Source organism: Mesoplodon bidens, assembly GCF_964165515.1.
Source record: "Mesoplodon bidens genome assembly, chromosome: 5".
NCBI lineage: Eukaryota > Metazoa > Chordata > Mammalia > Artiodactyla > Ziphiidae > Mesoplodon > Mesoplodon bidens.
The window spans coordinates 41,235,553-41,379,731 of NC_138161.1; the positions used below are offsets into that span (position 1 = coordinate 41,235,553).

The 144,179-nt window shown below is 36.3% G+C and overlaps 3 protein-coding genes across 7 annotated transcripts; 2 read left to right on the forward strand and 1 right to left on the reverse strand.

The window, feature by feature from the left end:
• Positions 1–15,320: 15,320 nt before the first annotated feature.
• CGGBP1 (CGG triplet repeat binding protein 1) lies at positions 15,321–22,394 on the reverse strand. Of its 3 annotated transcripts, none has more exons than XM_081234269.1 (3): positions 22,147–22,394; positions 21,382–21,553; positions 15,321–19,433 (listed from the first exon to the last, which is right to left on the reverse strand). In XM_081234269.1, exon 3 carries the CDS (start codon positions 19,412–19,414, stop codon positions 18,911–18,913), a length of 504 nt encoding a protein of 167 aa, XP_081090395.1. In that variant the 5' UTR covers positions 19,415–19,433; positions 21,382–21,553; positions 22,147–22,394; the 3' UTR covers positions 15,321–18,910. The 3 variants fall into 3 exon arrangements, with proteins under 3 accessions (XP_081090395.1, XP_081090393.1, XP_081090394.1); XM_081234267.1 differs by having other exon boundaries at positions 21,349–21,553; positions 22,147–22,384; XM_081234268.1 differs by lacking the exon at positions 22,147–22,394 and adding an exon at positions 21,884–22,030 and having other exon boundaries at positions 21,349–21,553.
• Positions 22,395–22,571: 177 nt separating this feature from the next.
• Positions 22,572–117,684, forward strand: ZNF654 (zinc finger protein 654). Of its 3 annotated transcripts, XM_081234271.1 has the most exons (9): positions 22,572–22,842; positions 45,006–45,151; positions 82,056–82,137; positions 97,492–97,627; positions 100,343–100,545; positions 101,144–101,283; positions 107,652–107,793; positions 111,605–113,948; positions 114,541–117,683. In XM_081234271.1, the coding sequence occupies exons 1-9, from the start codon at positions 22,654–22,656 to the stop codon at positions 114,546–114,548; spliced, it is 3,390 nt and encodes a 1,129-aa protein (XP_081090397.1). In that variant the 5' UTR covers positions 22,572–22,653; the 3' UTR covers positions 114,549–117,683. The 3 variants fall into 3 exon arrangements, with proteins under 3 accessions (XP_081090397.1, XP_081090396.1, XP_081090398.1); XM_081234270.1 differs by having other exon boundaries at positions 111,605–117,684; XM_081234272.1 differs by lacking the exons at positions 22,572–22,842; positions 45,006–45,151; positions 97,492–97,627 and having other exon boundaries at positions 82,058–82,137; positions 111,605–117,684.
• Positions 117,685–122,760: 5,076 nt separating this feature from the next.
• On the forward strand, positions 122,761–129,741 carry LOC308617573 (uncharacterized protein C3orf38 homolog). The gene is made up of 3 exons (XM_081234758.1): positions 122,761–123,115; positions 125,990–126,228; positions 127,701–129,741. The coding sequence occupies exons 1-3, from the start codon at positions 122,989–122,991 to the stop codon at positions 128,271–128,273; spliced, it is 939 nt and encodes a 312-aa protein (XP_081090884.1). The 5' UTR covers positions 122,761–122,988; the 3' UTR covers positions 128,274–129,741.
• Positions 129,742–144,179: the final 14,438 nt, after the last annotated feature.

Genomic DNA, 144,179 nt, shown 5'->3' on the forward strand with positions numbered 1-144,179 from the left:
TGCAGGAAAAACTATTTTTCAGTGCTAAATTAACCAAATCCAGAATACCAAACCATAGAAATGATTGAATTTCCTCTGGTTACCCAGTTAGAGCCTTCCTGTGTCTAAGATAGTTCTGGTCAATTTAGTCTAATGTGACCACCGACTCTTAACTGTTTACAAGATAATGTCTTTGGAAAATAGAATGTATTTTCCTTCCATAGAAATGCGCGAGCTTGTTAGTCCCCATCTCGGATATCCGGTAGAAAATTTACCTCTCTTAAAGAACCTATGAAAGGCAAATCAACTTTAGATTTCATCTTAACCTATTGGCAAACATAGTTTCCCTGAACTTCCTCAGACTGCTTGCCTGGTATTGAGGATATAGGTGATAAATAGCACTTAAGAAGATAAAATGATAACACCAAGGTTTGTAATTAATGCATTTATTCATTTAATTGATTTTATAAATAACTAAGAGAAATTCAGTCATTATAAGAAATCTCACCCCAAGGAAATGATAAATCTCATTCGGTCAAGGTGACAACCAACCCTCTCAAACTGCAGAAGCAAGTTTAAAAAATTTTTACATACTTTTTCTGTAGCCTGTTCTCATCACTGAAGATATAACATCTACTTTATGTGACTACTTCATTATTCTCTAGCTGTTGTAACACTGGAAGTGTAGACAAAACTCTTTAAAAAGAAAGCAATAAACACACTTCCATTTTGCCAGGGTTATTAAGTACCATACACATGCTAGTGTGTCATAATAGCAGTTGGGTAAAGAGGGAGGATGCCAAAATGTATCAGTGATTCCTGGATTTTCAGATTATCAAGCATATAGTGAAACAATTGACACCTTTTATACAGATCCTCAAGATTTTAATTCTAAATTAATATGACCATCATACCTTGAGCACCTCTCATACTCATAAAAGCAGCACATATATAACAGAGTCTCTTTGTAATGGATTTGATAGGCTCCCATTTCCCAATGGTCAGTTGTTTGTTCGAGGGACATTTTCAGGTTAGAAAGTATAAATATGCATGTACCAGAAAATAAAAATCCCTGCAACTCTATTACCCAGAGATAAATGTAAACACCTAAGGATGGATATATTTGTAATTTATCTTTTCATTTAATACAAAAATAGGATGTGAAAAGTTTTTCATGTCGAAATCCTCTTCTACAGCATCTTCTTCTAAAAGCTGTGCAGCATTCTACCCTATGGCTGGTTTACAAAAATGTACTGATTATTAGCCATTTAAATTAATTACAATTTTTTACTAATAATAGCAATGCTGGATGAATATCCTAGAAGCATATTGGTTGAATATATTCATGAATATTTCTTCATGACAGAATCAAAGACATGGAATCTGTGGGCCAAAGGTTTGCACATTTTAAGGCTTTTATGGCATATTCCCAAATTGTATCCAGAATCTATAATTTTTATTCTTGCAGCATGGTATGAGATATCCATTTTTCCCATACACCAACTAACATTAAAAAGTAATAGTCATCTTTACCAGCCAAAAAAAACTTATCTCACTAATATTTCAATTTTCATTTATTTGACTAGAGTGAACTTATAGTACTATATTGGAATTTTTTTCTCTCTCCATTTTCTTCCCTATTAGAGCTTCTTGAGAATAGGAGCCTAGTCTTGGTCCCTCAGGTCTAGAGCAAAGAGTGTTTCTCACAACACCTGACTGGTTGGTACCCAGTAATGTTTGTTGAATAAATGAAAGTGATATCAGAAAATATTAGTCAAGAACTTAATAGATAGTGAGTATGGGTCACCCACGATTAGAAATTTGTTAAACACGCATACACACAAAAGAACAATTCACACATACATAAATAATATTAAGAAAGAAATTCATTCTCTCATCATTATAATGTAAGAACCTTTTTTGGTACTAACTGGAAAAAGATCAGTCTAAAGTAATGAAAATCTTTAACCTTGGAATTTTTTTATGTGATTTTACTAATTTATGGCCATACAACCACAACTTGAAGTAGGAGCTTCCAGATCCTTTCTAAGACTACTTATGGGCCTGCTACAATGAACATATGAGATGTATTTATAGTTAGAGCTTTCCCTTGCCTATATTAAATTCATTGCTAAAAACCTCAAAAAAAGGTATATTCCCTTAAGTAATATGATGAATTCTGTTGATTATTCAAATGCTGATAAAAGAAAAAACCTAGTTATCATACATAATATAATAAAAACCTCAGATCAAGGAATATAACCAGTAGAATACTAAGCACAAGTGTGTGGAGTGAGTGAGTGTGTTTCTGTGTGTGTGCCTCTCCATCATATTACCAACCAGTTGAGTGAAAGAAAAAGTTCACTGCCCTGAAGACTTTCTAGAGGGAAATCTTCCTGGATGACAAGGCAGTATGCATCAATATTTGCTGTTACCTCTGTGGGAACACAATTCAACTCCCAAATTCCTTTTGTTTTATCCTTCTTCCTGTCACTAGAGCCTTGGGTTTAGTCATCAGAGGAGGAAGAGAATAGAAAATGGCATGATAGAGATTAAAATTTGACTTCCACTCACATGCCATTGGCCAGGACTCTGTCACCTGGGAAAAGAGGCTGGGAAATGCAGTCTCGCTATCTGCAGGTTTGGTGAGCAGCTAACCATTCTGTGCCACATCATCTTTTGTTTTTTGTCATATTTGTGTAGCATCACATGGTACCTTCGAGTATTTTGCCCTACCAAAGTCTCACAAATGCTATTATTTCCTTGGTATGTTTTACATTCACTTGCTTTTTATACTTCAAAAAGTTTATTTAAAAAGAAACCCATCAAAACTGTAATTGGAAAGCCAAAGTGAAATATCCACGAATAGAACTTAACTATAAAAATACATGTACTAAAAACAAAAAGTTATAAATGCTGAGGCATTATCAGTGCTTGCAGAAGCCTCTAAGCTGAAGTTGGTGTTTTCTTTGTTGAGAATGGGGATTATAAAAGGATAGAAAGAGGCACAGTGTATATTTGACCAATATCAAAAATTATTCTTTTCTGTTTTATTATAATTGTAAATTCTATTTGTCCTTGATTGTAATATTGTCAACGTTGTTCTTATTTTCAGAGCATTTGATTAATATATCATTTTCAAACTTTCAGCACAATTTTCTTGTAAGTACAGTTTTTTCAATCATACCTTGTTTTTCAAAAATCTAATTATTCTTTTAATAGAAAACTTTTATAAGTTATAATAACAGATATATTTGAACTTACTCCTGCCATCTTACGTTTTGTCTTTTGCACTGCTTTTTTCCTTTTCTTTTTTTGTTCCTTTCTTGCTTTGTTTGATTGGATTTCTTTTACTAAATTTCTTTTTTATTAGTGGGATTGGAAGTTACACATCCAATTCCTGTCTTTTCGTTTGTTTGTTTGCTTGTTTATATACAAATTTATATTTTTAGCAATATCTATAGTTAATTATAGCAACATCTGAAAGTTATAATTTTAGCAATATCTAGGATTAATCTTAGCACAGTTTTAGGTTTTATTTACTTTGGTTTTTACCCCATCCCTTTATCCCAATGTCTAAATGTTATTATCATCAGGAATTTTAATGACCACATTTTCACTCTTTTTAAGCATTATATATCAATAGTATTAAGATTTAACTGTATATTTGTGTGTTGCCCTTTCTTGTATATCACATTTTCTGTTTTCTTATATTTAACATTTTTTTATATTTAACATTTTTCTATTATGATTCTCATGTAATTATCTCAGAGAGGTTCTGTGGGTGGTAACTTTTGACCTTTGCAAGTCAGAACATTTATTTATTTTGACCTCACATTTAAATTCTAGTTTGGATGAGTGTATACTTGTGTTATCGAAATAGTTCATACTCAGCATTTGGAAGGTATTTCCGGAGTGTTTTCCAACACCACCAATTTTTCCAGTGCTCACACTGACTGGGCATCCTACAAATTTAACTCAATTCTGATACTGTCTACTTGGAGATAGCATTAGATCTGACCAGTTAAGGGCTCCGTCCCATAAGACTGCCCCCATGTCAGAAGCCAATCACAGTCCAGGTCGTCTGTCACTTGTGTTTCTGACTGACCAACCTAACCGTATATCAAATGTTCCCACGCCCCCCTCCTCAGTTCTATTAATTTGCTAGAGCAGTTCACAGAACTCAGAGAAACATTTCCTTACATTTGCCATTTAATTATAAAGAATACTATAAAGAATATAGATGAATAGCCAGATAAAGAGGTACATAGGCAAGGTCCCTCATGACTGCTTAATGCTGATAGACCACCTTCTGACCCCTTATGGTGATCTATAGGGAATTCCTTTTGGTAACAATGATTTCATCATGGTTCACTGATGGTTCTTATTTAAAAACTGACAATGGCAAATGTAGTGCTGGGTATGCTATTACAACTCCTCTGTTGTTTTTCATTTTTTTAAAATTGAAGTATAATTGATTTACAATGTTGTGCCGATCTCTGCTGTACAGCAAAGTGATTCAGTTATACACATAGAGACATTCTTTTTTTTTTTTTACATTCTTTTCCATTATGGTTTATCCCAGAAGATTGGATATAGTTCCCTGTGTTATACAGTAGGACCTTGTTGGCTATTAATTCTAAATGTAATAGTTTGCATCTACCAACCCCAAACTCCCAGTCCATCCCTCTCCCTCCTCCTCTCCTCCTTGGCAACCACAAGTCTGTGATCTCTATGTCTGTGAGTCTGTTTCTGTTTTGTAGATAGGTTTATTTGTTGCAACTCCTTATGATGTTGTTGAGGTAGTATCTTTACCTATGGCTATTTCCATCCAACAGGCTGAATTATAAGCTCTTAGATAAGCTTGTACTTTAGGCAAGGACAAAACTGCCAATATTTATACTGATAGAAGGTACACTTTCAGAGTAGCTCATGATTTTGGAATGTCAAGGAAGCAACATGGCTTCCTTTACTTCCAGTGGAAATAAAGTTTAAAATGGCTGCTATGTTCAGGAATTATTGGTTGTAATACTTTTACCTACTGCTTTGGCCATTATTAAGATTCTGGGGCATTGTAAACTTGACTCACTGGAAGCTAAGGGAAATCACCCACCTTGCTGGCATTTTTGCAAGGAATGCTGCTGTTAAAGAGACCAGAAACAGGGCTTCCCTGGTGGCGCAGTGGTTGAGAGTCCGCCTGCCGATGCAGGGGACACGGGTTCATGCCCCGGTCCGGGAAGATCCTACATGCCGCGGAGCGGCTGGGCCCGTGAGCCATGGCCACTGAGCCTGCGCGTCCAAGCCTGTGCTCCACAACGGGAGAGGCCAAAACAGTGAGAGGCCTGCGTACCACAAAAAAAAAAAAAGAGAGAGACCAGAAACAGCCAAATCTTTCTCATGGTTCAAAGGCATATTTCCCCAAATGATAACTTAGAAAAACTGGCTAGAAAAGCCCAATGGTTGGCCTCAGAAAAAGAAAAACAAGATTGGAAATCAACAACTGTTAGTTTGATAAAAAGAGAAAGCTCTGGTTTGGACCAAATAACAACCCAGTCTCACTGGAGACTCAAATTCCCACTCCTAACCACTGTACATGCATTAAATCATTGATCTATTGACAAAATGATAGCCTTCATGAATAATGTTGGTGGGGAAACATTAACAAGGCCACAAAAATTCCTATCTTTCTTATCCCACTTGTCCAAAATACAACCCAGGGAAGCCTGTTCATACTGCTCCTGGACATTTTAAACTGCCTAACAGACCATTTGAAGTCTGGCAAATGGATTTCATACAACTTCCTCTGTCTCATGGATATAAATATGTTTTAGGCTTGCTCTGTATGTTTTCACATTGGACTGAAGCCTTCTTTTGCAGAGAAGCTACTGTTTCTTCTAAAGCCCTTTTTGGAAAAGATTATCCTTACCTGGGGAACTCCTCTTGATCTTTTGAAGAACCCATCTTGCTGGACAGGTACTTCAAAAAGTCTCTGCTGTTTGGTCAGTTTTACAATACTCTCACTATGCTTACCACCCTCAATCCTATGTTGAACACACTAATGACATTATTAAGACCCAGTGAGAAAATTTGTAGAGGCCCTCCAAAAACCTTCACCAAAATTGTTGCTGCAGTCCTTCTCAATCTCAGATTCACCTCTTTTGGAACACATTAACTCTCACCCTTTGAGATAGTCATGGGATTCCCACTGCGCTTGGCTCCTGATTCTTTTCACCTACAATTCATAGAAGGAGATAAAAGGAGAGATACTCCAATATTACAAAGGCCTGATTGCTTCTGTTAAAAATAACATGTTTTGGTAGAGCAGTCTTTTCACAGTGTGCTCTCAGGAGATGAAGACCTTAAGCATCACACCTCACAACATGGAGATTTCATCTATTGGAAAAGGCACCTCCAGAAGAACTCTCTTCAACCTCACTATAAAGGCTTCCATCAGATACTGCCAGACTCCAAGGAATAGACTCTTGGATTTATGTAATGCACCTAAAGAAAGCACTGAACTCTGACAGAACGTGCACATAATCTGGTGACTGAAAGTAAAGATTTTCTAGAATAGAAGCAGAGGAATTCTGATTAGACAGCTTTCCAAAGTTATCTGGATCAGACCTCACCAATGTCTATGATCTTGATAACATATGGATTTTAGATAAAAAGTGCCTGAGAGATCTCCCTCCTACCCCTCCTTGTTACTCAAATGTGACTTTAATTGGTTTTCAACCTGTGCACTTTCCCTCATATGTGGGACACTACACCCAGGAAAGGTCCTTCCTGGCACTAAGGAAGAGAAAGCCACTAAAACTATAAAAACCTGATGCTTGATCTTCAATGCTTTCAGAGCAAGATCTTGATCAAAAGGGGGAAATGTTTAAAATTAATAAATAGAAACCTCAATTAGAGTCTGGAGAATAGAAGGGGGAGCTCTCACACCCTGTGACAATAGAAGAGCCCAACAGGGGTGAAGAAAGTCTACTCTTCTTTCCTGGCAAGGGCTCAGCCAATGAAAAGACATAGATTCTTTGTTTACTATGGCCCTTACAACTTCCTTTCCCCTTCTATAGAAGCATTCTCCTTCCCTTGCCCTGTGGGGACTTATATGTGACTTGCCATGGTTGCAGACCCCAAATTGCAATTCTCTGCTGATCCTGAATGAACTCTTCTTTCCTGGAGAAATATCTGGCAGTCTATTTGTTTTCCATCAACTCCTCCCTATTTTCCAAAAGAAGGAAGACTTTACTTGGGTGATATTTTAGAGTTCTCCAAAGAAACAGAACCAGTAGGATGGATAGATAGACAGATAGACAGGTAGATAGATATAGATATAGGTAAATAAATATAGATGTTTATCTATAACTATATATCTTACCAATATATATTATATGTATACTATATATGAAGAGATTTATTATTATTATTATTTAATATTTATTTATTTGGTTGTGCTGGGTCTTAGTTGCGGCTTGCTGGCTCCTTAGTTGCAGCTTGCCGGCTCCTTAATTGTGGTACATAGGCTCCTTAATTGTGGCATGTGAACTCTTAGTTGTGGCATGCATGTGGGATCTAGGTCCCTGACCAGGGATTGAACCTGGGTTCCCTGTACTGGGAGTGTGGAGTCTTAACCACTGCGCCACCAGGGAAGTCCCTGAAGAGATTTATTAAAGGAATTTGCTCATGCCACTATGGAGGTTGACGAGTTCCAAGAACTGTAGTCAGCAAGCTGGAGACCTAAGGGAGACCCTAGACAGCCAATGTTGTAGTTCCAGACCAAATATTTGCAGGCTTGAGACCCAGGAAAAACCCATGCCTCATCCCAAGGCAGTCAAGCAAGAGGAGATTCCTTGTCAGTTAAAGGAGTATTAGCCTCTTGTTCTATTCATGCCTTCAACCGATTGGATAGGAGGACAATATGTTTTACTCATTCTACTGATTCAAATGTTAATCTCCTCCAAAAAACATTCTCACAGACAAATCCAGAATAATGTTTAACTAAATATCTGGGCACCCCATGGTGCAGTCAAGTTGGCACATAAAACTGATCATCACAGGGATTCCCTGGTGGCGTAGTGGTTGAGAATCCGCCTGCCTATGCAGGGGACACGGGTTCGTGCCCCGGTCCAGGAAGATGCCGCAGAGCGGCTGGGCCCATGAGCCATGGCCTGAGACTGCGCATCCGGAGCCTGTGCTCCGCAACGGGAGGGGCCACAACAGTGAGAGGCACGCGTACCGCAGGAAAAAAAAAACAAAACAAAAAACTGATCATCACAAGTCCACCCCTTGTCAACGTGGCACCCATATTCATCTCATCAAACAATACTCAAATAAAAACAATATTAAGACCACAGTTCCATCTAACATGATACAACTATCCTGTGTACAACTGAAAATGTACCAACCCCTTCCCTAGAAGAGGAGATAAAATCCTTCAGTGATGTTTACTCTTCTTCTTGATATCCTATAATTTCAATGCTATGATGTAAAATTAACAGTACTTAAATACTGCAATATAAACTCAATACGCCTATGTTATAAGGTAATAGGAGAGGAAAGAAGACAAAGACATATAGATAGAGATATATAGATACACAAATGTATTCATAGCAGAATAAGGAGGAAATGCTCAATGACAGTTACAGTCCTTATATCTATAATTGGTCATGTGGTTGTAGCTGGTAGTTTTACTTTTCTTTCACTACCCACTCTATATTCCTTTTGCCTTTAGCAAGCACCTTGCCTTGTCATGTATCTTTACCTGGGGGGGTGATCCAAACCTTGATTCCTGAAGGGTCTGAGCCATTGGTAGTCCTTCCTGGATTGAGTTGTGGTAGTTTTCCATTGATTTTACTCACAAGGATGGTAATACTAAGAGACGCTAAGAGATCTGTGTATTCCACACATATTCTTCAGTACCTCCATTGTAGAGCAGCAGTCCAATTTCCCCTGGGTAGTCAGGATCGGTCTCTCCAGTCAGCACAGTAACTACCTTCTAGGCCTACTGATTCAGAGGCATGAGGAGTCCAAAGTGGCGGGGTGGCAGTCTTAACTTGCAGTTCAATCGAAAATCATTGTTGTGTCTCAGTGTGGAAGCATTCCTCCCTTTGGAACTGAGACCTCTAGGCCAGCAGAACATAAAGTCATGAGAACAGGAAGGACAAATTTTGCTAGTGATCACTAGGGGTAATAGAGACTGGTGCCACTCCCATTTTCACCCCATGATTCCTGTACACCAGCTATGGGAGAAGTAGCACCATATATCGGATGTTGATTCAAACTATATACAGCCTTCTGGAGAATCTTGCCCCCACCCTGAGAGGTATAGCTGGCCTTATTAGCCATTTACCCTGATAATTACTCAGAAACAACATCTCCCATTCTTCATATTTGTTCTTGAGCTTGCTGTTTTTCTGGTTCTGCTGTGAATTCAGTAGTGGTTTTCTTCAGGATGTGGTTTTCTTCAAAGCATTTGAGCTTTGGTTTTTCTAGCTGTGTCACTTTTCAATCAGTCTAATACAAACTACAGTTGACCCTTGAAAAACTTAGGAATTAAGGACACAGACCCCACCGCCACACAGTCAAAAATCCGAGTATAACTTTACAGTTGGCTCTCATATCTGAGTTTCCACATTCTTGAATTCAGCCAACCGAGGATAGGATTGTGTAGTGCTGTAGTATGTATTTAGTGATAAAAATCCATGTATAAGTGACCCTACACAGTTCAAACCTGTGTTGCTCAAGGGTAAACTGTGTTTTTCCATCATCTATACAGTTAATCATCCCATACAATCAATTTTTCCATCATCCAGGAATTCCTCAAGAAGTCTTATGCGTTCATGAACCCTTTCTTATTTTATAATGCTACTATGAATTTCTTCTCAGAATTTAAGGGATTTGAGGCATAAAGGGAAGGAAGTGCATGAGTTTGACCTGTCTATCCAGTCTCTGGCTTTGATGTTGAAACGTAGCATATTGAGATCAGAAGCAAAAGACTTCTGGTTAAAAATGGTGGATTAGCATGTATTTATCTCCTTTATCTCATAAAACTTCACTAAAATAAAAATACATGAATTAGAAATATATGTATATATATGTGTGTGTATGTGTGTCTGTATTTAAAACTTAAGGACAAATGAAATGGAAAAGGACACATAATGTATGCGAGATTTCCTCAACCTTCAAAACATGAAGTGTAGCTGGGTAGGTAATAAGTGACTGAGCGGCACAAGTACACAGAGCTGGTCAATTCACTCTGCAGAACCCCTCAGAGGCTCAGCACTTGCAGGCTGCAAGGAAGCCTGCATTTCCCTAGACCATACCAGTAGGCAACTATTTCTCCATTCACATCCACACCCCTAACCAAGCAAGGGATCAGAAGCTTATTCTCTGGATAATTTGAACCAGAGAAGCTCCAGGTTCAGGAAAGCCAGTGAATAAAGGGTTGCAATGAGGTACAGAACTAACAACATGGGATTAAAAGAATTATTACATATTGAACCATAAGCTCCTGTATTAATTTCCTCACTGCTATAACAAAGTACCACAAACCACAAATTTGGTGGCTTAAACAACATAAATGTATTGTCTCACAGTTCTACGGGTTAAAAGTCTGAGATCAAGGTGTAGGCAGGATTAGTTCCTTCTGAGGGCTGTGAGGAAGCACCTGTTCTATGTTCTATGTACCTGTTCTATGACCTGTTCTCCTAGCTTCCTATGGTTTGCTGGCAACCTCTGATATTCCTTGGCTTCTGCCACATCACCTAGAGCTCTACCTTTAGCATGGCATTCTCCCGGTATGTGTGTGTATATGTGTGTGTGTGTGTGTCTGTGTCCAAATTTCCCCTCTCACAGGCACTAGTCCTATTTGATTAGGGGCCCATCCTATTCCAATATAACTAATTACATCTGCAATGATCCTTTTTCCAAATAAGGTCATATTCTGAGGTATTGGTGGGTTAGGACTTCAAGTTACAAATTTGGTGGGGGAGGACACAACTCAACTCATAATAGCTCTCTTATTCATCCTGTTCTCAGAATTCCAGTAATTGGGCATATTATTCACATTCTTGTGTTGACCAAACAAATAAACTGCCAGATATTTCTCCAGCAAAGATGGGTTTATTCAGGATCAGCAGAGAATTGCAACTTGCGGTCTGCAACCATGGCAAGCCATGTGCAGGCAAGCCATGGGCAAGTCCCCACATGGGGGAACGCTTTTATAAAGGGGAAAAGGAAGTTGAGAGGGCTATCATAAACAGACCTATGGCTTTGCATTGGCTGAGTCCTTGCCAGGAAAGAATGGGAGTCTTTCTTCTTCCTGTTGGGTTCTGCCATCATCACAGGGCATGAGAGCTCCCCCTTCTGGTCTCCAGACTCTATTTGATTGAGGTTTCTGTTTATTAATTTTTTACATTTGTCCCTGTGAGTTTGAAGAAACTGAATGCACTTAGATAAAAGATTTTCAGCAACTTACTTCTGGAGTTCTTCAAAAATTGTGTTTTATTTCTGATTACCTGTTGCCTGGTCCCATTCATGCACATAGGGATTCCAATCAGCTATTTAGTTCTTAAATATGAATCAGCATCTATGGATCACTAGATACTTAAATAATGCTTCCAATAAGGAAGAGACAGATTAAAATTAAACAGTCAGAAATAGAGGAGCCTGGAGGAAATAGAGACAGTGCAGGAGCAGAAGAAAGCTTTTAAAAAATTACAGTTGTCACAGAGATAAAAGAAAATTCTGCAATCATAAACCTAAAATGGGATGCTATGAAAAGGAAGTGTTCAGAAAACAAGAAAGAGGTCTTAGAAATCAAAAGCAGGATGGAATAAATAAAGGAGAGTAGATTATCAAAGAAATAATATAAATATAATACAAAATAATATATATTCCATTTGTTTCCCTGGAGACCTTCCCTCCCAGCCCTCTTTCCTTTTGCTCCAATATGAACCTGTTTTTCTGTAGATTCAATACAGTGGTACACTTAAAAATGTGGATTAATGACTACACAGATTCTAGACATGAATTTGCTACTTATAACTCTTGTGATCTCACAGTGAGTTGATAATATTTTGTGTTAGTCAAAGGAAGGTAATAGCATTAAGAATCCACAAGGGGAGAAGACGAAGAAGCATTAGAGGAGAAAGAAGGAAATCAGGAAAGAAAGGTTAAGGACAGATGGCCGTTGGTAACAGGGAAAGATTGCACCTTAATTGTTTTGTGTCACTACTACACTAAGTAGTAAAGAAATTGCTGTTGTGTAGGCAAGCAAAGTGATGTTAGGTGATCCCCCAGTAGGAAAAGAGTATTCAGAAGAGTGTACATACCACAATAGCAACCTTCATGGAGAGGAACGGAACTAAATGACAAATGATGACCAGACATGGAATTCCAATCCTGATCTAATGCTGGTTTTCTGAAATAGGAAATTAAGGTGTTAGATAGAAAAACTACCTGATGATATTTTATGACATTTGTTTTATTCTCATTAACTGACAGATTAGGAAACACCTACAAGGTTTTAGCAGTTATTAGATTTATGTTTGTTATAGGTATTATTGAAGCATTGTGGACTAGTACTTACAACTACTGTAAAAAACTAGAAAAAGTTTAGGCTATTTATAGAGTACAGGGATACTAAAGTCATAGCTTTGAAATTGACTCCCCATTACATACTTAGTAATGAATAACTTGGGGAGAAGAATAATGACTTCACTTTGTAAATATGCAACTAAATTTTTTTTTTTTTTTTTTTCGGTATGCGGGCCTCTCACTGTTGTGGCCTCTCCCATTGCGGAGCACAGGCTCCAGACGCGCAGGCCCAGCAGCCATGGCCCACGGGCCCAGCCGCTCCGCGGCACATGGGATCCTCCCAGACGGGGGCACGAACCCACGTCTCCTGCATCGGCAGGCGGACTCTCAACCACTGCACCACCAGGGAAGCCCGCAACTAAATTTTATAAAGATAAGTTTTAAAGAATTCAAAAAGATGTTTTAAAATGTTTGTTCAGCACTTAAAATTCTTTAGTATTCTCATTAATGAGGTCGATGAATTATGTGATATTGTTCTTTACAGTTTGGATATAACTACTGTGGGAGCAAGTTTCAATAAAAGTCTAATTCATACTTTGTGTGTGTGACACAGATAACATGTGCTTGTGGTAAGTCAACATATGGGAGTATATAAAACAAGGCAAATATTGCCCCCACCCCACCCCATTCAGTATCACCCAGTATCACCACTTGTCAGTAATCTTAACCATTTAGTGTGTTTTTTACCACATACAAACATATTGTACTTTGCATAGCACTGTTCTTTTATTTTTCCTCAAAATACACTATATATATTTATAAATGTATATATAGAGAAACTTAACAACCTTGTAGGTGTCTCTTTTAATCCACACTTTTAGGGCACTTGAATAATGCCATAATATTGATGTGTCATAATTTTTGGACCATTGCACTTTTGCTGGACATTCACAGTATTTGCATTTTTTTGTGATTATAATATTAAAATGAACTTCTTTTTACATATATCTTTATATATTGGCCATTTTGTTTCTGAGATATTCATAAAAGTAGAATTTGTTAGATTAAAAGGAATACATAAAATTATTATTACTATTACTATTGAATATGTACTACATGGGCATACTAAGAAAACAATTTTTTTAAAATCAGTGTGTTCTATTACATACTGATTCCTTGTATGCTTAAACAGAAAAGGTTGTAGAATCTGTCATTTAATATACATACCAGCTCAGGGGTTTGGATTATGATCATCATTAGTTAATGTCTAATTGATTAGGTACACCAGTGACTATCTTGATATTCTGTATTCAATGAAGCTCTTGATGTATCATGGGCATTGCAGTAAAATGTGTGGTAGGTTCTTATTTACATTGGTCAATCCCATTGTTTAATAGAATTTAATCTGGAAATTGATAGTTTCTGTATAACATATACTACCAGATTTTCAAAGGATATGCACACCATTTAATTTGGAAATTTTCAAATTTTATTGCTCTTCCTGTACAAAATAAGACTTGGAGAGTGAAGATGAAACCAATGATAACTATTTTGTTGCTAATTTACTAGTCTTACAAGGAATGCTTAAAGAAGTTGGCTAGATAAGACAATATGTGCCCTCCCGCTCTTCTGCCCCCATCACTGTGTTAGCGACAATAAATCATCTTTATTTTCTCTGATGTAGAGTAGATGTGATGGAGTGGCTAGAGTAGATGTGATGGAGTGGCTAGAGTAGCCACTAGAGTAGCATGGCTGGAGTAGCGTCAAGCACATGATAAGAACTCAGTAAGTACTAGTTGATTGCATATTATTCAAATTTAACCAAGAACTTGAGGCCATGGACTTTTAAATTATTTGATTCCAACATTTAAACAAGAGAGATCTAAGCATTCATTCTAAATAGTATGCATATAAAACAAATGAAATCAAGTAACATATTAGAGGGGTAATCAGATGGAAGTCATGCCATATGTATCAAATGCATCACATCATAAGTTTAAGTCCTATTCTACTTCCTAGTTTTAGTCTTTACTGGGCTAGGTTAGCTAGTCTGATCCCAGGAACATCTTTGCATCATGAGATACCATATTACAGGTGCAAAATACAACTCAGTTTACACACAGAAAGAAAAAAAAGGAACTATTATGAGACCCAAAGGCACACACATTCAATTGGTTTACATTTAATAAAGGTTATGATGAGATTCTTTAGGAAAAATGAAGACAGGCCTCTGTTGGTTTGGAGATATTAAGCTGGAAACAGAAGTATTCACTAATTTCTTAAGGTCCTTTCTACCGTTTTGATTTCAGAAAAAACAAGTCAATTACTTTATAAATTCATCAACTTTTTCCAAATAGAAGTAAACAGAAGGAGGAATAGCTGTCCTTAAAACTATGTAAAACTAATTAAAGACAATTTTCCACTTCTATGCATTTTCTCCCCAGTGCTGATAAGAGTATTTTTCAAAAACCCAATAAAACTTACGAGATGCAAATTAGGTCCTTGTCTTCCATAATTAGCCTTTCTAAAGGTAGAAAGTTAGAGTATGTTTCCAATTAAAAGCACTGATTAAGCTTATTTAAATATTACCTATATAATTTTAGGGGAAAGGGGCTATCTGTAGCTATGATGTAAATTTGGTTTGACAGAATATATACGCTTTTACATTGGACATAAGGACTAATAATCTTACAAAGAGATATAACTAGTAGAAAAATAAATCTAAGTTAGTAAAGTTTTATTCATCTGTTGGAATTATGAAATATATGCTATTGACCCACAAAAAACATGCTTTCAAAAACTTCTGAAACAATTTTTGAAATTTATTTCTAAAAGTCACAGAGACAAAACTTTAAAAGCGACACATTTATACTAAGGATACATGCGTGAGCAAAAAAAATAAGGGAATACAAAAATGAACATAGTAAAATTTTAATGAATACAGTATTCTGGATACAAGTAGAATACCACTACATAAGAACTGTATTTACCTCAAAAGTCTATGGTAGTATGGATTGAGATAAACCAGGTTTAGGATAGTCACTTCACTATTCACATTTTAACCAGTGCTGACTAGAAGCCAAAGCAACTTATTTTAGGCTAAGATTTTCAATTAAATTATAGAATGAATCTTCTATTTAATAAACATGTTTTAAGGTGATCTGTACTCATTTAAAGGCAGCTGGGGCAAGTCAAACCACAGAGAGCCCTTACAAAGACTAAGCACCAAATGACAAATTGTTTGTGGCTTTTGTTTGGGGCCACCTTACGTTTTATTTTAAATGTGTTTTCCATTAACATTTACATACAAATTCTTTCAGGCAAAAGACTTTAACATGGAACTTTCTGCTTAGAGATCTTGCCAACTGTTACTTACAATAGTTTCTAAGCAATGAAAACTTCAGAACAATCCCAAGCTGATACTTAATTGGTTACAACTGTTAAGATACAGAACTTTTTAAGTATAGGTATTTTGGTCCCTGAAATTCTGTAGGGCCAAATGCGTTAACTGGAAGTAACATTTGTTTAAAAAAAAAAAAAAAGCAAAAATGTCTTACTCAAAGATGATAATGAATAAAATAACTATTTAGGCTCCAATACACAATCTTTCTAAATTTCCACCCTGTAAGAAATGATTATAATGTCTTTCAGGCTTGCTATATGCCCCAGAGAATCAAAAGAAACCAACAAGGAATTTAACATTTCAACAAGCTAGGAACTATTTACTGTAAGCATATAGTGAAATTCTGGAAGACATACTATCATACTTTGAGAAAACACTATTAACAGGTAAGCATGTGTTGAAGGCAGTTTATAAATGAAACATTACAAATCTTATGTTTATGCATACAACTTATAAAATAGAAAAAATGTGCTGTTTTTCCCTATAGCATCACACTAACACTATATAGTTAAGATTGAGAGCTCTGTACACATGTCCACACCTCCACAGCAGCATATGCCTCTTAGACATTCTCCATTTGTTACCCAACGTATGCTAACCACGGTTTCACAAACTTGTACCAGTTTGAGCAGGCTAAGACAATCATTCTGCCTTATCTTTTTAAGCATGAAGTAAAGTTAACCAGTTTCAGGGAACGAAAAGTTTCATAATCAGTAAAGAAACACATTAAACCTCCACAACAGGATGGAAAACGCTTCTAAGGACATGATATAATCCTAACAGGAGGACAGATTATGCCCCTATATATCCTGGATATACGAAAAGTTAGGAGCCTGGAGAAATACATTAAGCTATATGGGACCTAAATGATCATCAAACTGCTAGAAACTCAAATGTGAATTATTGGTATTTTTCTAGTACAACGTCATCCAGTTTACTGTTTAGGACTACTCAAAGCCGTCCTGCCACTATATGTTTGCTGTTAGTGCAAATTAACGTCCAAACAATAGGGAGCAGTCTGAATCACATGAAAGTCTTGAAAAAATTAGAATGATTGTATATCTAACCTTATCTTTGTATTCTGAAAATACTGCTATAAAAATCAATTATTTTCTGAGTTTCTTAATCTTGTACCATCTTAGGTAATTCAAGTTAAACACGGTTGCCTGCAAATTCTTTACTAGAGGAAGTAAAAGCAAAGTACATTTTGGTTATGTTTTGCCGCTGGTTTCCTCTTGCATGTGCTTAACAAATGAGAGCACTATTCGGGGCATTAATTGTGCTACTTTAACATAACTGAACATGAGAAAAACTGGTAGCTCAAATTTTGACAAGTGATTTTTTTTTTTTTTTTGGTGGCAGACTTATTTAAAAATGAAAACAAACAAAAAAAAAGCCCACATAAAATCTAAAATAAGATGGGCACTTTGACACCTCATACTAGGAACATTAAGTCCACCAAAAAAATTTAGACATGGAAAGCCGATTCTGAAAAACCTAATATCTAATTTTTTTCTTATTCACTTTGGCTGTTTTTTAATGAAGACTTGTGGTAAAATGACCTCAAAGATAACTCCCTCTAAGTCACATAGGGCATCTTTTGTCAGTGCTTTGTAATAGAAATATATTTTATAAAGATTTTTAACTTGAGTGTTTTCAAAGACTTTATGACTTTTTTTAAAGCTCTACTCCAGGTTTTCAGCTGTTTAATTTTTTAAAAATATAATTTGGGTATCCAACAAAGAGGACATATCTGGGCTAAGCCACTTTAATAACCTTACAGGATAGTGGAATTCAGATAGAGATCATTTCCTGAACATGGTTGACCTTTAACAGAATTGATTATTTCCTCACCCAAACAGTTATGTAGGATACTGCCAGATCTCCATTACAAAAATCTTGCCAGTATTTTTAGACAACGGTTTACCATCTATGTTTAAAAACCTTATACCACCAGAGGCAAAGCACATAAAAGTGAAAGTAAGTAAACTTGTTTCTAGTCTATCTAAATAAACTCTTATAAAATCCTGTGGAAAAATTAATGCATAAAAAGTAATTTCCTTATCATCTGATCTGTCAGTCAAAAAGTAATTACTAATTCTCTGTAAAAACAGGAAACTCAATCATAAAATGTCTACCTGTTTAAATTAAAATGCCAATCTTGAAGTCTTTTAACACCAAGACATAAAAAAAAAAGTTTGCAAATTCAAGATGATGCTTGAAATGAAAGCTATGGTTCGAAAATTTGTGTTTATAGTACGAGACTAAAATCGTGTCGCTGCAAAATTCCCGGTGGCTTTTGGCACTGACGTTAAAAGATTTTAGTCTTTTGGTCACTTGAAGCTGCTACTAAAATACAACAATAAGCCTTTAAAAAAAAAAAGGAAAAAAGACAGTGAGGAACTGAAAGATAGTTAACTACATCATATACAAGTAAAGCATAGTCTGAAATAAACAATCATTTTCTGCTAGGAATCTGAAGATGTAAGAATAGTTTCCCACCATCCCTTCCTTTTTGAGGATCCTCTTATCAGAAATAATTCCTTTAAGTTACTGTGACTGGTATTGCCTGGCAGCAGCTTCAATTTCCTAGGCTAGTCTTCAATCCAAGTAATTAGGTAATCTCACAAGGAATAATCATACATGGCAATGGGGTAAAAAAGCAGGGCAGTTCTTCCATGCACAAACATTTCAGGAGAAAAACCATCAATTTTAAAGATAACCATCAGGTTTCAGGTATCCTAGCACACTCTAAACCCTAAGTTTTGCTTTACACCATTGGTGACTAAAATTAACAATATGTTTTGCAGTGAGGTTTCTTTTTTTTTATGTTTTCTTTTTTTTTGCCTGCAACTATATATACATTGCAAAACTATTCTGCATCACATGATTTAAAATGAAATAAATATAAAAATGAACCACACAATCAACACATAACTTTAATACTCCACATTATTTATCTTGATCACAATGGTGGTAACCTCCTTGTCAACAATCTTGTGAGTTAAGGAGTTGATTCTCATTCTCATATCCATCAGGCAGATATGCTCTCCTCAGTTGGTCTGACTTGGGTATGGAGCCTCCATTCTTCACATGGCGAGACAGGAAAGCACGGACTGCTGGGTGATCAGCCTTCTCAAGTGGGATGTTGGCTTCCAGGCACATTTTCACAAAGTCCTGGATAACACTGACTTTCTCTGTTTGCGCAGTACTGTTGCACTGAAGCGATGCAGTTAGGGGCCTCTGCTTCTTTCTCACATTCTGCTCTTCAAATTCTGCCTTCCTCTTGGTATGAGTCTTTGACTTGAGGTGGTCACTAATGGCAGACTTGCGAACGTGATTCAGAACCACATTGCAAGAAGTGCAGAAGAGTTTTCCTCCGTCTTCGTGCAGCTCACCTCCAAACTCGGTGACTCGGTCCAGGGGAGTCACGTACAAAGCAGTCTTAGAACGGTTTCGAGCAGGTGGTGCTGTCACTACAAATCTTTCCATTCTGACTTTGAATAGGGTTCTTTCAAGACAAGAGAAACAGAGTGTTATAACAACACTTCATGAGGGAAGGAATAATAAAAAGGTAGGTATAAACATTTTAAGATTAAAGGCTTCAGAAAACTGAATTCCAATTAATAGACTGTGTGTCTATTAAGTCTTAACTTACCTGAGATATGTTAAGGGAAGGCAAAACCAGAGCAAGTTACTAGTAACAACTAGGTCCATTCCTTGATTTTGATGAAATTCAAATAAATTCAAAGTATGAAAAAAGAACTATCCCAGATGTCACTATCCTTTAGAAAAACCTAACTACAGGTCAACATTTATGGTATTAATCTCATCCAATTTAGATATGTGTTCAAGTTTAAAAGAACTTCTTTCCCTTCACAGTTCTGGGGCAACATATTTTAGGAAAATAACTGCAAGGAACTGTGTACAAAGTTTGTTCAAACAGGTGGGCCACTAAACTGGCATAATTCTATATGAAGTTGAATATAATTTCCAAAATTGTTCTGAGAAGAAAGAAAGTAAAAACCAAGAAAGAACACAGGCCAAATGCAATTAAAAGTAGCAACAAACATGTTAAATTTTAAAGTCAAAATACAGAGCTCAAAGTAAGTCATTTTTTTTAATGCATATACACCTCTACTAAGATACCTTCCCAAAAGGTGATAGACAAGCTATGCAAAGTGCCTTATCCAACACTTTTTTTTCCATTAAAGAATATTTACATCTGCTAATACTTATTTCACTGATTTAACTATTAAGTTAGACCAAAACTAAGAACACAGTATCTTGTACATGACAGATGCTCAATCACAATTTGATGATATGGAATAAGTGATTATCTTCTCTATTTTTCCAAATATTTAACTCAGAAGCAGCTTAATAATTTCTCAATTTAACCCCAAAACAATTTTTTGTGATCACTGCCAAAATCGTAAGGTTATGGGCACTGAAAACTTGAGATAACAGAAGTTGTAAGTGATAACCATTTGTTCGCTGAGGCCATGCCATTGGATTAAGCTCTTACATTAACCTAGATATAAGAAATTGAAATGAATTTGAAAGAATTCAAGATGGAATTCTGTTCTGTTTAGATACATTAGAGAAAAATTCCCAGGTATGCTCTGAAGAACTGTACTTTATAAGTGTAATCAGAAACAATGGAGTATTCCGTTAATCTATGCTACAGAATTCAGAGCTGGTTACCATGAAATCTCTCTCAAAAGAATTTATGTATTAGACACCTGTGGACATAACCTCAGAGAAGAACTCAACATTCCAAAGAAATTTTGGAAAGTATGATCAAGTTTAGGTTTTAATAGGTTTAATTCTTTTTTTTTCCCATTAAAAATGTGTTTAACGCAAGGCTCTTGTGTCAAGTACTATTTAGGTTATAGGTTTTCAATGGCAGGTAAGACAATTCCTGCTTACTAAATAGTGAATTACCATTACACATATTTGTACTTTAAGTTAATGGTATGTGTTTTAAAATCATATAGCAAGTCAGTCCCAATTATAATGAATGGTTCTAAGCTATTTATGAAAAACATTACATATTTGTGCCCAGTAATGCTTAAATCATTCTATTTGAAAAGTCTTCTTTGGATTTCATACTCTAAAACAGTTAACATGTTCGTTATTCTTTGAAGCATAAAACGCGCAATCACTTGTGCTAATATGAAAGGCCTATACATTCCAAAATCTTTTAAGTTTTAAAGTATATTCGTGTTACTGCAGAGGTAAATATCCACCCAGTAGAGGATGCTCAAGTTTACAGAACCGAAGAACGAAAGTGTTTTCCATAGAAGTAAAGATATTTTAAACGAGGAAGTTACAAAGTTAAGAGCAAGAATTGGCCAACAAAAGAAGCAAATCATTTACTAGATAAAAATAAAACTCAACAGAAGTTTTCAAGTTTAAATGTTTACCAGATTAGTTTCCAGTTTTTCTCGTCTTGATACCTAGTAGTGAAGGGTCTCCAGCGCAAAACCAAAGACGCATGAAATCCTGGCACTTTCAGTTTGTTCAAACCCGGAGATGCCTTCGAATCAGTTTTTCAACAAGTGGTGGTGTGGAAATAGTTTCTGGGCTTGCACCCTATTTTCCCTGAGGTGCTGGGAAGTCATGCCTTTACTGTAAAACACGAAAAACAAATGGAAAGAAAAAATGGGGGAGGGGGAAGGAAAAAGGGTGGATGAAAAAACGAACAAGAACGTCCACAACAGCCACCACGCAGGTGTGCTTAAAATCACCCTAAGTCCACACCACAAATTTGGATCCCAACGTTTACCCCAACTCTCCTCGTCCCAGTCCCTCCACAGTGGTGCGCTCGGATCTGCACCTCCCCGGGCGCCCAAGCCCCAGGGTTCGGGAGGAGGGAAAGGTGGGGCTCGCGACGCGCCCGGCGTCTAGACTCCCTCCTCCCGCGCGGAGCCCAGCACGCCGGCGCCCCACCGCTCCTACCCGCTAGCTGGGCAGGGCCGAGTCCCAGCTGCCGGCCGTGGGCCCGGGAACTCGACAGCCGAGTTGGCGGCAGTCTCAAGGGAGGAGGCAGCAGGCGCCTGGCGGAGGCGGCCGCTGTCAGGCTTCCCGTCCCCTCCCTCTTCCTCCCGCCGACAACAGCGCCCCGGCCCCGCCCCCGACTCGCGCTTCGGGCCGGAAGGCCCCGGGCCCAAAGCTCGCACCAACGGTCGGGCCCACCCTCGGCCTCCCTAGCTCCTTGGTACCGTAGGATTGGGGCCGCCTTGAGGGGAAGTGGACGATACGCGGCCGAAAAGAAAAGGAAGAGGAAGAAAAGGAGGTGCAATGGGGTGAAGGAGGAGGACCAGTCGCCACCGCCGCCACCGCCGTCGCCGTTGCCCGATCGAGCCCCGCAGCGGCCGCCGTGTCCCCCGCCGAGCCCAGTCCTCCTGCGCCGCCTATGGGAGAGCTCGTAGGCGGTCCCCAGCAACCGCCGAGGAACATTGACCAACGGACCGCGGATCTATCAAACAGACGGCTGATTTGGCCAATAGTAGTGGAAGGGTGGACATGTACATGATTGGCAGCTAGAGCTCTCCAATAAAAACTGGGGGCGTGGGTGGGCGGAGCCGGAAGTAGAGCCAGCCTAGAGGCCCCTGTCCGGCTGGGGAGGAGGGAAGGGGGAGGGAACTAGAGGAGGAGGAGGAGGTTAGCCGCGGCAGCTACAGCGGCGGAGGCGCAGGGGCTGGTACGCGCTGGGCGGCGAGAGCCTCATGGCGGAGGAAGAGAGCGACCAAGAGGCCGAACGCCTCGGAGAAGAGCTCGTGGCCATTGTGGAGTCCCCGCCAGGCCCTCCCGGGCTTAGAGCTGCGGGCAATGGCAGAGGCGGCGCTGGCGGCGGCAGCTGCCGTGGCGGCGGCGTCGGGATCAGCAGTCGGGATTACTGCCGACGCTTCTGTCAGGTGAGGCGCCCGTCGGCCGCCAGGACTTGTCAGCCAGGTCCTGGGCCTCCCTGCTTTTCCTGGTCTTCCCGTCCCCGAATTTGGGCTGTGTCCAGCGCTCGCGCCACCAGCCCAACAAGGAGCGTGAGGGTGAAGCTCCCCCCTCCACCTATCCGGCTTGGGGTGGGGGGCGGGGAGCGGGGAGCGGGACGGGGATGACCTGCGCAGGTTTAGGGTTGCTGAGAAAGTGAGAGTTTGTCGGGGGTGGAGGGGCTGGAGAGAAGGAAGGCCAGCTGGCTGGAAAGCTCTGTACTGACAAGCCTCCCCTGCCCCAAACAGACCCCTTTCTGCCCGAGGGTCCCGCCTTTCTTGTGTTTCCTACCCGGTTTCTTGTCACCTCATTTGGAATCTCTGGCAACGTTTCCTGCCTTCCCTTCTCCGCCCCTTGCCCCCGTATTCTCCCCTTTTCCGGAGATGGGAGGCTTGCCATCTCTCTACCGCCCCCTCTTCTGTCATCGCCACCCCTCCCCCTCTGCTAGGGTCTCCTGTCATCTCTTCGCAAGACCCCGCTGGGCCGGTTTTCCAGTTGGTTTAGGCGCTGACCCACAGTGACTTAGTTACTTTTTTGGGAGGTGGGGTTAAGGCAGTGGGATTGTCATCTTTCTTTTTCTTACCCCTTTCCCCGATACACGCAAGCTCTTTTCTAATTAACTGCTAATAGAGAAAGTAGCTTTCTTGAAACTATTGCTCCAGTTACATCACCACCAACCCCCTTCCTTTAAATTATAGTGTATTTTATTTAGCTTGTTAAAAAAAAAGAAGTGTCTGAATAGTGACCGTAAATTATTTACTTGGTCGACTGCCACTAAAATTTGATGTAGTTTAGAATGTTTGGCCATAATCAAATATTAAAGCACCAAAGTACTTGTGTAGGGGTAAAATTTGTGTTATCTACATTCACATCTACATATATTTATAGTTTAAACATTTTGTTCTCTTTCACAACACTCTTTGCAAACTCTTTTGGAAAAAAATTTAACTGCTCCTTTTCCACCCCATTCCTTTATTTGTTTATTATCTTGGCTATATAGCGTTCAAGTCATGGCTCTACTACCTCTAGCTGTGTTATCTTGAACAAATTACTTCACTTCTTTGTGCCTTAGTTTCTTTCCTCTTCTGTCAAATAGGGATAGTAATTAAAGGAATGAATAGGTAAAGGGTTTGGATCCTTTACATATTAATTAAAGTAAGCCATTAATTTCATTCCGGTAACAAGTAGGAAATAAAGTTAAGCAGAAGTGGGCATAATGTTTGCTGAAATTTGATTTTATGTATTTCCAAGCATTGAAAGAAAAAGGCTGGGTTGACATATTCCGGTAAGTTTTTAATACTTTAAACTGTTTTTTGATTTCATCCCCCCTTCCCCCAATAGATAGGTTGGTTTGACAGTGGAAATTGTCTTGGTGTAAAGGGTATGTCAATTTTCTTTGGCATTACTCTCTAGTGACTTTGTTAAAAATTTTTTTGTTGGTATTGGCATTCAGGATTTAGAGGTTCAGTGTCTTTACAGAGCTTGTCTTCTATGTTTTATATCTAGAAACCATGTTATCAGTAGACTTTGTATCTACAGGAGTTTTAAACTTCTGAAAAATTAGGTTACAGTTGCTCTTTTTAATATAGTCATAGGCAGAAAGTCTTTTTATCTTTTTCTGTATTTTGCTTTTTATATCATTAATGAGCAACTTGGCTTTGGTTACATTTAGCTTTGTAAATTTACGTGAACAGATAACCCTTACTTGCTGTAGAATGTGAAATTTAATTTGAGGGCCAGAACATTTTTGGAGAACTCTTAATTACTCTTATTCTGTTTCTTGAAATCAACTTTAAGAACAAATGAATAAATTTAGTTTGTGAAATGCGGTGTCTGAATAGTGACAGTAAATTATTTTAAGAACAAATGAAGTTGACTGTTTTCTAAAACTCCACTACCTCCTAAAATAGCCAAGGAAGCAAAACTAAACAGGAAGAGCTTAATGAACTTCTATTTTATATTGCTAAATTATGAGTGTTATACTGATATACTTTCATGTTACCAACTTCTACCTGAACCCTCATAACATATTTTATAATACTCTAGATTACCAAACGATCTCTTCTTAGAGTTCTTGTCTGGTTCCACCTTGTAGGTGAGCTTTGTGAAGTCCTTTTTTGTATTAAAACTTTTAGATGGAATGAAAGATTACCTGTATTAAGTTGAATTTTACCGACCGATTAATAAAATTCTAGTATAGTAATTCTGTTTTATTTGCCAGTAAGGGAAGCAGTAGATTATATAATCTAATTCCTAAAGATTGTTTCTTTTTAAACGTTTGGTTTCCTAATGTTCGCTAAGGGTAACTTGCCTTCATTAGTAAATGACTTAATTGTGAGTAATCCATAAAATGGATAATATGCACTTGGGTTGGTGACAGTTAACTAAATATATGAATTATACACAGAGCCTTGTGAAGTTGAGAAGAAAGGCTCCAATTTATCTTCCTCCTTTTAGAGAGAAATATGAATCAAAATTTCTTGGCAGTTAGTTGTGTGGGTGAAGGGAGAGGAAGGAACACTTCTTTTCAAAAATGGTTTTGTGTCTTTTACCACAGGGAAAAGTAAAACAGAAGACTAGATAATATAAGTGAAAAATTACGCATGTACTCAGTGTATTTGATGATACACTTTTCTATTTGAGAAACAATACAAGCATAGTAATTAAAAATCTCAAACTAAGGGCTTAGGCTACAGAATTTTTGAGTTGATGGATTTGGGAGACTGAATGTGTTCATTTCCAGTTACACTGAATAATGTTAGACTAACTGCCCCATCATATCCTCCCTTGGCTCTTATTAGTGGACTCTCAACAATTGCTTAAATAGAATTGGCACTTAGCTGATATTTAATTTCAGGATGAAAGGAAGAGGAGTGTAATTTTTATTGAGGACCTACTAACTCTTAAGGCCTTCAGATAGGTCTTGTTGTGCAAGTTACATAGTTGAAATTGAGGCCTGAACAAGTTAATTTGTCAGGTGAAGAAGCTGTGATTTTGGACCCAGCCTTCAATTTCTCCTGAACAACAGATTGAAATTACAGATGAATCCTCAAATAATTATAAAGTGATTTTTTTTTTCTTTGTGAAGTTGTACAAAGGAGAAAAAAAAGGTTACTGGAAGAACTCAGGGAATCATGGATGAAAAATTTAAAAAATACTCTTTCATTATGCCACAGTATAAAAAATATTCCAAGAAACAGTTAATTATTATTTCTCTGACTTGTTAGGGGCTGTGAACATTTCCCCAATTCCTGAAGTTTGTGGTAATTCAACTTAATTTTGTTGCTAGATATATTGAAATATTTTTTATCATAAATTGTAAATTAAGCAAGTAAAGGTACCTTCTTAGTTCAGTGCCAGAGTGAATATAATGAATGATAAATAATTATTTCTGGAAGCACTTTGATTTGTTGACTAAAATAGACTTTAAAATTATTTCTTATTACAGTGGGGTTAAGTAGCCATCCCACGAGGATGTCAGGAGTATAAAATGAGAGAATGAACATGAAGTGCTCAGTACTATACCTAGCACATAGATAGGCTTAAATAGATAGAAGCTATTAATATTTCTTTCATGTGAAATCCTCTGAAGGTTTAAGAGGGACATTAGAGATAACCTAATCTGTAGGTCACTTTGAGTTTGTATACCACAATCAACTTTAGAGAGAATTTAGAAATGTTACAATTCTAAAATTCTGTTATTTAACTAGAAAAGCCAAATGTTCCTGACGAAGCACTAAATGATTTGCAAAAACAACTACATTTTTTTTTCAGATTTTATTTCCTGTAGGGGACATTGGGCGGTGTCGGGAGATATTTTTGATTGTCTTAATTGGGGGGTTGCTGCTGGCATCTAGTGCGTAGAGGCTAGAGATGTTGTTGAACACCCTGCAATGCACAGGGCAGCCCTAACGACCAAGAATTATCTGGTCCAAAGTATCAATAGTGCCAAAGTTGAGAAACCCTGCTATAATCTTACTTTGGAACCCTTAGTGGATACTTTATGTCTTAAAAAAAGTCTCTAATGATCCTCAAATAATTTTAAGCAGCTACTGGGTACCCGGCACTTTAATAGATAAAGAGATAATCTAACAGAAAAAGGGTTTGCTTCATAGTTTTGTAGAATACGTGCTAATGCCTCTTACTTTAGAGAAATTAAAATTTAATTGTTTTAGGAAAATACAAGCTTTATCTCTTAGTCTTGGTATAAAATTTACATAATATTTATAGTTTCTTGAGCAGTTCCTTAGGGTATAATAATACGTTTTTACTAGTCTTGGAATTAATCGGAATTATTTTTTGATTTGCTGTTACTTTTTATATGTGTTTTACATGTACTTGGTTTAATGAGTCATATAAAACTTAAATATGAGGAATTGCATTTTGCTGCTAGTAGAGGCCTGACTTACACAGCTCAAACAATAGTACACATTTATTTCTCACATGAAAAGTCTTGAATGGATAGTGTAGGGATGATATGGTAGCTTTATCATCATTTTACCATCATTCCCTCTTTCTTATCAGTCATCCTTATCTTCCTATCTCAAGTTTGCCTCATGATCCAAAATAATTGCTGAAGTTCCAGCCATCACATCTGAGTTCCACATAGTAGGAACAGGGTGTTGCTGGGGTAAGCCAAAAACATCTTGCCCTAAGTTCTACTCAGTAACTTCCATTTCCATCTTGGTAGCTATTCCCATCTGAAAAGAATGTTAGGATTTGGGTTTTTTTTTTTTTTTTTTTTGTATTTTTTTCTCTGATAGACACGTGTCTATGATTCTAGTAATAAGGAAGGAAGAAAACAAGAAGATATTTTAGAGGCAATTGTTGTTTGTTTGTGTTTTTATTTTGTTTTTGATTTTCTATTTTGCCACTGGTTATAATTTTATTATATAATATAATATTTTTTATTTTATTTATTTTTTTAAGACCATACTTCATTCAGATTTCTTTTGCCTTTTTTTTTTGAAATTTTTATTTATTTATTTATGGCTGTGTTGGGTCTTACGTTTCTGTGCAAGGGCCTTCTCTAGTTGCGGCAAGTGGGGGCCACTCCTCATCACGGTGCGCGGGCCTCTCATTATCGCGGCCTCTCTTGTTGCGGAGCACAGGCTCCAGACGCGCAGGCTCAGTAATTGCGGCTCACCGGGCTAGCTGCTCCGCGGCATGTGGGATCTTCCCAGACCAGGGCTCGAACCCATGTCCCTTGCATTGGCAGGTAGACTCTCAACCACTGCACCACCAGGGAAGCCCATAATATTTTTTAAATAGCAGTCGTTCCCTGTCCCTTTTCTTCCCTGCATCTTCCCCAGAGGCAATTACTTGCAGCTCTTGTAGCAAGTATGATATTTATCTCTATGTTATTTATTTATTATAATTATTATAATAAGGAAAAACAAAACAAAATGAACCCTAGATCTTGTTAGCTGTGTTTGGAGAGCTAATGCTTTGTTGTTATTTATGCTTTTTTTATGTTGACTTTCAGAATTGAATAGTGCTAATTGTGGTATAATAGTAATTAGTGGTATAATAATGACTGAAAAGACACAGATGACAGGTGATTTCACTTTTGTAAATAAAAAAGACTGAAAACAAATATACCAAATCGTTAACAGTGGATAATTTATTAGTGATATGTTTATAGCTAAATTTTTTTCTTTACATTTATTTATTTTTTATGTTTTCTTGATTAAACCTACTATCTTTATAATCAGAGGAAAAATAAAATATAAAAAATACATTTTATTTTTTTTCTCTCCCTATTTCATAGATTGCTTATTTTCTGTGAATAAATGCAAGAATATTTTGAGCATGAAATTTTAACTCCTTGTTTCTCAAAAATAAGTGAAGGGCCTCCCTGGTGGCGCAGTGGTTGAGAGTCCGCCTGCCGATGCAGGGGATACGGGTTCGTGCCCCGGTCTGGGAGGATCCCATATGCCGCGGAGCAGCTGGGCCCGTGAGCCATGGCCTCTGGGCCTGCGCGTCCGGAGCCTGTGCTCCGCAACGGGAGAGGCCACAACAGTGAGAGGCCCGCATACCGCAAAAAGAAAAAAAAAATAAATAAAATAAGTGAAATGCTTTTTTTTTTTTTTTAATGAGTTGGTTAAGTGAACTTATGAAGGTTGTTTTAGGTTAACCAATGAGATCCTAAACTTATGTAACTTCTTTGTACACAGCCTTGCATTAAAATATATGTTCATTACTGCTTTCTAATAACCACTCATGACATTGGCTTAAAGAAATTTATCTCAATTTTTCTAGATAAGATGGTAGAAGAAAATATTTTTAAATGAAGTTCATTGCTTTAAAATTTTTAGTGATACCATTATTCTGCAGTTCTGCCAAAGAGAAGACACCAATTGTACTGTTACTGTTGGCACAGAATCTTTTTGATTTTCTTGCCAAAATGTGGTAAACTATACCTTAGCATTTACAAACAAAAACAAAAAAGAAAACTTTAAATTAAATTTAAGAAAGCTATGGTAAAAGGTGTGTCTGGTGAGGTATTTGAAAATATAAAACATGATCAATAAAATATGGTCAATTAATATGCCATTTAAAATGTATATTAATATATAATGGAGGGACTTCCCTGGTGGCGCAGTGGTTAAGAATCTGCCTGCTAATGCAGGGGACATGGGTTTGAGCCCTGGTCCAGGAAGATCCCACATGCTGCGGAGCAACTAAGCCCGTGCGCTACAGCTACTGAGCCCGCATGCCACAACTACTGAGCCTGCGCTCTAGAGCCCGCGCACTACAACTACTGAGCCCGTGTGCCACAACTACTGAAGGCCGCACCCCATGCTCCACAACAAGAGAAGCCACCACAAGGAGAAGCCCGCGCACCACACGAAGAGTAGCCCCCACTCGCCACAACTAGAGAAAGCCCGCGCACAGCAACGAAGACCCAACACAGCCAAAAATAAAAAAATAAATTTATATTAAAAAAGTGTAATGGAAAGGCTATTAGGCCATTTAAGATCTAATGTAATTTAACTAAATGTTAATTCTAGTTATGCTGTAAATACAGCAGTACCTAGTCTATTTTGGAGAGCATTTTTAAGGTTTGTAATTTCGAATGAGTCTAATACAAGGTAATCTTCAGCTTTCATGTAATATATATCACATTTATTTTTTAGCTCCTTATTTCTCTGACAGGTCAGTTCATCATTTCAGCAGTACACTCTATTCAGTTTGGGTCTGCTCTCTAGGGTGAGACCCAGTCAACATCACCTGGTTAGAGCTATGGTGGAACACTTGGTGGCAACTAAATATGAGAGGAGGTCAATCTGTATAAAGTGCCACATAAGATCCTAAAGTTCAGTACATTGACACTCTTGTACTAACCTCTTAATACCCTCAATTCTCCAAAGCAGCCATGAATGTGAAAATAGCTGAAAGGCTTTCCATTTAAACGGTAGAAAAAAGAGTCATTGATGTTAGGGTTGACACTTGTTTATAGTGTTGGCCCTCCATATTTGCAGGTTCTGCAGCCCCGAGTTCAACCAACCGGACATGAAAAAATATCGGGGAAAAAGTTCCAGAAAGTTCCAAAAAAACAAAACTTGAATTTGCTGCACACCGGCAACTATTTACGTAGCATTTACATAGTATTAGGTATTTAAGTAGTCTAGAGATGGTTTAAAGTATATGGGAGGATATGTGTAGATTCAAATATTACATCATTTTATATGAGAGACTTGAGCACCTGTAGATTTTGATATCTGTGGGCGGGGGTAGGGGTTGCAGGGTGGTCCTGGAGCCAGTCTCCCAGATCCTGATGAATGACTGTATAAGGCACTGGGCATATAGTGATAAACAGGCATTGTCTCTGTTTTTGTATGTAGGTATAACTTTGATAAGTTCTATGAAGAAAAGGTATAATACTATAAAATGCAGGCTAATAAAAGGCATTCTTGGGCAAGTTGAACTTGGCTGAGGTTCTTTGGTTTAGTTTGAACTTGGTGAATTTAAGGTGCGTATCCTCACCAAAGAAGAGATCTTAAAGATGGCTAGATTTACATAATTCAGAGCTCAGAAGTGAAATCTGGTCAATCATAGTTGTGTGGATGGTATTTGAAGCCGTGTGTGTGAATGAGCTCACGTAAGGAGATAATATAGAGTGAGAGGACTTAGAAGTGAAGCTTCAGAAACTCCATAGTTAAATGGCCTGGTAGAAGAGGTTGAATCTTCAAATGAAGTCTGAGAAGGATTAAAGAGCTTGGAGAAAACCAGGGAACTATAGTGTCACAGAAGACAAGAAAAGAGAATACTTCAGGATGGAGTGAATAGTAACTGGCATCAAAAGCTAATGAGATCCAACCATTGAATTAACGTGCAGGTCTTTGGTGACTTTAAACAGAGCTGTTTTGATGTAACGATGGGAGCAGGAGTCAGACTGGAGTAGTTATTCAGAGTTGAGTGATATACTGTAATTGATCAGTTAATTAACTTTGAGAAAGAAGGGGATATCCTCATTTTCTGGCTACGTTTGTGGTAAAAGAGAGAAGTGAAAGGAGAAGGAGAAATTAGAAAAGTAGTTGTATCAGTAGATATTTAATAGATAAGTGTACAACATTGTTCTATGTACCTTGAAAATATGTATACACATATGATACCCCAATAAAACATGTACACAATTTATTAATGTATAGTTCTATAACTAGAGTTTACTAAAATTAACCCTATCTGTTTTGGTTACCCTAAAGTTGAAATGTTCTAAATATTCGCTAATCACTGTTGCCAGTGATTTGATATGTGTGTGTTATATTTTTAGTATCTGGAAGATTTATTTATTTTATTGGAGTGCTATATATATGTATATAACATAATATTTTGAGTGTTTTCCATGTGTCAGGTACTGTGATAAGTCTTTTACCTGTTCTGTCTCATTTAATCCACTACCCCACAGGGTATGTGCCATTATTCTCATTTTACAGATCAGGAAACTTAAGGCCAAGAGAGGTTAAATGGTTTGATTAAGTCAGGTGGGAATCCTGACCCATCTGTCAAGAGCCCGTGTACTTAACCATTCCAATATACACATATATTGTTTCTAGGAATATGCATTTGGTATCTGTTATAGCATCTGTGCATATGTATTGATATGTACTATGGCATACTTAAGCAATTATTGACTGAGCAAAAGTAGTGATTTTAAAAGACTGAAGGCAGCAGAAACTAAAGATGTTCATGAATGTAAAAGAGAGGAAAAAAATCGAACTTAAGCTATCAGAGGTTCCCTGTAAGAAGTGATTCTCAACCTTTTTATTTTTTCCCCCAACTTACCTGAGTGGGATATGCTTTGATCTGAAGCAGTGGTTCACTATAATGGTTATTTTTTAAATGCAAGAGTTATGATTACAGACCTGTTACTTTATGTTATTACCTTGTGTTTTGAAGGCTGGAGGGTATGGAATATATTTTAGATGTTTTTCTTAATGATTAAAATTTTAAAGTTTGTTTTTCCATATTATTTAAGATTCAACCTTGAATATCTTGAAATCTTACTAACCCAGAGTACAGTGGATGTGCATTTTTAGACTTTATTATCTGTCCTGTACCATGTTTTGAAAGCTTTTGCCAAAGATCTTTCAGATTATAGAACTTGTTAGTAAAGTTTAAGATTTATATTCCATGCTCATGAGGGTGTGGTGAAATGGATATCTCATTTTCAAATGGTGGGAGCAGAAATCACCACAACCTTTCTGAACCATAATTCATCAAAGTATATTAGAAACTTTAAAAATAATTTGTACTTTTTGACTTAGAGCATTAATTTCTGAGGAAATATAAATTTGGATTAGAGTGATCCATCATAGCATTAATTGTAATTAATGAAAGGAATGAGTTGAAAATGGAAAAGCAACCAGAACATCTAAAACAGTTGAACATTTTTCAACCCTCATAAACTAAAATATTATTCAACCTTAAAAAATTATGTCCTCAATGACTATATAATGCTCTAGGAAGATAAAGTACAATGACAAAAAGATTAGGTGGAAAAATTTGTTTGTAGCAGAATTATACAGTTTGAATATAGGCTGGTCCATTCTCACCGTATTTTAGAGGGAGAAAGTGCTGTAAAGAAAAATCAAATGATCTATTTCACTAGAAACAGGATTTCTTGATGATAATCCGTAGGGGCCATTCATGTACTTCAGGAAGTCTGTGAATGCTGAAATTATTTGCAAAAAAAGTTGTATTTACATTTCCTTGGTGAGCGGGTCTAAGGTTTTTTGTTTGTTTTTATCACATTCTCTTAAGAATTTCAAAACTTGCTAAACAAACACAGACCACCATCCAGGCACACCAACAGGTTATGAACCTTTGCTGTAAGCCATTGTGATACAAGCAGCACTGCCTACTTTTGCAAATAAAACTTTATTCGGGTTTGCCCTTTCACTTCTGTATTTTCTATGGCTGATTTCATGATATAGCAGGGTTAAGTAGTTGAGATGGAGAATGTATGGCCCATAAGCTGCTTTCTGGCCCTTTCAAAAAAAGTATGTCAGTTCATGTCCTACTTTCTTATTTATTCTTTTCAACAACCCTGTGAGATAGATACTATTTTTATCTTCATTTTAGATGAGATGCAGAGAGGTTAAACAGCTAACCCCAAGTCACACAGCTAGAAAAGAGAAATTACCAAGATGTTAATAGTGGTTATATATGGGCAGAAAATGATGGATGATCTTTTTTAAGTATCCAGATTCACTATAGTGAGTGTACATAACATAATCAAGAGGGGAGAAAGTTGTGAAAAAAGATTAGATAGAACTGAGTTATGAGAATCTTAAAGCTCATTTATCCTTTTTTATTATTTTGATTTGCTACATTTCATCCTGTGTTTGTAAAGAGCAGATTTGCTATTTCTGCTTCTCTTTATGGGACTTAACTCTTATGCAGTCCTTTCTTAACTTGATTTTTTTGAAAAAAATAAATTATTCTGTTATTCTGTTGATAGTTTCTTAAAAACTCTCTATTAACTGAAGCCATTTTGTCCTTTAACTCTTTTTTTATTATTATTGTTGTTAAAATTTTATTATTTTGAATTACTAGTTAGCCTTTTTTTAATTGAAGTATAGTTTACAGTGTTGTGCCAATCTCTGCTTACAGCAAAGTGACTTAGTTTTACCATGTACACATTCTTTTTTTAATATTCTTTTTAAAATATTGTTTTGCATTATGGTTTATCCCAGGTGATTGAATATAGTTCTCTGTGCTATACAGTAGGACCTTGTTGTTTGTCCATTCTAAATGTAATAGTTGGCATCTACCAACCCCAAATTCCCAGTCCATCCCTCTCCCTTCCCCCTTCCCCTTGGCAGCTACAAGTCTGATCTCTATGTCTGTGAGTCTGTTTCTGTTTTGTAAATAGTTTCATTTGTGCCATATTTTAGATTCCACATATATTGCCCTTTAACTCTTTTTTTAAATTAATTAATTAATTTATTTATTTTTGGCTGTGTTGGGTCTTCGTTGCTGTGTGTGGGCTTTCTCTAGTTGTGGCAAGTGGGGGCTACTCTTCGTTGTGGTGCATGGGCTTCTCATTGCGGTGGCTTCTCTTGTAGCGGAGCACAGGCTCTAGGCGTGCGGGCTTCAGTAGTTGTGGCACGTGGGCTCAGTAGTTGTGGCTCGCGGGCTCTAGAGCGCAGGCTCAGTAGTCGTGGTGCACTGGCTTAGTTGCTCTGCGGCATGTGGGATCTTCCCGGACCAGGGCTTGAATCCGTGTCCCTTACATTGGCTGGCGGATTCTTAACCACTGCATCACCAGGGAAGTCGCCCTTTAACGCTTGAGATTCTTTATCCTCTCTTTTATATTTTGAATTTAACTTCAACAGCTATTAAGTGCTCATAACTTAATAGGTGGCCATAAAATGCTGCATATGTGCCTGTCTGACAATATATACATAACTTACTTTTTCTTAATATCAATCAATTGAATTATCCTTAATTATCTTAGGCATAGATCTAGATACATAAAAGTGTTGTAGAAGATATTCCTGAAAGAAAACATTGGCTGTGTACTATGTGGAAAGCTTCATCCTACTGATTACAGGGGATTTAGGGAGGAAGAGGCCACAACCCCTTCCTTCAACGAACTGAATCATCTAGTAAGGGAGAAAAAGCATATCTGACTACTGTAACTGCAGTTATGACCTTGATCCAAGCTACAGTTGTCTTTCCCCTAGACAATTTTATCTCCCAACTTTTAGTTTTTCCTCAGTTTTTTCTCCACACAGCCAAAGTTATCCTTTTAAAGACATAAGAGTGAGGTCTCTTCTAAACCTTCCATGCTTTTCTATCTCAGGGTCAAAGCCAGAATTCTTACCATGGACTGCAGGGCTTTGTGATCCAGCCTCTGTCTAGCTCTTTGACTTGTCCCCTATTACTCTTTGTGTCCACTACTTACCTTCAGCTACCCTAGTGTTTTTGCCCCCTCTTTCGACTTGAATAACTATTCTCCTGCCACTTGGCCTTTGTTTTGTCTGCCAGAAACACTTCATTTGGATCAAATGAATTGTTTCCCATTATCAAGTTCACAAAGAGAAATTAAAAACTAGAGTCCCATAGAGGTTAAGATATGAAATTCTTGCCTTCCCGGAATATTGCTTAATCAGAGACAGAGTGTGCCTGTCTGGTTAGGGTTGGGGAGTTTTCAGGAGCTATATAGCTTGGTTATATTCCTCTGACTAGGAGTGGCTTCTTTCACATCTCAAAAGGAAAATTATTTAACCTCCAATCTTACTTTTTAAAGAATCCGGAAGGTCAGTGGGCAAACACTTAATACTTTAACCAGCCAACACCCATTAAATTTAGAAACACTAGTTAATTCCTTGAATTTAGTACATAATACAGTTGACTCACATCACTTTCGCCAGTAGGATTTAGTGATATCAATAAAGATGGATATTAGAGGAAAGATGGGTGCACAAAAAACAGGGTAACAAGTCAGTTTTGGTTTCAACTTTACCAGGGTGCCAGTCAGTTATGGCAACTGCCTGTGTCTGTAACTTGTAAAGTTTTACTGGGAAAATTCATCAAGTGGTTGTGTCACTGTGTGCTTATGATATTTTTCTGAGAGGTGGAAGCACTTTACCTGAACGTTTCTACTTCCTTGAAAGCTGTGTCTGAATTTCTGTCTTGCAGAGTTTATACATTTCCATGGATTATAGCCGCAGGCACCAGGTCATACTTGATGTCTCTTCCTTTAGATTTCCTTTATATTAAAAGCTTTTACGGGCTTCCCTGGTGGCACAGTGTTTGAGAGTCCGCCTGCCAATGCAGGGGACACGGGTTCGTGCCCCAGTCAGGGAAGATCCCACATGCCACGGAGCGGCTGGGCCCGTGAGTCATGGCCGCTGAGCCTGCGCGTCCGGAGCCTGTGCCCCACAACGGGAGAGGCCGCAGCGGTGAGAGGCCTGTGTACCGCAAAAAAAAAAAAAAAAAAAAAGCTTTTACTTTCCATTTTTTCTGTGTTGTCCTGGTACTCCTGTGCTACAGTGAGTATAGATTCTGTTTAGTGGCACAATTTCTATACTGCCTCTTGTTAAGAGTGTATCACTTACTTGTAGTGTGTAAAGCTCAAAGTATAATCTCTACAAGGCCCCACAAGGCTCCAGCCTTGCAATTTCCATAGCTCTAGTGTTCTGCCCTTGCCTCTGGACTTCTCCGTCCCCAACCTGTGCCAAGACATTTTTAGCCCTGTGCTACCTTGGCTTTTGCCACTTCCCCTGAAATTCTTAGGCCTATTGAGCTAAAATCATAAAAGCACTCCTCTTGTGTCCCATATTTGTATTATTTGGATAATAACCATAAATGGGTACCTGAAATGAAGCTACTTTTAATGTTTCTGATGTCTGCACTCATAGGAGCCCAGTAAAGACAGTATCTCTTCAGCCACTTGCTTCTCTAGACCCTTTCTTTATTCTGCTTTTAACTGTTATAGGCCTTGCATAATTTGTTCTACCTCATTGGCAGTGTAAACATTCCTTTTTGTCACGTTCCTTTCAGCAATAATAGGATATGCCATTTCAGATAAACATAGTTGGTTTCTGTTTTTGTTTATATTTTAGCCTGTTGGTCCCTCTTGTCTTCCTTTCCCTTTCTCTTTGCTTTTGGGCTTAGGTTTTATTATTCTTCAATTATGTCTTGTAAGATCTGCCATAATGTCAGAGATGAAAGTCGAGGAATTCTGAGTTTATCAAAAAGCATTTATTATCAAACAGATTTTTCCCACTCTCTTCTCCCAGGTTTAAGGAAGTCTTACCAGCTCAACATAAAACCTAGGTCTGACCTCTTATTTTGTTTTTCTTCAGTTTTGCTTTTCCTTGTCCACTCCCTGAGGCCTAACTTTGAGTTCCTGGGGCACTTTTCTTTGTGACACCATGCCATACCATACATTGCCCTCTGTAATAACTAGTAATTTGAAATGCACCTGAAATTCTTCAAGTATTTAAAGGTAATCTCTCAGCTTTTTTTAACCTTTCAAATCTGTAGGTATTTTATGTTACTGTATAGCAGTCACAGTCTTCATGGTGTGGTTTTTTTCACTTTTATTATGTACTTTCTATTTCTTTAAAATACCATCTTACCTTACTTGAATTTCCAGTTCAGTTCACCGAGATTTCCATCCTACAGTTACTTCCTATCCCTCTGTTAGATACCTTTGGAATCAGTCACCCTTCCTTTCTGATGAGTAGCAACTAAAATACTTTTTTCCCCCATTCCATCTTTAGGAACACATAGTTCTGGTATATATATTTCCTTTGTCTTTTTTCATATCTGACTAGTCTAGCTTCTGAGATTGAACTTACTTTTAAGGAAGTACCTCTCTTCTTCCATCTTAACATGACCTCCTTTTATTTATTTATTTTAACTCTTCCACTGTTATTTTAATGAAAGTTTATCATCTTTTTAAAGCAAATTTAGTTCTTCTTGAGACTAAGCAAACCTGGTACCTGAAGTTAGTTTTTGAGGCATAGGCCTTTTAAAAGTTTCCCTTTTGGCTTTGACTTTGTAATAATTCCATTGAGCTTTTCTTCCTCCTCATCCTAGGAAAGTGATTTATGCCCTAAACAATAAAGAATTTTGACCCTTCTTTATCTCTGTACTTAATAAAATCCACTGGACATCTTCACTGAACTTAGATAAAATCTTGACATCTATAGCTTTGATTAAATTTGTGTACATATCAATCTCAGAAGTTACTAGAGATTATATTATGACAGTGACTCTAGAAGCCTTTGGACAAGTCACATGAATATAAGAGCTGTTCTCTGAGAACAAAATTAAGAGGGACAGAATTAAGTCAGCTGATCTAAGACTAATATTAACAATTTAAAGTCTAGACATTCACACACTAGTGTGCTAAGACCCATATGGAACTTAACCAGCTTTTCAGTTTAATCCTCTGGCTTGTAGTCTTTGTTGAGAAACCAGACAGAAGGAACAAAAAGGATTTCCACCTACTAATATCTAAAAAACCTATATGGCTAATGGACATTTAAAAAATTCAATAATATAATTATTGCCTCAGCCACACCTTCAATACCATCTGTGGCCAGGCCATGCTAATTTTTTTTTAATTGAAGTATAGTTGATTTACAATATTGTGTTAATTTCAGATGTGCAGCATAATGATTCATTATTTTTGCAGATTATATTCCATTATAGGTCACTACAAGGTAATGGGTATAATTCCTTGTGCTTTATGGTATATTCTGTTGCTTATCTCTTTTATATATAGCAGCTTGTATCTGTTAATCACACACCCCTAATTTGTCTCTCCCCCATTCCTGTTCCCCTTTGGTAACTACGAGTTTGTTTACTGTATCTGTGAGTCTGTTTCTGTTTTGCATGTACATTCATTTGTTTTATTTTTTAGATTCCACATATATAGTATTTGTCTTTCACATATTTCAACAAGCATAATATTCTCTAGGTCCATCCATTGTTGCTGCAAATGGCAGTATTTTTTAATTTTTTTGTGGCTAATATTGCATTGTATATATATGCCACATCTTAATTCAGTTATCTGTTGATGGGCACTTGGGTTGCTTCCATGTCTTGGCTATTGTAAATAGTGCTGCAGTGTAAACATCAGGGCGCATGTATCTTCGAATTGATGTTTTTGTGGACTTTTTTCCATATATATACCCAGAAGTGGAATTGCTAGATCATATAGTATTTCTATTTTTAGTTTTTTAAGGAACCTCCATACTGTTTTCCACAGTGGCTACACCGATTTGCATTCCCACTAATAGTGTAGAAGGGTTCCCTTTTCTCCATATCCTCTCCAACATTTGTTATCTGTAGACTTTTTGATGATAGCCATTCTGACAGGTGTGAGGTGATAACTAATTGTGGTTTTGATTTGCATTTCTCTTATAATTAACGATGTTGAGCATCTATTCATGTGCCTGTTAGCCATCTGTATGTCTTCTTTGGGAAAATGTCTTTTCAGGTCTTCTGCTCATTTTTTGATTGGATTTTTTTTTTCTAATTGAGTTGTATGAGCTGTTTGTATATTTTGGATATTAACCCCTTGTTGGTCGCATCATTTGCATATATTTTCTCCCATTCCGTAGGTTTTTTCCTTTTGTCGATGGTTTCCTTTGCTGTGCAAAAGCTTTTAAGTTTAGGTCCCATTTGTTTATTTTTGCTTTTATTTCTTTTGCCTTAGTGGCCATGCTAAATTGAAGTCAGATGCAGATTTTTGCTTAGCCCATGCTAGTTGAGACATTATCATGTGCACACACATCTGTGGATATCACCAGCGGCAGGCAAACAAAGATGTTTGTTCACCCAACATGTTCATTTGATATTCATATACATTTCCATATATTTTGGGGTTCCCTTGTCTGTGTGCCAGTTTTAATGTTTATACAGGGAGCATTTAGTATATTATTCTCTCTAGTGAGTTTGGAATCAAAGGAAAAATTGACAGGTACCAAAATTGATCTAAAGCCTTTAAAATGAGCCTACTACTTACCTTTGGACCTACTTAAGAGAAAAGTTGGGTCTTTAAGTTGATACTCAGGCAGCCACAGGGAGGACTCTGGCCAGCCTCATACCATATGGATGCAACATACTCAAGAAGGGAGATGAGAGTCTTCTGGGATTGATACGTTTCACTGGTTTTCCACCAATGCTCTTTTTCTGTTCCAGGGTGTTATTTCTGATCTCACATTGTATTTAGTTGTTATTTCTCCGTAGTCTGTTCCATTCTGTAACAGTTCTTCAGTTTTTCCTTTCATGACCTTAACGTGTTTGAAGAGTACTGATCAATTTTTTTGGTAGAATATCCTACAGTTTGGGTTTGTTTGATGATTTCTCATGATTGGAATGAGTTTATGCATTTTTGGCAGAAGTACCACAAAAATGCTTTTGTATTTCTTGGGGCTTCATATCAAGAGATTTATGATAATAATATGCTTTATTACTTATTGGTGATACTACCTTGATGGCTTTGTTAAGTTTGTGTCTGTGGGGTTTCTCCACTCTAAAATTGCTATCTGTTTGTAGTTGATAACCGTCTTGCGGGAGATGCTTTGAAACTGCAAATCTTGCATCTCCTCAAACTTTTCACCCACTAATATTAGCATTGTTCCATGGATCTTGTCTGCAACATTCATTGCTGTGTACAGTATTTGCCTGATGGTGATTCTCTATTTCTCTAATTAGTTTATTAAACATTAATTAATAAACTAATTAATGTTTATTAATTAGTCTTCTGTGAGGAAGAGCTGTCTCTTACACTTATTGATTAATTTGATTATTTGTAGGGACTCATGGATATTTATCTGGTTTCGTGGATTAAAATCCAATACTATCATCATTTATTTTGTTGCTCCAATTGTTCTAGCTTTAACTGCTCGGAGCACCTTCAGGTTGGCTCCCATGTTCTTATATTCCATCACTGTTTCAGCATTTCATTACTCAGTCCTATCTAGTTATTTTCCCTGTTCCATCCCTGCTGGAGGAGGGCTTGAGCAGCCCAAGTTCCTTGTGCCTGAGGAGCCCCAAGTTCCTCATATTGGAGAATAGTGTTTAGAAGCCAAGATTTGGGCCCTAAGTGTGTATGTTGCTACTGAGGTGTCATTGCTCTGTGGCCCTCTCAATGGACAGAGCTAGGAAATTACACACACACACACACACACACATAGTAGGTATATTACAAATGAATAACCTAATAGTACTGAAAGGGGGTGGGGAAAAGGCTAACTTAATGTTTCTTACAATGTTTATTTTAGGTATTTAGAAGATTAACAAATTTATTCCGTGCATAGATTGGCATGTATTATAGGCATTTTTTGAAGTTCTTAGAATGGAAGGTAGTTGTGATGTGGCTAATCACATACGATAATGGCCATGGTTTGTAAATCAGATTTTAAAAGTGGGTGGATTCACTGTAAACGAGTAATGAAATTAACATTAGTGAACAGCTCCACTGACACCTGTGAAGTGTTTGATATAATGAAAGTTGATGCCAATGGGAGGTTTCAGGTAGGAAAATGACAGGGATGTGAATGGCCAGCTAACAGAAGTAAAGTCATGTGTGATAACTGTGTTAATGATCTAGTCTATTATTACCTGGATTTAGAAATCAAGAGGATTGTTTGCTCAGTGACAAACTAGTGTTTGGTAGTCTTCATTGTTACATTAGCAAAAAGGAGAATTCAGTTAAGAAACAGATAATCATATTTTAGTCAATCACTTTATATGATATTTTAGGGTTTCCTAGACTGCTACGTTTGTGTTATTTTTATACATTTGTGTATTAGGCAGCTCTGGCTGCCATAACAAAATATCACAAACTTAGCAGCTTAAACAATAGAAATTTATTTTCTCAGTTCTTGAGGCTAGAAGTCTGAGATCAGGGTGCCAGCATGGTAGAGTTCTGGCAAAGACGCTCTTCCTGGCTTGCAGACTGCTGCCTTCTCTCCGTGGCCTCACCATGGCCTTTCCTCAGTGCATGCATGTAGAAGAACAGAAAGATCTCTCCTCTCTTCCTCTTGTTATAAGGCCACCAATACTATCTGATTAGGACCCCTTCCTTATGACATCATTTAACCTAAATTACTTCCTAAGAGTCCTATTTCCAGATACTGTCACACTGGGGTTAAGACTTCAATACATGAACTTTAGGGGGACACATTTTAGTCTGTAGTAATTTGGATGATGTTCTTAAGTAAAGAATGTAATTATACGGCAGTTCTTTACATAGTAACAGTAAAAACTGTTACTTATTAGAATACCAAAGAAAATGACAAATGTAAGATGTGTTGCTCACCGCACAGTGACCTGGTGGAGCACATTCTGATTATGATGTCATGGTATCAGCTCTCATTACCTGAGTGCTTATGATAACAGTTATAATGCAGGAGAAAACTTTCAAAGTAAAAAGACAATGTAATATATAGTTTTACATATTTTAAGGAAAATATTTAAAAAGTGGTGTTATAGTGAATGTTATAGTGAATTATTAGTGTCTGGCATGACATTAAACAGTATAAGAAGATACAGTCAGCCCTCTGTATCTGTGGGTTCCACATCTGTTTATTCAACCAACTGTGGCTCAAAAATATTTGGAAAAAAAATTCCAGAAAGTTCCAAAACACAAAACTTGAATTTGCTATGCACTAGCAACTATTTACATAGTATTTACATTGTATTAGGTATTATAAGTAATCTAGAGATGATTTAAAGTATACGAGAGGATGTGTGTAGGTTATGTGCAAATACATTATTTTGTATAAAGGACTTGAGCATCTGCAGATTTTGGTATAGGGTGGGGGATCCTGGAACCAATCCTCCACAGATACTGAGGGCCAACTGTATGTAAATTTCAGCCATTTTTGTTTATGTCCCTTCAAGGGTATTGTGGGAAACCTACTGGAGGTGTTGTGCACAAGTACTTTTATTGTGTTAGGTTTGGGCTCAGCTGGGTCAGGCAGGGTATTAATAGCCGAATCTTGGTGAATGAGGGAAGCTACAATGAGAACAGAACCTGAGAAAGTAGAAAGCTTCTCTTCTAAGGAGATAAACCCAACCCATAAATAGGAAGTGAATAAGGTTGTAAGTAGAAATGTACTAGGGCAAACTATTTCTGATTAAAGGTAGTAAAAATGTGAGTCTGTTAGTACCTGTTTTTTATGTGGCACCAGAATGGTGGTGTGGGGGCCAAAAAGAGGCAATAAAGGTGGTCAAACACTTTAGTGAAGAGAAAATTTAAAGCCAGGAAACCACCATTTATCTAACCTTCTTTTTTTTTTTAACCTGTGGTGGTTTGGAAAAATTTGTCCTACTTGGAGTCATCATAGTTACTAGTAGTTTTTACTTCCCAGCTAGTAAGGACTACTAGATATAGAAGGGGGATACAAGTTCACAGAGCTAATACTCTCTAGCTTTCTTCTTTATCCATACATGTTCCTAGAAACATTGGAGACATGCTAGACACCTGGTAATGCAATTTGGAATTGTCAAACAAGTGTGAAGTATCTGGGATTTTGTCTAAGGTAGATTGCCACAGTTTCACAAATGCTGGTCCAAGACATGAAACTCCTGGGTCAGAGATAGCAGACTCTGTTACTTATGGCACAGCAAGCAGCATGTGCTTCAAGTTCATGATGGTTCCCTTTGGCCCTCAAGTGTCACAAAGGTGATGTGAATGGCCCAGGTGGATCCTGAACTCATAGTAAGTTTATATCACAGCTTACGAACCCCAAGCTTAGGGAGTCCTAATCTTTTATAATGGTCTGCAAGCATATCTGCCTGACCTTTGCTCCAGAGAGACACATTGCTTTGGACAGGGGCATCATGGATATCATCTCTATTTTTCAAGGCTGTTCCCTATAAACATCTTTGAAAGGATAAAGGCAGTCAGGGCCTCTTTTAAAAAACTGTGGAAATACAAGAGACTCATGGAAAATTATCTCCAACAGGAAGTGATTAGTATGAAAAGTCCTTGAGCTCTGAATGTTCTTGGCTTTTCTACTCTGCTCTAGTTTTACCAGCTTTTAAATCAGGAGTTGGCAAACTTTTTCTGTAAAGGGTCAGATATTAAATATTCTAGACTTTGTGAGCCATATGATTTCTGTCGCAACTACTCAACCTGTTGTAGCAGAAAAGCAGCCATAGATAATATGTAAATGGATGAACCTGGTTATGTTCCAATAAGACTTTATGGACATTGAAATTTGAATTTCATGTGATTTTCATACATCACAAAATGTTTTTTTCAACCATTTGAAAATGTAACATCCATTTCTTAGCTTGTAGATCATGCAAAAATGTGTAGCAGGCTGAATTTGGCCTATATTCCATAGTTTGCCAACCTGTTTTATAAGATGAATTTCTAGAATATAATAGTTTTAATACAACAGTATTGCATATGAGAGATCATAATTAACATTTTATAGCAATTGATAGTTCTAAAATGTTTTCTCATAAATTATTCCCAATTTAGCTTCAGAGTAAATCTGCAAGATAAGCATTATTATCTCTATTTTATGGTGAGGCAACTAATGCATAGAGAAGGAAGATGACATACCCAATTCATAAAACTAGTTAAGTGACAGAGCCAAGACTGATTATATTCTGTATTCTTTCTCCTCAGTATGGTACAGTTTAAACTTTCCTAATCAGAGTATCACACCACTATAATACTCATTTGTTGCCAGAATGTTTATATTTCAGTCTTGTAAATATTAATGGTAATAATAATGCATGCTCATTTCTAATTTTCTTTATTACTGTAGTCTACTGTCTAGCTATTTTAATATTTGATAACTGGCATTTTGACAAAAACTAGATATGGGTTGTGAAGGCATTTGTTACAACATTTGGTAAAGATTTGGCAGTTGAACTTTGTGGTCATTTATATACTATATTTCTTTTCCACATTTTCAAATAATAGTTCATTTTATTTTCAGATGTATACCATGAAACTAAACAATGAAGAACTTTTTCCCCTTCCTAAATCATGTGTTCATGCTGAACTAATGTTTTAATTTATCTGCTATAATTTAATTTATCCAAATTTAACATTTTCTCTAATAATGTACTTTTTGGATTGCTTCCCTATCAGGTGGTTGAAGATTATGCTGGAAGATGGCAGGTCCCTTTGCCACAGCTTCAGGTTCTTCAGACTGCACTTTGCTGTTTTACATCAGCCAGTGCATCATTCCCAGATGAATGTGAGCACGTACAATATGTTTTGAGTAGCCTTGCTTTGTAAGTACTCTTTACTTCTTATGAAAGTATTTTCTTGATATATTTGAGAACTGGTTTTTGATTATTTTCTCTGCAGAAGGAACCTTTCCTAAAGTCTTCCCTCAAAAAGATTTCTATTTCTTCATTTAAGTGTTTAGGTTTAATTTTGAACATGTAACCACAATTTTACTTTTAGCTTTAGAGTTAAGTGGAATTGTTATATAGATTCTTAGGTTTACCACTAGCACTTCCCTTTCCTTTTTAATTCCCCAGATTCCCTTGGCAAACTTTAATGGTAAATCCCGGCAGCAGTTGAGGCCATCATAGTTATCAGAGGGATCTTAAATCGGGCCAGAAAGAGGTTAGGAAACTTTGGTTTTTAAAAATACTTGTAAAGGACTTTGAGTTAAAGATCAGAACTTGAGCACTTGTATTTATCCTTTTTGCCCTCCTAGATCCTACTAAAATAGTAAAGAAGTAAAAGAGGGAAATACAGTGAAAAGAAAATAGAGAAGAGTCATCAGTGAATGAAAAGATTTCAACAATTTTCTTTGGGAAAGAAAACAGATAGAGGAGTGTCTTTGAAACATGTCAGAGCAAATCACAACTTAATTTTTTTTTGTTGTTGTTCCTCACATTACAATCACATCACATTAGTGGGTTGTGAATTCATTTATCAATATTACAAAATACAATGGAAAATATCAGTGTGTCTCATGGGATAAGTATTACTTTGTAAAACTCTTGTTTTATATATTTATTTTTATGTATGTGTATACTTTATTATTTGTAAAACATTTTTTGAAACTGTGGGTAGCATATAAAACAAAATTATCCTCTGCCTTATAAGACAGGAGGAAGACCATCTGTCCTGCCTCCTTCCCCTTGGAATCCTAGGGAGGTATAGAATTTGAACATTAAAGGTATGAAATAGAGAGTAGGGAATGAGATACTTTGGGAGAATACAGATAAAGGAGTTAGTTGCAGTTTTTCCATTCAGGCCTTTCACCAGACCCTAGGGCCTGGGTAGGGTGGGGAAACAGCATTGATACTTTCTTTTTTTCTCTAATGAAATTAAATGACTTTGGAGCAGTGACCTTTGTATTCTGGCAATTAAGGGTTCTTATTGAGACAGCTACCTAATCACTTAATTACCCTAAAGAAAAACTTGTCAGTCACCAAACTCTAGACATGCTCACAGGGCTCCCAATTAAACTGCTTGTGGCTTTATTCTTAGATATTAATGGATATTCAAGAATCATCAGACATTTGGGGAATGCCTTCAACGTGAAAAAAATACAATGAAAACAAACTAAAAAAAAAATTCTGGAAGAAATACTGTTAATGTTGAAAACAAAAAAATTTAAAAGAGAAATATAAAATCTATAATTAGCATTTTTAGAGAGAGTTGAGAAGATTTGTAGGACATTAAAACATCAACATATCATGCTGTGTGAAAGGAATAAAGAGATACCAAAAATGTGATGGTTAAAATTTAAAATTCTGTAGGAAAGTTGCAAGGTAAAGTTGAAAAAATAATCCAGAATGTAAAACAAAACCAAAATGAAGGAATGCTCAGAAAAAAACTGATACAGTGACTTCATGTAGGAGGTTCATTATTTAACTAGCTGAAGTTCCAGAAAAAGAATTTAGAGAATATATGTTGCAGGAAATTTTCAAATAAATATATAATAAAAGAATTTCCCAGAAATAAAAGTCATAAACTTCCAGACTGAAAGAGCCTAAGAAGTGCTCAGCACAATGAATATAAAAAATACTCAGCTAAATACATCATTTTGCAATTTGAAAATAACAAGAATGAAAAAGCAGATTTGAACACCTTCTAGAGAGAAAAAACTAGGTCACCTACAAAGGAACAAACAGATTGATACTGGTTTTCAGACAACCAACAGCGGGTGGTAGAATATAATGAATCAATGTCTCTGAAGTTTTGAAGAGAAATTATTTTCAGTGTAGAATTTTATACTCATTCAAACTGTCAGTGAAGTGTGAGAGTAGAAGCAATATTTCCAGGCATCTAAGGACCTAGGAAATTGATTTGTCCACATTCTCTTTCTTGGGAAGTTATTAGAGAATGTACTCCAGAAAAATGGGGTATTATATAAAAAGACCAGATGACAATGGATCTAGAAAACAGCTTTTACTTAAGATAGACGGAAGAGAAGTTTCAGGGTCACTGCTAAATAGTAGGTCTTACAGATATATCACCTCCAAGAGGGGAATATCCAGTAAAAATGGAGACTTGAAACTAACCTTGAGAATTTGGAACCATTTAAGGTAGTGATAAAAGTAGACAAGGCAGAGGAAATAAAAAAGCAATTAGAAAACATAATCTGAACAGGAAAGGACACAGAGTCATAGCAAGCTACTTAGATATGCACTGAATGTTATTTATATATAGTTTTCTTCATGTAAGTGATGCTTATTGGCTTCAAACTTTTAAAGCACAAAAATAATTATAGTTACAGAACGGAGGAAAATTATTAACCTTTCAATGTAAGACTATTTGATGGAAATTGCAAGATGAAAGTGAAGGACAAGGGCACTAGTATCCCTCCTTAAAATTCTTATTTTACAAAACGGAGTGTCAGTACGTGAAAACATAAATAAAGGTGTAAGTAAAGTTACAAAGATAAGTAATAGAGGAAATAATAATGAATGACTGTTGGGAGGATGTACTTGTGTGAGGAGTTTAATTCTCTTCTATCACAGCAGGAAGTTAAGAGATAATATTTAAAATTGGTAAATCAAGAAATACTAGCAAAGCTTTTTATCACCAGCTATTAAAAATACTGAAAGTTGTTAATTCTGGGTCATTGGCAGTGAGAGAGTGTTGAAACCTTTCTATATACACTTAGCATTTTTAAATATTGAAGATGTGTAAATTTAATATATGTGAACTTTTATGGTTTTTTGATTTACATATATGCATAAAAATTTTAAAGAGTGCATGTACACTGTGCTTCTTTAAAAGTTTATATATATTTAAAGTTGTAGAGGCTATGTGAAGTGATGGATATGTTAACCAGCTTAATTGTGGTGATCATTTCACTATGTATCAATTTGTATACCTTAAATATATTCAGTTTCTATTTGTTAATTATACCCTAGTAGAGCTGAAAAAAAATTGTGGGAGGGGAAAAGAGTTTAGAATATAACACGTTATTTAGACTTGTAAGAGCACAGCATTTAAAAAAATATATGTATTATTTTTTAAAAATAGATTTATTCTTGCGATGCCTAAATGAATATGGGAAGTATTAGGACTTCTTCAAATCCTACCCAGCCTAGTTTAAACAAAAAAAGAAGGGCTTGGAGGGATTTATTAGATGACTAAATCATGGAAAAGCAAGGACTAGAACTAGTTTCAGGATTTTCCGAATCTAGAGAATCAAATATCTAGAATTGTTCTCTTCCTTTCCATCATTCCTTTTTTGGCTTCATTCTCTCAGGGCTGTTGACAATTCTGGGATTAAGTTTACTTTATTAACCAAGGGAGAAGAAACCCTCTGCTCCCACTTCTATTCCCCAAAATATTTTGGGAACTCAGGCCTGTCTGAGGTTATGTACCCATTGCTTAAACTCTGTTGAGAAGAGTATGGTAAGATTTTTGGCTATCTGATAGCAAGCCCACCTCGTGGCTAGGGGGAAGGAGGATACTACATTGGCAGCCCTGTGAAGACCATAGAAATGTTGGAGGGATAAGCAGTTTCCTCAAGAAGTGAATGAGGTAGTGTGAAGGAGAGCTGGCTAAGTAGACAAAAATAATGGATGTCACTACAAAGAATATTTTTGTATGATATTTTGAAAGCTACCGAAGCAGTTTCAATTATTCTCTGCTGATTTCTGAGGAAAATAAATAAGTATTGAAAGAAATACATTATTTGTAAGCAAGAAGTATTGTTCTTGATTCAGCGCCCATTTGGATATTTCCCCCTTTTCATCTGTATAATCTTGTTAACTTTTGTGTTGTAATGTGAAAATGTTTTTAAGGCTTTCAAAAGTTTTTTTTTTTAATTAAGTCATTTGTTGACTTATGTTTCACTGCTTGCTAGCTTTTTTTTTTTTTTTAACTACTGCTCATGAAAAGAATAATGTATTAAGCAAAGGTAAATCTTATCTAAGATGGACAGCGCTGGGCGAAAGAAAGTAAATTATCTTAGTGGTTTGTTAAATAGTAATGTTTCCTATAAAGAAAACTTTCTGCATTATTTGAATTTACTTTAGTGGAAAAGATAATTGTACTTTTAATACCAGAAGAAAAATGGGGAAATGGCCATATGGTGGTGCCATTGAAAGAGTTAGTGAGTGTGGAATAGTGTTCTATTTTATTGAAATATTTAAGCTAGAAAATTCTTCTAACAATTATTCCATAATCATTCATTCATTCATTCTATAAATCTCTGTGCTTGGTTCTAGAGATAAAATAGAAAATAATATTGGTGAGTCCTTGTTTTAAAGACCTTACAGAGCTAAAAGATATTACACAAGAGGCTCCACTAGTACGTATTGTTAAGTATGAAAGAATTATAGGGTACAGTGAGAGAGTCTAACAGGGGACCTTTCCCTGTCAGGGAAAACTTGCTCGGTGAACTAAAACTTGAGCTGAGCTCTGAAAGGATGATGGGAGTAAATTAGATGAAGGAGCAAAAGAGACTCCCAGGAATGGCAAACAATGTTCAAGGTGCCTGGACAGGATATCAGGTTATTAATGGATTTCATTATAACTCATATCTATTTGTAGAATTCTTGATTATGATATATATAGTGTATTTTAAAAGTTTTATTCACTTAAAAATATATAGGTGAGCTAAAGAAGTAATGTTTATAACATTCTGTCTCATGCTAATATATATATGTATAATATATGCATATAAAATATGTTATATGTTAAACATAAAACTACTATATTCTCTGGTAATTTGTCTGGTCTGTATATCTACCTTCATAAAAACCTATACCCACCTTGTAAATTAATACATTATGTGAAGATCTGCCTTCTGTAGACTGGGAGATTCTAAAAACTACACTTTTTCCAAGATGTTCTTTACAGAGAAGGAAACCGGATTCTGTTTTTATTCATACCTGAGTGTTTTTTTAAAGTTTATGGAAATGAATAGTTATGTAGAGAATTGTCTTAAATTGACTAATTATAATTTTACCTGGGTTGACTCTCCTTGTAAGCTGTATTTTCTAAAGAAATGAAGATTTTGCTGTGTATGTATGTATGTGTTGGCACTAAAAAGGACCTCAAATTAATTCCTTTTTTATAGATAAGAAAACTGAGGCCTGAGAAGTTAGGGGGGTTTTGCAAATCCGAGTTAGTTAAGTTCTGACTGTTTATTTTTCCTGTTGTTTTCTTGTTTTAGATTGGTTAAATACTGATTTCTAAGTTTTCCAGGTAGAGCAAAGCCAAACACCCTGAAACTAAGTGGACCTTCAGGCAGAGAACATAGACTTTATAAGTTTTACATAAAAGCGAGCTTTAATGCTGCCTTTCTAGCCTCTTTTAGCCAGGTGGAAAGTAAAAGTTGATAGATTTCAGCAGTCCAGGCAGGGTTCAGTAATGGAAGTAGTAATTTGCCTGGCAGCCATTAGGTCCACAAGGACCCACATAGTCCACTGGAGGAGGGAACTAGTTCAGCTAGTAGCATTTAGTATATGCAGTGGCAAACACTAAAAGTATATATGTCAAGTTGCATAGGGAGAGAAGACCAAAGGGCCTTCTTTTTCATGGAACTAAGTGGGTATACTCAGCCTCTTGTTTAGAGTGACTAGATAATCATGGGCCACACATATTACATGAGAGATCAGTGACCCTTTCTGATTATGTTGCTGAATTGTACCATATTTCATAGAATTTGTGCCTAATTTCAGTCTCTACTATATTAAACCATGTTTTATTTGATTATATTTATAACTTAAGTCCAGGCTTTAACTAACTTAGGATACAGCCTAGAAATCAGAGGAAGAAGGACTAATTCTAAAGTGCTATTTTTTTCCAGTGGTGCCAGGCCCCATTAAAGATGTTAGTCTTGTAGGCCCCAATCAGTACATATATCCTTTCTCTACAACATGTAACAACTCTTATTACTTCCTGACTGTTCAATTATTTTTTTTTGAATTTTATTTTATTTTATTTTTATACAGCAGGTTCTTATTAGTCATCCATTTTATACACATCAGTGTATACATGTCAATCCCAATCTCCCAATTCATCACAGCACCACCACCACCAGCCCCGCCGCTTTCCCTGCTTGGTGTCCATACGTTTGTTCTCTATAACTGTGTCTTAATTTCTGCCCTGCAAACCGGTTCACCTGTACCATTTTTCTAGGTTCCCCATATATCCGTTAATATACGATATTTGTTTTTCTCTTTCTAACTTACTTCACTCTGTATGACAGTCTCTAGATTCATCCGCATCTCTACAAATGACCCAATTTTGTTCATTCTTATGGCTGAGTAATATTCCATTGTATATATGTACCACATCTTCTTTATCTATTCGTCTGTCAGTGGGCATTTAGGTTGCTTCCATGATCTGGCTGTTGTAAACAGTGCTGCAGTGAACATTGGGGTGCATGTATCTTTTTGAATTATGGTTTTCTCTGGGTATATGTCCAGTAGTGGGATTGCTGGCTCATAGGGTAATTCAATTTTTAGTTTTTTAAGGAACCTCCATACTGTTCTCCATAGTGGCTGTATCAATTTACATTCCCGCCAACACTGCAAGAGGGTTCCCTTTTGTCTACATCCTCTCCAGCATTTGTTGTTTATTTTCTGATGATGCTCATTCTAACTGGTGTCAGGTGACACCTCATTGTAGTTTTGATTTGCATTACTCTAATAATTAGTGATGTTGAGCAGCTTTTCATGTGCTTCTTGGCCATCTGTATGTCTTCTTTGGAGAAATATCTATTTAGATCTTCTGCCCATTTTTTGATTGGGTTGTTTGTTTTTTTAATATTGAGCTGCATGAGCTGTTTATCTGTTTTGGAGATTAATCCTTTGTCCATTGATTCGTTTGCAAATATTTTCTCCCATTCTGAGGGATGTCTTTTCATCTTGCTTGTAGTTTCCTTTGCTTTACAAAGGCTTTTAAGTTTCATTAGGTCCTTTTGTTTTTATTTCCATTACTCTAGGAGGTGGACCAAAAAAGATCTTGCTGGGATTTATGTCAAAGAGTGTTCTGCCTATGTTTTCCTCTAAGACGTTTATAGTGCCTGGTCTTACATTTAGGTCTCTAATCCATTTTGAGTTAATTTTTGTGTATGGTGTTAGGGAGTGTTCTAATTTCATTCTTTTACATGTAGCTGTCTAGTTTTCCCAGCACCACTTATTGAAGAGACTGTCTTTTCTCCAGTATATCCTTGCCTTCTTTGTCTTAGATTAGTTGACCATAAGTGCGTGGGTTTATCTCTGGTTTTTCTATCCTGTTCCATTGTGCTGTATCTCTGTTTTTGTGCCAGTACCATATTGTCTTGATTACTGTAGCTTTGTAGTATAGTCAGAAGTCAGGGAGTCTGATTCCTCCAGCTCCGTTTTTTTCCCTCAAGACTGCTTTGGCTATTCGGGGTCTTTTGTGTCTCCACACAAATTTTAAGATTTTTTTTGTTCTAGTTCTGTAAAAAATGCCATTAGCAATTTGATAGGGATTGCATGGAATCTGTAGATTGCTTTGGGCAGTATAGTCATTTTCACAATATTGATTCTTCCAATCCAAGAACATGGTATTTCTCTCCATCTGTTTGTATCATCTTTAATTTCTTTCATCAGTGTCTTATATATAGTTTTCTGCATACAGGTCTTTTGTCTCCCTAGGTAGGTTTATTCCTAGGTATTTTATTCTTTTTGTTGCAGTGGTAAATGGGAGTGTTTCCTTAATTTCTCTTTCAGATTTTTCATCATTAGTGTATAGGAAGGCAAGAGATTTCTGTGCATTAATTTTGTATCCTGAAACTTTACCAAATTCATTGATCAGCTCTAGTAGTTTTCTGGTGGCATCTTTAGGATTCTCTATGTATGGTATCATATCATCTGCAAACAGTGACAGTTTTACTTCTTCTTTTCCAATTTGTATTCCTCTTATTTCTTTTTCTTCTCTGATTGCCATGGGTAGGACTTCCAAAACTATGTTGAATAATAGTGGTGAGAGTGGGCAGCCTTGTCTTGTTCCTGATCTTAGAGGAAATGCTTTCAGTTTTTCACCTTTGAGAATGATGTTTGCTGTGGGTTTGTTGTATATGGCCTTTATTATTATATTGAGGTAGGTTCCCTCTATGCCCACTTTCTGGAGAGTTTTTGTCATAAATGGGTGCTGAATTTTTTCAAAAGCTTTTTCTGCATCTATTGAGATGATCATATGGTTTTTCTTCTTCAATTTGTTAATATGGTGTATCACATTGATTGATTTGTGTATATTGAAGAATTCTTGCATCCCTGGGATAAGTCCCATTTGATCGTGGTGTATGAACTTTTTAATGTGTTGTTGGATTCTCTTTGCTAGTATTTTGTTGAGGATTTTTGCATCTATATTCATCAGTGATATTGGTCTGTAATTTTCTTTATTTGTAGTATCTTTTGTCTGGTTTGGGTATCAGGGTGATGGTGGTCTCATAGAATGAGTTTGGGAGTATTCCTTCCTCTGCAGTTTTTTGGAAGAGTTTGAGAAGGGTGTTAGCTCTTCTCTAAATGTTTGATAGAATTCACCTGTGAAGCCATCTGGTCCTGGACTTTTGTTTGTTGGAAGATTTTTAATCACAGTTTCAATTCACTACTTGTGATTGTTCTGTTCATATTTTCTGTTTCTTCCTGGTTCTGTCTTGGAAGGTTATACCTTTCTAAGAATTTCTCCATTTCTTCCAAGTTGTCCATTTTATTGGCATAGCGTTGCTTGTAGTAGTCTCAGGATGCTTTGTATTTCTGCGGTGTCTGTTGTAATTTCTCCTTTTTCATTTCTAATTCTATTGATTTGAGTCTTCTCCCTTTTTTTCTTGATGAGTCTGGCAAATGGTTTATCAAATTTTTTTATCTTCTCAGAGAACCAGCTTTTAGTTTTATTGATCTTTGCTATTGTTTTCTTTGTTTCTATTTCATTTATTTCTGCTCTGATCTTTATTATTTCTTTCCTTCTACTAACTTTTGGTTTTGTTTGTTCTTCTGTCTCTAGTTCCTTTAGGTGTAAGGTTAGACTCTTCAATTATTTTGACCAACACTTATTCAAAACCGTCTCCAATTTTGTATCCATCATCTTTATTAATCATTTGTGGCAGGCGAACCTTGTTTATTTTATAGAGAAATCAAGACTGTCTAGCCTATTTCTTTGTTTTCTCTCTCTAGGGAAGAGATGTCTTCCTTTTTGAGGCCATTGGGGGTCTTAATTAAATTCCCTTACTAACTTCTCTCAACATTTTTTTTTCATTACTGTTTCATTAGAATATTTTGTTTTCAGGATTTGTTGTATTTAAAGTCAAGTTAGACAAACCTATGCGCATTTATTTATATTGGCCATGTTTAGATGCTCAACTTTTCATTTGGTGCTAGTTGTGGACTGGCATCTTTTTTCCTTGTAATTTTGGTTTTTATTACTCCTTTTGTTAATTTTCGAGTGAAGTAGTTGAGACTATAGTCATTTTAATGACAAAGAGATACAGGGATTGTTAAGTGGTATATTTGTATTGGCAGAAGTGAAAAGTAATTGGATGATGACATACTCTCTTCTCACCCATACTATGTATCAAAATCTAGAAGATGTATGTGTGTGTGTAGTTTTAAAAATGGTATTTATTTTTTTCTGATCTAACTAAAGGAAGGAAAGCTTGATAATTGCCTTGATCAGCGTGGATACACTAAAACTAGAGTGAAAAAGCAGTAGGCTAAAAGGTGTTACTATTTCTGCTGCTATCAGGAAGATCAGTGATATTCTTTAGAAGAACATGTATATAGTCATTATGAAGGATGTAAATACATGTCTGAATTTTTCTGATATTTGAATGTCTTAATTTTATGCTCAGTCAGATCCCTGAAAAACTACAGATCTGAACATTTTAACTTTTCCTTCCTTCCCCCGCTAGCTTTGGTTCATAGAGCTAGACTACAGCATTATACTGTCAGCTTTCACTGTGGACTGAAGTAAGAAGGAAAAGAAAATAAAAACAAAACATATACGAAATATATCTGTAGTTGTTGAAAATTTGACAAAATTTTGCTCATTGTTCCTTATACAGAAATCTTAAAAGAAATTCCCCCAGATACACCTAAATACATAAAGCAAATATTAAGACACCTAATGGGAGAAATAGACAAGCAATATAATAATAGTAAGGAACTTTAGTACCCTACTTTTCATCAATGGATAGATCATCCAGACAAAATCAGTTAGGAACCATTGGCTTTGAACGACACTTTAAACCAGTTGTACTTAACAGACATACAGAATATTCCATTCAAAAGCAACAGAATACACACTCTTCTCAAATGCATAGGATAGATCATGTTAGTCCATAAAACAGGTCTTAGTACATTTAGAAAACTGAAATCATATCAAGCATCTTTTCTGACCACAATGGTGTGGAAATAGAAATCAATTACAAGAAGAAAACTGAAAAATTCACAAATATGTGGAGATTAAACAACATTCTTACTGACAATCAGTGGGTCAAAGAACAAGTCAAAGAAAAAATTTAAAATACCTTAAGAAAAATGAAAATGGAAATACAACATATCAAAGCTTATGGGATACAGCAAAAGCAGTTCTTTTTTTTTTTAAGTGTCTGTTTTTTTTTATTTTTAACATCCTTATTGGAGTATAATTGCTTTACAATGGTGAGTTAGTTTCTGCTGTATAACATAATGAATCAGCTATGCATTTACATATATCCCCATATCTCATCCCTCTTGTGTCTCCCTCCCACCCACCCTATCCCACCCCTCTAGGTGGTCACAAAGCACTGAGCTGCTCTCCCTGTGCTATGCAGCTGCTTCCCACTAGCTATATCTGTTTTACATTTGGTAGTATATACAAGTCCGTGCCACTGTGTCACTTTGTCCCACCTTATGCTTCCCCCTCCCCTTGTCCTCAAGTCTATTCTCTGTCTGCGTCTTTATTTCTGTCCTGCCCCTAGGTTCTTCAAAACCAATTTTTTTTTTTTAGATTCCGTATATATGTGTTAGCATACAGTATTGTTTTCCTCCTTCTGACTTACTTCACTCGTATGACAGACTCTAGGTCCATCCACCTCACTATAAATAACTCAATTTCGTTACTTTTTGTGGCTGAGTAATATTTCATTGTGTATATTTGCCACATCTTCTTTATCCATTCATCTGTCAGTGGGCACATAGGTTGCTTCCATGTCCTGGCTATTGTAAATAGAGCTGCAGTGAACATTGTAGTACATGACTCTTTTTGAACTATGGTTTTCTCAGGGTATATGCCCAGTAGGGGGATTCCTGAGTCGTATGGTAGTTCTACTTTTAGTATTTTAAGGAACCTCCACACTGTTCTCCGTAGTGGCTATATCAATTTACATTACCACCAACAGAGCAAGAGGGTTCCCTTTTCTCCACACTGGCTCCGGCATTTATTGTTTGTAGATTTTTTGATGATGACCATTTTGACCAGTGTGAGGTGATACCTCATTGTAGTTTTGATTTGCATGTCTCTAATGATTAGTGATGTTGAGGATGCTTTCATGTGTTTGTTGGCAATCTGTGTATCTTCTTTGGAGAAATGTCTATTTAGGTCTTCTGCCCATTTTTGGATTGGGTTGTTTGTTTTTTTGATATTGAGTTTCATGGGCTGCTTGTAAATTTTGGAGACTAATCCTTGGTCAGTTTCTTCATTTGCAAATATTTGCTCCCATTCAGAGGGTTGTCTTTTCAAATTGCTTATGGTTTCCTTTGCTGTGCAAAAGCTTTTAAGTTTCATTAGGTCCCATTTGTTTATTTTTGTTTTTATTTCCATTTCTCTAGGAGGTGGGTCAAAAAGGATCTTGCTGTGATTTATGTCATAGAGTGTTCTGCCTGTTTTCCTCTAAGAGTTTTCTAGTGTCTGGCCTTACATTTAGGCCTTCAATCCATTTTGAGTTTATTTTTGTGTATGGTGTTAGTGAGTGTTCTAATTTCATTCTTTTACATGGAGCTGTCCAGTTTTCCCAGCACCATTTACTGAAGAGGCTGTCTTTTCTCCATTGTATATTCTTGCCTCCTTTATCAAAAATAAGGTGACCATATGTGTGTGGGTTTATCTCTGGGCTTTCTATCCTGTTCCATTGATCTATATTTCTGTTTTTTTGCCAGTACCATACTGTCTTGATTACTGTAGCTTTGTAGTATAGTCTGAAGTCTGGGAGTCTGATTCCTCCAGCTTCGTTTTTCTTTCTCAAGATTGCTTTGGCTATTCGGGGTCTTTTGTGTTTCCATACAAATCATGAATTTTTTGTTCTAGTTCTGTGAAAAATGCCATTGGTAGCTTGATTGGGATTAAATTGAATCTGTAGATTGCTTTGGGTAGTATAGTCATTTTCACAATGTTGATTCTTCCAAGAACATGGTATATCTCTCCATTTGTTTGTATCATCTTTAATTACTTTCATCAGTGTCCTATAGTTTTCTGCATAAAGGTCTTTTGTCTCCTTAGGTAGGTTTATTCCTAGGTATTTTATTCTTTATGTTGCAGTGGTAAATGGGAGTGTTCCCTTAATTTCTCTTTCAGATTTTTCATCATTAGTGTGTAGGAATGCAAGAGTTTTCTGTGCATTAATTTTGTATCCTGCTGCTTTACCAAATTTATTGATTAGCTCTAGTAGTTTTCTGATAGCCTCTTTAGGATTCTCTATGTATGGTATCATGTCATCTGCAAACAGTGACAGCTTTACTTCTTTTCTGATTTGGATTCCTTTTATTTCTTTTTGTCTCTGATTGCTGTGGCTAAAACTTCCAAAACTATGTTGAATGATAGTGGTGAGAGTGGGCAGCCTTGTCTTGTTCCTGATCTTAGTGGAAATGGTTTCAGTTTTTCACCATTGAGAATGATGTTGGCTGTGGGTTTGTCATATATGGCCTTTATTATGTTGAGGAAAGTTCCCTCTATGCCTACTTTCTGGAGGGTTTTTTTTAATAAATCGGTGTTGAATTTTTTTGAAAGCTTTTTCTGCATCTATTGAGATGATCATATGGTTTTTCTTCTTCAGTTTGTTAATATGGTATATCACATTGATTGATTTGCGTATATTGAAGAATCCTTGCATTCCTGGGATAAACCGCACTTGATCGTCGTGTATGAATCTTTTAATGTGCTGTTGGATTCTGTTTGCTAGTATTTTGTTGAGAATTTTTTCATCTATGTTCATCACTGATACTGGCCTGTAGTTTTCTTTTTTTGTGACATCTTTGTCTGGTTTTTTTATCAGTGTGATGGTGACCTCATAGAATGAGTTTAGGAGTTTTCCTCCTTCTGCTACATTTTGGAAGAGTTTGAGAAAGATAGATGTTAGCTCTTCTCTAAATGTTACATAGAATTTGCCTGTGAAGCCATCTAGTCCTGGGCTTTCGTTTGTTGGAAGATTTTTAGTCACAGTCTCAATTTCAGTGCTTGTGATTGGTCTGTTTATATTTTCTGTTTCTTCCTGGTTTAGTCTCTGAAGGTTGTGCTTTTCTAAAAATTTGTCCATTTCTTCCAGGTTGTCCATTTTATTGGCATATAGTTGCCTGTACTAATCTTTCATGATCCTTTGTATTTCTGCAGTGTCAGTTGTTACTTCTCCTTTTTCATTTCTAATTCTATTGATTTGAGTCTCCCTTTTTTTCTTGATGAGTCTGGCTAATGGTTTATCAATTTTGTTTATCTTCTCACAGAACCAGCTTTTAGTTTTATTGATCCTTGCTATTGTTTCCTTTATTTCTTTTTCATTTATTTCTGATCTGGTCTTTATGATTTCTTTCCTTCTGCTAACTTTGGGGTTTTTTTATTCTTTCTCTAATTGCTCTAGGTGTAAGGTCAGGTTGTTTATTTGAGATGTTTCTTGTTTCTTGAGGTAGGATTATATTGCTATCAACTTCCCTCTTAGAACTGCTCTTGCTGCATCCCAAAAGTTTTGGGTCGGTGTGTTTTCATTGTCATTTGTTTCTAGGTATTTTTTGATTTCCCCTTAGATTTCTTCAGTGATCTCTTGGTTATTAAGTAGTGTATTGTTTAGTCTCCCTGTGTTTGTATTTTTTACAGATTTTTCCTGTAATTGATATCTAGTCTCATAGCGTTGTGGTCGGAAAAGATACTTGATACGATTTCCGTTCTTGAAATTTACCAAGGCTTGATTTGTGACCCAAGATATGATCTATCCTGGAGAACATTCCACGAGCACTTGAGAGGGAAGTGTATTCTGTTGTTTTTGGATGGAATATCCTATGAATATCAATTAAGTCCATCTTGTTTAATGTTTCATTTAAAGCTTGGGTTTCCTTATTTATTTTCATTTTGGATGATCTGTCCATTGGTGAAAGTGGGGTGTTAAAGTCCCCTACTCTGATTGTGTTATTGTCGATTTCCCCTTTTATGGCTCTTAGCATTTGCCTTATGTATTGAGGTGCTTCTGTTTGGGCGCATAAATATGTACAAATGTTATGTCTTGTTCTGGGATTGATCACTTGATCATTATGTAGTGTCCGTCTTTGCCTCTTGTAATAGTTTTTAATTTAAAGTCTATTTTGCCTGATATGAGTATTGCTACTCCAGCTTTCTTTTGATTTCCATTAGCATGGAATATCTTTTTCTATCCTTTCACTTTCAGTCTGTATGTGTCCCTAGGTCTGATGTGGGTCTCTTGTTGACAGCATATATATGGGTCTTTTTTGGTATCCATTTAGCCAGTCTGTGTCTTTTGGTTGGCACATTTAATCCATTTACATTTAAGGTAATTATCAATATGTGTGTTCCTATTACCATTTTCTTAATTGTTTTGGGTTTGTTTTTGTAGGTCTTTTCTTTCTCTTGTGTTTCCTCCGTAGCGAACTTCCTTTCGCATTTGCTGTAAAGCTTTTTTGGTGGTGCTGAATACTCTCAGCTTTTGCTTGTCTGAAAAGTTTTTAATTTCGCTGTCAAATCTGAATGAGATCCTTGCTGGGTAGAGTAATCTTGGTTGTAGGGTTTTCCCTTTCATCACTTTAAATATGTCCTGCCACTCCCTTCTTGCTTGTAGAGTTTCTGCTGAAAGATCAGCTGTTAACCTTGGGGATTCCCCTGTGTGTTATGTTGTTTTTCCCTTGCTGCTTTTAATATATTTTCTTTGTATTTAATTTTTGATAGTTTGATTAATATGTGTCTTGGCATGTTTCTCCTTGGATTTATCCTGTATGGGACTCCCTGTACTTCCTGGATTCGATTAACTATTTCCTTTCCCATATTAGGGAAATTTGCAACTGCAATCTCTTCAAATATTTTCTCAGTCCCTTTCTTTTTCTTTTCTTCTTCTGCCACCCCTATATTTTGAATGTTGGTACGTTTAATGTTGTCCCAGAGTTCTCTGAGACTGTCCTCAATTCTTTTCATTCTTTTTCCTTTATTCTACTCTGCAGTAGTTATTTCCACTCTTTTATCTTCCAGGTTACTTATCCGTTCTTCTTTCTCAGTTATTCTGCTATTGATTCCTTCTAGGGAATTTTTAATTTCATTTATGGTGTTCATCATTGTTTGTTTGCTCTTTAGTTCTTCTAGGTCCTTGTTAAACGTTTCTTTTGTTTGCTCCATTCTGTTTCCAAGATTTTGGATCATCTTTACTATCATTACTCTGAATTCTTTTTCAGGTAGACTGCCTCTTTCCTCTTCATTTGTTTGGTGTGGTGGGTTTTTACCTTGCTCCTTCATCTGCTGTGTGTTTCTCTGTCTTCTCATTTTGCTTTACTTACTGTGTTTGGGGTCTCCTTTTCACAGGCTGCACGTTCGTACTTACCATTGTTTTTGGTGTCTGCCCCCAGTGGCTAAGGTTGTTTCAGTGTGTTGTGTAGCCTTCCTGGTGGAGGGGACTAGTGCCTGTGTTCTGGTGGATGAGGCTGGATCTTGTCTTTCTGGTGGGCATGTCCGTGTCCCATGGTGTGTTTTGGGGTGTCTGTGACCTTATTATCATTTTAGGCCACCTCCCTGCTAATGGGTTGTGTAGTGTTCCTGTCTTGCTAGTTGTTTGTCATAGGGTGTCCAGCACTGAAGGTTGCTGGTCATTGAGTGGAGCTGGGTCTTAGCATTGAGAAGGAGATCTCTGGGAGAGCTTTCACTACTTCATATTACGTGGAGCTGGGAGGTCTTGGTGGACCAGTGTCTTGAACTCAACTCTCCCACCTCAGAGCCATAGGCCTGACACCCGGCTGGAACACCAAGACCCTGTTAGCCACAGGGCTCAGAAGAAAAGGGAGAAAAAAAGAAAGAAAGAAGGAAAGAAAGAAAGGGGGGAGGGGAGGGAGGGAAAATAAAATAAAGTTATTAAAATGAAGAATAATACATAATTATGAGGGAAAAAAATTAAGTAACAAAAAAAGAAGAGAGCAACCAAACCAAAAAATAAATCCACCAATGATAACAAGCGCTAAAAACTATACTATAAAAAAAAAAATGGAGAGACAGAACCCTAGGACAAATGGTAAAAACGAAGCTATACAGACAAAATCACACAAAGAAGCATACACATACACACTCACAAAAAGAGAAAAAGGAAAAAAATATATATGTCGTTGCTCCCAAAGTCCACCTCCTCAATTTTGGGATAATTGGTTGTCTGTCTATTCAGGTATTCCACAGACACAGGGTACATCAAGTTGACTGTGGAGATTTAATGCACTGCTCCTGAGGCTGCTGGGAGGATTTCCCTTTCTCTTCTTTGTTCTCACAGCTCCTGGGGTTCAGCTTTGGATTTGGCCCCACCTCTGCATGTAGGTCGCCTGAGGGCATCTGTTCATCTCTCAGACAGGACGGGGTTAAAGTAGCAGCTGATTAGGGGGCTCTGGCTCACTGGGGCCTGGGGGGGGAGGGGTACAGAATGCGGGGTGAGCCTGCGGCGGCAGAGGCCAGTATGACATTGCAACAGCCTGAGGTGCACTGTGTGTTCTCCCGGGGAAGTTGTCCCTGGATCACGGGACCCTGGCAGTGGCGGGCTGCACAGGCTCCCGGGAGGGGAGGTGTGGATAGTGACCTGTGCTTGCACACAGGTTTCTTGGTGGCTGCAGCAGCAGCCTGAGTGTTTCATGACCGTCTGTGGTGTCCGCACTGAGACCTGCAGCTTGCACCCATCTCTGGAGCTCGTTTAGGCAGTTCTCTGAATCCCCTCTCCTCGTGCACCCCAAAACACTGGTCTCTTGACTCTTAGGCAGGTCCTGACTTTTTCCTGGACTCTCCCTCCAGGAGTAGTAGCTGTGTCTCACCAGCCCTCTTCAGGCTGTGTTCACGCAGCCAACCCCAGTCCTCTCCCTGTGATCCAACCTCTGAAGCCGGAGCCTCAGCTCCCAGCCCCCACCCACCCTGGCAGGTGAGCAGACAAGCCTCTCAGGCTGGTGAGTGCTGGTTGGCAGCGATCCTCTGTGTGGGAATCTCTGCTTTGCCCTCTGCACCCCTGTTGCTGTGCTCTCCTCCGTGGCTCCGAAGCTTCCCCCCCGCAACCCCCGTGACTCTGCCAGTGAAGGGGCTTCCTAGTGTGTGGTAACTTTTCCTCCTTCACAGCTCCCTCCCAGAGGTGCAAGTCCCGTCCCTATTCCATTGTTTCTGTTTTTTTCTTTTTTCTTTAGCCCTACCTAGGTACGTGGGGAGTTTCTTGCCTTTTGGGAAGTCTGAGGTCTTCTGCCAGGGTTCAGTAAGTGTTCTGTAGGAGTTGTTCCACATGTCGATGTATTTCTGATGTATTTGTGGGGAGGAAGATGATCTCCACCTCTTACTCCTCCGCCATCTTGAAAGTCTCAAAGCAGTTGTAAGAGGAAAGTTCATAGCAGTAAATACTTACATCAAGAAAAAAAAATGATCTCAAATAAACAGCCTAACTTTGTACTCCAAGGAATCAGAACAAGAAGAACAAATGAAGCCCAAAGTTAGTAGAAGGAAGGAAATAACAAAAGATCAGGGTGGAACTAAATGAAATAGAGACTAAAAAGATGATAAGAAAGATTGAGGAAACTAAGAGCTGGTTCTTTGAGAAGATAAATAAAATTGACAAACCTTTAGCTAGACTCACCAAGAAAAAGAGAGAGAGGACTAAAAGTAAGACACAAAAGAGGAGATGCTGTAGCCAATTCCACAGAAATACAAAGGATCATAAGAGGTTACATTCGTCCCTTGTTGTCCATGGGGCCTTAGTTCCAGGATTTCCCCACAGATACCAAAATCCACGGATGCTCAAATCCCTTATATTAAATGGCGTAGTATTTGCATATAACCCAAGCACATTCTCTCATATACTGTAAATCATCTCTAGATTACTTGTAATATCTAATACAAAGTAAATGCTATATAAATCATTGCTAGTGCTCAACAAATTCAAGTTTTGCTTTTTGGAACCTTCTGGAATTGTCCCTCCCCTCAATATTTTTGATCTGTGGTGGATTGAATCCATGGATGCAGAACCTACAGATATAGAGTTGACTATACCATGGATAGTTATACTCCAGTAAATTTAACAATTGAGAAGAAGTGGATAAATTCCTACATACATATACTGCCTACCAAGAGTGAATCATGAAGAATAGAAAATCTGAACAGTGCAGCATCCTTATTAGTAAGGATATTGAATCAGTAATCCAAAACCTCTCAAAAAACAAAAATCCAGGACCAGACAGCTTTACTGGCAAATTCTACCAAACATTCTACCAAACATTCAAACAATTAAATACCAATCCTTTTCAAACTCATCCAAAAAATAGAAGAGAAGGGAACACTTCCAAACTCATTTTACGAGGCCAACATTACCTTACTATCAAAACCAGACAAGAGTATCATGAAAGAAAATTACAGGTCAACGTCCCTGGTGAACATAGATGCAAAAATCCTCAATCAAATATTAACAAACTGAATGCAACAATACATTAAAATTTTGACAGAAATAGAACTAACAACTCCTAAAATTTGTATGGAACCATGAAAGACCCCAAATAGGCAAGGCAATCTTGAGAAAGAAAGACAAAGCTGAAGGCATCATACTTCCTGATTTTCAAACTAAGTTGACCCTTGAACAATGGGGGGCTAGGGACACCAACTTTCCCATTTTCTGTGCAGTTGAAAATCTGTGTATAACTTTACATTCAGCCCTTGTATCCAAGGTTCCACATCCACAGATTCAACCAACTGAAGATTTTGTAGCACTATAGTACATATTTAGGGGAAAAAATCCAGGTATAAGTGGGCCTGTACAGTTCAAACCCAAGTTATTCAAGGGTCAACTGTGTATTACAAAACTATAGTAATCAAAGCAGTATGGTACTGACATAAAGACAGACACATAGGTCTTCGAAAAGAATAGGGAGCCCAGGAGTAAACCAACACATATATGGTCAGTTAATTTATAAAATAGGAGCCAAGAATATACAGTGGGGATTGGACAGCCTCTTTAATAAATGGTGTTGGGAAAACTGGACAGCCAAATGCAAAAGAATGAAACTGGACCACTATCTCAAACCATACACAAAAATCAACTAACAATGGATGTAAGAATCGAATGTAAGACCTGAAACTATCAAACTCCTAGAAGAAAACATAGGTGGCAAGCTCCTTGACATTGTTCTTGGTGATAATTTATTTGGATTTGACACCAAAAGCAAATGAAACAGAAAAATCAACATGTGGGACTACATCAAAGTAAACAGTTTCTGCACAGCAAAGGTAACCATCAAAATGAAAAGCAATTTTACTGAATGAGAGAAAATATTTGCAAATTATATATCTGATAAGGGGTTAATATCCAAAATACAGAAAGTATACTCATACAACTCAATAGCAAAAAACAATCAGATTAAAAAAAATGGGCAGATCTGAATAGACAGTTTTGCAGAGAAGACATACAGATGACCAACAGGTATGTGCAAATGTGTTCAACATCACTAATCATCAGGGAAATGCAAATCAAAACCACAATAAGCTGTCATCTCACACCTGTTAGAATGGCTTTTATCAAAAAGACAAGAAGTAGTAAGCATTGCAAGGATGTGGAGAAAGGGAATCCTTGTGCACTGTTTTTGGGAATGTAAATTGGTGCAGCCACTATGGAAAGTGCTACTGTGGAAGTTCCTCAAAAAGTTAAAAATAGAACTACCATATGATACAGCAGTTTCACTTCTGGGTATTAATATGAAAGAAGTAAAAACATTAACTCAAAAAGATATTGCCAACCCTATGTTCATTGCTATTTACAGTAGCCAAGATATGGAAGCAACCTAAGTGTCCATTGATAGATGAAAGGATAAAGAGATGTGATATGTATGTGTATGTGTGTGTGTATATATATATATATATATATATATATATATATATATATATATATGACTATTATCAGCCATAAAAAAGAATGCAGTTTTGCCATCTGTGACAATATGAATGGACCTTGAGGTTATTATGCTAAGTGAAATAAGTCAGAGAAAGTCAAATACCCTAACGATTTCAGTTATATATGGAAACTAAAAGAAAAGAAAACAAACCTGAACTCATAGGTACAGAAAACAGATTGGTGGTTGCCATAGGTGGGGGTTGGGGGTAGGCCAAATGGGTGAAGGTGGTTAAAAGGTACAAACTTTCCAGTTATACAATAAATAGGTCATTGAATGTATGTATAGCTTGGTGACTATATAGTTAATTATACTGTATTGTAAATTTGTAAGATGCTAAGAGAGTAGATCTTGTAAGCTCTTATCATAGGAAAAAACATTATGGCTATATGTGATGACGGATGTTAACTAGACTTGTTGTGGTGATCATTTTGTAATATATGCAAGTATCAAATTATTGTACACCTGAAACTAATATAATGTTATATGTAAATTATATTGCAATTAAAAATTTTTCCTAGGATGAAGGTACCAAGGCAAACTTATATTTTTAAAATATTTAATAAAAACAAATATGTGACTCATCTTGGCTGTAGCTTATTGGTTATATTTTTCTTAAACCATGAACTTTTGAAAAAGTTTTCCATTCTAATTTTGGAACTGGGGGGATGGAGTATAATTTCCTGCTGGTCTTATAGGGAATAATCACAAGTAAGTTTATTTTTGTTTCCTTTTTTACTTTCTTTTTGATTAAGATAGGTTTATAGGTGGAGGTAAGTTTATAAGTTATGGGTGAGTTTTATAGGTTATTTAAATCAAGATCTCATTAGGAAAATGTAAGTCATGCTAGGTAATTCAGTAGAGAGAATTTAATTTAATTTATAGAACCAGTTTCATAGTTGTTAGAAGATCTGAGAGAATAGACCAAGGAGAGGATGATGAACCTAGACTTAGCAACTAGTAGTTAAGTCGCTGTTAGTCCTGGAAATAAAAGGACAAAGGCACAAGGATGGAATACTAGAACTCGGAGACTGGAAATGGTTGATGAGGGGAAGAAGCATTGACTTGTGTGAGAGGAGACCTCGGAAGAAATATAATTACTGCTAAAGAGGTCCCTGAAGAAGAAGGGCAGGGGGAAAAGACTGCTTATTCCTCCCTTCCTCCTAACTTTCAGTTTTCTACCATTGCCTCCCTTGATCAAACTTAACCATTAACCTGTTGGCTTCTGCATAACTGACAGAGATCTCTGGGGTATTTTCCCCCATCAGTTTAAGTAATAAAAATGTATTGAGAAGTCCTGGGATGGTAGTTATTGCCTCCCAACCTCAAGGGAGGAACCAACAGTGTCGGAAACCACTGAAAAATCACACACTGTTCCAATACCTCACGCCAACATAGTGAGGAGGAAAGTCATTCCCCTGAAAATGGGTCAGTTTTCATTCATCCAAGAAGGGTTGGGAGGACTGGAGCAGAGGGGACCATCACATGATACTGGGGTCAGGGTGGGGTTTGCTGGACCCCAAGCTGGCTCCTCAAACACCAAGGGAGAAAGAGATTCATTTCTTCTCTGGGGGAGGAGTTCTTGGTCACTAGGTTCAATTCTTACCCTTTATAAAGCTGTCACTTCCTTGGGTGAAACTTTCATCCTGTAGGTTCATCACAAGGTTGTCAGCAGTGAGATGGATATGATTCTGTGGTGTGCTGATTGTCTTGGAGGTCAGAGACCTCTGTTTTTGAAAGATATTTTCACTGATTATTGAATTTTTGATTGACAGGATTTTTATCCTTAGTACTTTCAGAGGTGTCCATCCATTGTTTTATGGCTTGCGCAGTTTTTTTTTCCTGATGAAAAGTCTGCTGTCCTTATTTTTGTTTCCCTGTATATAATGTGCCCTTTTGGGAAGCTGCTTTTAAGATTTTCTCTATCACTTTTTCTTTTCTTTTTTTTTTTTTTTTGAGTAGGTAACACATGTTCGTGTTTCAAAATTCAGAAATTATGGTGAGCATACAAGGAGATACTGTTCAATTTACATCCTTCAATTTCGTTTACAGTGGAAATGTGCTTAGTTCCATTTAGTTTCCATTTCCATAAGCAAACAGTGTAATTGTTCTCTTGGGTTTCCTTCTAGAGATATTTTATGCATGTACAAGAAAAAAAATCATGTTTCCTTTTCCTCCATTTTACAAAAATGCTAGTGTAGTGTGCGCACTGTCTTGTACCCTTCCTTAATTCAGATATCTTCATTCAGATATTTTTCCCCATCATAGAAAAACTATCATCAGTCATTATAATGGTTGTAGAGTATTTAACTGTTATGGATATATGAAAATTTTAACTAACTGGTACTCTATTAATGGGTGTTTAGATTATGTTCCAATCTATTGCTGTTATCAACAATAATGAATCTTGAATTTTAATGAATTGCCACGTATGAGTGGCACTTGGAATATGTACAGGCATACCTTGTTTTGTTGCACTCTGCTTAATTTGATTTGCAGATAACTGTGTTTTTTGCAAGTTGAAGGTTTGTGGCAACCCTGCGTTGAGCAGGTCTGTTGGTGCTCAACACAATTTGCTCATTTCATGTCTCTTCGTCATGTTTTGGTAATTCTCATAATGTTTCACACTTTTTCATTATTATTACATTTGTTTTGATCTGTGATCAGTGATCTGTGATGTTACTGCTACAACTCACTGAAGGCTCAAATGATGGTTAGCACTTTTTAGCAAGAAAGCATTCTTAAATTAAGGCATATACTTTTTTATACATGATATTATTGCACACTTAATAGATTATAGTATAGTGTAAACATAACTTTTATATGCACTGGGAAACCAAAAAATTCATGTGTCTTTATTGCAATATTTGCTTTATTGTGGTGATTTGGACCTGAATCTGCAATATCTGAGGTAAACCTGTGCAAGGAGTTTTGTATATTGTACAGGTATCCTGGGAGTAGAATTGCTAGATCAAAGAGTCTTAGGTTTGTCATTTTGAGAGTGCCAAATTTTCCCTGTAGAAGTTGAGGCAATTTACAATATTGCCAGCCATATAAGAGAGGACCTGTTTCCCTACATCTTTGTCAATGCATTGTTTTATAAATTTTTTAAATTATTATAATTTTCAAACCTACACAGAAGTAGAAGGAATAGTATAATGAACTGCCCTTACCCATCACCAGCTTCAATAATTATCAATATGTCATCAGTCTTCTTTCATCTATACCTCCACACTCTTTACCCATTGCTAGTTATCTTTCTTTTATAGCTTTATTGAGGCATAATTTCCATGTCATTAAGTTCATGCAGTTTAAGTGTAATTAAATGATTTATAGTAAATTTATAAAGTTGTGTAGCCGTCACCACAATCCAGTGTTACTACATTTTCTTCACCTCTAAAATACTCCTCATACTTACTTCCAGACAGTTCCCAGCCCAAGGCAACTACTGATCTGTTTTCTATCTTAATAGAGTTTCTATACCTAGACATTTTATGTAAACAATATGTCACAACATGTAGGCTTTTACAATGAGTACTTTCATTTAGAGTAATGTTTTTGAGGTTCATTCATGTTTTAGCACTTATCAGTAGCTCATTCATTTTTGTGCTGGATAGTAATCCATTGAATGGATATAGTACATTTTGTTTTTACGATCAGCAATTGATGGATATATGGATTGTTTGCAGTTTTTTGGCTATGAACATTTGTGTACAAGTGGACAAATGTTTTTGTTTCTCTTGAGTAGATACCTAGGGATGGAATTGCTAGATGCTATGATAAGTTTATGTTTAACTTCGGTTTAACATAGAACTGCCAGACTGTTTCCAAAGTGACTACACCATTTAAAATTCTAACCAGCTATCTAGAAAGGTTTCAGTGTCTCCATATGTTCACTAACACTTGTGATTATTTGTCTTTTTCATGATAGCTATTCCAGTAGTTGTGTAATGGTATCTTATTTTGGTTTTAATTTGCACTTCCTCAGCACTGTTGATGGCAACTATCCTTTCATGTACCTATATGCTATTGCGTATCTTCTTTGGTAAAATGTCTGTTCAAATCTTTGCCCATTTTTAAATTGGATTGTTTGCCTTATTAAGTTGTAAGAGTTCTTTATATGTTCTGATTGCACATTCTTTGTCAGATCTATGATTCGTAAATACTTTTACCTATTCTGTGGCTTGTCTTTTCATTTTCTTATTGGTGTCTTTTGGAATCTATTGCTGGTTTTAAGAAACTTGATTGTAATTTTCCTTGTGTAATATCTCTCACATTTCTTACTCTTAAACTTCTTGGAATTTTGGATTTGTACTTTTTTACCAAATTTGGGAAATTTTCTCAAGAATTTTTTAGGAAAAAAAAGAAGTAAGGTGGAAACTTACGGAGGTCTTTCACAGGAGTATCATAAATTATATCCTACATTGCTTATTTGTCAGAATTTTCAGAATTCACTATTTAGACAACTGATAAAAAAGCTAAGAAAAAACATGTATCTATAGATATTTCACAAGACTATGTAAAAATGTATTTCCTTTCTTAAAATGAATTAAATAAATATTACAAATAAATTTTATTTTCAGTTGTAAAAAACAACAATTTTTTAAGAAGTCACCATTATGTTTTCTTAAAGGACACCACTTGAAGGGAATCCACAGTTGACCCACACCTGACTGATTGTTCTGTTCATTTTTTTCCGTCTTTTTTTGTGTGTGTTTTGTTTTAGTAATGCTATACCTTGTTTTCACTGATTTTATCTTCTGCAGAGTCTAATCTGACATTAATCCCATACAATGTATTTTTCATCTCAGACATTGTATTTTTTTATTTATGAAAGTTTTAATTGGGTCTTTTATGTCCTCCATTTCTCTGCTTAACCTGATTATTCTTTACCTTAGGAGTTGGCAGACTATGGCCCATGGGGTCAAATGCTGCCCATGGCTGTTTCTGTTTTGTTTTGTTTTTAATATGGCTCCCAAGCTAAGACTGGTCTTTATATTTTTAAACAATGGTGTTAAAAAAAAAAAATGTGGAAGAGACTTAATGTGGCCCAGGAAACCTAAAATATTATCTGGCAACCCAGGCTCCATCCTCAACACAATATAACAGGGGAGGAATTTGAAGACAGTGGTGCACTGAAGGTCATGATAGCAACAACCCACATGATAGCAATAACACAAACTCACTTAACTCATGTGTAGATTTATTTAAATGCCCAACAGTAAAGGCTAGCAGAAGAAAAGACTTGTCTGTTTCCAGGCACCAATTTTATTAACATCTGTTTATACTTTCATATATCATAAAGTCCAGCTTTCAGTCAAAAATTATAGACACATAAAAAAGAGAAAGAAAAAAATGCACTATCAAGAGACAAAGCAGTTTGTAGAATCAAATTTAGATATAAAGATCTAGTGGGAAAAAATGGATAACATGGTTGAACATATTGAGAATTTCAGCAGAGAGCTGTGACACTTTTTAAGAAATATTCATATGGAAATGCTGGAAATAAAAGATATAGTAACAGATGAAGAGTGCCTCTGATGTGCTCATCAGTAAAGTCAACACAACACAATTGAGGAAAGAATGAATGAACTCAAATATAGGTCAGAAGAAATTACCCAAACTAAATGACAAAGAGAAAAAGAGAAGAAAACAGAACAGAGCATCTAAGAGCGTTGGGAAAATATGAAATTGTATAACATATGTCTGTTAGAATCCCAGAAAGAGAAGAAAAATGAGGCAGAAGAAGTATAAAATAGTAGCCATGAATTTTTCAAATATAATGAAAGATGTTAAACCACAGGTCTAAGAAACTCAGAACAACAAACAGGATAATTTCAAACTCTCTCAGACTACCACCTAGGTCCCCTAGATGCATCACATTCAAACTCAAAAAATCACAGAGAAAATCTTGAAGGCCACCAGAGAACAAAGACATTACCCAATTTAGAAAGCTACAGCAGGCATCTCAGAAACTATGCAAGCCAGAACACAGTCAAGTGACATCTTTAAAGGGCTAAAAGAACAATTCTTTCAACTATCAATTCGAGAAGGAGAAATAAAGATGTTTTCGCGGAAGCAAAAACTGAAAGACTTTATTCCCAGAAGACCTGAACTACAAAAAAAATCAGCACAAGTATGATGCCAGACAGAAAATCTACCTAAAGAAATGAGATCTGAAAATGGTACAAACTTGAAGATGCAGTTGACCCTTGAATGGTGGAGGGGTTAGGGGCACCAACCTCCCACACAGTCGAAAATTCATGTAGAACTTTACAGTCAGGCTTCCATTTCTGCTATTCTGCATCCATGGATTCAGCCAATCACAGATTGCATAGTACTTTAGTACATATTTATTGAAAGAAATCTGCATATAAGTGGACCTTCAGAGTTCAAATCTGTGTTGTTTAAGAGCCAACTGTAAATGTAAAATTGAATTTAAAAATTTTTTAGTCACTGTGAAACGTAACTGTTTAATGCAGGGGTTGGCAAACTTTTTTTTTTTTTTTTTTTTTTTTTTTAAGGCCAGATACTTTAGCCTTGCAGATCATAGAGTAACTACTCAACTCTGCTCTTGTAGCACTAAGGTAGCCATAGACAACATAAATGAATGCATGTGGCTGTGTTCCAGTAAAACTTTTACAGAAACTGGCAGCCAGCCTATGGGTTATATTTTCTAAGTGCTGAGATTAAAGCAAAAATTGTAGTGAAGTATTGTTTGTAGCATGTAAAATTTAAATGAATGACAAAAAGAGCACAAGGATTATTATACTTAAAGCAGCATAATATCATTTGAAGGTAGGCTAGGACTTATATACATAGTAAACCCTAGAGTAATCACTAAAAACATTGAATACAGAGATGGATATATTAAGCGAAAATGGAGATAAAATGGAATCATAAAATCACTCAATCCAAAAGAAGGTAGAAGAAGCATCAAATGGAGCAATGAACGGAGAACAAACCCATGGTAGGTTTTAATCCAAGCAATATATGTAAATTGCCTAAACCTATTAAAAACAAATTAGTTGGATAGAAAAGCAAGTTCCAACAGATGTATATCCATACCCCTATGCCCTTTTTTAGATAAACAGGTACACACTTTTCTACACTCTGTTTTTTTCACTTAATATTATATCTTGGAGATCACTCCATAGTGATACAGAGATAGTCCAAATTCCTTTTTACATCTTACAGTATTGTGTAGATGTACCATAGTTCATTCAACATGCCTTCTAATGATAAATATTTGGATTGCTTCCGTTGTTTTCCTATTACAAATAGTGCTATGAGTAATATCCATTGGCATACATCTTTTTGTATGTTTGCCAGTAGATTTTTGGGGTAGGCTCCTAGAATCTGTGTCAAAGGATGAATAGATATGTAATTTTGCTAAGTAGTCTCAAAGTTCCCTTTATACAGCTTGTACCATTTTGCATTCTCACCCATAAAATAAAGCTTTACCTCAGACATCACCACAGTTTTGTGTTGTCAAACTTTTGATTTTTTGCTAAGCTAATAGGAGATAAATGGCATGTCAGTGTGGTTTTAATTTGTATTTTTCTTATTGTGAGTGAAGGTGAACACCCTTTTGCATATCCTTAAAGACTATTTTGTTTCATTTTCCATGACCTACCTGTTTATATTATCTCAAGCCCATTTTCTATAAGTTAGTTGGACTTTTTCTTCTCAGTTTTCATAAACTCTTTATGTATTAGGGATATTAACCCCTTCCTCTGATGTTAGTTACAAATGTATGTGTTTTCATTTATGTTTTGCTTTCCTTATGGCATTTATATTTTTAGACATTTTAAAGTGTAATTAAAATTTATCAGTGTTCTGTTGCTTCTGACTTTTGAGTCATAGTTAAGAAAAAATTCTCTATAACCAAGTTATATGTGATTACTTCTGATATTTGTAGTGTTTAATTTTTTATATTTAGGTTTTTTTATCCATTTTGAATTTTTTCTTATGTTTGGAAGTTGGAGTGAATCAATTTTGTCTTTTAATATTGGGCTACCTGATATGGAGTAAACATTTTCCCTGATTTGAGATGCTGTTTTTGTCATATACTCATTTTTCACATGCAGTTGTCCTATTTTTGGATTTTCCATTTGATTTCATTAGGCTATTTGTTGATGTGTCAGTATAATGCTAGTTGAATAATAAAGGCTTTAAAAAATGTTTTAATATTGGCAAGTTCCTTTTCATTGCTCATGCCATTTCATGGTTTTCCTAGATATTAACTTTGTAATCAACTTTCTACTTTCAGAAAAACTTGAAGGTATGTAAATTTATAAATTAGGAGAATTTAATACTTAACTTACTGAAGTATATATTTTATATGCTCTTTATCTTCCTCCAGCTCAAAAACACTGGAACACTAAGGCTGAAACTTCTCCTTCCAACTTTAATGTTATTGATGCCATGTATTTTTGCTATGACTTTTTTTTTTTTTTTGCGGTACACGGGCCTCTCACTGTTGTGGCCTCTCCCGTTGCGGAGCACAGGCTCCGGACGCGCAGGCTCAGCGGCCATGGCTCACGGGCCCAGTCGCTCCGCGGCATGTGGGACTTCCCCGGACTGGGGGCACGAACCCGTGTCCCCTGCATCGGCAGACGGACTCTCAACCACTGCGCCACCAGGGAAGCCCTGCTATGACTTTTAAAAGCCCAGATGAAGTTATTCTTATTGCTTCATGCTGTCAAATGTTTTAGCCTATATGCTTACTAATTTGCATCTTAGACTCTTGCTAATTTAATTTCCTGTGTCTTTGTAAACAGTCTTTATTATTCTCTGGTTGTTTATATATTGTTCTTTGTATTTGGCATTTTATAGCTTACTGTGATTAGCTAGGTATAGATTTATTTTTATTAATCATTGAGATTTCCTGGGCTTTCTGTACCTGAGGATTGGTATCTTTCATCAGTTATGAAAAATTCTTACCCAGTTTTTGTCTTAGCTTCATTCTCTCATTGTTTTTTTTTTTTTTTTGAAGTATGATTAGGCATGTTAGACTTGTACACTCCATTCCTCATGTCTTTAACTCTTGCTTGTATTTTCCATTTCTTTGTCTCTCTGTATTGCACTTTATTTTTTTACAGATCTTTCTGTTTACCAGTTCTTTCTTCAGCTGTGTCTAATCTGCAATTAAATATGTTCATTGGCTTTTAATTTCATTTATTTTACTTTTTATTTCTATAAGTTTTTGGACTGCTATTGTTTTTTATCATTTTAATATTTCTTTATTCCTTAATATTATCCTCATTTTATATTCTGGGTCTGGTTTAAATATATAAAGTCTTCATGGACTTTCTGTTGCTTCTTGCTCATGGTGTTGTGTTTCCTTATATACTGTGGTTTTTATTATCATCATCATTATTATTTACATTGTGAATTTGTATTTTCTTGGAATAAATTTATTTGCAAAAATTGAGGCCTGAATTTGAAGTGGATATTCAGAAAGGCTCTACATTTGTTTCTGGCAGGGACCTGGAGATACTACTAGTCCAGGACCAATCTTAGCTAAATTCTTGGCTTGAGAATTTTTGGACCACGAACGTAATATGAATTCAGGTGACAACCTATATGAGAGGATTTTAAAACTAGATTTTTTTTTTTTTTTTTTCTTTTCCAGGGTAGTTCAAAGTGCAACCAGGCAGTTTTCCTTAACAGTCTTAGAAATGTGGTGAAGTTGGTGGGAGGAGCATATTGGTATAGCTGTTTGAAGTTTTAGTCAAGGCAAAAGCCAGCTATTTTATCCAGCATTTTACTTGTTTTCAGATGGTGAATCGCTAAGGGTACTAGTCTGTCATACTTTAGAGAAAATAATGTACAGTTTATCAGTATATAGTTGAAAAAAAAAACTATGAACCTCTTCTTTCCTCACTAAAGACATTACTGAAGAAAGTATTTTGAAGATAAATGCATTGGAATGCTTGAGTATGACAAAGTAAATGCTCTTTGTTAATATTAAGTAGTGCTGGGACTTCCCTGGTGGTCCAGTGGTTAAGACTCCACACTTCCACTGCAGCGGGTGCGGGTTCGTTCCCTGGTCAGGGAACTAAGATCCCACATGCTGCACGGGTGTGGCCAAAGGGGGGGAAAAAAAGATTAAGTACTGCTGAGTTGAAACATCTATATGATCAAAGATTTAGAATTAGTAAGTGTAGAAGAAATTGTTAAAAATGAGTGTTTAAAGTGTGGGCAATAACATTTTATTCTATTCTTATTTAATTCATGTAGAACAAACCTAATTTTCTTTGGCTTAAATTGGTAAGTGGATTTCTTGTATTTGGATAGTTAAGCATCATAATTTAGTGGAATTTTCCTATGGCAGATAAATGCACAAATCCACATTCTTGTATTTTAGTGTGAAAATTACTTATCTGCTTCAGAGACCCAAAAAAGAAAAGTAATTCTGGTCATAATTAACAATCTATTTATGTGTGCCTTTGTATTTTAAGAAGTCTGGTACCTTATTACCACTTGTAATATATGTGAAGTCTGGTAAACACTTGTAATATATGGTCTGAATTCCAAGCAACCCAAGGATAGAATATAGTTTGTTTCATAAATGGAGACTTTAGTGATATTCTAGTTATTTAAACTTAAATAGCTAATAGGAATATACTGATGATGAAAGTCAAATAAAAATGATGGTAAAAGGTATAATTTTTGAAATTCAAAGGGCATGCCATCCATCTATAATATACTTGTCCCACTGCAAATAATTTATGTTTTTATATAAATCATTTTACCTAGGTATTTCTATTTTGAGTAATTGTTTCAATTTAGGTGAATGAACTGTAGGTAACCCATAATTTGGACTAATATTAATTATAATTGGTTAATATACAGACTATGACATATTAAGCATTATACTAAATATTTTATTACACAAACATTAAACACTATATGAAACATTCAACATTAAAAACCAATATAACATTATACAATAATAAATTTTTGGAAAGAAACATTTTGATGAATTTAGTTAGATATCTTAAAAAATCTTCATAATTTAAGTGAGGAAAAATTGGTGTCATACATATCAACAAAATTCACATATGCAGAGCTGAGAAGAACAAATCTGTGAAGACCTCAGGTTTCTTCTTAGATTGTTGAAGGAAACTTTGATGTCAATGTTAATAATAGAAGTAGTAGTACTATATTATTATTAGCATGCACCTATAGCACCCCCAGGGATTTGTTTTAAGTGCTTTACAAGAGGTAGCTACAGTTATTATTCCTGTTCTATAAATAAAGAAACCGAGGGCTTCCCTGGTGGCACAGTGGTTGAGAGTCCACCTGCCGATGCAGGGGACACGGGTTCGTGCCCCGGTCCGGGAAGATTCCACATGCCGTGGAGTGGCTGGGCCCGTGAGCCATGGCCGCTGAGCCTGCGTGTTCGGAGCCTGTGCTCCGCAATGGGAGAGGCCACAACCGTGAGAGGCCCGCGTACCGCAAAAAAAGAAACCGAGGCACAGAGATATTAAGTGACTTGCCCAGGGTCACATATCAAGGAAATGGTGGAGCTGAGATTGAAACCCAGTGTGTCTGTAGACCATGGGTGAGTATAGGGCCAGATAGCAAGTATTTTTAGGCTTAACTCATAAGGTCTCTGTTGCCACTACTCAGTTCTATTATCTAGTATGAAAGCAACCATAGTCAATATGTAAATATATGGGTGTGGTTCTGTTTGAATAATAATGTACTTATTGACAGTAATATTTAAATTTCACATAATTTTTTTTTTTTTTTTTTTTTTTTTTTTGCTGTACACGGGCCTCTCACTGCTGTGGCCTCTCCCGTTGCGGAGCACAGGCTCCGGACACACAGGCTCCGCGGCCATGGCTCGCGGGCCCAGCCGCTCCGCGGCATGTGGGATCCTCCGGGATAGGGGCACGAACCCGTGTCCCCTGCATCGGCAGGCGGACTCTCAACCACTGCGCCACCAGGGAAGCCCCTTTCACATAATTTTTACTTGTTAGGAAATATTCTCTTGGGTGTTTTGTTTTGGGGCTTTTTTTGTTTGTTTTTGTCTTTGTTTTTTAACAATTTAAATATGGCTAACTATTCTTATCTCATGTATTATACAACAACAGGCCTTCCTGCTCTAGACTGCTATATATATTTTGGGGTCCTACCTTGTTCTATTGTGGACTCATTTACCCTGCATCTTGTAGAGTTTGCCTCCTTGAGAGCTAGACAGTTTGATCTCTAAACATTTCGTTGATCCTTTACACTAGGCAATAGGAAATTCAACAGGTCTGAGACAAGAAGTTTCTACTTCTACATATACTCTAGGTTTTTCCCTTAGTGATTTCACTACTATGTAAATACTTGTTGACTTTGCTGAATCTTACCCTCAGGCAGTTAGCTAGACCATATTGTTTTATCATTATTTACTCTACTTATTTTGCATGTAGTTTTTCTCATTTTAATGTCATTATAATGGACTTGGGCCTTGTTATTGAGGTAGCTGATAGTGAGGCACATACAGATCTCTTGTAATGTTGGCTCCCCTTTCATGTTCACATAATACAGACATAATTCTGCATATTTAGATTATCTACAAGGTCATATTAATCTGCACATTCATCTCTAAATTTACTGCCATAGCATATTTTATTTCTACTAAAAACCTTTATATCTCTTCCTCCTTCAATAGAATTAAGTGGTCTACCAGTCAGTACTATCTACTCAATGTAATGATGCAATTTCTACTACCCCATTGTACCTAGTACAAAGTTAACACCTCCTTGTTTCAACATGTTATAATAGTGGTATATGCAAAGTACAGTACTATGATAGTACAGAAGAATCACCTATATATTAGTCTGGAGAGAAGGAAGGGAGTTTTTAGGCTAAGTTCCTAGGTGGAATCGTATAAATAGGTCTTGAGGAAGCAACAGATCCAAACACCTTTAAGCACACAGGAGTTTTAGGCTATGTAGGAAAGTTTGCTGCAATTTGGGCATGGAATTTGGTAATTGCTATGTGTGTAAAAGTAGTTTTGGATCAGACATAAAGGTTCTTATGTCAAAATAAGGAATCTGAATTTCCTCCTCTTCATCAGTGATCTCAAATACCTAAGTAAAATAGGATGGGAATATAAGTAATAAATAAGTCAAGTAGGCAGTGTGCTGGGGAAATGGGAGATGGATGGAGACTGGCAAATTGGAAAAGAGGTCCATGCCCTGACTAAAGGCAGTAGCTGCTCAGCTTATTTTGCTATGGAGAGATGCAAGCTCTGTGTTACAGGGGTTCCTCTTTATCAAGAGCTCAGAGAAATCTACATTTAATCTGAAATACCACAGTTTTTAAATATTGGAAACTAAAATATTTTTAAAAAATATTTGATCTATATAAAACAAATGTGTCAGCTGAAGGTCTTTGCTTTAGATGGTAAAATCTACACAGCAAGTGGTAAGTCTGTAAGTAGATCATTCTGTGTTTTAGGAAGATAACAATGGCAGCCATGTTGAACATGGATTTTAGGTAAATGTGGAATAGCAAGACAAGAGGTAGGGTCTATTAGAAGTTTAAGGATGAGATAGATGTGAATTAATGCTTTATTAATAGGGATAGAGAAGATTCCAGAAGTACATTGATGGTGCTATTTTATACTTACTTATTGATGGTAAAATAAATACATAATGGTTGATAATGAAAAATAATTCTCCTTTTCATCCCTGACCCCTAGTTTCTGTTTCCCCTATGTAAAGGCAACTGTTTTTACCAGTTTGTTGCATAACCCTCTAGTATTCTGGCAATATACATTGGTGTACATGTGCCTTCTACTCTCTCCCTTCGTTTACACCAGTGATAATGTAATGAATGGATTTCTCTACCTTTGTTTAACAATATGTGCTGGAATTTTCCCCTTATCTATTCATATAGATGTAAATATATTCTCACTAATATTCTCCTTAATATTTGTATTATATTTCACTTCATGGGTATATTATAATTTAACCAGTCCCCTGTGGTAGACATTTAGTATGTTTCCATTGTTTTACTGCTACAAACCATCTGTGGATGCATATCCATATATATGTGTGTCTTTGAACTTATGTGTCTATTATTTGGAGGATTAAATTCTTATAAATGGAAATGGTAAGTCTAATGGTATGTGTGCGTTTAAAATTTTGTTGACTATTACTGTGTTGCCTTTGAAAGTAGTACCACTTATCATCCCTCCAACTAGATAGCAGAGCCTATTTCTGTATTTCAGAGCCATCGTGGGATATATCAACATTTTTATTTTTGTAATATGATAGGAGACGTGACACTTCATCTTTATAATTTCACTTATTTAATTATAGTAGAGAATCTTTTCATATTTGAAAAAAAATCCACTTGCGTTTCTTTTCTGTGGTCTTCTCTCCCAGTTTTCTACTAGGTTGTTAACTTTTTTTTAAAAAACAAAAATTACTTGTATAAGCTTTTTAATTAAGGAAATCAGCAAAGATTCTCAGTGTATCATTTTGCTTTTGACTGCTTTTATGTGGTTTTGTTCTGTTGACATTTAAAAATTTTAAGTAGTCAAATTTATAAATATATCAGTTTATGGAGTATGGTTACTATACTGTATTTAGAAGGGTCTTTGTAATTATTGTGTAAAACTTAGGTCTTTTATATAATTTTAAAATTCTCAGTTATATTCTGCATTTGCATTTGTATTTAAAAAGTTGTCTTTATTAGTGACTTGCTTTGACTAAAGGCAAAAAGTAAAAAGACAATAACACATGTTGGCAAGTATGCAGAGAAAAGGGAACCTTTGTACACTCTTAGTGGGAATGTAGATTGGTGCAGACAGTCTGGAAGTTCCTCAAAAAATTAAAATTGGAACTATCATATGATACAGCAATTCCACTTCAGTATTTATCCAAAGAAAATGAAAACACTAACTCAAAAAGACATATGCACCCCATGTTTATTGCAGCGTTATTTACAAGAGCTGAGATGTGGAAACAACCTAAGTGTGTCCATCAGTGGATTAGTGGATAAAGAAGATGTGGTATATATACACAATCAAACATTATTTAGCCATTAAAAAATGCAGTATTGCCATTTGTGACAGCGTGGATGAAACTTAAGGGCATTATGCTAAGTGAAATAAGTCAGATAAAGACAAGTACTGTATGAGCTCACCTATATGTTGTATTTTAAGACAAAAAACCCCCAAGAAACCCCCAAAATGCCAAGCTCATAGATACAGAGAGCAGATTAGTGGTTGCCAGAGGTGGGGGGTGGGGAGTAGGCAGAATGCACGAAGCGAGACAAAAGGTACAGGCTTCCAGTTATAAAATAAATAAATCATGGAGATGTATTAATAATACACAGCATGGTGACTATAGTTAATAATACTATGTTGCATATTTGAAAGTTGCTAAGAGAATAAATCTTAAAAGTTCTCATCACAAGAAAAAAATTGCAACTGTGTATGGTGATGGATGTTAACTAGACTTACTGTGATCATTTCACAATATATACAAATGTTGAATCATTATGTTTTACAGCTGACACTAATATATTGTTGTATGTCAATTATGCCTCAAACAAAGGCTCCAGAAGTGTTTAAAAAAATACAACTTCAGGTATTCCTAGTTGAGTCTTCTAGGTTAATAAAATTTAAAAATTTTCAGGGATTCGTCATTTGTGATACTTTAGGATTACTAAATAATATTAAATAATTTTTAATAGTTTTCCATGCTTATGATTAGGAAATAAGTTATATTTCTGCCTGTGTGAACTCATGAATTGTTAAAGGCACATAAAGTACTTAGTAACAGTATTTTCCAAACAATTTATTTAAAAAGGAGGAACCACAGAGTTTGGACAACTTATCATAAATGGGATAATCAAGGTAAGCCTAGGGTTTGAGGACCATGTGTCATTTATTAGGTATAAAATTGGTGATATTGCTATAATATAAATGTTGGCTGAGATTTTCATTGTGCCTCTTATATTTTTGGGCCAATTTTACCACCCCTTGTATCTCTTTGAAAAAAATCAGATTTTGAGTTTTCTCTGGGGTCCATTGTATTGGGGTGAAGGTGGACTATGTGCCCATTTTGAATCATTGTTAAATGTATAGCCACATTTTTGCCACCTGGTATACCATTGCGTTTTTTCCCCCACTGTGAACACTGGTAGACATAAGTAACGTAATTGTTCATTCTATAGGTATAGAATTTCAGTGTATTTCTTTTTATTATAATTTTACTGAAAACATAACATGAATCCTAAATGATCAATATAATTTTTCAAAGCCAACTATTTAAAAACTAAATATCTGATATTATGTAACTGTTATCTCTTGAGACTTTTAAATTGGGGCAAAAATTCAGAGAAGCAATGAAAGTTATCATTCACTTATTCTTTCTAGGAGTTTCTTTGAGTTGCTGCTGTTCTTTGGAAGAGATGAGTTTTATGAAGAGCCCTTAAAGGATATTCTTGGATCATTCCAGGTAAAACAGTTTACTACTTACATATTGTCTACATTTAAAACAGGCCTTTATTCTCCCCCTAAAAATAGTATATTGATTATAAGCTTTTATATTTACTAAGGTGGCAATGCTTAAGATTCTGTTATGCTGGCAAAAAAGAAAGTTCTTAAAATTAATCTTTAGCTGTACTTCTACGCAATTCATACAGAGGATTCTAATTCCACATTTGCTAGACTAGAGCCTGCTGCCACCACCCTTATAGATTCCCAAGCGCATCTTGGACATATACTTGCTTTTTATTGCTAAAGGCTTTTGTTCCAAAGCCCCATGTAGAACTCAGCCCTGGAAAAAGGACTCTTTTTGCCTAGACTAGAAGCAGGCTGTTTGTCCCATGCCACTTTTTCCTTTGGTTGTCTCCTGATTTTCTCATCTGTTTTCTTAATAGCCTTCCCAAGATAGGAGGCAGATTTTTTTTTTTTTTTTTTTTTTTTTTTGCACATGCTCTGTGAGTGAAGAGTAAATCCAGAAGGGAATGACAAAAGATCTAAGACCTCACCTGTAGATACAAGAACATTTGATGTTTTTACCATTTTGTTGGGAAGCAATACGTAGTACCATGGCTCACTAATGGGTCCTTGGCAGTCTCTCATTGCCCTTTTTTGGGGTGGAATAAAGAAAGATGTACTTTGAGCTCCCCCTAGGGGTATAGTTGTTCAGGCAGCGTACTGCTATCTACCTTGAGGAAGGAAGTCATCAGAGTAACAGAAAAGTCATGCAGTGCTTTCTCTCACCTAGAATTTTTATTTCATGTTTATTTAAAGAACTTTTAGACTGAATTAAAACAGATTTTTATGAGTGATCACTCTGGTACATACATAAAATAGGAAAACTATAAGCAAACTTAATTGGCTAAGGTATATCTAAAACTTCTTCACATTCAGAAGCCTACTCTAGAATTGCTTTTCCTTTCCAGTCATCAGTGTCTATTTTTCTACACCATTTTGTCTTCAGTGGCATCAAAAGTGTCGGTGATGCAGCATTTCCTAAAATAATTAATAAAAGAACTAAAAGTCACTGGTACTGGGCTTTTAAAAGCTTAAGCTGGCTTTATAATAAGTTCTGTTTAATCAACTTTTGACTCCTGCTTCAGGGGTATTGTTAAATTAGATTAATTACCCTATACCCTTCCTATACCATCTGATATCCAAGAGTTAAGAGAGTGCTCTGCTAGTCTCCTGGATTTTATTCTGCGTCACCAATATACCCTTTTGCAAGTTTTCATGTTGTCTCTGAATGTCCGTGCATGCAGAATGACAACTACATCATGACCATTACCAGGCTGACGTGGATTCAAAGATAACATTGAATGTAAAACATAATCTGATTTCAGAGTTACAGAAATATGAAAAAATGTATATTAGAATCAGTGAAATTAGGTACATTATATTGAACTTTCTACTTTATCCATCCTTACATTCAGCAAGTGGTAAAAATACCTGTTCTCATGGAGCTTGCATTCTAATTAGAGTCTATATTCAAGTATTTAAAACTTCTTAATTTTTCATTCCATTTTTCCTTTGGCACTTGTGTTCTTGGCAATCTATTCTTGAACTATGACTTCAGCAAATATTTATTTAGTCCCCATTGTGTGCTAGGCACTAAGCTCTGGAAAAAACAAAATAAGCAAAAACAAAAAAAGCCCCTGCTATTGTGTAGTTTAATTCTGGTGTAGAGACAGAAAGACAAGAAGTCAAACCTTTGTAAAGTAAGAGTATTTTAGAAAGTGACACATGACTTTAATGGGAACGACTGAAGTGTTTTTAGAGTAGATGAGAGACAGTACTTGACTTCTGTTGTAAATGTGTGAAATCATAGCATCTGTGAAGGGATATATCCTTTTTCTTTTTTTCTTGTGAACAGGGTTTCCATTCAGTTATCAAAATAATTAATCCCTCAAGGGAGAGTTCATGGTTTTGTATTGTTTTCTATCTCCTACTCAAATTCTAAAGCCCGCCCCTTCTCCTGTTCGTTTTTAATCTCTGCGTTTCCACTACTTTTGTTGCTGTTGCTTCTTCCTACTCTGAATTTTCTTGGGCCTCTAACTCCTGCCTCCTTGGAGAGATTTCACCTTCTGTTCCCATCTTAGCTTTATGTGGAGAATAGTCTTCCAATTTCTAACTGAACTGCTGCTACTGGTGCTTTGCTGCTGGTGCTTCCCGGACATGTGCCCTAAGCGATCCAGGAAAGACCAACACATAGTCCATCATGTATACTCTTCTAAAACCTCACATTTGCTAAGTTTTGTGAATTCTCCAGGCTTTGACTGACCTTTGATAACGCAGTGACAATCCCAATGTCACTTTTGAATTTTTCAATACTTTCTACTGGTGCAAGCCCTAGTTCCCAAGTGGTACATTTCTATCCATCTTTCATACAGCTTAAGATCATGCTCTGGGCTTCCCTGGTGGCGCAGTGGTTGAGAGTCCGCCTGCCAATGCAGGGGACACGGGTTCGTGCCCCAGTCTGGGAAGATCCCACATGCCGCGGAGCGGCTGGGCCCGTGAGCCATGGCCGCTGAGCCTGCGCATCCGGAGCCTGCTCCGCAATGGGAGAGGCCACAGCAGTGAGAGGCCCACAGACTGCAAAAAAAAAAAAAAAAAGATCATGCTCTTTCTCCTCTACAAGAAGTAGGACAAACACAGCGCTGCTCATACTTTAATGTACATAAAGATCACCTGGGGATCTTGTTAAAGTCCAAGTTATGACTCAGTAGTTCTGGGGTGAGGCCTGAGAGTCTGCATCTCTAAGCCGCTCTGAGGTGACGCTGATGGTGCCGTTCCCTGATCACGCTTTGGGTTAGCAAGGGACTAACATTATTTGCTGGGTTTGAGTTAATCGCTCATCTGTTCCCCCACCTACTCCCCTCCCATTTTCCAACTGTGAGTATCCCAGCTTGCCACTCTGTCATCTTGGGCAAGTTACATAATTTCTGTGTCAGTTTTATCATTTGTAAAATGGGGATAATGATCGTACTTGCTGTATATAGGTTCATCGGTTTGGCATGGTTCTTAGAAAAATGATCAGGCTTAAGGCCTAAGGCAGGCCTGTAACCTGTCTGGTGAAATGTGTGAACTCTGAAGTCATACTGTTCGGATTTCTGTTTTTCACAGTGAGATCAAAACCTACCTCTTAAGCTTATTCTGTTCTTTCATGAATTTCAGATTTTCTAAACCTTGAGTTGTTCAAGTAGAAATTATTAATTTTTCTTATCCACTGACGATATTTTTTCCTCTGCTTTATTCCAAGAGGAAACTTCATTCTTAGAGCCAGATGTTCCATGTACAGATAGTCCCCAACTGAACGATGGTTCAACTTACGATTTTTCAGCTCTACAATGGTGTGAAAGCATACCATTCAGTAGAAACTGTACTTCAAATTTTGATCTTTTCCCAGGCTAGTGATATGCCATGTGATACTGTCTCATATGCTGGGCAGCTGCAGCAAGCAGCAGCTCCCCATAGCTCCCAGTCAGCCATGCCATCACAAGAGTAAACAACCAATACACTTACAAGCATTCTGTACCCAGACAACCATTCTGTTTCATTTTCAGTGTAATCAATAAATTACATGAGATGTTCAACATTTTATCATAAAATAGGCTTTGTGGTAGATGACGTTGCCCAACTGTAATGTAAGTGTTCTGAGCATTTTTAAGGTAGGCGTGGCTAAGCTACGATGTTTGGGAGGTTAGGTGTATTAAATGCATTTTCGACTTATATTTTCAACTTACGGTGGTTTATTGGGACTTAACCCCATTGTAAGTTGAGCAAGATCTGTGCTGGCTTCTAAGACCTTACTTACTTGGCACTTGGCTTCCAGTAACTTCTTTACCTCAACGCAAGAAGATGACACATTTCTTATATGATGCCCCTACCTCATTATTATTTTTAATCTGTTCATTAGTGAGCTTTCCATAGGCTCGTGATTGAATTCATACACTCCAAAATCCATTAAGTTAATTAAATATTTTAGATTCCTAATGAAATGACAAAAATAATATAAAATTTGGAAAAAATTCCTTGTAAATGCTGTTAACTAGGATGAGGACTTATTAACAGTCGATTAACTGAATGTGATTAAATAGGGAAATGAGAGAGAGATAAAAGAGAGACCTTCCAGTGCTATCCAGTAATACGCCACTCCCCCTACAAGCTTCTAACCATAGGGGCTGGAGGAAATAGCAGGTGGTGGGGCATTTGGTATGTGACCAATCTCATTCTTGTTGGTGCTTCTTGAAAATGCACTAGGTGTGCAGCAGAACCAACAGAACAGGAATCGTGTTATACCTACATTAAAAATGGGATGTATGGCTCTGCATGAGAGCATTCCTTCCATTGAGAGAATGACTGTATGACCCAAACTAAATGCAGCCTGCCCCAATACCCAGAGGTCAGAAAGTTTTGTAAAGTTTTGTCTCCCACTGCAGCTTCCTCATAATTTACTGCCTCATGGGCCATTCATCTAACAAATCAAACTTATAAACTTTTACCTTCTCTGTTTGGGCTTGAAGGATTTGACAGAGACCTGTTTACCCATTAGTAAAAGAGCTCTCTGTTCTAAATACTCTAGGTAAAGATGAATAAAGAGACTAATACCAATTACCATCAGTTACATGGTAAGATAAGACAGTTTTTAAAAAAAGGATCAGTTATGTTCTTGCTGTGGTTGAGTCTATGGTATCTTCCATGAAACTGGAAGTGAAATTGTAAAGAAGGGACAACCTCAGGAATGTATGGAAGTAAAATATTGTATGGAGATGAAACTACTAAACTAAAAGTGAGGTAAAGGTGATCAACAGCAGATTAGCTCCAGGAAAATCCAAATCAGTGAAGGAAATAATTTTTAAACATTAATTTTCAATTCATAATTACATACAGCTGTATCTTATTTCAGTTTTCAGGATAAAGAAAAATTCCTACAGATGCAGGACTCCTGTAGAACAAACAGGATTCTCACAAAGGAAAGAATAAAATCAGGTCTGCAGTGAACTTCTTCACTGTAACAAATGCCAGAATAAATAAATAATGTCTGGAGTTTTTAAAGGGAAAAATATTATTTAATAATACAGCTGCCAGGCCCTATAGTCTGTGAGAGAGGGCAACAGAAGTAAATAGTCCAAATACTTGGAAAACAAACCAGCTACATCTTTTATCAGGAAAACAAATAAAAGAAGTATGCCAGCTGATTTAGAAGTGATCCAAACAAAGAATTTACACAGAGTTATTACAGAAAAAAATAGGACTGACCTGAAGAAACAAGTAAAAATTAGCACACTATTGTTCATATCGTTATTATGAAAATCCTATTAATATCAGAAATGATTCTGAAAAAAGAAAATACAAGTTTTAAATAAAAGCACACACACAATAATCAGGAACTAAAATCTCAGATTACGTTATTGATTGGATGGAGGTAAGGAAGATAGGGAGGAATCAAGTATATTCTTGGGCATCTGAGCTGAAGTAACCACTTAGGGTAGTGCTGTTCACTAAGTGAGCAGTGATTATAGGGGGAAGAGGAGGATATAGAAAGAAGATAAGTTCCATTCTAGACACAAGAGTTTTAAATATCTTTGGAATATCCAAGTACTGATGATGTGCAATAATGTTTAGTTTCATGGGTCTATATATGTATCTTCCTAATTTGTTTCTTTTTAATCCAAGAACATGTATACTTTTTATTAATCAAGAGAAAAATAGATGTTATAAAGATTTTTGTTCACTTGTTTAATTTAGGGGAAAAAAAGAAAGAGAGACCCGGGAGTAGTCAACAAAATGCCAACCAGTAATTAAAAGCGTTACTGCTAGAGCTCTACAAATGTTTTAATGAGCCTACCTTGATCTCAGAGAAAACTCTATCCCCATCCTTTGGGGTCAGTGTATAAATTAAAAAGATCTTTTTTGTTCAGACTAGAAGTTGGCCTTCCTTAAGCTTTTTTTCCTGGGACTTCACCCTATTTTTAAATCTGCTTGACCTTCCTTGGGGGAGTAGAGGAAGGAGGTGGGAGGAGGTAGGGGACATAAACTTCCAAACAAGAGGAGGCCCAAGGCTATCCTACTGCAATAGCATCTTAAAAGGAGCAAAAAATAATCAGCAATAAAAGAACCAGCCACAATAGATCGTTATGCCCACCCTGTTTCACTGGGGCAAGTGTTGATCTCCCCTGAGAAGTTAGAGTATATATTCATCGTGGTCATAAGACCAGCGCATCTCCCAGATTTTATTATTTGTAGCTAATAGGAATAAGTTTAGAACTATTAACATTCCACTAAAGCCTTCTCAAAACTGGGACCATGTCCCCTCCTCCCTAGGCTACTTGGAAGAAATTTCCCAAATACTTAATTTGGCAAATTCCTCATCTTGGTATTCAAATCCACTTTGTATTGCTGGTTAAAAGGTTTTTAAATATAACCATATCAGCTTAAGAACAAGACATAAGTGAGAAGCAGTTTCAAAATTGTGTTCCCATATTTTCTGCTTGAATAGAAGCTCTCCTGTCTCTGCACAACTCCATCTTGATTGCATATGACTTGCCCCACCTAAGTTTTTCCACCATTACAAAGCACTAATCTATATTCTGTCTGTGGTTTGATAGTCTCTCCAACTACGACGTAATTAGGTTTGGTGGGCAAAGACTAACTTTCATCCCTTTGTTTCCAACACTTAGTAGTCTGAGTCCCCTAAGGGGGACTGGTATGTCTGCCAGTACAAAGGAAGGATAAGTAAGTCCATAGACATTTCTATCTGATGTCTAGCCATTTCTTTCTTTAAAAAAAATTCTATTTAGAGATGTATTATCCTTGCTGGACTCTTAAAAAATAAGGAACAATGAGGTGTATTGTCTGAAGCTGTTTACTTCATGGTCCATTGGTTACCACTGTGTACAGTAAGATGGGGGAGACATCAATAAATGTATTCATGGGATGAAACCATCAAATGTTTACTTTTAGATTATACTTTGACGATGTGTAAGAAAAAAGAAACTGAAGGATGTTTAATTGTGAGAAAAGTATAAGGGAAAAGATTTCACTATCTATGAAAGAAACATGTTTGACAAGTGTGCCACAAATTTAGCACTGGGAGTAAGAGGGATTTATGTTAAAATTAAAGTTTCAGATTCTGAAATCATTTTGTAAAGATTGTATTCCTTAGATAAATCTTGTGTTGAAATGGGTAAAAGCTTTGATATTTTTCCTCTGGCATTTATCTTGAAATTATTACTCATGGTTAATAATTCTTATATATCACCGCCTCAGAAATGTTTTCACTTCCTCTGTGTTTTTTTTTTAATAATCTGTTTGAGTAGGAAACACTTTACTTTGGTTCAACTGTTGAAGTTCTACAGTCACTTTGAAGAGATAAAAGACCCAGAATTATTTCAAGCATAAAATATATAATAAATAAACTTGAGATAGTTAAGCTCAAGGGACCAAGAGCAAGCCTCCAAAAGATAGGACTGTCAGGGCTTCCCTGGTGGCGCAGTGGTCGAGAGTTCGCCTGCCGATGCAGGGGACGTGGGTTCGTGCCCCGGTCCGGGAGGATCCCACATGCCGTGGAGCGGCTGGGCCCGTGAGCCATGGCCGCTGGGCCTGCACGTCCGGAGCCTGTGCTCCACAACGGGAGAGGCCACAGCGGTGAGAGGCCCGCGTACTGCAAAAACAAACAAACAAACAAACAAACGGGCTGTCAACATCAGTAAGTTGCGTATCTCAGGAAAGGCCGGTATACCTGGGCATATGGAAGAGCAGTCATCTCAAAAGAGATGAACATTGATAGTTACTCACACCATAGTATCCAACATAAATGAAGATCTTAATATCCTGAGTATCTTGCAATCTGTGTGTTGTCAGGAGCAGACATATACGTGCCTTTAAAGTCAGTTATAGGACTTAACTTTGAAATGAGTTCTAAAAGCATATCACGATCATTGAGGCACTTATTATTCACTGAAAGCTGATTCTGTAGAGTGTCTTTAATACATAATTAGAATTATCAACATATTACTGCTTAAAGTAGTTTATATTTTCCCAGATAAAATATTAGCTCATAGAAAATTTAGCTGTAAAGAACTGTAGAGGATATTAAGTCCAATCTAATTTTTTAATAAATGATGAAACCAAAAACCAGAGAGATTCATTAATTCATTCATTCAGCAATGTTTACTGACGCTTAAGTAACTTGCTCAGTTTGTAGCATAGCCTGTATTGTGACCTGTTCTCTTGACTGACTCCAGTACTCTTTCTGCTGAGTCATATTTTACATTTAGCTCTCTGTGTAGGAATCTATGCTCAAATAAATCTTGCATATACTTGAATTCTGCTTCAGGGTCTATCTTAGAGGCTAGAACTGTAACAATAGCACTTCTCTGTTGGCCATAATATTTCATTACTTATTTTAAAATATTGATAGTAGGGCAGGGTTGTGCTTTTATTGGCATGGCAACCACCAATTAATTTTGAAATCTGATAATACTCTAAGTTGATAGTTTTACTGTATTTATGATTGCCTTCCGCTTCAGAAAAAAACTGCTTGCTAATTTAAGTAACATTTACATTGTTACCTAAAATTTTAATGTATAAAAATGCAATCAGGTTTATTAAACAGGAGACAATTACTCATATTTAAATAATTGTTTTTTTCAAAAGCCCCAAAAGAGGTATCTTAAATAGTTCACTAAGTACATGATTCTAGTTATTTTAAAACATCAAATATGTGTAATTTATATACATTAATGCATTTTTATAATTTTAAGACTGAGAGTCACTTTAGAAATTATTTAATCCAATAATCCCTTATTTTATAGATCAGAAAATCAAGCTCCAGTGGAGTTGAGGTTTATAGAAGCAGAAGAAGGGCCTAAATCCTGTTCTCAACCCAGCATTCTTTCCAGTATTCCCTAATCTATTATATGAAATGATGTAAACATGGGTTTGCAATAATGTATATGTCAAAAGAATAGGTTTAAAGAAACATTTTTATTTATACTACCATCTTAAATGCTTCATGGTCCTAACATTTTGAAGCCTTTTCAAGACCACCTTATCTGGGAGAGGGAGGAAGAAGAAACTTTAGTTTGGTTACCTGAGTGACAGCAGATGAAGGCATCAACTAGAGTGCAAATTATAGAAATGGCAAGGAAGAAGCAGATCAGGAGATGTTGAAGAAAACTGCCATGACATTAGGATCAATAGAAGCAGATGAGTTTTATATTTGATTCCAAACACAAGCATAAAAACAAATAATTCCTAAAACCAGGAATCCCCAGACTTCTGATATTATACCCATCCAGATTTTTTTTTAAGTTTGAGCACATATCCCCAATATATGTATATTTGTTATTTATGTATGTGCACTAATACTATAATACATTATAAAACACAAAAATACATATATTTTAACAGTGTAAGACTTTAATGACATCAGTATGACTGAATGTGCTTTATTTTTGAAAAATTTTTAACAGTTCGTATAGTACTTCAAAAAGTCTGATTTTCTAAGTTCAGTTTGCTTTGATACTTGGTTTTAATAGTTGTCATAGGTGAAAAAGATTCCTTTGGTAGATCCAAATGGAAATTTTTTTTTCTAAATGTTGATACTCAGTTTTAAATGCCTTCCACCAAATTTATAATTTTTTTAATAAAAAATTTGCAATTTTGCAACTTTTTGCAAATTTGCAATTTGACTACTAAATTTCTATTGTTTATGAAATCAATCATTGTTTTCTTGAATAGCAACCATTTTTTAAACAAAGTAACTCATTAAAATGCTCCAAATGAAGAATTTTTTTTTTTAGAATTTTAGAATTTATTTTTTTATACAGCAGGTTCTTATTGAAGGATTGTTTTAAACAGAAAATTCTAGTTTAAGTTTTTTAATGGCATAGATACAAGCATTATAGGTGATACCGATTTTGGGCAACAACAATCATGTAATGATGTAAATACGTCCAAACATCCATTTTAAATGATTTTCTCCTTAAGAACTTTCTTTTACAAAGCAGTAACTTTTTCACTGTATACTATTCTCTTTATATGAGCAAACTCAGAATGTTTATGTTTTCAGAAACATCAGGTAAATACTTCTTAGGAACTTATCACAGAAATGAACAGCAAATTTGTGAGAATTGTCTTTTTGTAAAAGAAAACTGCATTAACATCTTTGAATTTTACCACTTTTAAAGTGCTTTGCCATAAGATAACCGATGAAAATATAATAATAAAAGATATCATGATCATTCTCATTTCAAAGTATTGTAAAGATTTTACTGTATTTTAAGGCTTTGTTTTTATAAATTAACCACATTGAATACCTTTAGTATTTTTGCTTTGATTTGCTGCAGTAGCTTGCTTATGAATGAATTTGACATGTATTTTATACTTTTCTTCTGGAATCTGCATTTCATTCAAAATAAGACAGATATTTCATAGTGCTTCTACTTACACAGATTTCTATAAATTCCTATTTTGATTAAAAAAGTTATTTATTATTGCAAATACGTCTTCTCTGATATACCTTTCCTTTTCTGTTTGAAGAAGCTTTTAACTACCTAGGAAGTAAGATGGCAACACCTAATTAGTAATGCAAGGCCTTCCTCCTATATTATGAGTACCAGAAGAGTGGAGTGGTACAGATTTTCAGTACTGCAGGAGAAAGAATTATTATGGATTGAGGTGGCTAGTGGAGGCTTCTCTGTGGAAAAATAGTTAAGAAAGGATTTAGATAGGTTTACCAAAAGTTGTAGGAGAAAGAGAATGATACAAGAAAAGGCATAGGCAAGAAAGAACAAGATAAGTTTGGGAGACATGGAAGAGACCAGGCTGGAGAAAAGGAGTCATGATGTACAATAATAGGTGAGTGAGTAGGTAGGTAAATCCAGAGGTCCTTAAATATGAAGTTGGGGCATTAAGAACTTTTATCCTATGATAAGCGAAAGGGTTCAGATCAAGTTTGTGTAATGGCCAGAACACTGACCTGCAGCTTCACAGACATGTTGTGGTGGCCAACTAACTCTAAAGTGGCAGCAGGTGTGGGGAAGAAACATCTTCTGGAACTAAACGGATTCTGAAAGAAGAGTGAGGTAGTTATGTTTTCTCTCTGCCTTTGGCAAAAACACAAGATTGAATATAAGTTTCTGAGGAAATTATATTTAGCACAGTGCAGTGGGTAAATAAAGGATGAGGTTAATATACAGGTCCAAATTTAATTAAGTAAACATTCTAAAAAAAACACAATATGAATATACTCTAGAAAAGTTGTAAATTCTATAGTGATTTAAGTGTTTCCTTTTTTACTTGGGAGGCTTTTAAATTGAACATCATCCAAAAAAGCCACGATACCATTTAAGGAAAAATAAGCCAGAAGATACTTAGAAACTTTTCTTTCATCCTGTGTCTTTTTAAATAGACAAAAGTGAAATCTTTCTTTCATCTCTATTTCCTATCCAGAGTTATTTCCCCATAGAAGTGGTCTCCAAAATATGGTGTACTTGACTCAAGGAGGGCACGCACACAAAAAACAAAACTTTCATTTATAATTTTTATATTAGAAAAATGAATTTAAGCTAATTTACTAATCTTTAATAGAAGGATTGGTAGGAGTACAGGTATATAATTTACAGTATAAACATTTATGAAAGTGCACTCCAAATGTAGGAGGGATTGGGTTTGCCAAAAAGTTCATTCAGTTTTTTCTGTAAGATGGCTCTAGTAGCTAGTAGTGCTTAATTGTCTTTAACTTCATTTGAAACAATTTTGTTAGATTGTATTGTGACAGCTGTCATATCATCGTGTGTTAAAAAAAAAAACTTATCAAAATTGGTGAATTTCTGTATAGCCATTTTAATATTGAAGATGGAAGAAAAAAGCAACATTTTTGGCATATCATGCTTTATTATTTCAAGAAAGGTAAAAATGCAACTGAAACGTGAAAAAAAAAATTTTTGCAGTGTATGGAGAAGGTGCTGTGACTGATCAAATGTGTCAAAAGTGGTTTGTGAAGTTTTGTGCTGGCAATTTCTCACTGGATGATGCTCCGTGGTCAGGTAGGCCAGTGGAAGTTGATAGCGATCAAATTGAGACATTAATTGAGAACAATCAACGTTATACCACGCGGGAGATAGCCGACATACTCAAAATATCCAAATCAAGTGTTGAAGATCATTTGCACCAGCTTGGTTATGTTCATCGCTTTGATGTTTGGGTTCCACATAAGTAAGGCAAAAATACCCTTCTTGACTGTATTTCAACATGCGATTCTCTACTTAAACATAATGAAAATGTTCTGTTTTTAAAACAAATTGTGACGGGCGATGCAAAGTGGATACTATACAATAATGTGGAATGGAAGAGATTGTGGGGCAAGCGAAATGAACCAGCACCAACCAAACCAAAGGCCGGTCTTCATCCAAAGAAGGTGATGTGTATATGGTGGAATTGGAAGGGTGTCCTCTATTATGAGCTCCTTCTGGAAAACCAAACGATTAATTCCAACAAGTACTGCTACCAGTTAGACCAACTGAAAGCAGCACTCGACAGAAAGCATCCAGAAAGTCAACAGAAACACATAATCTTCCATCAGGTTAATGCAAGACTGCATGTTTCTTTGATGACCAGGCAAAAACTGTTACAGTGGCTGGGAAGTTCTGATTCATCCGCCGTATTCACCAGGCATTGCACCTTCGGATTTCCATTTATTTCGGTCTTTACAAAATTCTCTTAATGGAAAAAAATTCAATTCCCTGGAAGACTATAAAAGGCACCTGGAACAGTTCTTTGCTCAAAAAGATAAAAGTTTTGGCAAGATGGAATTATGAAGTTGCCTGAAAAATGGCAGAAGGTAGTGGAACGAAATGGTAAATAAAGTTCTTGGTGAAAATGCAACAATTGTCTTATTTTTACTTTAAAACCGAAGGAACTTTTTGGCCAACCCAATACAATCAAAAAGTATGCCAGAGTTGACTGTGGGGTAGGGATTGTTAAATATACAGATTATCAGGGTTTTCTCCTAGAAACCTTGATTCAGTAGGTTTGAATTGGGGTCTGGGAATCATTTTTTAACAGGACCTCCAAGTGTTTCTTATTTTCAGCCAAGTTTAAGAAATTAGCAATAGACCTGTTTCACCATATCTTGACTTTAGGCCCAAGTCCAGTTCTAGGTCTCACAGCACTAATGGCTGTATGATTGGCGCCTCACCTATCCTAACACAGCTAGAAAGAAAGACTGTCCAAGTACTCAGCAGCAGAGCTAAAGCCTAATCAGGGATTCATGGGCTGGCATCCAGCTCACCTTATTTCTTGTGCTTTGACTGGACCAAAAGCCAGCTTACAGTAGTTTAATTTGTATGGGCAGCAATATGTATGTCTAGAGTAATGTAGGAGTTTGTTTACCTTGAGGTTTGAAATCGATGATTGTTTTTAACCATGAAGTCATTGCCACAGATCATTACTATGTTCCATGTGTTAAAACAATCATGGCTGATCAATAACTTTATACCATATTTTTATGAGTGCTATAATATGCTGACACATGGAAATGTAGAAATTAATTTTATGCTAAGGCAGTTGGGTATCCTAAAATAAAATATTTATTCAGAATCTTAAAAAATAGAAAAAAAATAGCTAACATTTATTAAGTACTTATGCATTGTCCTAAGCACTTTTCAATACTGTGTAGTATTTAATCCTCACAACAATCCTATGAAGTAGGTGTTTTTAGTATCCGTTTTGTAGAAGAGTTAACTGAAGGAGCAGAGAGGTTAAGTAACTTGCCCATTTGGTTATAGGGTTTTTGTTTGCTTGCTTGCTCATTTTAATTTGGGAATTCCCTAAGTAGCTTTTAGAAGATACTTACTTTCATGTTTTGACTTAATGATCCTTTGGCTTCTTTGAATGATTCTTCATCTTGAAACTTGATTCCTTCTACTGCCTTGTTCTCTTATAAAACAAAACCTCTTTCATGTATTTTAACAATGAATGAAAAGTGGCATATAGATATCACTTTGGAATGTTGAAACGATGAAAGAGCATGACAATTTAATAAAAGCAAAGTGTTCACTGCCACTTTGAATATGTAGCCTAATGATTCATCTGATAAATAAAATTTGTAAATATATATGGTTTTATCCTGAAGCTTCGCTTTATAACTGTTACTAAGTTTTTCATGTCTGAGGGATTTTTTAGCACAGAAAGAAATTCTGACAGTCGCTTGTATTTTAATTGATGTGCAGTTTATTCCAGTTTTTAGCATTCCCAGTTTCAATATCTAGTTTTTTCTTAAGGCCTTAAGCTCAATTTATGCATTAAAAAATAAATCTATCCATACCTTCACTAGGCCTTCAGTTAATCTTTTTAAATTATCAAATTAAATTCCATGAAACATTTTAAAAAATACCTAACAAAGTATATAATGAATCAAAGCATCATAATCAAATGATTAAATCTTGTAAATCTAAGTCTAATAAATTTATAAATTCAGTAAACCAAGTTTTCCTAAATATTAAACATTGTTTACAAACTTGTTACATATTTCATATTTTAATCACAAGTCTAAGATAACAGATTCTCTAAAAACATTTCAAATATCTTTTTTAAAAAATCCCCCAAAAGGCATAGACAAATTATCAGTTAATGCCCAACTTATCAATAGTATCTTTATCTTAAACCTAATGCAAAGTCTTCATAGTATAGCCTGGATTCATTCCTTCAGCCTGTCATTTCTCATCCCAAGACTATAAATCTACTTACACAACAAAGTGGAATAGAATTTCCATCTTCCAGCTTTCTGCTACACCTAAGACTCTACATTTGGGATCAGGGACAGAGACCTGTACCTACCTGCCAACCAGAATCTGAATTGGACAGGGACCTCTCTATTACCTTCTTATTGTTAGGCCTGCCATTGTTAACAGAAACTTTATGAACCCTCACATAACTGAACATAAACGTTTTACATTTTTGCAACCTGGTTCTTTTCCTAGGAATGATGCATCCTGTAAGTTTTTCCATTAGGTTTTTGCAGCCTGGTTCTTTTCCTAGAAATGATGCATCCCATATGTTTTTCCCTTAGGTTACACTTCATCCCTGTTATAATGGGATTTTCTAAGTCCAATTATGTACAAACTGTGTAACCTTTGGCATTAAAGCCTATTTGTGTACTAATGGGGTTTTGACACCCTAATTAGGTTACTAAAGAAACCCTTTCTCTTCTGTAGTTTAACAGCTGCCTCACTGACCATCAGTCATTTTATTGACAATGATGATCAAGTTTAGTTTTTAACCCCTTTAAATTCACAAAGCCAAAATGATTTTTCTCTCCTAGGAATGCCAGAATCACCTCCGCAGATATGGAAATGTGAATCTGGAACTGGTGACTCGAATCATTAGAGATGGTGGCCCATGGGAAGATCCAGTGTTGCAAGCTGTTCTAAAAGCCCAGCCAGCATCTCAGGAGATAGGTACTTCAGGAGACTCAAACTCTAAACCAACATTTGTGAGAAGCAAATACAATTTCATTTTCTAACTAGAGCAGTAATAGTGATTTTTCTTTATTTTATAATACTGAATAAGACTAATGTATTTTCACATGAAGTGTGTTTAATTTGTTATATTAACCCAGCCCAAGAGTGATTTAACATAAGATTAGGTACAATTATTTCTAGTAATTTCCTGTTAAAATGGGAATTCAGAGTGTTAACATATTTAGTATCCCCATGCTTTTTACAGAGTTTGTTTTCACTTCAGTTATGTTTTTTAAAATCTATTTAAGTAGGAACACCCTTTAAAACAAAACAAACAAAAAAACACCCTGCTTAAGCACATGGAATCTCCCTTATACAGGAAACTCTGTGAAGGATGGAACTCCTTCAGCTTTTGTTTTGATATACACTACCATACATCCTACACCTAGCCAGTGCTCAGTATAAATATTTGTTTACTGAATGAATGACCACATGATGAATGCATAAGTGAATGAGTGACTAATTAAATGAGTAAGTAAATTTCGATTCCAAATACTCTAGAGCAGTATTTCCCAAACTTCATTCATTAATAGAAGTTAAGTTTTGTCTCATCCCCTTACCACCTGCATACCTTTTGGACATCACTTCCTCTCCAACCTAGATACACAGTGGTTCCTGTGAGCCAAAATCTGCTTTTGAAGGCAGGAAGCTCTGTCAACTATTTCTAGTTAATTCTTTTTAAAAAAACATTTGCCATATTATTCCTGAGCCCCAGAACATTTGGGTCACCAAAACTTAGAATGTAAGCTGAGCAGTAGTAAATAAGCACAGAAGTGTGGACACATTTGAGAGCATGGAGAGAGCCTATGGAGTGCAATTATACCATGGCCAAAGGGAAAGACAAGACCTGCCAGCTGGAACCATTCAGATATTGGTCTGGTGAGAAGACATTTCACACCACCAGTTGCCTGAGCAGGTTAGGATCTTTCCATTTGTCCCAGGTAAAGGAGTGGGGTGGGTTGTGAGTAGAACTGAATGGAGAAGGGGCTATGATTCTAGGGCTTAAGAGCAAGCTGACCCCAGATACAAGTGTAGAGGACTAGAAGAGATGTTAGAGAAGATGAAAAAAGAGATAAGACCAGGAGAAGCAGTGGTGGAATGAGATGGGAGGTAGGACAAGACTAGAAGGAAAGAGCTAAGGTATATATGACAGTGGTGTGGTATAAATATAAAGGATACAAAGGAGAGTAGCACCTGATGTGAGGGTCTTGGAAAGGAGTAAAAACAAAAGAAAAAAGCTGAAGAGGGAGGCGGTAGTTAGATCAGAGGAGGAAGAGTCGACTTATTGAGGAAAAGTATGAACCATCAAATATAGGGAAGGCAAGGGTGACAACCTTGAAGGAATCTCTGAGGAAACTGGAGAATGTGGCCAGAGGGGACAGGAGCTAGGCAAAGACAGAATCATAGGGAATGAGAAGAGGGGAGGAGAGTTTGGGGTTTTAGGGTAGCTTTTAGGCTCCTTTCAGTAGGAGCTAGAACAAATCTGTTGCTTGTTGGTGTGAGGGCTGATGGCCTCAATATATACAGTTTATAATATGTATATAGTCCTTTCATACATATTCCTTTTATACTTACACTAGCATACCTCACTTTGGGAAAAGCTGCTCTAGAACCTCATTAATGTAGATGACTGTACTCTAGTTGGTGATCATCAGGGTAAAGATCAGTCTGAAGTTTATCTTTGCATCAACTATACAAAATCATTGTCTGCTTATCGTATAGTGTAAACAGAAGTGCAAGGCAAATGTTGAAGCCCCAATAAAACATTATTCATAGGCATTTCAGAAGCTACTGATTAAACATATATAACTAATTAAAAGATGTTTGAATTTGAAATCATGAAATATGGGTTCCAGTTCCTGCTCTGCCACTTATTTAATTAATTCTTTGTCCTTGGGCAAGTCATTTGACCTCTCTGAGACTCAGTTTTGTGATCTGTAAAACAAGTATTAATATTATACCTGTCATGAGGTTGTTGTTAGGTCTAAATGAACTTATATAGATAAAGGTTTTTATATATTTTAAAATTGTGTAAAAGCAAGTATTAATTAGTAATTATCCTTAGTGACACATGGGCATATATTAATAAGCAGTCCTGTTTGGCACTACTTGTAACTTAATCTTTTTGTTTGAAAGTAATAAAATATATTTCTTTTATGATTGAACTTTTTCATTAATTCAGATTACATTTCTCTATAATTAACCTGAATTAATATGGTTTAATAACAAATTACAATTTAGCCTTTTAATCTTATAGGAATGAAAATACTGGTCAGTAAGAAGATAAAGTACGTAATCTTAGACTAGAAAGAAATTCCAGATCCCATGTCATTTGAAACATATTTTAACATTAGTGAACACAAAAAAAGAATATTTCATGTTTTTTTTTTGTTTTTTAATTTTGCTTACTTTTTAGACTGAGAAAGAATCAGCAAATATTTCTTGGGCACAGTTTTGGTGTCTCTTACTTCCATTTTTCCAATCATTTAACTGAACATTCTTTTCACAAATAAACTCCTAATAAGAAAAATACTGTTTAATTAAATAGTTGATTTAATTAGATACCACATGTTAGCGCTAAGGTGTCAAAGAACAAAGTTTGAGACAGTCTTTTCATGAGAGTAATAAGAGTCTGTTTTCTTTTTAATATAGTGAACAAATATTTAAGTTCTGAAAATCCACTATTCTTCGAACTACGTGCCAGATATCTAATTGCTTGTGAACGCATACCTGAAGCAATGGCTCTTATTAAATGTTGTATAAATCACCCAGAAATCAGTAAAGACTTGTACTTCCATCAAGCACTCTTCACATGTCTGTTTATGTCACCTGTAGAAGATCACCTATTCCGGGAGGTATTGTTTGAGATTATGTTTGCCTATTACCATTTTAACCTTACCAAAAAAAAAAAAAGTAGCCCATTCTTGTTAAATTCCTTTTACAGTAATATCAAAGGTTTTAAGATTACATTATCTAGATGTTCCCTTTGGCACCATTCTTTAAGCTCATATTGAATTAGAGTCTGATATTAACAAATGATGAAATTAAAATTTTTGTTGATAAGCGTTATTCATGTTAAGTGAGCTTCTGGTGTGACAGAGGTTAAATAAAAACCGAGAAGCTTTATGATTTTGCATTTTAAATAAAATCGTAAGAAATTAAATGCATATGTTTGTCATTTTGGTTTTTTTAAGATGAAAGAACCTTTTTCGAATATGGACCCTACATGCCTACAAGCTGTGGACATTGAGATTAAAAGTAGTCATTGTAAACTGTAGATTCTATATAGTGAAACTATGAAAACATGAAAATATCTCTGTACAATTCATCATTGTCTTTGTAGAAGAAAACTAGAAATCTAATTTCTTCTGAATGCTTAATTTAAACATTTATTACACCTATCTTTCTAGATATTTTTAATGATACAAACTGTTTTCTCTTTTTCTCCTATAGCATTTACTGAAAACTGATTGTAAGAGTGGAATTGATATCATCTGTAACACTGAAAAAGAAGGCAAGACTATGTTAGCCTTGCAACTCTGTGAATCCTTTCTTATTCCACAGCTCCAGAATGGGGAAATGTACTGTATCTGGTAAGTGTTCCTAATATAGAAATTGAAATGGTGAGATGGGGTACAGAAGGAGAATTGGTTAGCAGAATTTGTAGTTTATATATTTTTTTAAAGTTATATGAAAATGTTAAGCCACTTTTCCCCCCACATTTATTGTGCAAAAAACAATAGGTTGTAAGACCTATCGTAAGGATTAAAAAAGAAAATGATCATGTACCAGTAATTGATAGTGTTGATATTTAAGGAATGTGTTACAATAAAATAGTTATGTTTTAAAGTAAATTTAGAGTGTTATTTTTAAATTTTTTTAAGAGTTCATTTTTTGGAGCAGTTTTAAGTTTTACAACAAAATTGAGAGGGAGGTACAGGCATGCCCCCACAAAGGCATTTCCTCCCCCATTATCAAGATCACTCACCAAATGGTACATTTTTTACTAAGAATGAACCTACATTGACACATCTTAATTACCCAGAGTCCACAGTTTACCTTTAGGGTTCACTCTTAGTGTTAATTTTCTATGGTTTTGGACAAATATATAATGACATATATCCATCACTATAATATCATACAGAGTATGCCCTAAAAATCCTCTGTGCTCTGCCTATTCATCTCTCCCTCCCACCCCTGCCACCACCTCTGGAAACAACTGATTTTTTTTTTTTTACTATCTCCATTGTTCTGCCTTTTCCAAAATATCATATAGTTGGAATCATACAGTATGTAGCCTTTTCAGATTGGCCTTTTTCACTTAGTAATATGCATTTAAGGTTCCTCTGCGTCTTTTCATAGCTTGATAGCTCATTTCTTTTTAGTGCTGAATAATATTCCATTGCCTGGATGTACCACAGTTTATTTATCCATCATCTACTAAAGGACATCTTGGTTGCCTCCAAGATTTGGCAGTTATGAATAAAGCTGCTATAAACATCTGTGTGCAGGTTTATGTGTGGACATAAATTTTCACCTCCTTTGGGTAAATACCAAGGAGCACGATTGCTGGAACGTATGGTAAGAGTATGTTTAGTTTTGTAAGAAACTGCCAAACTGTCTTCCAGAGTGGCTATACCATTTTTCATTTCCACCAGCAGTGTTTGAGATTTCCTGTTGCTCCACATCCTCACCAGCATTTGTTATTCGTGTCCCAGATTTTGGCCATTCTAATAGGTGTGTAGTGGTATCTTGTTGTTTTAATTTGCATTTCCCTGATGACATATGATGTGGAGCATCTTTTCATATGCTTATTTGCTATCTGTATATCTTCTTTGGTGAGGTGTCTGTTAAGGTCTTTGGCCCATTTTTTAATTGGGTTGTTTGTTATTTTTGAGTTTTAAGAGTTCTTTGTATATTATGGATAACAGTCCTTTATTGGATGAGTCTTTTACAAATATTTTCTCCCAGTCTGTGGCTTGTCTTTTAATTCTCTTGATATTGTCTTTCACAGAGAAGTTTTCAATCTTAATGAAGTCCAGCTTATCAATTATTTCTTTCATGGATCATGTCTTTGGTGTTATATCTAAAAAGGCATCAACATACGCAAGGTCATCTAGGTATTCTCCTATGTTATCTTCTAGGAGTTTTGTAGTTCTGTGTTTTCTGTTTAGACCATGATCCATTTTTAGTTAATTTTTGTGAAGGGTATAAGGTCTGTGTCTAGACTCTTTTTTTTTTTTTTACTGTGGATGTCTAGTTGTTCTAGCACCATTTCTTGAAAAGACTATCTTTGCTTCATTGTATTGCCTTTGCTCCTTTGTCAAAGAACAGTTGACTATATTTATGTGGGTCTATTTCTAGCTCTCTGTTCTCTTCCATTGATCTATATGTCTCTTCTTTCACCAGTACAACTCTGTCTTCATTATGTTAGTTTATATTAAGTCCTGAAGTCGGGTAGTATCATTCCTCCAAATTTGTTCTTCTTCAGTATTGTATTAGCTATTCTGGGTCTTTGTCTCTCCACATAAACAGTTTGTCCATATCCATAAAATAACCTGCTGGGATTTAGATTGGGATTGAATCTGTAGATTAAGTTGAGAAAAACTAATAACTTGACAATATTGAGCCTTCCTGTCCATGAACATGGAACATATCTCCATTTATTTAGTCCTTTGATTTCATTCATCAGAGTTTTGTAGTTTTCCTCATGTAGATCTTATACATATTTTGCTAGAATTTTTCCTCATGTAGATCTTATGCATATTTTGCTAGACTTATACCTAAGTAACTCATTTTGGGGACACTAATATAAATGGTATTATGTAACTATTAGTTTTTCTAAGCATTTTTAAAACCACTTAAAAATTATTAGCAGAAAAAAATTGTTAGCAGAATATTATGAAGCATCAAATTTATCTAGCAATCATGTAATTTAGAATGTGGTTTGAGAGTATTTTTAGTACCAGCCCTTAAGTGCTATTAGATGAAATCATGAATAATAATTAGAAAAGATTCTAATAACTTCTGCCTCCCCTACCCCAGTACACACACACACACACAAAAGAAAAAAAACCCTACCACTTTGACATGTCATTAATTCTTAAGAGAAAACTAGGTTTCATGTGCCTAACATCATAATATGAAATGATATGGGCTATAAACATTTTTTAATAAATGCTTTCAAATTTTAAGTTCTTACATACTTAAAACAATAGCTTGAAGGGGGTTTAAAGATAAACTTATTTAATATATTATAGATTTTATAGATTAAAATCTTCAGATTCAGAGATAGAGTCAAATAGCTAATTAATAGAACTGGGTCTAGAAACTAGTGGATTTATCTTCTATGGGACTGTACTCTTAGAATATACAAATTTTTATTCAGAAGTTTACCGTGTAAATTGAAATTACAAATAGAGGAGAGGATCAGGAGACGATGGTAAGACATACACTTCTAAATAGTTTTCAAAGTATTATCATTTCTTAATATGTAGTTACTTTGAAACAGGATATAGTCATTACTATTATAGTATATCTTTTCCTATGGTGATAGGAATGTTCTCTACCCTTGGCTATATTAAACTATTTAAACAGAATATCCATTGTTTTCATTTTAACACACTCCGAAGTAAACTGGAATCAAGTATAAACGAACCAAAAAGGACCAGGAAAACATTTTATTTTCTTCTTCTCTTGGCTGACCAATTTCTACTCTTTAGGGAAGAACTTTAAAAATAGAACAGTGCCTATCTTTCCTGCTCCTGGCCACAGTCACCTTCTAAGAATAGAAGCTGGGTGTGTGACTCCCAGCTGCCTAACCGAAAAGGAATCTTTAGCCTGCTTCTTTGTCCTTCCTTCTGAGTAGGCTGAGTTCTGATCGCCTGCCCTCTTATTTCTTCTACCTCTCTCCTTTATATTTCTGAGTGCTGGGGTCCAAAAAAGTTGATTTTCACTGTAACTTCAAGAGCAGGATTCTTTCCAGCTTATAAGGTCCATGTTGTCTGTTTCATCTTGGTCTTCAGCTTACTCTTCATCTCCCCTCTCTGAGGACAAAACCTGATCACAGTCCAGTTTTGCTCTGTCTCAAGCCAATGAAGCAAGCTACTAATCCAGTTCTCTCACCATCGATAATAATAAGAATATTATAATAATAGCAGCTGCTTATATTTGCTGAGTGCTTCCATTTGTCTATGCTTTATATATGCATTATCTCATTTACTCCAGCAATCTTATGGGGTAGATAATATGCCCAAGCCATTCAACTAGTAAATAATGATTCAAACCCAGGCAGCCTCTGCTATTAAACATTACTTACTATAAAATGGGTATAGTATGAAAAAAAAATCTACGTGGTAAGGGTGGCTATAGACCTTGTTATAGTCTCTCTGAAACTAGATAACTTGGTGGTTATATTAGCAGTTAGCTACCTGGGAAATGTGTTTGTACAACAAATCAGTGCTGTGTTGTTTCTTTTTTAAGGACCCTTTTTTGGAAAGGAAAACATAAGCTCCATTAAACTTTCCCTTTGGTCTTCACAAAGAAGACTATCTGAGCAATTCATTAAACATGAGTATATACCAGACATTTCACCTAGGTGTTTTCACTTATCTCTCTTAATTCTTTTTATGTATAAGAAAACTGGATAAAAGAGATAAAAGCCACACAGCTAGTAACAAAATGGAGTTGGAATTTATACTAGTCAGTTTCCAAGTGATAAAATCCTATGTCTGACTAGTTCAGGGAGAAGGTAGTATTTATTGAATGTATACTGGGGTATGACATGAGCCACTAAAAGGGCGGGGTTATAGGTGGTCCTCAAAGATAATTGCTAACAGGGACGTTGAGATTGCTGGGGTTTTTAAAAAGTATCTCGGTTCTGCCATTTGGCTTCAGTCTTTCCTGTTGCAGACCAGAAGAATGCCAACAGTCCCCAGGCTTCATAGTTTAGAGTTGAGAACATTCCAGGGATTCTGACTGACTTAATTGGGGTCAGTTTCCCATCCCTGAATTAATATTTTAAGGAGTGAGGAGGGTCACTTAGGAGGCATGGCCGCTGAGGTTCCAACCCTGTGTATTCGGGCTGTTCTTAGAAAATGGTGGTTCACTGTGAACTGGGGAGTACCATCTCAGTTGGTATGTAATGCCCTATTGAAATGTAGGTCTCTTATTCCCAATCTCCTGTTCTTTTTCACTACCTCCACTATATAATGTGTCATTGAGAAGATTTACAATGTATTAATAGTTGGGGAAACAGGACTTATAAACAAGGAAGTATATGAAAGGCATTAAATCAATAAGAGAGATAAGATCTGTTCTGAAGTAGTTATCACTTTAGTTTGGGTATTCATGAAAGTTTTCATGAAGAAGAGGCACTTGATATGGACTCTGAAAGATAAGCTTATCTTAGAAATAAATATTTTCCAAGTAGAGCAATCAGCACAACAAAAAATGAGAATAAATGAAGCACATTAACTGACACTGAGGAAACCAACCTAGAAGAATGCCCAGGATTCAAATCCTGATCCTTCTGACACCAAAGCCCATGTTTCTGTTGCTTTTAACACCACAAGGCATATTGAACAAGTACTAAATGCAATAATCTGGGAGGCTGGAAGCAGATCAGTTTAGCAACCCCTATAGAAGTACATATGGAAAATTAAAGGACCTAACGTGGTAGCACTGAGAAAGAATGATAAAACTGTGGGCAAAAATATAATAAAAATATAATGACTATGAAAAACAAGCAGGTTAGAACCAGACAGGTTAGAGGAATGTTTAGTGTCATTGATCTAGGAAAAGATAATCAATTTTGCAGGAATTTGATTTGTTCTAAATGGATTAAAGTGATAGAAACCAATCTAAGTTGAAATATCCAGTTATGGAAACCGGGAAAGAAGTCAGAGCTAGAGATTTGGGAACATAGTGTGAAACCTGGTGAGCTTTCCAAAGGAATATGTGTGCCAAAAAAAAGTAAGTGGTGGACGAAAGCTTAGGAACACCCACACAGCTAGTGTGAAATGGAAGAGGAATTTTGGTTTTACTTTCTGTGTGCTTGCCATCATTTTTTGTTTTGTGTTCTGTGTTGTCTCTCTAAATAGAGTATGCATACCTTCATGATAGTAGTCAAGCTGTCCTTAGATTTAATAGCTGTATGTGCTGGGTTCAAAGTACATTCTCAGTATATCACTTTTTTTTAAAACATTTTCATCAATTATTTTAATACGTTTTAGATTATGATGTTTTATGTAACTTTTATGACACTTTCTAAGGAATTCTAATTTGCTAAAATGTGATATCCAAATGTAACAATTATATCTTATGACTTCCTTTGCCTCAAAACCCACTGCTCCTACCTTGTTCATCTAATAACCTTGGCCATATTTTAGAAAAGAATCTACCTGTGAAATACTTTAAATGGTCCATAGTTTGTCTGTTTAAAATACTACATCTTAATGGAAGAGTAGATGATATAAAACATAAATTTTCAGAATCAGTACTATAATATACTTACACTTTTAATCTGTAGTACTTTTGGTATTTTAATAGAATGAAAAGTATGAACCATTTCTTCTTTGCAGAAATTCTACAACATTGATTTCTAAATTTGCAAGTGGGTATTAATTAAAGGTCAAAGTTAAATTTTTTAAGCAATATCATTAATATTGGTATACTGAGATTAGAATTTGTTTTGATCAAGTACTAGAGATGCCTTAGGTTTGTTGGCATATAATTAGAATGCATTCCATACAGCAAATTGCAATTTCTAATCTCACCTTTTCTCCTAGCTTCTATTAGTCCCAAATAGGTAGCGGAAGTAGCTTGGAAGTTAACTTAATATCCATGTACACCCACTTTGTATACATCCCAGCCAGGGCACTACAGAATCAGGGAATGACAGCTAATGTCTGTATTTGAATAAACTGTATTTTTGATATTTCTCTTCTTTTCTTATTTACAGGGAGTTGATTTTCATATGGAGTAAACTTCAGCTAAAGTCTAACCCTTCAAAACAAGTTTTTGTAGATCAATGCTACCAGCTTTTAAGAACAGCAACTAATGTGAGAGTCATATTTCCTTTCATGAAAATCATTAAAGATGAGGTAAATAGTATATATTTATCCCTTCATTTTAAATTAAATTTAAATGACAGTTCACTGAAACTTGAATCTCTGTGGTAAAATTTATTTGATCATGTAATTGAAGAAAAGGAGGATTTTAAGGCCACATTCCCCATATATTATATCCTCCCCTCCCCCCCCACCTCAAACTCCCAACATGGTACAAAGAGTATGCATAAATGAAAATAACTGAAAAAAGAGAAAAAAAAATTAGTGTTACATAAAGTTTAGTATGGGAACTGCTTCCATAAGAAGCTATTATCTCTTTTCTTATAATTAAATAAGCCTGGCACTTTTAACATTATTCTAAATCCTGTATGTAGAATCTTAACTAATTTGCAAATGAACTTTCTGTAACTATAGCTAATACCTGTTCACTATCATAGAGAAATACAGTTAATAGTTTTACGTTTGGTGTTTAGGTAAAAAGGAATAATGAATTCTGAGACATTTTTGAAACCTAAGGACAAATTTTTAAAGTGTCTATTTAAAATAATAGTAAAAACCCATTACCTGTTTTTAAAAATAGTTCTGAAGCAAGTTTTTCATGGGCCACTGGCAAGTGAGTACAATTCTACATATGATTCTTACATAGACATGAAAGTAGATCCTACAGATCCTTTTACTTTTTCTCCTCAAGTATTAACAGAACTTTGAATACAAAGATAGGAAAGATAAAGCTACCTTACATTTTAGGTAGCTCCATTTAACTGAGTCTTTATGTAGGTTACTTTTAAATATATAAGGAGGCATCCATTAAATAATATATTTTAATTTTTTTACATATTTATGCATTTATTACATACATTATCGCATCACTAATTAGATGTACGACCATGTAGTGATCATATTCCCGTGATAAAAAGCATTATATCAGAGGGTTTTGATTTGTTTTATTTTCTATTTATTTTGCTAACTGTATTAATAGCTTCATCATTACAGAGTGAAATGTCATTTAAATGCATTGTCAAAGTTAACCTCTCTCCCCACCAAAAAAACAAGGAAAAAAACAAACTATGCTATAGAATGCTTCTTAATAGTTGAAGTACATCAGAATTACCTGTAAAACTTTTTTAAAAATATTTATCTATCTCTGCTTTTTAACATATGATTCTCATTTGTACCAAAAATCGAGGGACTTTGTTATAGAAAATTTACAATATAGGTGAAGTTCAGCCAATTATCATAGAGCTTTCTCGTTTTCACATGTGTGGTCAACCTAAGAATACATGATAAGAGGAAAAATTCAAAGATGAAATAAATATTTAAAATATGCTTAATTTCTTATACACTCTATTAAAAACATTTTTATCTGATGGAATAGATCATTCACATGCCTCAGTGCTAAGAGGCACAGGCAATGCTGTGTGAGTTCAGAAGGAGACATTACAGATAGCATATCTGAAAAGCCTTCACAGAGGAAGATGCTTTCAGCTGGGTTTTTAAATGATAGAGGAGGATAATACTGATATTTGTAGAGGATTTGTAGTTTACAGAGCCCCTTCTCATTTTATTATTTGGTTCTCATAGCTGTCCAGTGGCATTAATAGGGTGGCACAGAAACGGGGAAGTGTGTGAATGACAAAACTAATCGAAGAGTTTAGTTTCTGTGGGGTTGGGGGTGGGGTTGCTATAGACCCTAAAGGGACTGAACGCTACTCTAAAAATTGAAATGTCAGTCCATAAATATACTGGAATTGTTAAAGGCTTTCAGGTAAGAAAGTAGCCTGTTCCCTTTTGTGATGATCCTCAAATTTTTAAACCTCAGCAACTGTGAGTACATTATAATTTCATGAGGAAAGAGAGGATGTAGATAGAACATTGGACAAAGAGAATGAATTGTTTTGAAGCAGTGGATTTGAATTTGCTATATCTGGAAAATCTAGGTAGGTTTTATAACTGACAATTATAGAAATGAGAAATGTGAATTCAGAAAAGGATTCCAAGCTGGAAATGGTGGATTTATAGGAGACTAAATCAGTGGAATATATATCTGATCTCATTCATTCTGCAAACATTTATTCAAAGGTCACTGTATGCCAACTCCTATGTTAACCACAGAAGGATACAAAAAATGAGATACTGTCCTTGTGATTTAGGAATTCCAAGTCAAGAAGTAGGGGCGTAGACAATTATAAAACAATATTACATGCTTTTAAGAAATAAGTATAAATTATTCTCAGTGGAAAGAATAGAGAATGTTTTTAACTCTACCCCAAGGTAGGGGCCAGAATGAATCAGAAAAACTTTCAAGGCAGAGTTGATTCTCAAAGAATGAATAGGAGATGGGTAGGAATTTACCAGCGAGGTAAAGTGATATGCAGAGTTAAGGTCTGCTTGTGGAACTGTAAGTAAGGGTTGCATAGCACATAAGGAACTAAGAGGACATGAGGCTGGCAAGTAGTGTTCCTCCCTGTCATCTGTAATATACCATATGCAGGCAATATGGTACACAGACACAACTGTTAAAGACATATTATTATTTTATCTCTTTCTATTCAAACAAGCATTTAGATCATTCTAGAGGCATTATTTATAACTTGAATTAAGGTGGATAGACAACAAATTCCCAACTAAAAGCTGATGCAGTTATCTTTGAGTCATCAGTAAAAGTTTCAAAGCTTGAATACTTTTCAGATAACTTCCAGTAGGTTCATTATTCTGATACCTTATTAGATTTGGAAAGTTTGTAATCGCCTTCTTCATGTGGATTACACTTCTCCCCTTATTTGGATAAATAATGTTACTTAATAAGTACAATAAGTAATATTATTTAGTGCAGCTTTATGAAAGAGTTTCCATAAGCAGTTCTTTTTTTTTTTACTTTAGTATTTTTTAACATCAAAAATTGATACCTGTGGGTTTTGTTTGTTTGTTCGTTTGTTTTTTTGGTACGCGGGCCTCTCACTGCTGTGGCCTCTCCCGTTGCAGAGCACAGGCTCCGGACGCGCAGGCCCAGCGGCCATGGCTCACGGGCCCAGCCGCTCCACAGCATGTGGGATCTTCCCGGACCGGGGCAGGAACCCGTGTCCCCTTCATCGGCAGGCGGACTCTCAACCACTGCGCCACCAGGGAAGCCCGATACCTGTGTTTTTAAACACATATAATTTAACCCTTCTGCCACAGAATGTAAGATTGGTACCTTAAAACAGGGGCCTAGGGCTTCCCTGGTGGCGCAGTGGTTGAGAGTCCGCCTGCCGATGCAGGGGACACGGGTTCCTGCCCCGGTCCGGGAAGATCCCACATGCTGTGGAGCGGCTGGGCCCGTGAGCCATGGCCGCTGGGCCTGCGCGTCCGGAGCCTGTGCTCTGCAACGGGAGAGGCCACAGCAGTGAGAGGCCCGCGTACCACAAAAAAACAAAACAAAAAAACAGGGGCCTAGATATGTAAGAAACTTGAATCACCATAAGTTCATAAAGCATTTTACATTTTAATAACCATAAGGTTATGAAGCATTTTGTATTATGGTCAGTAGGGCTTGTCAGACTTGAAAATTAAATAAATTGGAAGCTAAAATACTATCTTTTCCAGGTTATTCTCAAGTTAAAAAAGATTTATTTATATATTAAAAAGTAGTTAAACATGGCTACCCATTGAAGAAAATTGCACATTTAGAATACTGTGTTTATTTAGCTTTCATTTCAATGTTGTATTGGGTTGGCCAGAAAGTTTGTTCGAGTTTTTCCGTACGATGTTATGGAACTTTTTGGCCAACCCAATATTTTCAAAAGATAAACTAGTAAGTGTTAATAATTTTTTTTAAGAAGTAGCAGTAATATTTTTCTTTTTACAGGTTGAAGAAGAAGGCTTACAAATTTGTGTTGAAATATGTGGTTGTGCCCTACAGCTAGACCTTCATGATGATCCCAAAACTAAATGTCTAATTTATAAAACAATTGCACATTTTTTGCCAAATGATTTGGAGATTCTCAGGATTTGTGCACTCTCAATATTTTTTCTTGAGCGCTCCTTGGAAGCTTATCATACTGTTGAAGAGCTTTACAAACGTCCAGATGAAGAATATAATGAAGGCACAAGTAGTGTTCAAAATCGTGTTCGTTTTGAATTACTTCCAATTTTGAAAAAGGGATTGTTTTTTGATCCTGAATTCTGGAACTTCATAATGATTAAGAAAAACTGTGTAGCATTACTGAGTGATAAATCAGCAGTTAGATTTCTAAATGAAAGTACACTGGAAAATTCTACAGGTAATGTAAAAAAGGCAGTGGAACAGCAAGGTTTAGATGAAGGACTTGACTCTCTTACAGATCAGAGCACTGGAGAGCTTGATCCTGATGATATATCTGGAGTGCAACCAAAAGGTCATATTAATGCAAAGAAAAACCTCACAGCTCTTAATGCTTCCAGAGTAGATCACAATGTCCCAAGGCATCGGTGTATGTTATGTAACAAGGAATTTCTAGGTGGTCACATTGTAAGGCATGCCCAGGCTCATCAGAAAAAGGGCAGTTTTTCATGTGTGATATGTGGTAGAAAATTTAGAAACAGAGGACTTATGCAGAAACATTTAAAGAATCATGTTAAGAAAATACAGAGACAGCAACTTGCTGCAGCTCAACAGGAGGATCAGGAAAATCCTGCTTTGGAAGAAATAAATTATTCTGATACTTTCATTTCATTTGAAAATGGGAAGTCTGATAATAAGGATTTGGAAGTAGAGACTATTACTCGTTCCAGTGATGGAAACAAAGATGTCATCCCTTCACATGTGGGTGAATTCATTGAAATTCCCAGAAGTGTATCGGAAGATGTTATTGAAAATATTACTGAAAATGGCAATCCTGATACTTCTTTAAATAATGTCTCAGAGCCATTACCTGTATGTGTGGATGACTATGAGGAGGAAGAAGACGAAGAAGGTGATTATGAAGAAGATGATTACGACCTGAATCAGGAAACTTCAGTACTTCATAAAATCAATGGAACCGTGTGCCATCCAAAAGACATATATGCGACAGATCAAGAAGGAAACTTTAAGTGCCCCGCTCTTGGCTGTGTCAGGATATTTAAAAGAATTGGATTTCTAAATAAGCATGCAAGGACTGTACATCCAACTGATTTAAATGTGCGGCAAACAGTAATGAAGTGGAGCAAAGGAAAATGCAAATTTTGTCAAAGGCAGTTTGAAGATTCTCAACATTTTATAGATCACCTTAATAGACACAGCTATCCAAATGTGTACTTTTGTTTGCATTTTAATTGTAATGAGTCGTTTAAGCTGCCAATCCAACTTGCTCAGCACACAAAAAGTCACAGGATATTTCAAGCTCAGTGTAGTTTTCCAGAATGCCATGAGCTTTTTGAAGATCTTCCTCTGCTATATGAACATGAAGCTCAGCACTATTTAAGTAAAACACCAGAATCATCTGCACAACCAAGTGAAGCAATTCTTTGGGATGTTCTTACAGACTCAAAATCTAATCATCAGGAAAAAGACTCATCTAGTAATGAGAAACAAACTGTTAGTCTACCAGTTTCTACTAGCAAATCAAGGAAAGATCCTACAGAACCAAAGACATGTATAGAAAGTATGGAAAAGAAAACAGACCGTTTAGTTCAGAATGGAAATGAACATTCTGATCACACTGTTTCTGATATGAGCTTGACAGACCAAAAGATGCCTGACATAGAGCCAAATTCTGAAAATAATTGTATTAGTGATTTAGTCAATGGACACAGTGGAATAGAGCAAACACCTTTAGTTTCCTCAGATCCTGCTTTGAAAATTGATACAAATAGAATCAGGACAGAAAACGGTTCCATTTTACCTAGTGTTGTACCACAAGAACACAGTACCCTGCCAGTACCTCAGGCACCTTCCAAACCAAATCAGACGAGTGAACATACTTCATATGGCTTAATTTTAACAAAGCCATATGTCAGACCATTGCCTCCCAGTTACCTTGATGAACGGTACCTTAGTATGCCAAAACGCAGAAAATTTCTGACTGATAGGGTAGATGCCTGTTCTGATCAAGATAACGTTTGTAAAAAATCAGTGAAAAGATTAAGATGTGGCAAATGCCTGACCACCTACTGTAATGCAGAAGCACTTGAGGCTCACCTTGCACAAAAGAAATGTCAGACACTCTTTGGATTTGATTCAGATGATGAAAGTAAGTCTTCTATCTTCTCAGCAGGTATATCTGTAGAAATAGAAAATGCCATAGATCTTTGTAAGGTTAAAAAAATTAACATTTATATAACACAGGTAATAAAGCACTACCCCATACATTATTTCCTTTAATCCATACAACCACCATGAGGTGCTATCACTATTCCTGTTTTATAGATCAAGCAACTGACATTCACAAGTAATTTGCGTAGGCATACACCTGTGAACTTGTGGAAGCCAGAACTTGAACACAGTTTTTTCATACTTCTGGATCATACTCTTTAACTGTATCCGAGGCTTTTCTTCATTCCAAGTTTTATGTAATAAGAGATCTAAAACAAAGTAATTATGATGGAAATGTTTTTCATCTGCATGCCAGAAATGTAAACCAAGTTGAGCCTCTATTACAAAAACAAAAATAAGAAAGAACCAGAAAATAATTGAAAAATAAAACTGAGCAAAAGAAGAGCTTGCCTTTCTACTAATATTAATATTCTTTAAATGAGTAAGGGTATAAATAAACAGGAAATCTAACTTAGAATACTAGATGAACATCTATAAATATGAATTAACAGACGTGTTCTGTTTTACAGGTGCCTGATAAAAATGTTTCAGAACGATCTGTCGATCAAGCAGTAGTGTGCAAAAAGCACTACAAGAAAATGCATCATCAGTTTGCTATTTCCCTGATGGCCTTAATTTTAGAGCGGTCTTGGATTACTAAAGATAAAGACAAAGCACATTTTCTAGAATGAACCCACAGAGGAGATGTGCTGGTTTAGACTCCAAAAGGGTTATTACAAAACTCCCAAAGTACCAGTTATCCAGAAAAAACACATTTTTTTAAGAAGTCGATGATGATTAATAGCAGCATGTTCAGTTTCGCTTATGTGAGAAACATATGCAGGCAACTAGTCAAAAAGAATAACCAGCTATGGCCTTACAGAAAGGGAAAAACCCATTATGAAAAAGGGGGGGGTGGTTTACAATAAACAACTTAGAAGTATTCCACAAATAGGGTTTGTTTTCTTGTCATGCCTAATCAGGTTATGTCCTCCTTTCTGGTCAAACATGCTTTAAGGAACCATTTCTGTTTGTTTATTATTACTTAGAAACTGATTGATAAGATGAAAGTAAAACGATTTATCACCATCCTAGCTATAAAAGATTGTACCTTGTTTCCAGATGATTGATTAGGTCAAAGTTCAATGACTGACTTGCCAGCATTTAAAATTAACAAACAAAAGTAGACAAAACAACAGTGCTTTGCTAATAAGCTCTTGACAGAACCTTCCACTTTCCATTTTTATAATACCAATGAGTTATATTTAAAAGGCAGCAGCGTCAATGGAAAACATATTATCAGTAACTCTGGGGAGAGATGGGAGGATCTAAGACCATTAAAGGCTATCTTAGTTGAAAGAAAACACTGAATTGCAAATTCTTCAATGTGAATAATGGTATAAGCACACTGGGATATTTCTGTTTGTATATAGAGTAGTGTTAGGACATTGCTTGATGATTCATAGTAAGGTCCTTTAGACATTAATGTGAGTTATCTAAGTACAGTCCTATAAAAATAACTGACTATAAAAAGAAAAATATGCAGCTAAGAATCCGGTCAAGAATTCATTGGTTTTATTCAATTAGGAGAGTTAATTCTAAAATAAGCCATATTACTTATGCTTTCTTATTTATTTCTGATGAATTTGGTCTGAATAGTAATTTTTATATATAAAAAGAAATATTTACACAAAAATTTGCACAGCAAGAACACAGTAAGATATATTGATGCATTTATTTTCTTTGATGACCAGTAATTTTCCTAAGGAAGATTTTAACTTAATAGTCAATAAATCATTAAAACAAAAAGGTTTTTTTTTAAAATACCCTCTCAGATGTGTTCGACTTGTATAGTCTTTAAAAGAAGAAGCTTAAAAACTTCCTTTTACCTAACAGTGTGTTAATCTATAGCAGGAGTAAAATGAACAAAAATGCAAAGGCAAATTCTTCAAAAACAGAGCTATTAACATACCAGTGTCAACCAGATATTCCAGTTATTCCAACTGATACATTCTTGTTCAAAGTATATAATCTCATCAGACCCTACTATTATAAATTTCTGGATATTAAAGCTTCTTGAATGAAGTCACTAAGGAAGTGTGACTTTTCTTCCAGGGTAGCATCCAGGCTTTATTAAATTAGGATTTCCAGGTCATGATAAATCAGATATCTAAAAAACTACCCAATTTTATTAGTTTATTTATCATAGGCATTCACTACTATGCAATTGATAGTCATAAGTCCATATCAATCAAGTCAGGTTTTTGTTTTGTTATGTAGCCTACATTAGGCTGTGGAATTTACATTTAAATAACATAAGTAAACAACTCAATAAGGTTTTTAAATCCTTTAAGGTCAACTAAAGAAAAAAATGTTTTCCATACTTCCTGATACTAAAAATATAATACTTGAGTTCTATTTCAGTTCAGTCTAAAATACATCATATAATAAAAAGTATTTGGAAACTAGTTCATATGGACAATGAAGTTATTTTGAAATATTTCTGCTATGTACATTTTCCAGATGTTTAAAATCACAGCTTAACATTTTATCACATTTTTAACTTTTTATTTTTTATAAGTTGTAACTATTGACATAAATCCATGTCTGCAAATTATTTTCATTCATTTTGCAGTTCATACCAAGATGTTTTAAACATATTCCACGTGTTATTTTTTTGTCTTTGAGGTTTTATTTCTACTTTTGTGTTGGTAAGGGAAAACTTTCTGAAAGACTGAGATCAAATTGGTTTATACATAACTAGATCAAGAAATGTTTTATAAAATTCTATTTGACCACATTGTTTTAACCTCTTTATATACTTATCAAATAATTGCTATTGAAAGAATGTGTACATTTTCTTATGTATGCCTTATAAAACATAAACTTACATCATTTTGCTTTTACGGGGTGCATAAACTTCCAACAGTTCCAATGTGGGATTCAGAAGACAAGGAAGCTTTCTTCTTATTCCTCAAATTCTTCTCTTTTTCTTTTCTACTCCTTCTATTTTAAGGATGTGTTTATCTTACATGGACCAAGTTTCAATCCTTCATTTTCAAATAAAAATTTCCTTTGAAACATTAAATATTAACTTTCTGCTATGTTTCAGTAAGGTCAAAAAAATAGCAAATCTGAATTTTTGCTGCTCATATTATGGGGAAGATAGAAAAGGAGAACCTTCGTGGACAGGGGCACTGGTACTTTGGGCTTCAGTCATATTTTTTTTTTAAATAAACCACCAATTATATAATGAAAACATAACATAACATTGAACTTGCGATTCTTTTCAAATCACACTTGAAGGTTCAGCTGTACTCCTTTCATGTTTGGTTCAAACTGTAGTATGGGTGAAAAACCTAAAAGGGATGGTAGTGTTTATTTTTTAATTTATTTGGTACTGTAAAACACCATTTCAGAATGACTAAATGCTGCATATGCATTTTGGAATTGTTAATATGTGAAAGATATTACAGATTCAGCAAGAAAGGAAATTTGTGCTTCCTTGTTGAACATTAAATTATTTTACTTTGCATTTTATAAGAGTACAAATTAAAACTGAGCCATTGAACTGCAATAAATCAACAGTGTCTCATTTCAAGAAATTTTTTGTACTGTACATAGATTTGTTCAATAAAACATTGTCCTTGTTGGTAATGAAGTTGTTCAGTTTTATGTAGCACATTACTTCAAAAGGAATTAGGCTTAAGGTATATGTTAAATAAGAAATTTCTATTATGTTTCATAAGAGAATGAGGTATTTCAGTTAATATTACCATATTCAGGTTATTGAGTGATTTTAAAGAACATAGAAAACTCAAAGTCTACACAAAATAGATATTTTTAGACATTGTTTAAACTAATGTCCATATGCAGGAATTACAAGTTGATAGAACACTGGTTACTAAAGTCATTTCAGGTAAGTGGTTTCAGTGTGAAATAGTACCCTCTGGAAACTTAGTAGGTGGAAAACGAATATCAGAACTCCAAGACACTGGATGGACTGATCTGCACTGGTAATTCTTCAGAGATGAAGAGCCTCTGGTGGAATTTAAAGACTGTGAAGTCGCTTTGAAATAAGATGTAAATTATGAAAATTACTTCCTACAAAAGTATTTCAATGGGAAAACGTTCAAGCCAATTAGTAATCTGTATCTAAAAGTGGGGTCCTTGGGCATGAGGGCTCCTACTCTTTTGGCTCACTAACAAAGGAAAACCTTCTACACTTTTTGCTATAACTTGCAGCTTGGGGCTGAAGTAGAGAGAAACTCTGATACGATGAGCACTGCAAATGAAAGAACAGATATTGTGTTAATTACGGTGATTTGCACACATTACAAATGTTACGCTTTGAAAAACTGAGAAAGTTACTGAAACATTCTAGAGCTGAGATTAGAATTCTCCATCTATGATTTATGGTCATATGATCTTAGACTATTACATGTATTGAGGTATTTAGATAAAGTTATTGGGGTTATCTAGACTTTACATTTTTTCTTTTTTGAAATTTGAGTAATGCTGGGAAGCAATCAAATATTAAATACACTTCCAAGATAAATTAGATTGCTTTCATAGCATAAGATCCATACTAATTTCAAGAATCAACTGATAACAAGGCCAGAAATTTGGGCTGTATATCAATATTTAAAATGGAGGTGATCCAATATTACATGGAATAAAAACTAAAGGGAGAGAGGTTCATGCCTTATTTATGGGTGCTGCAACTGGAGAAGAAATTACTGTGTACCAGGTTACTTTATATGTGTTACCTCTTATTGTTAAAACAACCCAAAGGTAGATATGAACAATGCTTTTTAGACACCAAGGCTCAGAAAGGTTAAATAACTTGACTAGTCACACAGCTAGTAAATGGAGAGGTGGAACTGAAAAGTCGGATGTTTCCTCCTAAAATCCTGCCATGCAGTTTCCATTCTGCCATGCAGTTTTCCCTACAAATTGTACAGCATGAGTGGATCTAATATATCCAGATGGAGAGGGTTAGTCTTGCCTAAGGATCAGTGATTTCACAAAGGATGAAGTCCGGTACAGACATGGCTGTTTGATGTTCCATTCTCTTCTACTAGCAGTGATTCTTAAGAGTGTGGTCCCCAGAAGAGCAGAATCGCTGTCACCTGAGAACTTGTTAGAAATGCTAAATTTTGGGGAGTTCCCTGGCGGTCCAGTGGTTAGGAGTCTGCACTTTCACTGCCATGTCCCCAGGGATCGGGGAACTAAGATCCCATAAGCCACGAGGCGTGCCCGCCGTCCCCCCACCAAAAAAAAAAAGCTAAATTTTTGATCAGGTGAGGGACCAATCTGTCGTTGAACAAGTCCTCCAGGTGGTTCTGATACACACTAAGGTTTGAAAACCACAGATCTAAAGCAACCAGTTTCTTCATAAAGTATTAAATTTATAGAGCCTTAGAAACTCAATTTCCAGGACATTTAAAGAAGTCCCCTATTAATAGGTACTTAAATAACTACTGTTTAATGAATGGATATTTTAACATCTAATACCCCAAAACCATTCTAATCTAAAGAACTTTTTTCAAAGTATTCAGTGATTCAAACTACCACAATGTAATTTAATGAAAACAGCTCAAAGATGTGTGGAGATCAGCTGTATTCAAATTCCAGCATGATAGTTTTAAGGCAATTAAGTGTACCCCACTGAGCTCAGACTTCCACATCTGTTAAAAGGGGAGAGCCGTTCTTGCAAGGTTAAGAATTAAGCTCCTGAAGGGAGCTGAGGCCTTCCTGTTAATGATTTTACTAACTTTCTCTTGGTTCCAGCCAAAACCAGCCATGCTGTTTTATTCCATGCATTTTTCACTACTGCTCCCTTTACCTGTAATTCTTTTTCCGCCCCACTCCTCATTCTTTGCTTAATCTTCTTGGGCATCACCACACTCTCCAGAAAGCCTAATCTCGACAATTCTGGATTTCTCCGTTGAAACCTATTTCTCCCAGTCTTCCTCCTCTCAGTAAACAGCAACTCCAGTTGCCCAAACCAAATCCTTGCAATCATCCCTGACTCATTATCGTGTCCTTCACTCTCACCTGGACTACTGTATTAATCTAGTTGGGTTCCCTGCCTCTACCGTTGCCCTTCTGGCAGTCTGTTCTAGACACCAGCAGCCAAAATGATACTGTTTGAAACAAGTAAGATCATGCCATTCCTCAGTTTAAAATCCTCCAATAGCTTTACAATTCATTCATTTATTCAACAAATATTTATTGCATACCTACTATATGCCAGCCTCTGTAATAGGCAATTGAAAAAAAAAAAAACACATAAAAAACCCTGAATCTCAGAACTCACATTCTACCGGGGGGGGCGGGTAGGGAGGGGGGACAAAAATACAATATAAGAGAAAAATTAAGTGTGTAGGGAAAGTATAAGTAAGCATGGCATTGTAGGTGGTGTTTAAACAGGATGATGATAAGATATGATGATACCACCTCTTTGATAACTGTTGAGCAGGGAAAGTAATGAATGAGGTTAAGGAAAAGAGAGCCACTCATATCTGAGGGGAAAATGTGCTAGGCTGAATAGCAAGAGCAAAGGCTCTGAGGCAAGGACCTGCATGGCAAGTTTAAGGAACAAAATAGCAAGGGAACCACTGACTGGTCTGGAGTGAGAGACTGAGAGAATAATAGGAAATGCAGAGAGAGGTAAAAGATAAAAGCCAAAGTTTTTACAGTGGGCTGCAAGACTCTAGACTGCACTGATACAGTAGCCACTAGCCACAAGTGGCTATTAAAATTTAATTAAAATTCAAATAAAATTTAAAATTCGCCAGCTGAGCTGTACTAGCCACATTACAATAGCTCAATAACCATATGTGCCCGATGGTTACTGTATTAGCTCAGATGCAGAATATTTTCATCTCAGAAAGCACTTTTGGACAAGTGGTTCTATATCAGTGGTTCTCAACTTGGGGAATTTTGCCCCCCCCCCCAGGAAACATTTGAGGAACAAGGTATTTTTGGTAGTGGGGAGGAGATGCTACTGGCATCTAGTGGGGAGAGGTCAGGGATGCTGAAGCATCCTACAATGTTGTGGGACAGACCCACAACAAAGAATTATCCTGCCCAAAATGTTAGTAGTGCCACGGTTGAGAAACCCTGCTCTAGATCAATCTTGACAACTCCAACCTCACTCACTACTCACTGCTTTCTCTTTGCACCAGCTGCTGCAGCCTCCTGGCCTCCTTCCTACATGCCAAGCACTCTGTTCTTTCCTCAGAACCTCTACTTTTGCTTCTTCCTAGAACACTCTTCTGTGGTTCAGTTTCTCACTTTTTTCAGGTCTTTCCTTCAATGTCACTTAGAGAAGCCTTTCTTCACAGCCTGTATAAAATAGGAACATCCTCTCCTCCATCCCTCTTTTTGATTTCTCTCCATAGAATTTCCTGCCATAGTATAGTTTCTTTTATGTTTATTGTCTATTTCCTTCCACTAGAATACAAGCTCCAAAGGACTTGCATTTATTCCCAGCATAAAGAACAGTGTCTGGCAAGTCATGCTCAGTAAACACATTTTTTAAAAATGAACGAATGAAAAAGTTGGGCATGTCTTTTTCCATTTGGTTCCACACTAGTATTGTGAGCACTTACCTCTTTATTTGCAACACTCCCAAAAGCTCCCTGAAGGAGGGTCTGTCATTTCTCGGAATCTTCAATATTTAGCATAGTAGGCACTCAATGCTTAATGACAAATGAAGAATTGCTATCTGATGAGTAAATGGTACCCCCAATAACATCCACTGGCAAATCACTTTAACCATGGTTTGAATGCCTTATTTTAAAGACTGTATTTACAGTTCATTTTTACTGATATTTAGCTGTGATATTTTTTTTTAAAAGTTAAATCTGCTCACCTGTTATCTGCAGGTGTGTACATTTCAGCTACTAACTGGCAATAATCTAATTAAATGTTAACAAATCTAAAATATGGCTAAAACAATGGAAGGAGACAGAAGCCAGTGACAATGCGTTGAAGCCTGAAGTTTCCCTCTCGTGAATGTTGACACCAACAGTGGTAACAATAGCTAATATATACTGGGCTCTTTCTAGGCGCCAGGCACAGTTCTTCACACCCTCCCTGCGCTTCAACAACCCTATGAAGTAGGTATCTCTACTAGATCCGTTTCGAGACAGAAAACTGGAAGACCAAAGAGATTGCTCTCGGTCACAGTTAGTAAATGACGTGATAAAACCCTGGGAATCTGGCTTTCAAAGACCCCAACCTTAAACTATTCGCGATACTGCCTTGCCTAAAGCCAAGCCGGCGAGGATAAGAAGGGAAGCAACAGCGGACCGCAGCTTGTTGGGGAGTTTAAGTCAGCTGCAAGGCGGGCAGCCGTAGCACAGAATAGGTGATTTTTTTCCCCTTAACTTTTCCAAGTATAATGTTAAACAAAACCAAATTGTTTTAACACAGAACTACGTAATTTAAGAATATCAAACTACAGGTGGTCCCAACGCAGAAGTGGCCGCAGAGAACTTTCGAGCGCTCCCAGGGACCCGGCCCAAAGGCGGGGAGGAGACGCCGCCATTGGCCGGCCGCGCGGCATCACGGGAGCTTGTTGTGCGCTGGGGCCGCCGCCGGCTTTCCGCGCACCTGCCCTGCGCAGCCCTCCCAGGCGTTCTTTTGGAGGAGGGACTCCTGAGGAGTTTAGGTTCGTTTTCCCTTGTGGAAGGTCGATGTTCCCGGTGTAAGTGCGGAGTTTCCCTAAAGTGAGATCCGTGGGACTCCACTCAGTCCCCGAGAGCCCGGAACCACCGGTCGGGGCACCGCGTTCCCTTAGTGCCCTCATTAACGATCACTTCCGCGCCCACGGCTCTGGAATACCCGAGGCCCTTTGGCTGCGAACAACGGGAAGAGCATTTCCGGTACCTGTTGCCACGGCGCCGGCCCAGTGGGCCGAAGGGGGCGAAGTTGTTGGCGTCCTCTTCCCCCTTTCTGGGGTAGAGATGTCGGGGCTCAGCTACCCAGAGATGGAGGGCTGTCGTAACCTGCTCGGTCTGTTGGACAGCGACGAGATCATGGCCCTATGCGACACCATCACCAACCGCCTGGTGCAGCCTGAGGACCGCCAAGGTAAGGTAGACCCTTCTCCCCAAGGGCGGCCATCCCTCCCCAGGCCTCACCCGGCCCCCAGCTGGCGGGAGCGTGTGAGTGGAGGCCGTGGTAGGCCTCCTTCCCAGCCCGTCCGGGATTGCGCTTGTGCGGAACCCTCGGGAATCTCGGCCCCTATAGCTGCTCTGTTGCTTCAGATGCACGCTGAAAATGGCGCTGCTTCCAGGTTTTATTCATTATACGTTGTGGGCAAATGCTGCTTGTTTCGAAGATGCAGGGTACGTGAATAGTGATTTTGTTTGTTTGTTTTTTGAAGATTTCCGGGGAGTCAGGGTGTTTTCCATTTTCAGTTTCGATCAGCTGAGGAGTGTCAGCCGCTGCTCATTTTCTTCAAGCTTGGGGGAGGATATCATAAACACTTTTTATCAGTCTGCTGCGTAAAACAACTACTGTGATAAAAGAGCAGATAGGATCAATCCATGTCTCTTTTTGGATCCAAAGTTTTTCAGAGATGATTCTGTGTACTAGGACTACATTACTTTCAGAGCCAAATAAACATTTCGGTAGAGTAGATTTCATGGATTATAAATATTCAGTCTGGTTGTAATGTAATGAGTAGCTTAAGCATTTATGATTTTGTATATTACCTGGCTAGTTTTATTTTAAATTTGCTGAATTTTAGTTTAAAATGAGAAAATGTCCGCCTCCTGTATTAGCATATGACTTAAGTATCTACAAAAGAGTCTGCCTTTTAAAACTGTCTTTCTCTGCTTTTAACATTTCCGCCATTTAAGGTCATTCATTTGAAAGTGAACCAGGAACACTAAGTGAATAAATTTCTAAGAATTTAGACTGAAAATAATTTTAGACTTAATGTAGTTCTTTGCCATTTATATATTTTACATGCTAATCGCCTTCTAACAGTCTTGGTGAATGTGAATTTAAAATTGTAATAGATAAAATTGCTGAATTTAATTGATGGTGGATCCAAAAGCAAACAAGAAACGAAACTACCCAGTACAAAAATGTTAAATGATTTGAAGTCATTTCTCAGAGAGGAAAGAATAAGTATATTGAAAGATACTCAACATCTTTAGAAAGCAATGAAAGGAAAACCAAAACTACATGGTGTCTTTCATATGTACCAAGTTGGCAAAAACTAAATGTAAAAACTTCAAGTGTTGTTGATCTTGTGAGGTTATGTCGTTGATAACTACTGGGGGAGTGTAAATTAGAACTAGTACTTTGGAAAACAAGTTCGATATTATCTCCTAAAATGGAAGGTTACTTACCTGAGCATCTCAAACTTGAATGTGCCTATGTGTCCCTCAGTGATCTTGTTAAAATGCAGATTCTGGTTCAGTAGTTTTGGGGTGGGCCCAGAAATTCCACATTTCTAACAAGCTCCAGGTGATGCTCATGCTGCTTGCCCCTCTGGGCTGGGAGACAAGTGTGGAAATGTCCAAAGTAACAGTATTTGTAATTGGATACACATAATAACAGTCTATAAACAAAAGGATAGATACCTTGTGGTATAGTCTATAATTACCTATGGTACAGCTCTGAAAATGAATTAACTACAGCTGTGTCTAGCCACATAGATTAATCTCAGAAACATTAAAAGTTAATTATAGAAGACTATATATATTGATGAATTCAATTTATAGAACATTCCAAGAAATACCAAACTGTATTTTGTAGGGATACATAGTTATGCTGTACAACTCTAAAGAAAATCGAGGGAATTCTCTGGTGGTCCAGTGGTTAGGACTCTGAGCTTCCACTACTGGGGGGCCCTGGTTCGATTCCTGGTCAGGGAACTAAGATCCCGCAAGCCTGGCAGAGTGGCCAAAAAGAAAAAGAAAAAGAAAAAAGAAAATCGAGGGAATGATAAAATTTTGGAGAGTAGCTACATGTGAGGTGAGCGAGGAGAGAGAGGGAATAGCATTAAGTAGGGAGAGGTAAAATGAGGCCTCAAAGATACCAGTAATTCCTGTGTCTTAAGCTGTGTCATGTGTATATAGGAGTTCATTTTATTACCATTCTGTATACCTCACATATGTAAAAATAATCTTTAGTCTGTTGTTTAATAGAAGTTCTTTAAAATTAAGAGTCTTGGTTTTGCCACTTCTTAGAAGTATGATTGTTGATACTTCATGTATCCCTGACTTTCGTTATCTGTAGAGTGAGGAGATTGAAAAGTATTGTAATTTTACCTATATTTTAGGGATTGTAAATGAATTTAGTTCCATTGACCTTATTAAAATTTTTCTTCTCTTATTCAAAATTTTTCTTAAAATACAACCATTCTTTAAAAGAAAATGCTTAAGTTCACAATCTCGTATGAGAAGTGAAAGGAAGGAGGAATTTTAGGTGGGGAAATTTATAGTTTAAAGAATTTTTTTAAAATCTAAAACTTGACAACCTGCTTCCTGTTTTGTTTTGTTTTTTTTTAATAAGTATATTTATTTATTTTTGGCTGTGTTGGGTCTTCATTTCTGTGCGAGGGCTTTCTCTAGTTGCCGCGAGCCGGGGCCACTCTTCATCGCGGTGCGCGGGCCTCTGAATATCGCGGCCTCTCTTGTTGCGGAGCACAGGCTCCTGACGCGCAGGCTCAGTAGTTATGGCTCATGGGCCCAGTTGCTCCGCGGCATGTGGGATCTTCCCAGACCAGGGCTCGAACCCGTGTCCCCTGCATTGGCAGGCAGATTCTCAACCACTGCGCCTCCAGGGAAGCCCCCACTTCCTGGTTTTTAGAAATGATAACCATCTTATACAAAAGCAATAATGCCATGACAAGAGTTTATAAATATTATTTGATAGAGTTTCTGCTGACCCTGGACAAATTTACAAGTGACTCATGATTTTCTATTAATCTTTATAATTTTCTTTTAGATGCCATTCATGCGATATTAGTGTACAGTCAAAGTGTAGAAGAACTTTTGAGGCGTAAAAAAGTCCACCGAGAAATCATATTTAAGTACTTGGCAACACAGGGGGTTATTATACCTCCAGCTACTGAAAAACACAATCTTATTCAGCATGCAAAGGATTACTGGAAAAAGCAGTCACAATTGAAATTGAAGGAAACTCCAGAGCCAGTTAAGACAGAGGACATTAGACTCTTTGAACAGGTAAAACAGACCTTATAGTCGTATCCTGAACTGTAGTTCTGTGTAAAAATCTTTAGATAATCCTAGATCTGGAATGATGTGGTTAATGTTTTTTTTTTTAAATAATTTTAGCTTTACTTTCTATCTTTTGCATCCTAAAGAAAGAGCAGTAAAGCACCTGAGAAAATATTTTTGATATTTAGTAATGTATATGTAATATTCTATTGATTTGTGAGAAAAAGTTTTGTATCCCTTTAGCAAATGGGGACTATTGATTTTTAAAGAGAATGGATAGACTACAGGATCAATTTAATTTTAATTTAGTCTCTGGTTCTACAATTTCTTTTTTCCACTTTAGAAGAATGCTGTTGTAAGCCCTTTCTCATTTTGAAGACTTTCTTTGGTATTAAATTGCAAAAATTTCATGAAAGAAACTTAAATTTAAAATTTTTTTTTTATTTGTTAGCTAGAAAAAATCCTGTTTTAGTAATTTCCTCCAGCTGACATTGGCTGTTCGTATTTCTTTTTATCTCCACTGTACATTTTAAATATTGTGTGAATATTTAAATATCGATTGAACCTTTAGGTAACTTGCAGTTTTTAAACTACATACCCACATTGAATTAATGGTATTTTACAGTGAGAGAGGTTTGCCTTCACATTAGGAAAGGAACTTCTAAGCCTTCCTTAATGTACTGAAAAGAATATTGACTTTAAAATCATATAGATGTGACTTCATATTAGGGTCTGCTGTATACTAGCTGTAAATGAGCAAGTAAGGACCTTTGTGAGCCTTGTTTATAAAACGGGCATAACGATAATATCTGTGTCATAAAGCTTGTGGAGAAAGACAGAAATAGCACTTAAGTGCCAAGCACAGTGCCCAGTACATTCAGTAATAGCATGTGCCCAGTAAATAAAAGATCTTTCACCACCTAGATGAGGTACTATGCTCTGGAATACATTGTTGAATAAAATCTAGCCTATCAGGTGTATTTTTGCAATATTCATTTTGGAAAGAGATAGTATAAAATAATCCCAATCATAGAAAATAAGCTATTTCAATCATATTAGAAGTGTCTGTTTAAAGACGTGTTTATTATAAACTTTGCTGCATATAAAATATACCACAGTGAAGTGTATTCATTTAAAGCATACAGTTTGAAAGTTTTGACAAATAACACACCTGTGAAATCACTGCCACAATCAAGAGAAAATGCTTATGTAAATCCTTATTATTGGCTCTTAATTCATGCTGATATTTTAAGAGACTTTGAACCTTAATTTCTTAGAGGAATTTTCAGAAGTTTAAGCTGAGAAATTCTAAAATGACCTCCCCTTTTTGAGAAATAATTTACTGTGCAAGATGGGTTCAGTGAGTTCACAGGTAGTTCATTTCCTTTCTGCTATAATTAGTACCTTAAAAGTTAGCTATGAAACCGGCAAGATAGAAAATAGATACAAGAATTAACGTTGGTTTTACTAATCAACAGGAGAAAGAAGATAAAAAAGCTGAAAAGGTTGATTTTCGTCGATTAGGTGAAGAATTCTGTCACTGGTTCTTTGAACTTCTTAATTCTCAGAATCCTCTTCTGGGACCACCTCAAGATGAATGGGGGCCACAGCACTTCTGGCATGATGTCAAGCTTAGATTTTATTACAACACATCTGAACAAAATGTCATAGACTACCATGGAGCAGAAATTGTGAGCCTTCGTCTGCTGTCACTAGTGAAAGAAGAATATCTTTTTCTCAGTCCCAATCTAGATTCCCATGGCCTGAAATGTGCTTCTTCTCCCCATGGTCTAGTTATGGTTGGAGTTGCTGGGACTGTCCACCGAGAGAACACTTTTTTGGGCATTTTTGAACAAAGTTTTGGACTCATCCGCTGCCCTTTTGTGGAGAATACTTGGAAAATTAAATTTATCAACCTGAGAATTATTGGGGAGGGTTCCCTTGCTCCTGGAACATTAATGAAACCAGCTATTACACTTGAACCAGGTGATCTAGAAGACTTTCATAATGTAAACACTTTGTGTGGTCCAGTGAAGGATGACTCAATGTAAGGCAGGCATTGGATAGTGAGACTGGAGACCAAACTTTATCTAGTGGAAGTGAGGCACTGTTGAACAAAAGAGAACTAATTTTGCCTAGCCCTTGAAGCATTGAGTACTATATTTCAGTCTGAAAAATCTCTATACAGAAATTCTTCCAAATACTACATCAGTAATGTCTAAGTGATTTCAGATTCGGGGATTGACATATTTTAGTTGAAATGTCTTTCTTCACTACAGGCTAACATGTTATGTGAACACTTGCCTCTTTCTACTTGAGTTGCAGCAGATGTTCTGAAGGCTTCATGCAATTCAAATAAATCCCACTTTAGATGTTGTAACTAACTGTGTGCCTTAGAAACCAGTTAATATTTTCATTTTACTTGGTGGATATTCTGCTAATATCTGTATTTGTCATATGGGAAAAAATTAATAGTGTTCAAGGCTTCCCCTTTTAATTTTCTCATTTACTTTTGTCTAAATCTGGGTAATTTTACAAATGCATCTCATGACAGTACTGCTTAAAAAATACAAATTTTAGAGATGTTTACTGTAAACTCAGTAAATGAGTAAGCTCACTTTCTAAAATGAGTAAACTCTCATTTTAGAAAACTTGAATGACATTCTTATACAAAAAGTCCAGTAATTTAGCTGGTAGAAAAAAATTTAATTTGCCTTTTAAAATGTTTGAGGAACATTTTTCAGAGTTATCTGCTGCTGTCCAAGCTAAGTATCTTAAAATCTGCAACACTTTCTGAACAATTTTGGGCAATGATAAGTGCTGTTCTCAAAACAGACTTTTTTCTTTATCTAAAGTTTCAGCTAACAGTTTTCTAGAGCATTTATTATAATAGCATATAAAGGAAACATACTATTGAAAAATTTTTTAAAGGTTTACCCAGTTCCTAATTTAAATGAGTTACTGTGTTTTCTCTTGAATGATTTTAGAAGAGGTGACAAAAAAAAATACATATATTGAATTAAAATTATTAGGATTTTTTTAACCTCTTAAGTTGTTTTACTAGATTTGAGTTACCAGGTTAAGTTGCCAGATTACACAGTTGGTTTCAAGTTTAAATTCCTCATCACCCAGCAGCTACTTGCTGAATCTGAATTTAATTAGTAATTTTAATTTACAAAAATGCCATTTGGAAAAAATTCAACTGGGAAGTGTGATGAGGTATTGTTCATATTAGTTTTTTTAACTTTAACTCTGCTCATGATCATCTAGGGTAACTGATAAAGTTTTGGAAGCAGGAGGAAAAAATTGATCTTTTTTTTTTTTTAGTCCTATGCCTCTTACGAGGAGTACAAATTGATATGTCCTAAAATAAGAACTTAATAAAGGAGGGAAATCCCTTTTTCTGCTGTAAGAATAGTTTTTTGTTTCGATTTAAACCTGTTATCTTTTTCTTTCAGTTTGAAGTATCATTATAACATGTTATCGATAAATATACAAAATAAAGGATAAAATTTGAAATTATTCCCATCTGTTTTCTTTGTGCTATTGATGTCAAGTATTATTATCAAGAAATAATACCAAAGATGCTCAGGATGGGCAGAAATTACCTATAGATTGTTCAGTATTGAATTTTTGAATGTGTAATGCTCAAGGAAGGCTGTAATCTGCATGTTCTTTTAATCACCCTTAAAAATGTGAAATCTTTCCGATAGACCAAATGAGAATTAGAGCTATATTTTATTTCCTTTGAATTCCCACAGCTGGGCACACAGTAGGACCTAATGTCTAAGTGAGTGGGTGAATGAATGAGCAAAAGAAGCTTATATACTGTATAAAAGACTTTTTTGCATGTAGATTTTGTCTTTGGTTCTAGTCATTAGTGGTGGTTTTGGGGTTATATCATGTTTGACTTTAATACGTGAATACACAAACTTTTAGACCCCAAACTAAGATTCAGGATAATTTTAACTTTCCATTAAAATTTACTGACTTTCAGAAGCCCAAGATCAGAGTAGGATATACTGGAGGGCCCTAAGATACCTAGAAACCATTATAAGGGAAGTGTATACTTCCTGTTCAGAGAAAGAAGACCTAGAAGAACTGAAATTTGCTCATGAAGCTTAAAGCTTGGTCAGGCCTTTGAGAAGGTCCAAAAGCACAGTGCAGATTGAACACTACTTTTACTACCACTCACTACTCTGTTTATGTTAGGGAATAGTAGAGACTACAGCTTTGTCTCTTACTTCATTATACTTAGCTGGTATTTGTGAGGCTTGTGGAGTCAAGTAGTAAAGAATACAACTAACTCCACACATAATTCATAGTAATTGGTTGGTCAAACCAGGGGACACCTGGTCTTTATTTACTGGAGGCTGATTTGCTATAGCTAACAGTATACATCAATATCCTTTTTTGTTAAAAACTTAAAAGTAATTGTTGTATTGGGATGTTTTACTAATATCCAGAATACCAAAAAACATATTTCATGTGTCTTACTAAAATACCAAATAATAGAAAAAAAGCCATATCTAATTTACTAAATCAACTTGAAAATGGCAAACACAGGAAAACATTCTTGGGTTTTCAGAAAGGCAACATTTCTATGTTAAAGGAAGGCTAGTTACTTAGTCCCAGTAAGAAATTGTAATAGCACCCCAGAAAAGGATTTAAAGAATAATGGTTTAACTAAATGAGATAATCAGAAACATTGTGTTTTAACAAAATGGCTCTTGTGGCTTAAAAGATCATAAAAATGAGTGAACCATACCTTGATGTTTTTCTCAGCATCTATTTTCACAAATTGAGATGCCCTTTTCACTGTTTTTTGGGGTTGCAGGGGATGGTCATTGACCTTTTGAAAAAGAGAGCTATATTCTTTCTAGAAAAAATATGTTTGCATATAGTATTACAATTTTTGCATATTTCATTGAGTTCTTGGTCTTCCCTGAAGCACATCTGTGAGTCCTAACAGGGATCCTTATGCTCCATATTCAAATCCTGCCGTAATAATTTTATTTCCCCCCAGACTACTACTCTACTGTGTTAAAAATTAAAATTATTTTTAGAAACTTTTGTGCCCTTGCCAGAGTCCTTAAGCTAGAGGACTAAATCTTACTAATGAAAGAATAATCTCTAGAAAGTCTGTCAGTTTATGATAGTTGTTTGTATTTTGTTTTTCAATAGATGTTAGATATTAAGGCAAAACCTACTGCAGTACTGTCAAGTGAAACATTAATGCAGAATTCATTTTATTTGAACAAGTTCAATGAACATGCTTTGGAGAAAGTGATAAAAATGTGAAAAAAACATTAAATAATGTTCTTAAGATCTTTACAAAACTTTATCCTAAGGAGATGTTTATTTGGTAATGATTGCATATTGCTAATTCTAATGAAACATTTTAAAAATATGAATTTCTTCTGAAGGGTCTATATTTGTGATCAGCTCCCTCCCCCTCTTCTCCCCAACCCTATTTATAACCTTTGTATATAGCCAGTTTGAAGGTACACAGCCCAGCTGTAATGCTGGGAAATAAGACTTAATGGATCTGGGTTCTCTTCAAGTTTATATGCATATATTTATTGAGCATCTACACTTTGTAAGTCACTGAATCAAGCATAAGATAAAATAATACATCAATAAGTTGATTTACCTCAACTTCTCACGTTGAATTCAAATCTCAGTCTCTAGGTTTAGATGTCTTAAAGTGAGAACTACATTAGGCCCTTTGCTAGAGTTGGAAGGAAAATAATTTTAGAACTGTCAGAGTGCACTAAATCCTTTCAGCTTTACTTTTTCTAGTTTGTACCTTTCCTGTAGTCTTTCAATAAAGTGTTAATATTAAAATTGAGTATGATGTTTACTGTGAGTTATAATGTTCTCCAAAATATTAAACCAGAAGCTCCAGAGTTACTTCTGTTAGTCATGTAATGTTAATAGAATCACTGGTCTTAAACTTATTTACCTTTTTCAGTGAGTTATTTAGTGAGGGTTCTTTGGTTAGCAGTTTTCATCTTCAGTTTTTAGGCACCCTAAATCTCAAGTATGAAATTAGTTATATTTCAATTAATGAATTTAAGGATTGAAGGAATCTCCTGCTGTCCACTGCCAACTGTGTTACTTGTCTGATGTGATATTTTCTGAAGAAAAAATCAGTAACTACTTAGGAAAGCCTTTTTGCTTGAAGCATTTAGTTTCATTAACTTGCATTGGTCTTTTCTATCTCTGATCTTTTACTATACTAATTGTGCTCAGGTTGTTACGTGTTAAGGTACTTTTGCCTCCCTAAGTAGTTCCTAGAACTTGTGACTCCTACTTATTTCTCAGTCTTTTCCCCACTGGGCTTTGCACAGGATAAATAATTGCTAAATTTGGGGTGCTTATTATATGGCAGTTACTTTTATGTGCATGTTGCCTGTATTAATTCATTTAATCCTGTGGACAGCTATCACTCTTTAACAGGGTTGAAGTAACATCCCGAGCTTTCATAGCTGATGGTAGAGCCTAGATTTAAACCCAGATTTTACAGCCTGAGAGCCAAGTGGTAACTAACGACTACACATACTGCCTCTCATCTCCAGTAAGTTTTTTTTTGTTTTTTGGCTGCGCTGTGAGGCATGCGGGATTTTCTTTCCCGACCAGGTGTTGAACCCAAGCCCCCTGCAGTGGAAGCTCGGAGTCTTAACCACTGGACCGCCAGGGCAGTCCCTACAGTAGGTTTTTGATGAATCCTTTTTGACTTATTGTCATTTGCTGACACTTATTTCCAAAGCAAAGATGCCTTTGAGTTGTTTATCTGGATTAGGTAGGAGTGTTAATGCATACTGCATCCTTTTGTAATTATACCTCTTAAGTTGATTGTTTAGTGATATAAAACCACTTGGAGGAAAGATAATGTTCTTGTATGACAGTATTACTTATGAAAAGGAATAAACTGGGTAATTGGGAAATAAAAAAAAGTAGGTAACAATTTATATCAAATTTCTTAAACTCACTGTATTACCACAATCTCTGGTTCTCTTTCCTTCCTGTTTGACACCATTGTGCTTTTGGCCTCAGAAATAGTCTTTGTTTCACACGTTCAGTTTCTTGCCACATCTGGATGTAGCATATCTGCTGTATTTTCTATTTCAGCTGCTGTAATTAGACCCTCTTTACCTAAACCTTGACATATAATAATTTATTTCTTTAATATTTCTTGCATATTTGTGACAGTAAACTTCCTTAAAGCACTACAGCTTTCATCATATCTTCCATGCTCAGAAATTTCATTAGTGTTACATTACCTCCAAAATAAAGTCCAGATTTCATAATCTGCTTTTTATCACTATTTAGCTTTGATTCCATTCATTTTCACACATTGTTTGGTCCAACCAACATCTATTGCTAGTCTTTGTATTTATCTTGTGCTTACTTAGCCCTTTGCTTTTACTGGCAAGTATCCAAAGTTGTAGAATTAATTCTTTTGTTGTTGCGGACAGTCTAATATATTGTAGAAAGAAAAGGACCCTGATAGAAATGGAGTTTAAACACTAAAAATTTCTCAATAAGTCAAGCATTTTTCCTCTTTAGGAGTTTTGTGTACATTGTCTAGAATAATCTTTCCCCAGGTTTTGCATGGCTGCTTCATTTTCATCTTTGAGGATTTGGCTTAAATGTTTTCTCCTCTCTAATTGGACTCTCTTGTTAATATTTATCAGAGCACCTCATTTCAGTTTTAGCACTTTAGATATTATTGCTAATTTATGAATTTCCCCTACTAAGATTTTAACTGAGAGCAGGGACTGGTTTACTTTTCATTGTACTTCCACTGCTTTGCACAGACAAGGTATTCAATAATATTTATTAAAGATATGAGTAAGGGAACAAATGCTAGTTTTTATTCAGAGCCTTACATATTTCTAGTCCTCTGCCTATCTGCTAAAGACAATACCTAGCATATATATTAGGTACTCAGTAAATACTTGTTCAATGAATAAAGCCAAAGTTATTTTCCTGAATAATGACATATGAACTCAAACCAACAATACTCTTTGGTAGATAGTATTATTAAAGTCTTATGCTTTTGTAAAAGATGAAGAAACTGAAGCCCAAAAAGTTAAGTAATGTTCTGAAGTTAACGTAGTTTTGTTGTAGAGATTTTTTTTCCTCTGGCTTTTTTCTGTTTGTTTGTTTTATTTTCTTTTTAAACTACAAAGCCTATTTTTTATTGCACTTTATTTCCAGTCTGACTTTTGCTACTCCCTTATTTTGAAAGAATTTAAACTCGATTCCTCATTTTCTCACATATAAAAATGAACCAGTTAGATGATTTCTAAGGTCTGGAACAATTTTGTTACAGGTTACATGATTTTGTGATTGTATGCCTTCTCAGCAACTTAAGACTATTACTTTTAAGTGAATTTGTAGTTCATTATTAAGGAAATTCTTTTATTATTTTGCTTCCTCATAAATCATGCTCATTGAAAAAACAAAGAATGAAAAATGTGTTTTTCAAACATTTTTAAAGTTATGTGTATAGTGTGTTTCTATTTACAGAGGAAATAAAAAGATTAAAAAAATTAGAGATCATATCTAGAATAGAAAAGGGAAAATTTTGAAGCCTTTAAAATACTGTCTTATTTTCTAATCACTAGAAATGTTTAAGTTGTTTGAAAAATTGGTGTTCTGTACAACTTTTTTGCTTTGTTGCATATGGTTAAAATATATGTCCATGTTTTAGTCAAGAAGAGTGTAAAGTGGTTGACAGAAGGCCAAATTATAGACTGCCAGCAATCCCTAGTAAAAATAAAGATGTTCATAAAAGAATCAAATATAGATGACTCCAAGAGATTGAGTAGTAGGAGTTGGCAAATATTTATGAGTGACATTGGAGACAAGTGGCAGATTTGGGGTAGGATTTTTCTGTAGGAAGCATGGCCCTGGATGGATACTGCTCTTAAGATCACTGAAAGTTATTCTAGGAAGTGTAATGGAAAAACATTTGTTGAGCAGATAGGAGGTTTTGCTGTACTGACTGCATTGATTAGAGAAGTACAGCTTTATGATAAAATGAGTTTAGAATGCAGAAACTAGATAATGATAGAAAATTTTAGCATGTCAGGTCCTTTAATGCTGGAACTAGTAATAGAACAATCAAAATCATTGAACAGTAGACTCCTAGAAATTAAGAGAAATGTAGAATAAGCCATTATTTTAATTCTAAGAGCAGCCTTATACTAAAGCAAGAGTTTTAGACTGAAGAAACAAGTTGATTTTAAATAACATATCAGTGTTTTCTCTTAAATGTTCTTTGAATTTGGTAAACATTTATTGAGCACTTACTATGTACCAGGTATTTTAACAGAAGACAGTCGGTACATAAAGTAGCTTATTGTTTCTCCTAGTTTATGTTTTTCTCACTTTAACTTGTATAAAGTAATTTTACTGTTTAATAAAGAATTTATTTTATTAGAAAGTGCTTCTCTGTGATATCTCATTGATGCACTCTTACTACTTTAACTATTGTCATCTTTTGGTGCTTAATCTAAATTGTAGGTAAAATCCTAACCTTCAGATCAGAGCAATGCTGCTAAAAGAATGGAGACCCTAGTAAACAGTTTCACAGTTCAGAAGGAAAAAAGTGCACTGAAACAATTTTTTCACATGTATTTTGTAATTTTGTGCACATAATTCACATTTTGCAAATTTTAAATGTAAGATGATTTTCATAAAAATCTCATTTTTTTAAACGGTGTTCTGTTCTTAATGTATATTCATTAGGTACATATGTATACAACAAGGACTGTGTTGGTCAATTTACTGTAGCCAACCTGAAGTCAACAAGGTGTTCATCTTCACTAATGTACTTTCCTATTAATTTTCATGTTTATTAAACTTGCATTTTACAATTGATACTCCTTTATTCCCAATTCACATAAACGACTTACTGAAAAATGATAAAATAGTACAAATACCACCATTCATAAAAATTCCATAATGTAAATAGTAGAAAGAACTTCAGTGTGAATGCAGAGCTAAAAATCTGTATATTCTGTGCAGGAGATTCTGTGAGTGTGATATCTTAAAAACATCAACTGAACCATATAAGGAAGGACAATGATAAACATCCGAAATTTTTTTTGGACTGCAATCCTCTACCATTGGTCAATAGCACACAGCCTATCAAATATTTGCATGTCACCAAAGTTTTCACATCCTTTTTAAAGCACATTGATTTCTCTCATAAATGAATTTAGTTAGGTAATTTTATATTTTCTGGATAATTATAAAGTAATACATCTCAGTTTAAAATTTGTTATGGGAGAAGAGTCCAAAATTATCAAGGCATCATCCTGAGTTGCATTCGTTAAAGCCAAGTGTAAGATACTGTTACCAGTTTCTGTCCCAGGCACCTGGCTCACAGGGCTCACTCAGCACCTGGTGGTGTGAAGCCACCTCACTTTAATAACTGGAGTCCCTGCCTTAGAAGGGTCTCCCATCTTAGCTCAATCACTTGGACAGTAAGGCACATTTTAGCATCCCTTAATGATTATGTCCATCTGTCCTTTGTTTCCTGCCATCAGATGTAATCCTCAGAAATAACATAGATGTTTATATATATAATAATATAATAATAACACTAGCCTCTAACAACCATGAACAATCCACTACATGTGGGTCTGAACTTGTAGACTCAATTCAAATATCAAATCTATAATAGAAGGTAATAATAATAAGGATAAAAAACTGTTGTTGAGAGGTTATAAAGAAGTCTCACCATTAATAACAAATATTATCAGAGAACAAAAAAGCTACTGGAAAAATTCTATCAGAAAATTTCATAATTCAGTGACATGGAAGAGTAATTCTTTTCATATGTGTTCTAGAGGATGTTTTATTTTGCAGACAGAGCCACTGATGTGCAGTGTCTGGATCATTATTTGGTGTATGTGTTACATATAGTAAGGGAGAAGTCCTTAACAACTTGTCCTATTCATCCCTGAAAACTTGTGAATATAGAAGACAAGATTACACTGGAAAATAAATTTTGGTGAAGACTAGAAAGGATGTATCATGATCTTTAATGATAGAACACCAGCTATTTGGGTAGCAATGAAGGTGGTGGTTAGGTAAATGAAAGTGTTATGCAAAAAAGCCAAACAACTCATCCCCTTATTAAAAGAACAGTTAATTATCAACAGTAAACTGTCAAGATGTTGATCCAGTACTGAAGGGGAAAGAAAATACCAAATTTTATCTCTTAAGTCTACACTATTTACTTTTATAACACTGCCTGAAAAACTGGGCAGGAGGTTAAACAAAACTTTTTCCTCAATACTGCCTTTTTAGAGGAAAGGTATTCACATGAGGTTTGAGATAAGAACAGAGATTAAAAGTATTTCTTTGAGACACTGTTAATGTCAGTAAAGGGCTTTTCATTGATTTTAGGTGCCTTGCTCATGTGGCATATCAACCAGTCGACCTACTGTCTTGAAGAGACATCCTCAGGTCCATAATGTGAATTGTAATGGCAAAGAGATCAGATTATTTTAAGATTACACAACTTGTGCAAATGGCTTAGTTGTACAGAGCTTTATCCCCACCTAACCCCCATCTCATTTTCTTGGCTTAATGTAGAAATATAGTATATTAGGGTACTTTTTTAAAAACCACATCCAAATACTGCAGTATAACATGAAAGAATTCTTTCCTGAGCTGAATGCAAAAGACAGATTGGGAACCCATTTAACATCATCTGCAGGTAGATTTTTCTTTTGGTGATTCAAGGTAAGAAGATTATTGTGGAGCTTCCCTAGTGGCACATTGGTTGAGAGTCTGCCTGCTGATGCAGGCAGAAAAAAAAGAAGATTATTGTGAGAGAAAGTATATGACTAAAAAATAATTTTATATGTGCATCATAAAAACAAGAGGTTTTGTGCATCACACACCTATTCTTAGGATACCACAGCAGTGACAAGCTTCCTCTTTCATATGAACATGCTAATATAGAACAGAATTGTGGGAAAAGATAAGATTGCTTATATATCATTCTTTTTTTTTTTTTTAATTTTTTTGGTTGCACTGTGCAGCATGTGGGATCTTAGTTCCCCAACCAGGGATCGAACCCGCACCCCTTGCATTGGAAGTGCAGAGTCTTAACCACTGGACTGCCAGGGAAGTCCCTGATACATCATTCTTAACAGAGGTTCAACTAGTTGTACACTAAAAGCTTATAATGACCTGAATTTATATACTTAAAAAAAAAAAAAACAGTAATCACCTTTTCTCACCAACAATTTAACTGAAATCATTACCTGCATTTTTTTTTTTTTAGCAATGATTCAATGCTCTTATTTTCTGTCCTTTCATAACCCCCATATTCGGCAATTTGTCAGAGATCATTTCACTATCTCCTTTTACTTTCTACCCAAATAAGGCTACTTTGAAATATTTTCAGTACTGGAGTGAAAAAACTTTAAAAAGAACCTATTTTCGGGGCTCAGATCAAGATGGCGGAGTAGGAGAATGTGCAGCTTACATTCCCCAACAAACAGATCAAAAATACATCCACATGCAGAACAATTCTCATGGAAAATTAACTGGAAACTGGCAGAACTCCTATACAGCCGAAGCTGTAAGAAAAACCTCCACATACTGGGTAGGACGGAAAAGAGGCATAGGGTTGGGACCTCTGCCCCTGAAAGGAATCTGAAAGGAAGAAAAGGTCTTCATGGTCGGACCCTCACCCCGGGGAGCAAACAGGTTGAGCCACAGACTGGGCATCCCAGTCGTGGGGTTCTACACAAAGGCGACAATCGCCCTTGGCTTCTGGGACAACCACTGGGACAGAGAAAGGCTGGAGAACCCTAGACTCCACTCGTGAAAAATGTGCAGGTGCTGGCTGTGAAATAAAATTCATATTTTATGGCAAGACAAGAAGAATTTAAATGTAAAAATTTTTCTCTGCCCTTTGGCCTCCTCTCTCCCCTCTACTGTGCATTGTGCATCTGCATTATGCATCAACCAAACCTCCCCCATCGGCAGAAATACCTGCTCAACCATAAAGAGCAACATTCTCCTAGCATCAACAAGACAACATTCCTTCTTGATCTCCTAAGGGGCCACATGGCACTTAGATCTGGATTGTGTAAACTGTCAATAATCCATCATTTAACGTACGGCCCTCTGTCTCAAACTTTGCCTTGACTGTATGTTATATAACTGTGCCTTGACTTCTAACGGGCAGACAGTTCTCAGAGCTTTCTGAGATGCTCTTCCTGGCTATAATCCTCAAATTTGGCTCAAATAAAAATTTTCATTTCTTTCTTGTATTGACTGATTAATTTTTTGTTGACATATGCTTGGCGCAGCCTGCAGGATATCAGGAACACCCACCAGAGGATACCTGGAGTCTACCTGGAACCGGTGCTCGGTACCAGCATGGGCCCATTGTGCCCCACCGGCACAATATCTTCTCAAATATTTGGATCTCATTGTTTGGGTGATGATCCCCCATATTTTATTTGGGCTCATTTTCACTTAAGACTTAAGTGAAGTTATTTAAATTATTCATCTCTGAAGAATACAGGGACGTTTTGGCCCTTCTGGCCACAGGCGTCCTCAGGAGACTGAGGATGTAGCGAAGTGTCTGAGGATCAATCCTCCTGATGTGGCACAGCCCTATAGGGGAACACCACTGCGATCATTAAGTAAATACTGCTCATCAGGGGGGTACAACAGAGACTGATAACATAGCTCTGAGTACCCATGACGGTTTTAGGCTGTCATAGGGAGAAATCGAGCCATGTAAAAGAAGTCAAATTGACCCAGATGTAACTCCCTGGGGAGCTAGATTCAGAAGCATCACACGTGCAATCCATCACACTGTCTTCAGAAAGTTGTTCAGATCATATCTCATATCTGAATTAGACTATGAAATTAATACTGGGAAATTCTGTCTCAAAGTCCAAACAGCTCCCATGCAAACAGTCACCTATGGGAATATCGGCTGGGTTTCTGTATGTTTGCAAGTACTTAATTGGAAACTAAAGGAAACTGGGCCCTGAAATGGTCAACTTGGGGTTCTTTTGACACTCCAAAAAGTTTTTGAGAGTGCAGTTAAAACCAGCAGTTTTGGGCTTTCCTGGTGGCGCAGTGGTTGAGAGTCTGCCTGTGGATGCAGGGGACACGGGTTCGTGCCCTGGTCCGGGAAGATCCCACATGCCACGGAACGGTTGGGCCCATGAGCCGTGGCTGCTGAGCCTGTGCGTCCAGAGCCTGTGCTCCGCAACGGGAGAGGCCATAACAGTGAGAGGCCCGCATACCGCAAAAAAAAAAAGAAAAAAAAGAAAAGCCAGCAGTTTTCTGGATCTGTGCCTTTAGGGTCTACTGGAAACAACAGTGGTAAGTGTCTTTCTTTTTTCTAAAATTAGATTAGCAGGGAGAAATATTTGTATGGCTAGCTCCATGGATCCTTTGAATTGGTGCAACATCTCAATTGTTAAAATTTTAGAGAGCTCTTGAAACTGAGCAGGACCCTGTGGAGCCCTCCCAGGTACAAATCCTTTCCATGTCCCCTGTTTCTTGTTTGTAGGAAATAGGCTTCACTCAGCCTCACTGACTTTCCCTGAGTTCCAAAGAGCAGATTCAATAAGTTGCTTATCAGGGAAGGGAGGGAATGCAGAAACAAAGGAAGAACAGTCAAGAAACAATAGTGCAGCAATAAAGCAGCATTCCGGTTCCTCCTCAAGAGATATACACAACAATATCTTTGAGTTCTTCTGCAGGAGCTTAGGCTCCCACCCAGATGGAGGATGTAACTTCAAGCTGAGCACAGGATTCCTGGAACACCACCCTGTTATCCCATCACCAACCAGTCAGAAGGAAGTCTGCACAGAGTGGAAGATAACGAAGATTCTGACTCCTTCCCCAAATGATTAACTTCCCTTTCTCCCTTTAAAAACTTTCATGGTCAAGCCTAATCTTCAGAATTTGTTTTTGGACATGGGTTCGCCTTCTCCCCAGGTTGCTGGCTCCTGAATAAAACCAACGTTCCTTTCCAACCAACACTTATCTCTGGAGTATGGGCTTTTGAGTGGTGAGCAGCCTAACCTGAGTTCAATAACACTCTCATCTTAAACTATGGTACCTATCCTAATTGGTATGTGAAAGCCCCCAAAGGCTTCAAAATTCCAAAATAGCCTCATTGAAAGATTTGTTTTAGAAGTCTGTAATGAATGATTAATGATATACAAGGTACTTAAAACTTTAACTGTTGCTCCCCTCTATCCTTCTTTATTTGAGTACTCATTCTAGTAATATTCTGTCCAATTGCCTTTCCACTCTGAAGACATTATTAAATGGTTACCTTTAGAAATGGGACCACATGAGGCTGTAAGGGAAGTCCCTTCAGATCAAAGGCTGATCTGAGGGCCACAGTTAAAGAATGTCTTAAACCCAGGGAGAATCTTCAAAAGTGTTTGAAAATGAATTACCAAAATGAGTGGCCACAGATCTGACTAGACTGATCATAGCTGATATTCAGAGCCTGATAAGATGTTTTTTTCTTTCTTTTTTTTTTTTTTTTTTTGCGGTATGTGGGCCTCTCACTGTCGTGGCCTCTCCCATTGTGGAGCACAGGCTCCAGACGCGCAGGCTCAGCATCCATGGCTCACGAGCCCAGCCGCTCCGCGGCATGTGGGATCTTCCCAGACTGGGGCACGAACCCGTGTCCCGTGCATCGGCAGGCAGCTTCTCAACCACTGCGCCACCAGGGAAGCCCAGAATTTTTCTTTTGTGGCGGGGTGGGGGGGCCTCTCCCCTAAGCTAAATGAGGAAAAATAAAACATTCCAACACAGGTGAATGGATATGTCAATCCTTTGATATCATTGAGTTGGCCACCTGATTCTTTGAGGAAAAAAAACAACTCTTCTTGTCTTATAAATCAATCAATGTGATGCACCACATCAACCAAAGGAAAAAAAAAACACATGATTATCTCAATCAGATGCAGGAAAAGCATTCGATAAAATTCAACATCCAGGGACTTCCCTGGTGGCGCAGTGGGTAAGACTCCAAGCTCCCAATGCAGGAGGCCTGGGTTCAATCCCTGGTCAGGGAACTAGATTCCACATGCATGCCACAACTAAAGAGCCAGCCTGCCACAACTAAGACCCAGTGCAACCAAATAAATAAATATTCAAACATGCCTTAAAAAAAAATTCAACATCCAATCATGATAAAAACTCTTACTGAAGTGGGTATAGAAGGAACATATGTCAAAATAATAAAAACTATTTATGACAAACCCACAGCCAGTATAATACTCAATGGTGAAAAACTGAAAGCCTTCCCACCAAAATCTGGAACAAGACAAGGATGTCCATTCTCACCATTTCTCTTCAACATAGTATTGGAAGTCCCACGCACAGCAATCAGACAAGAAAAAGAAATAAAATGTGTTCAAATTGGTAAGGGAAGAGGTAAAACTATCATTATATGCAGATGACATGCTACAATATAGAGAAAACCCTAAAGATTTCACATAAAAACTACTAAAACTGATAAACGAATTCAGCAAGGTATCAGGCTACAAGATTAACATACAGAAATTGGTTGTGTTTCTTTACACTAAGAATGAAATATCAGGGAATGTAAACAAACAATCCCTTTTAAAATCACAGCAAAAAAAAAATTTAAATACTTAGAAAAAAACCTCATGAAGAAGGTGAAAGACTTATATGCTGAGATTAATAAAGGAAGCTGAAGATGATTCTAAGAAATGGGAAGATATCCCATATTCTTGGATTGGTAGAATTAATATTGTTAAAATGGCCATACTACTCAAAGCAATCTGCAGGTTTTATGTAATCCCTATCAAATTACCCATGACATTTTTCATAGAACTAGAACAAATAATCTTAAAATGTATATGAACTATAAAAGACCCAGAACTGCCAAAGCAATCCTGAGGAAAAAGAACAAAATAGGAGACATAACGCTCCTAGACTTCAGACAACACTACAAAGCTACAGTAATCAAAACAGCATGGTATTGCACAAAAACAGACATATGGATCAATGGAATAGAATAGAGAGCCCCAAAATAAGCCCACACACTTAGGGACAATTAATCTTCAAGGAAAGAGGCAAGAATATACAATGCGGAAAAGACAGTTTCTTCAGCAAGTTGTATTCGAAAAGTTGGACAGCCACATGTAAGTCAATGAAATTAGAACACATACTCACACCATACACAGAAATAAACTCAAAATGGCTCAATGACTTAAATATAAGACATGACACCATAAAACTCCTAGAAGAGAACATAGGCAAATATGCTCTGATATAAATAGTACTAATGTTTTGTTAGGTCAGTCTCCCAAAGCAATAGAAATAAAAGCAAAAATAAACAAATGGCACCTAATCAAACTTACAAGCTTCTGTACAGCAAAGAAAACCTTAAACAAAATGAGAAGACAACCTATGGACCGGGAGAAGATATTTGCAAATGATGTGACTGACAAGGGCTAATTTTCCAAAATATACAAACAGCTCATACAACTCAATAACTAAAAAACAAAAAAACAGGGCTTCCCTGGTGACGCAGTGGTTGAGAGTCCACCTGCCAATGCAGGCGACATGGGTTCGTGCCCCAGTCTGGGAAGATCCCACATGCCACGGAGCGGCTGGGCCCGTGAGCCATGGCCACTGAGCCTGTGCATCCGGAGCCTGTGCTCCGCAACAGGAGAGGCCACAACAGTGAGAGATCTGCGTACCACAAGCAAAAAAAAAACCAAAAAACAAAAACCCACTTGAAAAATGGGCAGAAGATCTAAATAGACATTTCTACAATGAGGTACCACCTCACACCACTCAGATGGCCATCATCAAAAACTCTACAAACAATAAATGCTGGAGAAGGTGTGGAGAAAAGGGAACCCTTCTACACTGCTGGTGGGAAAGTAAATTGGGGC

Coding starts and splice junctions, on each gene's coding strand:
- CGGBP1 (XM_081234269.1), bottom strand. CDS start 19,414: ATGGAAAGATTTGTAGTGACAGCACCACCTGCTCGAAACCGTTCTAAG.
- ZNF654 (XM_081234270.1), top strand. CDS start 22,654: ATGGCGGAGGAAGAGAGCGACCAAGAGGCCGAACGCCTCGGAGAAGAG. Junction 45,152..82,055: donor GTTTTGAGTAGCCTTGCTTT/GTAAGTACTCTT, acceptor TATTCTTTCTAG/GAGTTTCTTTGAGTTGCTGC. Junction 107,794..111,604: donor TGAAAATCATTAAAGATGAG/GTAAATAGTATA, acceptor TTCTTTTTACAG/GTTGAAGAAGAAGGCTTACA.
- LOC308617573 (XM_081234758.1), top strand. CDS start 122,989: ATGTCGGGGCTCAGCTACCCAGAGATGGAGGGCTGTCGTAACCTGCTC. Junction 123,116..125,989: donor GCAGCCTGAGGACCGCCAAG/GTAAGGTAGACC, acceptor ATTTTCTTTTAG/ATGCCATTCATGCGATATTA. Junction 126,229..127,700: donor ACATTAGACTCTTTGAACAG/GTAAAACAGACC, acceptor ACTAATCAACAG/GAGAAAGAAGATAAAAAAGC.